This window comes from Muntiacus reevesi, chromosome 22 (genome assembly GCF_963930625.1).
Source record: "Muntiacus reevesi chromosome 22, mMunRee1.1, whole genome shotgun sequence".
NCBI lineage: Eukaryota > Metazoa > Chordata > Mammalia > Artiodactyla > Cervidae > Muntiacus > Muntiacus reevesi.
In genome coordinates this window covers 6,077,003-6,221,181 of record NC_089270.1, presented here as the reverse complement: position 1 = coordinate 6,221,181, position 144,179 = coordinate 6,077,003, and the positions used below count along the sequence as shown (strand labels likewise).

General features: G+C 47.1%; 2 protein-coding genes and 1 non-coding gene across 3 annotated transcripts; 1 reads left to right on the top strand and 2 right to left on the bottom strand.

The window, feature by feature from the left end:
- Positions 1-26,035: 26,035 nt before the first annotated feature.
- PROM1 (prominin 1) lies at positions 26,036-129,724 on the bottom strand. The gene is made up of 24 exons (XM_065914469.1): positions 129,505-129,724; positions 91,977-92,032; positions 86,104-86,130; positions 83,118-83,323; positions 71,859-71,979; positions 70,935-70,998; positions 69,995-70,084; positions 62,849-63,066; positions 60,341-60,415; positions 57,925-57,988; positions 54,431-54,590; positions 51,473-51,625; positions 46,270-46,393; positions 44,081-44,184; positions 39,994-40,078; positions 38,176-38,322; positions 37,407-37,478; positions 36,621-36,713; positions 33,389-33,442; positions 32,703-32,783; positions 32,529-32,597; positions 28,763-28,855; positions 27,236-27,366; positions 26,036-26,127 (listed from the first exon to the last, which is right to left on the bottom strand). Exons 1-24 carry the CDS (start codon positions 129,722-129,724, stop codon positions 26,073-26,075), a joined length of 2,562 nt encoding a protein of 853 aa, XP_065770541.1. The 3' UTR covers positions 26,036-26,072.
- Positions 54,160-54,266, bottom strand: LOC136153117 (U6 spliceosomal RNA). The gene has a single exon (XR_010660355.1). It is a non-coding gene; the product is annotated as a U6 spliceosomal RNA (small nuclear RNA).
- Positions 129,725-133,806: 4,082 nt separating the features above from the next.
- On the top strand, positions 133,807-136,433 carry LOC136152720 (WAS/WASL-interacting protein family member 2-like). The gene is made up of 4 exons (XM_065914114.1): positions 133,807-133,923; positions 135,104-135,366; positions 135,423-136,201; positions 136,276-136,433. The coding sequence occupies exons 1-4, from the start codon at positions 133,807-133,809 to the stop codon at positions 136,431-136,433; spliced, it is 1,317 nt and encodes a 438-aa protein (XP_065770186.1).
- Positions 136,434-144,179: the final 7,746 nt, after the last annotated feature.

The following is a 144,179-nucleotide window of genomic DNA, read 5'->3' as shown; positions in this document are numbered from 1 at the left end:
TGCCGGTGTCACTGGTCCTATGAACTTTTCCCGCACTCTCCTTTTCATGGATGTTCATGGAATGAAATAGACCATCACTCTCAATGAGTGTTTACAACATGCCAGCATTGTGTTAAGGCTGTGTCCACACATTAAGTCGTAGTTCAATACACTGAGAAAATGATACCCATGAACTACAGTGCACTGGGAACTGGAATGGATCTGGGGGTCCCAGCACGGCTGCCAACCACATGTTCCCACCACCTCCCCAAACTCCCAGGACCAAGGAGGTCCCTGACTCCTAGAGAACTGACTCTGGATCTTCATGGTACAGATGACACACAAGTAGAGAAAGACTAAATGCAGGCCACTTCTAATATTTTTATTAAAAACAAAGTAATATATCCATACTTTGATAAATTATAAACTTTTCTCTCTTTATAAACATCTATTAAAATATTAGAATAGTATTACCATTACAAAAGGGCTTCCCAGGTGGCTCAGTGGTAAAGAATCTGCCTGCCAATCAGGAAACGCAAGAGATGCAAGTTGTATCCCTAGGATGGGAAGATCTCCTGGAGAAGGAAATGGCAACCCACTCCAGTATTCTTGCCTGTGAAATTCCATGGACAGAGGAAGCTGGTGGGCTACAGTCCATGGGGTCACAGAAAGTCAGACATGACTTAGCAACTGAGCATGCATGCACCTTTACAAAATATTTGCAGACAGTCCCCTTGCCCTACATCCCACCCATGTTCCTCTATTGCTGACCTTTTCATTATAATGCTACATTTATAAAATATATTGAATCAATCTTGCTATGTTTTTTATTACATTCCATATTTTGTTCAGTCCTCCTTAGTTTTTACCTCATGCTCTTTTTTAAAATCATTAATAGACTCTATTTTTGAGTAGTTTTTGTTCCCATAAAAGTTGAATGGAAAGTTCAGAAAATTCTCATACCAACACTGTCCTTCACAAACATAGCTGTCCACACTGCCAATATTTTCCACTAGAATGGTACAATTGTTACAGTTGATGAACCTTCTTTGGGACATCATAATTCCCCCAAGTTGATAGTTTTCACAGTAGCTGACTCTTGGTGTTATAATCCACAGTTTTGGCAAAGATATAATGGCATATTTCCACCATTATAGTGTCATGCATAGTAGTTTCACAGCCCTACAAATCCTCTGTGCTTACCTATTCACCCCTCCCTAACCCTAACCTTAACCCTAATCTTAAATCTAATCCTCAATCACTGGATACCCTCTCAACTTTCTACTGTTTCCATAGTTTTGCCTTTCATGAAGGCCATAGAATTGGAATCAAGCAGAATTTACTCTGTCCAGATTGGCTTCTTTCACTCACTAACATGATTTTAAGATCTCTGTGTGTCTTTCTGTGGCTTGGAAGCTCATTTTTTAAAAAAATCACTGAATCATATTTAATTGTCAATTTGTACCACAGTTTATTTATCCATTTGCCTCCTGAAAAACATCTTGGTTACTCCAGTGTTTTGGCAATTATTTAAAAAAGCTGCTATAAACATTCACATGCAAGATTTTGTGTTAATATATGTTTTCAACTCCTAATGGTCATTTCTTGAAAACGTGTGTTGACACCAAAACCTGCACAGGAATGTTTATAGCATAAGTTTTCAACTCCTAATGGTTTTTTGATGCTTGATCCTTGAAAGAAAAGCTATAATGAACCCAGACAGAATATTAAAAAACAGAGACATCACTTTGCTGACAAAGATCCATCTAGTCAAAGCTATGACTTTTCCAGTAGTCATGTACAAATGTGAGAGCTGAATCATAAATAAAGCTGAGTGCCAAAGAATTCATGCTTTTGAACTGTGGTGTTGGAGGACTCTTGAGAATCCCTTGGACAGCAAGGAGATCAAACCAGTTAACCCTAAAAGAAATCAACCCTGAATATTCATTGGAAGGACTGATGCTGAAGCTGAAACTCCAAGACTTTGTTCACCTGATGCGAAGATCCAACTCATTGGAAAAGACTCTGATGCTGGGAAAGATTGAAGGCAGGAGGAGAAGGGGGTGACAGAGGATGAGATGGTTGAATGGCATCATTGACTCAACGGAGATGAGTTTGAGCAAACTTTAGTAGATAGTGAAGGACCGGGAAACCTGATGGGCTGCAGTCCATTGGGTTGCAAGGAGTCAGACACAAACGAGTGACTGAACAACAGCAACACAGTCATTTCTGTCCAGGAAGCCAGCTGAGATCCCACGTGACCTTTAATAGACGTGACTCCTCTATTTGTGCATAGAGCTTCTTTTGGCTGTGGTGTTTCCTCAGATGTTCCTTGTTTGTGATGACCTTGACAGTTTTCAGGATTGCTCAGGTGTTTTGAGAATGTGTCCCTTTGGGAATTTGGTGTTTTTCTCATGATTAGATTGGGATTATGTCACTCTTTTCTTCAACCAAGATTGAAATGACGGACAGCAGGTCCCTTTGGTGGTTCCATAGAAAGTCTGAACCCAGTAGTTGACCATGTGTCTTAGGCAGTCTGGTCGCAGATAGTTTTGAGGCTCAAAAGCTGATTTTACTCTCATGCATTTATTACTGTATGGTTCCTTAACCTAGAGGCTGGTGTCTGGTAGAGGGGTGGGGAGTGCAGTGACTAGAGATACAGTAGCAGGTGTGATTTTGTTCTAAGGTGAATCTTAACTGCGCGTTGCCAGGCTACATTTGCTCCTTCAAAAATGACCTCATGTACAGTCAAAATGCTTAGTTACTATATCAAAGCAATATTATTTTTTTGGTCAAATTCTGTGCATTATTGTCAGAAAAATGAGGAAATTGGTCAAATAAACACCAGCTGAGCTGAAAAATTGATGCTTTTGAACTGTGGTGTTGGAGAAGACTCTTGAGAGCCCCTTGGACTGCAAGGAGATCCAACCAGTTCATCCTAAAGGAGATCAGTCCTGGGTGTTCATTGGAAAGACTGGTACTGAAGCTGAAACTCCAATACTTTGGCCACCTCATGTGAAGAGTTGACTCATTGGAAAAGACCCTGATGCTGGGAGGGATTGGGGGCAGGAGGAGAAGGGGACGACAGAGGATGAGATGGCTGGATGCCATCACCAACTCGATGGACATGAGTTTGAGTGGACCCCAGGAGTTGGTGATGGACAGGGAGGCCTGGCGTGCTGTGATTCATGGGGTCGCAAAGAGTCGTACACGACTGAGCGACTGAACTGAACTGAACTGACTGAATAATAACTTGCCTGGCAGGTAGCATCCATCTTAGACCTGTAGAACAGTATTTGCATTCCAAACTTAAAATGTTCATTACTCATGTGATTTCAGATTTCTTGTTCAGTGTATCACATGGTACACCATGCTAAAGTTTTGCTTTAGAAAAATAAGAGGCAGTGGAGAGTTGATGGCACAGCCTTCTGTATGGTTGCAAATGGAAAAGATATTCATGTTAATTTATCTTAAAGGAGTATGCTATGTCACACCTCATAACATTGAAGCTATTTATTAGAAGCCATGTGCAATGCTTGGTTTTGATTCTGACCATATCTAAAAAATGACTCATGGTTGTTGTTAATACAAAAACCATGAGTCATTTTTAAGCTTAAACCAAATGAAATGACTGTTTGTGGTAGGTTAAAATGATGGAATATCAGGAATTTTAATTAGATCAAACTAACAATAATAATTAGAGATTTTTAGAAGACCTTTTCTCTAGTGATACAGCTGTTTCAAAGCCTTATATATTCAACATCTTTTAGTGTTTTATAATGAAATTTCTCCATACGGGTTCATTGATTTTCTCTAGGCTTTTTACACCTTTCTTTAAAAAGGAATCACTCTAAAGCATCTTGATCATTCTTTAAAGATGTCTGCTTCTTTTGAATAAAATTTCCAAAGTGCACACGTGGCCGTGCACCTCTGCATGTAAGTGCACACACACATGCACCCGCGCACTCTCATGCCGGTGCGTCACATATGGGTACGTGCAACATATGCACACCTGTCACCTCCACACCTTGGGGCAGAAGGCCTTAGAGAGGCTCCCTTTGGAATTATCAGTCTCTCACTGAGTCTCTAGTCCTCAGTCCCTTTTGTCACAAAGAGTATCAGTCACCACCCTGGGAAACTGGAGAAGAGAGAAGACAAGTTGCCCTTTGTGTAAACTCTATCAGTCTCCGTGCACGGGGGCGTAAGCTTTGCTGCCTTTGTCACATGTAATTCATTGGAAGGACTGATGCTGAAGCTGAGGCTCCAATACTTTGGCCACCTGATGCGAAGAACTGACTCATTGGAAAAAGACCCTGATGCTGGGAAAGATTGAGGGCAGGAGGAGAAGGGGACGACAGAGGATGAGGTGGTTGGATGGCATCACCGACTCGATGGACATGAGTCTGAGTAAACTCCGGGAGACGGTGATGGACAGGGAGGCCTGGACTGCTGCAGTCCATGGGATCTCAAAGAGTCGGACACGACCCCCCTCACCGTCCCGCCCCTCACCCCTGGAGTGGGTTGCCATTCCCTTCTCCAGGGGGTCTTCCTGACCCAGGGATCGAACTTGGGTCTCCCACATTGCAGATAGATTCTTTACCTTCTGAACCACCAGGGAAGCACCTGCGTACAGCAATGAAGACCCAGTACAACCAAAAATATGATAAATAAAAAGAAGTTCAGATGCAAGACATCAGGAAACAGCTCTGAAAAGGCCTGGGATGGCACCTGGGGCAAAGGGTACCCACAGATGAAGAGCACAGTCCTTGTGCCTGCTGTGAGTTGTAAAGAAGACAAGGGACCTGGGGATAAGATACTAGAGGCTCCAGAAAGGGCAGGGCTGGCCTCTACCCAGACCTCATTCATTCTGCCACTCCGTCCGTCATCTACTTACTCTTCCAGTTCATCCAGAGGGTACTCGTGAAGCGCTGCGTGTCCCAGGTTCTCTCTGTCACTGAGTGAAATGTAGTCAAGAGTGACTTGACTCATCCTCAAAGAGATGGCACTAGACAGGCAGGATGAGGATGCCAGTCACAACAATGTGTGATTGAGCTGTTGGAGGGAAGGCTGGAATGCCTAGGGTGGAGACCTCTGACCCAGCCAGAGGCAATTTCTCAAGGGCCTTTCTCAAGAGACAGCTCAACAGCTGCAGGGAAAAGAACAGTATTTATTCAATCATTACTCAGTAACCACTCTAGGCAAAGGGCAGCGTTAGTCACTGTGTGGAATGCAAGGTGAACGTGATCTGTGCCACCTTCAAGACTGCCAGATCCGTTGATGGCTCACTCTCTGGGGATGCCCGCAGCAGTGACATCGCATCACATCTCAGCCTTTAAGCTTCTGGTGCTCCTCAACTGCTTATAGAAAAGGTCCACATCTCTGGGTCTGATTTGAGGTCTTTCCCATCTTGATCCTGGCGAACCTCAAGGTCATACCCACCACACTTAACTCATGTCCCTGGATTCCAACTTTACATCACTGTCCACTCCTATCCTCCCACATTGCACTGTTTCATAACAAGTTGCCTCTGCCAAACTGTTTCCTTATCCTGAAATTCCATTCCACCCTTATTTATCCAACCCATTCTCTCTCTACCTGGCCCCCTGAGCTTCCGACAGAATTCATCGTTCCTTCATCTGAGTTCTCACAGCTTCTTACAGATGTCACCATTATTTCACTTCATGTGTCACCTGATTTGGGTTGATTCATGTACTGGTACCTTCATCAGCTGAATAATGGCATCCTTAGATCAGGGCTCGAGCATGAAGCTTAGAAAGCACTTAGCAAATATTTATTGCATTGAATTGGCTTTTGCATTTATCAAGATTATTCTGATAGTGATAAGAAAAAAACTGAAAACAACTGAAATGAAACAGAATTAATTGGAAATTTCTCTTTCTATTTATTATATTTTTGGTTGTGCTGTGTCTTCATTGCTGTGTGCAGGTAAGGGATTCCCTGGTGGTTCAGGCAGTAAAGAACCTACCTGCAATGTGGGAGACCCAAGTTCGATCCCTGGGTTGGGAAGACCCCTTGGAGAAGGGAATGGCAACCCACTCCAGTATTCTTGCCCGAAGAATCTCACGGACAGAGGAGCCTGGAGGGCTATAGTCCGTGGGGTTGCAAAGAGTTGGACACCACTGAGAGACACTTTTCACTCAGAGTGTAGCCCCTGGATCAGCATTGGCATCATCTGAGATTTGCCAGAAATGCAAACTTAAAGTGGGAACCTTATTCAGCCCCAACTCACACCCCTGTGCTTTAACAAGCTGCTGGGGTGATCCTCACACACACACTCAAGCACGGACAGCAACAGCTTCAGCAGCTACAGATTCATTCTCTCAGATACAAGCAGCACAGCGTCCGCTGGGAGCGGCTGTCTAAGCTGACCCAGGGCCCGGGGGCTTCCGAATGCTCGGTCACTGGCTTTGTTCTCAGCTTTGTCTCGTGGCTGCAAGACGGAGGCTCGGCCTCTGATCAGAATCTTCTCGGAATCACGTCCGGGAACAGGAGGGGCGATTTCTCCTCACACATCCTTTCCATCAGGGAGGAAATCCTCCCCCAACCCCCAAAGGACCCTCTCCTTTTCCCTCAGGAAACAGGGTCGCCTCCCATGGCCTAAGCCATCATGGATGCCGGCAGCGAGGGACCACGAATGGCTCAGACCGAGCCGCATCCATTGCCCGTGGGCTCAGCAGGGCCAGCTCCCTTGAGCGGGTGGGAGAGGGGATGCCCAGACCTGGCGGGGGCTTTGGCAGCAGGTGAATACTTTGGCCACCTCATGCAAAGAGTTGACTCATTGGAAAAGACCCTGATGCTGGGAGGGACTGGGGGCAGGAGAAAAAGAGGACGACAGAGGATGAGATGGCTGGATGGCATCACCGACTCGATGGACATAAGTTTGAGTAAACTCTGGGAGTTGGTGATGGACAGGGAGGCCTGGCGTGCTGCGGTTCACGGGGTCACAAAGAGTCAGACACGACTGAGTGACTGAACTGAACTGAACTGAAGAGGGTCCACCCAGCTGAGAGGCACCCCCAGGAGGGTCTGCCGCACGGATGACAGGAGGGTGGTCTGGAGCCGTGGTCCCCAGGGTTCTGGGCACCAGGGGATGATTTCGTGGAAGACAATTTTTCCACAAACCAACAGAGGGGAAGGGATGGTTTTAGGATGATTCAAGTGTATTACATTTATTGTGCAAAGTGACAAGTGTGACAAAGTGAAAGTCACTCAGTTGTGTCTGACCCTTTGCGACCCCATCGACTAAACTATCCTTAGCATTCTCCAGGCCAGAATACTGGAGTGGGCAGCCCTTCCCGTCTCCAGGGGATCTTCCTAACCCAGGGACTGAACCCAGATCTCCCACATTGCAGGCAGATTCTTTACCAGCTGAGCCACAAGGGAAGCCCATTGCACTTTGCCTCTATTATTATTTCATTATGATGCATAATGAAATAGTTATACACCTCACCAAAATGCAGAATCAGATCATCGGATTCTCTAAGGAGCACGCCACCTAGACCCGTCGCAGGCCCAGCTCACAGTAGGGTTCTCCCTCCTATGAGAATCTAGTGCGGCCCCAGGTCCGACAGGAGGCAGCGCTCAAGCGGTGATGGGAGCATGGGGAGTGGCTGTGAATACAGAGGAGGCTTCACTTGCTCACCCACCACTCAGCTCTTGCTGCACAACCCAGTTCTCAACAGGCCATGGACTGGGACCCGTGCGTGGTCCAGGGGCAGGGGACCTCTGCTCTAGATGTTGGAGAGATCCTGTTGCTTTATCCCCTGTTCCGTCAGTTAAACTCTAAGGTGGGGATCTCTTCTGTGTCTGGGAGCCTTCTCCATGGGTTTTGGATGAGCAGGATTTTCCAGGTGTATCAGGTGAGTTTTCACTTGTTCAAAAGGGCCAAGGAGAGAGGCTGGGCAGGCAGCGCCCCCGAGGCATCACGTGCCCCACGGGTCTGTCCCGAGTGGACCTTGTGAGTCTTCCCCTGTATCAAGGCCACACGCAGACCCCAGCATCACCATGCACGCAGCAGGGCTCCGCCTGCTCAGTCCTCTCATCACCCAGCGGTGCCCGACAGCCTCCAGGGACACAGTCCAGGGCATTTGCAATGTCTAAGTTCACGAACAAGGCTTCACCTGGGGACGCCCTGGGAACTGAGGAACCCGGAGGTTTACCGGAGTCCCGCCAAGCCCCCAGCTGGAGGACGCGCGAGCCTCACTGGAGGGAGGGGTGTTCCGCTTCCAGAGTCAGCTTCCGTCCAACAAGCCAGGCCGCCTCACCGACATGGGGCTCCCCGGGGCAGCAGGGACCCAGGCAGCGCGTGGGCCCCTAGTGACGAGGGCGCAGCTCCTGCCGAGAAGGGCCCTCGTCTCCAGAAGCCTCCAGACAGAAAGAAGACGGCAGGACGAGCGCCCTGCAGGGATTCCAGTGCGCGTGAGCCCCGGGGCCCCGCGGCCCTCCACGGCGAATTATCTGTGATGCTGACTTGGTCGGGCGGTGGTTTTAATTCGCATCTGGGAGAAGGCTGCAGCCTCGAAGCTCTCCCGTGGAATCTCAGGGAAGGCTCCACGCCCAGGGGATTGTTCTGGTTACAAAGCAACGCTGAGCGCGCTGAGCCGGCGGTGCTGAGAGCTCCGGCCCTGGCGGCTTCCGAGCTTCAGGGCTTGAGGCGTCTCTCGGGGTTGCTCAGGGCTCACTCCGCTCCGGGGCGGAGGGGAAGGCCCCCATGGACGGCGTCTGAGAGGGGCGGCGGGGGCCTGGCTCCGGGCCAGCAGCGGACGGCGCATCCTGGCGCGGCCTCGCCCGAGGGCCCTGGACCGTCTCTGAGCGGCCCCGGGCGGCCCCGGAGGCGGGGACCCGGGCGCTGACGAGCCGGCTGCCTCAGGACGTCTGACTCCGCTCTGCTCTCCCGGGGCCCTGCAGGGGCGCGCCCGGGTCCCCCCGGATGCGACCAGGCCCCCGACCGCAGCCCTGTGGACCCAGGAGGGAGAATGGGGAGCTTGGAGCCGCACCGAGGTGAGGGCCCCGGCCAGGCGGTCTCCATCCCAGGTGAGGGGCCTCCGGTACCCGGGAGGGGGCCGTGAGGGCGGGACGGAGGCCGATGCCAGGTCTGCTGGGAGCCAGCTCTGCCCCAACTGGCTGTGTGACCGCGGACACCAACCTCCCAGCTCCTCGGCCTCCTTCTCTGCAAAAGGAGGCGGTGATGAGGACGGAGCGCATCCATGCTCCAAAGCAGTGTTTGCTTCCTTCTGCCTTTTGGCAAATTGCTTGACCTCTCTGATTCCCGGTTTCTTCCTCTCCAGATATGATGATCCCCATGACATTGATTTGTGGGGAAAATATGATAATAGCTGATGTGTATGCATTGGGTCAGCATTTATTCTGTGACTCGCTCCATCTTCAGTTCTTCACATGTATTATTCACTCATTCACTCTCTCAAAGGACCCCTGAATTAGGTACAATTTTCATGTCCTTGTACAGGTGAGGAAAGGCGATACGGAGGTCATGAATCCAACCCCAGGCCCGTAGCCGGTAGAACAGCCTGGCTGCTCACTGATGTTAGCTTGGGGGGGCGGGGGGGGGAGTGGAAGATTTATCTCTGAAATATTAGCATAGTTATTCTGAGCAATAGGCCCAGGGGCCATTTTAAGTGTTTGTTTTGGGATTTTTGTCAGTTTTCGGGTCTCCTACCATGAAATATGTGACTTTCATTATGAAACATGCACGCGAGAGTCTCAACATAGGATAACATATATCAGAATGGAAACCACAGTTCAGCTCTTGTTGATCTGGTGCTCGCAGGTCGCTGAGAAGAGAGGGTCATACAGTGCCATTTGTGGGAAGCATCCCGAAAAGGCGACCCCAGCAAGACAGATGCAGATGGGTGGGGGGCTCCTGGGGGCCGGGGGAGGGGCGGAGCAGTTGTTTCACGAGGTCGGAGGTGACCTTTCTTTGGAGGTGATGAAGGCATGCTCGGACTAGACAGAGACAGTAGCTGTCCAACATGGCGAGTGGGCTAAATGCCCGTGAACTGTACTCTCGACAGGGGTTAGTTCTATGTGATGTGAATTTGTCTCAGTATTTTAAGGAGAACAGACTCGAGCCTCTGGCTTATTCCTGTCCAGAGGTTGGATCTGCTGGAATGATGCCCCCCCACACATACTTCCTCCCCAGGGAAGGAGCTCCAGAGGGAAAAGCCTCCTCTGTAGGTTTTGCCTGAGGCTCTGGGGGAGGCCAGTCCCCTGTTGGGGCCCCAGCATCCTCGTGGAGGGCACTTATCAGGCCCCTTGGAGCCTTAGGGCCTTTTCTGGATGAGGAGCCCCACTCTGCCTCCTGCCTCTCCTGGCTGCCTGGAAGATCCATCCTGTCACAGAACTCAGAAAACCACCCCCACCCCAACCCCGAGCAATCTCCTGGCCTGGAATCTTCTCTCGGCTCCACAAACCCAGCCCTGGGGTGGTCAGATCGCACCTGCCCTGTGGCCTCGGGGCCTCCTCGGTGCAGGGACCAAGCTGGTTCCCAGTTTCAACGCTTTTAGGAGCCGGGGTGGGTGAGGGGGCCTGTGACGAGAGAGCTCCGAGGCCCTGCAGGCGCAGCAGAGAGCCCTCCTTCCCTCCTACAAAGTCTTCCTTGTGGCTCAGACGGTGAAGAATCTGCCTACAATGTGGGAGACCCAGGTTTGTTCCCTGGGTGGGGAAGATCCCCTGGAGGAGGACATGGCAACCCACTCCAGTATTCTTGCCTGGAGAATCCCATGGACAGAGGAGCCTGGTGGGCTACATCCATGGGGTCACAGAGTCAGACAGGACCGAGTGACTCACATTTTCACTTTTCCCTCCTACAAACAGCCAGCGCTTGGCAACGGTCTCCTGAAGATTTCTATGGGGAGACAGTAAAATATTGTGTTTCAACCTGAGCTCTGCTTTCTCTGTGTCCTTGAGCTTGGGTTTCCTTCCCTGTTCAAGGGGGAGGTAGGAGCAGCCCCTTCCCCCAGCCCCCAGGCCCCCCCAGAGGTGGTGAAGCTGGCATAGGCGAGGGGGCGAAGGCCAGCAGGCCCTGCGAAGGGGCCAGGAGACCCCGAGCTGCGGTGATGGGATGTTGGCAGCCTGGGAGAGGGGCCACCACCAAGGCCCGCACACTGTCATTTTCACACATTTCCTGAAACCGCCTTATTTATTTTCCCAGGGGTCAGCCCCCTGGGGTTAAAGAGCTGGAATTCCCAAGGAGGCTTTCATTAGCTTTCTGATGTAAATAAGGAAACTTTCTTCCTCCTGGCCGCCAGGAATCTGATCCTTTCCCTCCCCGGGAGGGAGGTGTCCTGCCCTATGTGGACACCAGGGAGATCATTGGACCGGTTTCCACCTCACCCTGGAAGGAACAAGTGACGATGGTTACCGTCGGGGCCTCCTCCGCTGCAGCGCAAGGGTGCAGCCTGCTCCAGGCCTGGGAAACCCCAGGGCCCCCCAGCCTCCCACGCCCCCACCTGGAGGAGCAACTCCAGGCGGTGGGAGAGGGCTTGGCCGCCCAAATCTCAGCCTCCGACTGGATGGAAGACCCTTCTTGCTGTTGTTGTTGCTCAGTCGTGTCCGATTCTTTGTGTCCCCTTGACTGTAGCCCATCACTAGTTTCCCAGGCAAGAATATGGGAGAAGGTTGCCGTTTCCTACTCCAGGGGATGTTCCTGACCTGGGGATCAAACCCATGTTTCCTACATCGGCAGGCAGATCTTTTTTTTTAACCACTGAGCCACAGGGGAAGCCTTGAGGGGGACAGGGGACATCTCTAAACCTCAGCTTCCTTATCTGTAAGGTAGAGACAACACCTCTCCCTTCGTGGGGTGTGGGTTCATTTGCTCAGGCCGCTGGAGCCAAGTGCCACACGCAGACAGGACTGTCTCACACGAGGGAAGGGTCTGTCCTAGGACTCCCTCCTTGGCTTGCAGGCGGCCACCTTCTTTCTGTGTCTCTGCACAACATCGCCCCTCTATGTCTGTCTGTCTGTCCTTTTTCTAAGGACACAGTTATTGTGAATTAGGACCCATCCTAATGATCTTACCTTAATAATTACATCTGTAAGGACCCTGTCTCCGGAGGCGGTCACGTTGGGAGGCATTAGGGCTACGAACTTGAACATGAATTTGGGGGGATGAATCCCACCCGTATCATGGCAGTTGCCATGGTGATAGGAGGTGGGGTGAGGGAAGGGTCATAAACGTGTTCTCTCTTCTCTCCTAGAGGAGGAGAGCCCGGTCCTGGGGACACTTCTCTCGTCCTCTTCTTGCCTGGGCGGTAGAAGCAACTCCTGCAGGGCTCTTGCCGGGTAGTTCCTTACTGTATTCTGGAAGATTCCACTGTACTCTATGATGGACAAGGGCCAAGAGCTCAGCGTGGTGTCCCGTGACCCAGAGACCTGCTTCAGCACATTCTTCCATTTTGTTTTTTCACCCACAAGCTTCAGGCTTCCTTGCGTAGGAAGCCGTCTGGGGTGGAGGCCACAATCCCAGACCCCAGGTCAGGCTCACCTGCACCCCGTCCCTGACCTCCAGCCTCAGCAGTGGGACTCTGCCAAGCCTCTTCACCTTGGGAATTGAGAAAATGGATCCCACGTGTTGGGTCTGGGACACAGAATGCTCTGGAATCAAATCCCTCGGGCTTGCATGAGTGCACCCTCAGTATCCATGCCCACGTGACGTGGCGCGTCCCTCTCGGTCTCCATCATCCATGGCCCTCCAGCCTCTGCTGGCTCTGCGTCCTGTCTGAATCTGGGCAACTACTCTGTTCCATTTCCTTCGGGGTCTCCCTTGTAAGCAGGGTAACAGGTCTTGTCCTCCAATTAAAAATAAACTTAAAAAAATAAAATCGGAAAAAAATAAAATGAAATAGTAAAGACCCCTTGGCAGTTGTGACTGCTTCTCAGAGCAGCTTTCATGAGACCCTGCTTATTGTTTAATTCCCTGTGAGTTGTGAGCAAGAGGCAGGAGGAGAGAACCTTTCCGGAACATTCCTGGGCCTCCCCCCTGCAGACTGCTCGCCATCTCTGTGAATCTTGCAGGCGGATGGTGGGACGAGGGCAGGGGCGTCAGTAGGCTGTGTGCCCCTGATCCCAGGTCACTGTGGGATACACGCAGTTGAAACCGTCTATTTCTGTGTGGGTCACAAGAAAAGAAGCCGTCAGTCAAGGCTCAAGGAAGGGTTTTGCTTTATCTGTCTCTGCCAAGTGGTCCAGCTTCATTACATGCCCTGGCATGCACTGGATGTCGCCCGGGGTGATGGCCACACCCAGGCCCTGACCACGCGGGGTCCAGGGGCAGCGGGACAAAGGCTAGAGCTGCCAGCCTCCAGCCAGCCTCGGCCAGTGTGTGTGCACCCGTGACACACGCCGTGTCCTCCAGGGGCGCAGCCGAGCCAGCAGCGGGCCGCAGGGACCCCGCAGGTCAGTCAGGGACAGCCAGGGGCCGGCAGGCAGGGCAGAGGGGCCGGTGGGGGCCCCGGGGTGGATGGTGCCCTGGAAAGGACTTCTCCTGGGAGCCTGGAAGACGGGAGATGGGGAGAAACAAACAGGGAGTCCTTCCTAACTTCCTAAGTACTTACTGAACCCAATGCTCCTTATACAATAATTCCATTGTTCAAGCTTCTCAAACATGCAAGACAGGGATTGTTGGAATATGGGCTGGAATGGTTATCTTCAGAAGTAGAGCTCCTTGGAGCATGCGGGCCACACTTGGGATCTGCTTCTACTCATGGAAGTGAGGGTCATCAGACTGAGATTTAAAGTGCCTGGCCACTGTGTCATTCACCCTGGTGAGGATCTGCAAGATTTCCAGATCCTAAGCTCAATCAGGAAGGAACTGAAGGCCTGCACAAACCAGGAGCTCCTCTCTGGGTTCCTCCATGAGGAATAGCCTCTAACTGTGGAATAGGCAAAGAGAAAGTCAGCTTCAACTGGGATCTCATATCGAGGACTAGCATCTCTGTCACTGATGGGTGGATCCCGTCATCGAACTCTGTCTCCTGGCAAGCCTGAGTGAAGAGGAGTTTGGGTTTCTCCAACAGGGTCAGCCCTAAAGGAAATCAGCCCTCAATATTCATTGGAAGGACTGATGTTGAAGCTGAAGCTCCAATACTTCAGCCACTTAATGCGAAGAGCTGACTCACTGGAAAAGACCCTGATGCTGGAAAAGATTGAAGGCAGGAGGAGAAGAGGACGATGGAGAGTGAGATGGTTGGATGGCATCATCAATTCAGTGGTCATGAGTTTGAGTAAACTCCGGGAGATGGTGAAAGACAGGGAAGCCTGGCATGCTGCAGTCCATGGGGTCGCAAAGTATTGGACACAACTGAGCGACAGAACAACAGCAAGAGGAAAGTAATACAGGTGATTATTCCCAGAGGGGTAAAACACTCTGTGCATAGATGTAAGGTTTTGTTTTGTTTCTTTTAGTTTTGGGGGTTTTTTTGTTTTTTTTTTTTTTTGCTGTTTGATCAACTCTGAAATAGGTCCACATGACCATTTTGTATCGGTCTTCTCTCTAATCACCACTGTTCAATGTCAACCATCATGAAATTAGAAGAAGCTTTCTCCTTGGAAGAAAAGCTATGACAAACCTACACAGCATTTTAAAAATCAGAGGCATCAAAAGTCTTGGAGTCTCAGCATCAGTTCTTCCAGTGAAAGTCAGTGTGTATGTAATACACAAAATAAAGTCAGGGTGTTCCTGCCCCCGGAGGAAAAGGACAGGCAGAGCAGCGGTTGCCCTGGGAAGTTCTGTTTAGAGTCCTCTCGCCCAGTGCCTGGCACAAGCCGAGCTCTTGGTTTGGATGATGTAGTTTCTGTTCCGCGGCTCATACTGAGCCCTGTCTGTATGCCTGCCATGTGCTCAGCTCTGGGGAGAGAAACTCCAGGAGGACGGGGTCCACGCCGCCCCCACTGGGCGCTGGGTTGGGAGCTGATTTCGGTTCCTGATCTTTCTCCCCGTTCCCAGGGGAGGGGGTCTCCCTCTGCTCAGTCTTTCATCGCCTGGACCCTGAGTCGCCCGTGGGGTGACTTGAGATGGGGACTCCCATCCGGGCGACCTGGTGAGCGTGTTAGAAAGACGGAAACCAGCGTCACCCGGCCTTAAAGAGTTTGGTCCCTGCCCTTGAGGCCACGCTCTTCCAGTTTGGGTTGAGGGGAGTGAAGAGGAGAAAAAGTTAGATCAGTGAGCGTATTAGTGAGATAAGACACGGAGTAAAACACTAGGAATGGGGTTGTTGCTGTTTGTTGTTTAGTCCCCCAACTCTTTGTGACCCCACGGACTGCAGCCCACCAGGCTCCTCCATCCATGGCATCTTCTGGACAAGAATACTGGAGTGCGTTACCATTTTCTCCTCCAGGGAATCTTCCTAATCCAGGGATTGAACCCGTGGCTCTTGTGTCTACTTCATTGGCAGGTAGATTCTTTCCCACTAGCTACTTTAATAGAAAATAAAAGAAATTTTAAAAAGAAACTTTACTGAGAAGCAACATAAATATATCTGGGGAAAAAAACAGTCATCTGAACGAATTCAATGATTTAATTCATCTTAGACTTCAACTGATCACAACCAACTTTTACAACAGATGTTCACGGTTTGGGTTCTGTTCAGGCTAGTATATTTTTTAAAACTTTTTGTTTTATCTTGGGGTATGGCCGATTAGCAGTGTTGTGATAGTTTTAGGTGGACAGCAAAGGAACTCAAGCCGCACACACATCTGTATCCATTCTCCCCAGACCCCCCTCCCAGCCAGGCTGCCACTAGCAGCAGGCAGAGTTCCCTGTGCTGGACTGTAGGACCCTGTTGGTTGCCCACTTTAAATAGAGCAGAGATTGCGTGTCTCCCCCACACTCCCTAACTCTCTGTTCTCCCCATTCTTACCCCCCGGCCCCTCCACCTCACCCCGAGCACCCCTGCTCGGCCGCGGCAATCACAAGCTCATTCTCGAAGTCTGTGAGTTGGTGCGGGCTAGTTTATTCCTTTGTCCTTCTTTTTTTTTTTTTTTTTTGGTTTGTTTTGACATATGCTTTATTTCTTCTGGATTATATCACTACCTAGGAGTAGAATTTCCTTTGTCCTTAGTTGATTAAAAAGCCTCCTGGTATCAGCGTTTAGAAGCATCAGTGACTCCATATCGCCACCCTGTGGTGATCTTATCCTGAAGACTAGACGCAGATAGGGAGGATTTTTTCTTTTTTCTTCCTTATGAGCGTTTCCATCTCTTTTCTACTTGAGTGATTCAGACTACACATCCACATACCAGCCAAGCCTTGCTATGCCTTCACTGTATATTTTCACATTAGATTTTTATAACAAAACCATAATGTGTGGCTGTTATTTACGCTTAAAATAAAGATGAGGAAAATGACTTAAGTGACTTCCCTATAGTGTCAGAACACCATCCTTTTAGCTACACCCAGATCACCTTCTTCAGGTATGCACTCTTTGTCCTCTGATAGGAAAAAAAAAGTTTTTCATCTTTTTTGTTTATTTTTTTAAAGAAGCGGCCCTGGCTGGTTTGTTATTTTTTTGGCCGAGTGGTATGCAGAATTTTAGTTTCCCATCCAGGAACCCATGTCGCCTGTGGTAGAAGTGCAGAGTCTTAATCACTGGACCGCCAGGGAAATTCTCAAGATTTTGTTTTCATCTTTTTGTGACACCACAACCCCAAATCGAGCCTGACAGCAAATGAGTGCAGGATGCCGGGGGTGGGGGGAGATCAGGAGATAAAATTCCACGTGGAAAATCCTGATAAGACTTCCGCTGGCAACCTGGGGGCTGAGAAAGGAGGGAGAAGCAGAAAGAGGACAGATGCTTCCTGGGTGCAAGGTGAGTGACTCATAGGGCCCACCCAGAGGGATGGGGACGCATGCCTTTGCATAAAACGGTCACTGTCTTCAGCACGTCTGAAGTCTTTCCCAACCCTGATTTCTAAAGTGTTGACAGATGTGTGACTTTTGAGTGTTGGCTAGAAGTTAGGCATGAGCAGCGAGTGGTGACCTAGCCAAAAAGGATGGTCTCGAAACGCCATCCCAGACACATCCAGGAGAGCTCACGGATATGTTACAAAACTAACCCCAGAGACTTTTCCACCTCCGGCACCTGCACCCTAGGCGTACAGTGGATACAAAAACTAACCACAGGGGCTTCCTCAAGTAACCCCGGGGAGCTAGGAGCCCATTAAGGGTTCGTAAATATTCTACACATAAATAGATCTGATTAGCACAGACCCAATTCTGGGAAGACATACACAACAGAGCCTGCTGTTACATAACTTGCAATTGTCAACTGGCCTTGAGCATATGCCCATTTCCATTTCCTTCTATTTTTTTTTTTTTCATTTATTTTTATTAGTTGGAGGCTAATTACTTTACAATATTGTAGAGGTTTTTGCCATACATTGACATGAATCAGCCTTGGATTTACATGTATTCCCCATCCTGAAACCCCCTCCCACTTCCCTCTCCATCCCATCCTTCTGGGTCATCCCAGTGCACCAGCCCCGAGCCCTTGTCTCATGCATCCAGCCTGGGCTGGTGATCTGTTTCACCCTAGATAATATACATGTTTCGAAGTTGTTCTCTCAGATCATCCCACCCTCACCTTCTCCCACAGAGTCCAAAAGTCTGTTCTATACATATGTGTCTCTTCTTCTGTCTTGCATATAGGGTTATCGTTATCGTTACCATCTTTCTAAATTCCATATATATGTGTTAGTATACTGTAATGTTTTTTATGTTTCTGGCTTACTTCACTCTGTATAATGGGCTCCATTTTCATCCATCTCATTAGAACTGATTCAAATGAATTCTTTTTAATGGCTGAGTAATATTCCATGGTGTATATGTACCACAGCTTCCATATCCATTCGTCTGCTGATGGGCATCTAGGTTGCTTCCATGTCCTGGCTATTATAAACAGTGCTGCGATGAACATTGGGGTGCACGTGTCTCTTTCAGATCTGGTTTCCTCGGTGTTTATGCCCAGGAGTGGGATTGCTGGGTCATATGGCAGTTCTACTTCCAGTTTTTTAAGAAATCTCCACACTGTTTTCCATAGTGGCTGTACTAGTTTGCATTCCCACCAACAGTGTAAGAGGGTTCCCTTTTCTCCACACTCTCTCCAGCATTTATTGCTTGCAGACTTTTGGATAGCAGCCATCCTGACTGGCGTGTAATGGCACCTCATTGTGGTTTTGATTTGCATTTCTCTGATAATGAGTGATGTTGAGCATCTTTTCATGTGTTTATTAGCCATCTGTATGTCTTCTTTGGAGAAATGTCTGTTTAGATCTTTGGCCCATTTCCTTCTATTGACTGGTGGTGGGTACAAACCTTATTTCACACAAGGCACAACAAAAAGAAAGATACGGGAAGTGTAAAAAGAGGGGAGCCAAGAGACATGGGGAGACTGACTCCTTCAGAGTTGGCCAGCACTCAACCAAAAGGGGAGTGTCTTTCTAATAAAAGATCTGTCCACTTGAGCTGAACTGAAATTTGTCTGTTGTTTTAAACCCTTGAGTCCTTTCTTCCCAATATTTGTTGCAATGAGACAAGAACCAAGGAAGGGAAGTACACCTACCTGACAAAAGAAATAAATTAAAAAATATGTTGTTAAAGGACAGTCACAAGACCACCCATTGCCTCCAGGATGGTCTCAGACTTGAGCTCTTCAGGCACAAAAGAAAGCCCTTCAAAGGGTTTCTTCATGCTGATTATAAATTGCTGTCATTGTGGAGTTCAAAGACCTCCATATATTTGCAACATGAGTTTGAGCAAACTCGGGAGATGGTGAAGGACAGGGAAGCCTGGCGTGCTGCAGTCCATGGGGTCGCAAAGCGTCGGACACGGCTGAGCGACTGAACGGCAGCATGACATACACAAGGGATTTTTTGTGCTCACGTATTTCTTAGCCACTAAACTCAAAGCAGTTAGACCTCTTACCCCAAAGCGTTTCTCAAGCACTTCTTAAATAAATCCTTCCTGCAGATGGTAGGATGGCTGTTAAAAGGGTCTATAATTGGCTCAGTGTCCAAACTGGCCCAAAGTTCAAGTAAACTTTGAAACTCTGAATGTAAGAGGAGTAGTGTATATCTGTGTGCATGCTCAGTCGTGTCCCGCTCTTGGCGACCCCATGGACTGTAGCCTGCCAGACTCCTGTCTGAAAATCCCACCATGGGATTTTCCAGGTTAGAATACCGGAGCGGGTTACCATCTCCTACCCCAGGGCATCTTCCCCACCCCGTGGTCCAGCCCGCGTGTATCTCCTGTATTTGCAGGCAGATTCTTGACCACTGCACCGGGAGTTTATGGGAGAGATGAGAGAGCTCAGCGCCATCAGTTTTAATCCACTCATTCAATTAATTTGACAAATATTTACTGATGTTCCTAAATAAAGCTCAAACAGATCACGAGTCTCTTACAAGTCCTAGAGCCTGTGAAGTAGCAGAGTGTATAAGTGAGTAATACAGCCGCTATTACAAACAGCAGTCTATTTGTATTATAAAATAAGCCCCAAGTCTCAGGGACTTAACACACTGGAAGGTCATTTCTTCCTCACATGAAGTCTGATGAGCATTCCCATAGCTAATGATGGGTTTCCCTGGTGGCTCAGACAGTAAAGAATCCACCTGCAATGCCGGAGACCTGGGTTCGATCTCTGCATTGGGAAGATCCCCTGGAGGAGGGCTTGGCAACCCGCTCCAGTATTCTTGCCTGGAGAATCTCCATGGACAGAGGAGCCTGGCGGGCTACAGTCCACAGGGTCACAAAGAGTCCGACAGGACAGAGCGCCTAAGCACAGCACAGAGCTAATTATAGCCAAGAAAAGTAAGGCTCTGCCTCTAGCGCCCCAGCTTCAGCCAACTTTGCTTTTGTTGTTGTTCAGTTGCTAAGTCGCGTCCGGCTCTTTGCAATCGCAGGGACTGCAGCCCACCAGGGGCCTGGGGAGCAGCTGTGTCAGGGTCCCCACAGGCTACTATTCCAGGGCCCCGTCCGTAAACCCGGAGGATGCGGTGATTCCAGCTCTCTGAGGCTAAGGGCGATGCTGAGCGAGGCAGCTCTGCCCAGAGTCTGCCCTGGGGGCTCTGGCTTAAGACACGGCTCCTGGTGGTACCCCAGCTTGAAACACAGCTCCTGGCCTGCTCGTGGGCTCTTCTGGAGATCCAGTGCCTTAGAGAGGATGGCCAGATATCATGGCATCCAGGAGTCCTCACCCTGCCCCGGTCCCACCCTAGGTTAAAGGCGGACTTGGGAGAATTCCGTGGCTTTCAGTGGGGAGGACTCTGCCCTTTCACTGGTTGGGCCTGGGTTCAATCCCTGGTTGGGGAACTAAGACCCCGCAAGATGGGCACTATAGCCAAAAAAAAGAGAGAGACAGAGTTGGAGAGACAAATAGATTTCTAGCTTTAAAAAAGAGGAAATGGAATATTACAGAGCATCAAGCCTGGTCCTGCAGATGAGTGCCCTTCACACAAGAAGGCTGAGGTCCCATGCTTGGGGATCCACTGTGTCTGCCTTGGTTAGCCCAGGGCCAGCCTTTGACTGCCTGGACCCAGTACCCTGGGAGCCCTGAGGGCACCTGGGTGTGGCTTAGGGCAGGCTCATGGCAACTAAAAACTGATGGTGTCCTGTGGATGACAGCAGCCCTGGAAAGCCCGCGTCTGTGTGCCGGGGAAGGGAACGGCCATTGGGGTGTGGGATCTGCCTGGAGATCATCCGTCTTTCTCAGTGTGAACCACGACCCTTACAGCTCAAAGGGGAGCCTTGCCAGATCCTGGCACATACTCGGCCTGTGCCCTCTGCTGCCATCTGGTGGTGGCTTGTGGCCTCTAACGGCGTTTGACACTTGACCCCGTAATTTCCATGCCTTCTGTGAGAGCGGTAGGTTTGGGCCAAAACACAGTAGCACGTGAGTCCGAGATCGGCCACCTTTCTGCACATCTGGATCACTTACGGCCATAGGTGCCGTGGCCCTCTCAGCAGGGGGCCCTGACGGCGGGTTGATGACCCTGACACTTCTACAGCGGTTTCAGTTCCTTCCCCTGCTCAGCTGGTGGTGTCATCAGAGGCAGAAGGGACTTTGAGCGCTGGGGCTGGAAAAGGTGGCTGGAGACAGTGCTATCATCACCGCGGCCTCCCTTGGAGCCAGACCAGGTGGGCATCAGTGCAGGCGGTCCTCAGAGCGAGTGCGTCCGGAGCCGCTCGCTCCAGCGCCTGCACCTCTGGGATAAGAAGCAGCGGGCAGGGGTCAGAAGGCAGACCTCCGAAATCTGCAGGACAGGGGCCTTAGTGCCGTCTTGGCACCCAGTGTCCATGTGCAAGCTACTCAAGGAGCATGTGCACTGCTGACTGGCTGCCTTCACACTGGGGTGGGGAAAGGACAGTGGTGCAGAGCTTAGAACTGAAAGGAACCAAGATTAACCTTCCCTGGAGGCTCAGCTGGTAAAGAGTCTGCCTGCAATGCGGGAGACCCGGGTTCAGTCCCTGGGTTGAGAAGATCCCCTAGAGAAGGGAATGACAACCCATTCCACTGTACTTGCCTGGAGAATTCCAAGGACAGAGGAGCCTGGTGGGCCACAGTCCATGGGGTCACAAAGAGTCTGACACAACTGAGTGACTAACACTGCTTCTACTACTAAGCACAATGTACCAAGACTTCCCCTGGAATTTGCCAGCCTTCAGTAGACTCCACGCATGCCTGTGTGCTAAGCTGCTTCAGTTATGTCCGACTCTTTGTGACCCTGTGGGCCGCAGACTTCCAGGCTTCTCTGTCCATGGGGTTCTCCAGGCAAGAACACTGGAGTGGGATGCCATTTCCTCCTCCAGAGATCTTCCCGACCCAGGGATCGAACCAGTGGCTCTTACATCTCTTGCAGCAGGAGGCAGGCTCTTTACCACTAACGCCACCTGGGAAGCCCTCAATAGGCTGCAGGATTCTAAAATATTGGATACCACAGGAAAGCCCCAGTGGGTCAGCTCTGAGTACTCTCTCAGGACTGGTCCCACCTTCTCCCTGTTCTCTTTCCACCCTTGTTGTTCAGTCGCTCAGTCGTGTTCTCTCTTTGCGACCCCAGGGACTGCAGCACGCCAGGCTCCTCTGTCCTCCACTATCTCCTGGAGTTTGCTCAGATTCATGTCTATTGAGTTAATGATTCCATCCAGCCATCTCATTCTACTACCTGGGCACCCACCAACAGTCTGTAGTTTGCACTGAAACTTCACCACGTTTCTTGGACCAAAAACTATTTTTAAATCTGGGTTCCCAACCCTGGGCCAGGGACTGGTACCAGTCCAAGCCCTGTTAGGAACCAAGCCACACAGCAGAAGGTGAGGGGGCAGGTGAAACCCAAACCATCCCCCACCCCCGTCCATGGAAAAATTGTTTTCCACAGAATTGGTCCCTGACGCCCAAAAGTTTGGGGACCGCTGTTCTAACTGAAGCAGGATATTCATCAGGGTTATTCGAAGCATTGTTTGGGCCAACTTTATGTAGTTTGGACTAATCTGGAAAGCCTGTTAAAATACACACTCCTGGACCTCATCCTTGGAGACTCTGATTGAGTGCATCTGAAGTGCAGGAAGAATGAACCTCTTTGGGATTCCCATGTAGCTCAGTAGTAAAGAATTCACCTGCTGATGCAGGAGACAGTGGTTCCATCCCTAATCCAGGAAGATCAAACATGCCTTGGAGCAACTAAGCCCCTGGACGACGACTGAACCCGTTTGAGAGCCTGGGGGCCAGAAACACCGAGCCCACCTGCTGCAACTACTGAAGCCCAAGTGCCTAGAGTCCATGCTCTGCAACAAGAAAAAACACCGCAGTGAGAGGCCATGACTGCAACATGTAGCCCTCCCTCTCTGCAAGCAGAGGAAGGCCCATGCAGCAATAAGACCCAGCACGGCCAAAACTAAATTCAAGAGCTAGCCTTTTGTGAGTTCCGCGGGTGATCCTTCTGTTTCTCAGGCCACACTTTGGGTAGGACTGATTTATACTGCCTTTCATCACTAGAGAACACAGGACAGCTAGCTGGTGGCTTTCATTCAAAATGCTGCGAGTATGTGGTCTGTGCCAAAACCCAGCCTAGCTTGAGACTTTATTGCTGAGTCCAATTTGTACTGCTCTCTGTAGGACAGAAAAATAAATCAAGAGACGAGTTGTAGGGGCAAGGAAAAACAACTTTATTTGGAAATCCCTTAAGACAGAGAAGATGGTGGACTCCTGTCCCAAAGAATCATTTTAACTGAGTTATAATTCAGACTCCTTTTATGCTAAAAGGGGGGTGGGTGTGGCTGGTTTCTGCAGCCATTTGCTTTTCCACTTCTTTAAATTTAAGTATTAATTTTTTTTTTTTACAATGTTGTGCTGGTTTCTGCCAAAGGTGCTGGCGTCCCTTATTCTTGCAGCAGTCCATGTAGGTCTGCTCATATAAGTGTTCCTATAACCTTCCCAGCAAGAAAAATAGTTATCCTTTGTTTATCACTATATGAATGGCAGAGTGTACACCCCTTAAGGTCAGAGCCTTGAGAATGGGATGTCTTGGGTATTTCAGGCTATAGGCGACATTCTTTTACAAAATGAGCAGAGTCAGCATGACTAAGCGGAGGCAACAGAGCAGGAAGATCAGAGCTGAAGGGGTGGATTCCATGAGCAGTCAGGTTTGTTCTTTGTAAGAATGTGCCTGCGCTGAGGGCCAGGAGCCGCGGAATCCGGGAGACTTGTGTCCTATGGGCTGGGCCATACTGGACAATCGCTCTGTAAGCTTCACGCCACTGAGTTTGTAATTAGAACTAAAACTGCTGACCTCACAGGGATGCAGTGAGGATTATGGAAGGGACAAGTGAAGGGTCCAGAGCCTTCATAGGAAACGGACTTGTTAAGTGTGAGGTAGATTTTTAATGTATATATTTTTTAGAAATTGAACTGCAAGAAACCTCTCCTGACCCCCAATACCTTTGACTCCCACCCCAGCCTTCTGTGTCTCATATACTCAAGTGGGCCATCTTGGTTTCCACCACTGAGACGGAGCTCCTAGAGGCTGGACCTAGCCTGTCAGCTCACTCCGACCCCACCCGGGGTCTTGTACAGGCTTGGGGCGTGCAGATGGTCAACACATATATGTAGTCTGCTAGCGCCAGCCTCCAAGCAGCGCAGTGTCAGAGGTGGAAACCAAGGCGACCCATTTGATATTGGGCTTCCCAGGTAACACTGGTGCTAAAGAATCCACCCGCCAATGCAGCAGATGCAAGAGATGCATGTTCCACCCCTGTGTCGGGAAGATCCTCTGGAAAAGGAAATGGCAACCCACTCCAGTATTCTTGCCTGGAAAATCTCATGGACAGAGGAGCCTTCAGGGCAACAGTTCATGGGGTCACAGTCAGACAAGACTGAGCACACGTGTGCGCACACACACGTATATAAATCAGATGGAATGCATGTAGAAACTGTATTAATAACTCTCAACCCAGGTTACACTTGAGAATTTCCTGGGATACATCTCAGAAATTCTGATTCAATTAATCAGAGGCCGTGTATCTCAGCCTTGGCCTTACATCTGAATCACCATGCAAAAATTTTACATCCATATGCTCAAGCCTCATCTGTCAGCATCTCTTGGGGGAGGACCCAAGGACCAGTAGTTTTAAAAAGCTCTTTCCTCAGAGGAACCCAGTCAGTCAGAGAGGGGCTAAGCGTCACTGGGTCAGATGCAGAGGCAATTGATTGACACAAGCAGCGGGTGAGTCACGTGCTCTTAGGTACAGACAAACTTTAAAGATAAAACTAAGACAGGGGAGGAGTTACTGTTTTGTACGCGTCTAATGACATTTTTTATTTCCTGCCATTCTCGATGTTGGTGATTGACCTTAATTTCTGTGTGTCCGGTACAGCTCTCTCTTGTGTTTACTTCTCTGTCTGGCTATTTGCTACTGATGTTGGGTGACTGTGCAAGTTGAATAATGTCCTCTCCTCCCCACCTTTTACAAATAATTTTATTGATTTACTTTTTCGGCCGTGCTGGGTCTTCACTGCTGCCTAGCCTTTCCTCTAGCTGGGGCGAGCGGGGGCTGCTCTCTAGGTGTGGTGCTCAGGTCTCTCATTGCAGCGGCTTCTCTTGTTGCGGAGCATATGGGCTCCAGGGCGAGCGACCTTCAGTAGTTTCAGCACACGCATTCGGCAGCTGCAGCTCCCAGGCTCGAGCGCGCAGGCTCGGCAGGACTTACTCACGGGCTTCGCTGCTCCATGGCATGGGGAGGAACCTACGCAGACCGGGGATCCCACCCGGGTCTCCAGCACTGGCGGACGGATCCCTCACCACCGAGCGACCAGGCGGCCCCTCCCCAGCCCCACCCCCCACTTATGCCCCTGGCCTCGGGGACGCTTGAGAACGGGTTGTTTGCAGATGTGGCAAACGGGGATGAAGTTGCTCTTGCCTTGGAAGGGCCCTGATCCGACGACCGCGGTCCTCAGGAGGTGCCACACGCCAAGGGAAGCACCAGAGGCCGGGGCACTCTCTTCCTCGGGCTTCCTGGGAGGAGCCCGCTCTGCTGGCGTGTGGGCCTCAGACTTCCCGCCTCCGCTAACGTGGAACACGTGGCTCTAAGTCAACCGGTTTGTGTGATGTGTTACAGCGCCCTAAGAGAGTAATACAGAGACTTCATTGACACCTCTTGTTTGGGTCTATTTTTCAATGAAACGATTAGAGTCATAACTGTGAAATCATTCTTTTATTGTTCACACACATATCTGCTGTTGGTACTCGTTGAACTTTCTCTAACAAGGGGTCCAAGCTCCCATTCGATGAAACGTACCAAAATTCCTGTATTGTTCCAAAGGATTAGTGGGAATTAATGAATGTGCTACATATTTAAACTTTCCTGGAAGGCTCAGATGATAAAAGCACAACTTGTTTAAAAAAAAAAAAATAGACACCCGTTCTTTCCTCTCTTTGGCCATTGGGCACACATTCCCTGTGATCTCACTGGGCTCTGTGAACGCCTGGAGGGAGGTTACTTTCCCAACATTTGGAATCGCTGCAGGTCAAGAACTGGTCAAGTTGGATCTGTTTACAAACTCTGCTCAAATTGTCTGAGTGCCTTGTTCTACAGGAGAACGGGTATTAGCATGTCTCATACTGCAACAAAAAAAAATACACCAAAAACAGCATGTTATCATTAAGAGGAATTTACATTATGGATTACAAAGACAACTTAATGGTTGTAAAAGTTATAGAACAATTTGTTACAGCTACAAAGAAAGTTAAAAGGTATATTTACATTTCCTTCCCATTAAAAAAAAGAGATATAAACCAGTTTTATCTATTAATAAATTTAACATGGACAATTTTCATTCATTCCACAAGGATTTCTTCAGTATTCACCCTGTGCCAGCTCCTATTTTAAGAGGCAACACCCTTTATATTTATTTGGGCATATCTGTTGCAGTTATGTAATTTTAATATTATTAATTCAGTTTTAAAAGTTCACCCTCTAATAATAAAGCCCTTCCCAGTCTCATCTTGGGAAATATGGCTTAAAAAAAGGCTTACATTTTCATGGGTACAGTTTGAACCATGGGTACAGTTTGAACCCTGGGTACAGTCTGAACCCTGGGTTTACTTTGAACCCTATCAAATACAAAAAAAGGGAGATAATTACAATTACAGCTGGACAGTTGCGCCCCACCACCACCACCCCCCCCACACACACACATTTTTACTTTAATACAAATGCTGCCGAGCAAGTTCAGGAGAAACAGGTGTTGAGAAGGAGGTGAGCGGAGTCAGAATGAACACAGTCTGCAGACAAGTTCAGGAGGCAGAGAGTGAAGGGTGGAGCAGGAGTCAGAATGAACACAATTTGCGGACAAGTTCAGGAGGCAGAGAGTGAAGGGTGGAGCAGGAGTCAGAAAGAACACAGTTTGCGGACAAGTTCCGAGGCAGAGAGTGAAGGGTGGAGCAGGAGTCGGAATGAAAAGCAGTGAGAACAGTTACAAAGTAACCTGCCAAGTCCCCGAGACAGAGGAACTGCAAAGAAGAAATAAGAAGGCTGATTAAGACAGCTGAGATGAGTAAGCAGGAGGAAAGATAGTGAAAATAAGTGTAAGAAAATCTTTACAAAGGAAACATCTGATTAGGGGCGATCCCGCCACTTTAAAAAGCAATCGAGTTCAACCTCATCAGAGCCCTTTTTAAACAAGTGCTTGGAGGGTGGCGCCACTCAGAAACCACCGCAGCCTCTTACTTGTGCACCGGCTCGTCCTCATACACGTCTTCAGAATACATTCGACGGAGGTACTTAGCCAGTTTCACGGCAAAAATGAGAGCAGGAAGTAAAAGCACGGTCGCTTTTCCTATGCCAAACCAAAACAGATTCTGGTGGGGTGGGGGAGAAAAAGGAAATCACGAGGATTAGATGCTTGAAGATGGGAAATGGAAAACAACACTGATTTGGGGCGGGTGGATTTAATTTCGCATTTTTTTTAATGAATTCTAATTTCATGAACTTCAGATAAGCCAACTACTGGCTGAAGGGCTAATCTATTATTCTAGTTCATTCCGTCTTTCTGAAAACCTGGAATTGTTCCTCTTCTATTTATTTTTACAAATGAGGCACAGAGGCAGAAAGTGGTGAAGCCTCGAGATTAAGCACCTAGGGCCCCAAAACAACTGGGAAGGGCCCTCCTCGATGGCTCCGCCTTGCGGCCAGCCACAGAGGCACGGACAGTGTGCAGACTGGAGCCCCAGTCCGGGTCCGAGCTGTTCTGATGCGATGGTGGCTCCTGAAACTTTCTGACTTTGCATCTGAACATTGCGATGATAGATAGCATCTCTCCCCCAAGACATTATTGTGTGAGGAAAACAGATACGATGATTTTGTGCACAGGAGGCTCCCAACAAGCGTTCAGTGATGAATTGAACTGATCTTTTAACAATGGTCACAGGCTGGATTCAATCCTGTTCTAAGAAGCAACATTAAAGTAGTTTTTAAAAGATAGCTGCTGAGACTTCCCTGGTGGGACTCAGGCTCTGGACTCCCAGTGAAGGAGGCGCAGGTTCGGTGCCTGATCAGGGGCCTAGATCCCACTAGATGCCTCAATTAACAGTTGCAACTAAAGATCTCGCGTGCTGTGAAGAAGACCCAGCACAGCTAAAGAAATAAATAAATATTAAAAAAAAAAACCAAAAAACTTATCGCTCTGCAAAAAAACAGATAGCTGCTGATATTCCTAAGTCACATGTCCAGTAGTTAAGAATCTGCCTTCCACTGTAAGTGGTGTGGGTTTCATCCCTGGTCAGGGAACCAAGATTCCACATGATGCATGGTGCGGCCAAACAAAAAGAGTTTTCTTCATGGGGGTCTCCTGACTTCTGTAAATAAAGTTCTACCAAGGAATGAAGATAGGCAGTGAGGACGTTGAGTTTTCCAGCCTATTAGTATCACAACAAATTCATCTACAATTTATAGATCCTAGGTCTTGAATTCTACCACTGTAACAGACCCAAGCAGAAGCCTATTATTCTCTTTTAAAAAACTTTTTATTTTTAAATTTTTCTTTACTATTATCAGTATTTGGCTGTCTAGCATGCAGGATTTTAGTTCCACGGCCAGGCATTGAAACTGTGGCCGTTGCATCAGGGACAGAGTCTCTTTCTATTGGACCTCCTGGAGATCCAGAAACCTGTTTTCTGTTACAGCATGAACTATCATCTGGAGAAAGCAAAAGATGGTGAGTTCATTGTGTCTTCCTTCGAAAGACGAAACTCTTACCAGAGGGTCGACGATGTAGCTGCACAGAAAGACATTAACAGCCGAATCCAGTGCAGTGGCCGCCGGTTTGCAGGCCGCAATTTGCTGGGTGATCTATGGACGTAAGAGACACAGGCAAACTTTGATGGAGCCACACCCACACAATCCCATACAACGTTCAGCACTGGGTCTCCAAGCCCCCTGGATAAGGAACTCAGAGCTGATTCCATGGATGAGTTCCACAACACTTGAAAGCATGTACTCGAAAACAAGACCCCAAGTCTCTCTGAGCCTCAGTTTTCAGCTCCCTCATCTGTTATTTGCTTATTCCCTGAGTCATGTCTGACTCTTTGAGACGCCATGGACTGTAGCCCACCAGGCTCCTCTGTCCATGAGAATTCCCAGGGAAGAATACTGGCGTGGGTTGCCACTTCCTCCTCCAGGGGATGTTCCTGACCCAGGGATCGAACCCATGTCTCCTGCATTGCGGGCAGATTCTTTACCCCTGAGCCACCAAGGAAGCCTCCAGGAAAAAAGGAGAAAGGGGTGGGAGAGGATGAGATGGTTAAATAGCATCACTAACTCAAGGGAAAATGAATTTGAGCAAACTCCAGGAGACAGTGAAGGACAGAGGAGTCTGGTGTCCTTGGGGTCCCAAAGAGTCAGACACAACTGACAACTGAAACACAACGCTTGTTATTCGGAACAGTCAGACCCAGCCGGGTAGACTCTGGAGAGAATTAACGAGTAGGTACACGTGGCCAGCACAATGACTCAGTCTGAATTTCTTACCTGACCCCTTTGTAATTTGACAAAGTATGTGTGAAGAAAATGGAAAGTTAAGTAATGAATACATGTACATTTTACAACAGGGGTTGGCCAACTTTTTCTACAAAGGGCCGGAATGTAAATATTTTAGGCTTTGCAGCCTAGGCTGAGACATATCTGTTGCTCCACTCTGCCATGGTGGGGTGAAAACCACCACAGATGAACAAATGGGTGTGGCGGTGTGCCAAGAAAACTTGATTTACAAAACGGGCAGGACCTGCGGACACAGTCTGAGAAGACAGAAAATAAGGTACTCACTACTGAGGTTAGAGCAAACACGTTTAATGAACCACAGACAGATGCCCCCCAAACCCATCAAGTTAAGGCGACTATATTCATTCACTCAAAAACTCTGGAGTAAGCTCACGAAGCTATTACACAGCTCTTCAGGGCAGGGGCGTGTCTTATTTCCTTTGCTTTACTGGTTGGCTCACCTCCCCCTTATCGTCCACCTTCACATGACAAGGCAACTCAGGTCATTAATAACCTTATGTTTCTCCTGGCTCAAACAAATCTATATACTCTCTTTATAGGCTTTTTCAAAGTGAGTTTTATAAAAACTGGGGGAAGGGTGCATATGGGCTAGTGGAACAACACAGAAAGTTCAGAAGTAATCCCACCCACTTAAGGGTGAATGAGTCTATGACAAAGGAGGCCAGAATACACAATGGAAAAAAGACAAGTCCTTCAATTTAGTGGTGCTGAGAAAACTGGACAGTTAGGTCTAAGAGAATGAAAGTAGAACATTCTCTAACAACATATACAGAAGTAAACTCAAAATGGATTAACGACCCAACTGTAAGACTGGATAGGATGAAAATACGTAGAGGAAAACTTAGGCAGAACACTCTTGACATAAATCGCGGCAATATTTTTTGGATCCATTTCCTTAGACTCAGGTTGACAGTAATGTAAACAAAAGCAAAAATAAACAAATGAGACCTAATTAAACTTAAAAGCTTTTGCACCACAAAGGAAACCATAAACAAAATGAAAAGACAACCTATGGAATAGGAGGAAATACTTGCAAGTGATGTGACCAACAATGGTTTAATTTCCAAAATAAGTCTGCACTGCTCAATACAAAAAAAAAACCAAACAACCCAATCAAAAAATGGGCAGAACACCTAAACAGACACTTTCCCCAAAAAGATATGCAGATGGACAACAGGCATATGAAAAGACGCTGAACATTTCTCATTAGTAGAGAAATGCAAATCAAGACTACAAATGTGCTATTAACTCTCACCAGTCAGAATGGCCATTATCAACAAGTCTACATACAGTAAGTGCTGGAGAGGGTGTGGGGCAAAGGGAACCCTCCCTGGACTGTTGCTGGGAATGGAAATGGCGCAGCCACCATGGAGAACAGTGTGGAGGTCCCTAAAACACTAGAAACAGAGCTACCATCTGATCCAGTGACCCCACTCCTGGACATGTATCTGGAAAAGACGGAACCTGGAGTTTGAAAAAACTGCAGCAGCCCCATGTTTGCAGGAGCACTGTGGACACCAGCCACGACATGGAAACAACTTCGTCCTCGAGGTACTGCGTGTGACCGACGTGTGGTCCCTTGTCCAGTGAGGAGACGCACGGAGGCGATGGTGAAGGCAGTGCCGACCCGGGCCCCCTACCTACCCTGGGTGTGCCGGCGGGCCAGCACCAAGGAGACCCCAAGGCCTTCAGCTCTGGGGGCGGGGGTGGGGGGCAGTGGAGCCGTCAGGAAGCTGGGCTTTGGAGGAGAGGCGGGCACCGGGTCTAGAGGGTGGGGCCCAGGGGAAGAGATGTGACACGCCCAGAGCATCGTGTAGAAAGAGAGGTGAACGTTTCCCGGAATCGGATTGCGGCTGGAATGCCGGGTGAGTCAAGAGAGCAGGAGGGGGGCGCTCCGACAGTGAAGGGCTGGGAGCAGAGCTGGATGAGCTCCTGCCTGCTCAGGGCGGCCTGTCTCCCTGCCTCACTAGACTTCCCGGGGTCCCTCCTGGCCAGCCACCCCTCCCCCAGGGACTCAGCTCTAAGCCCACCCCCAGTGGAAGAGTCCTCAGTGGGGACCGGCCCAGAGCCCCAGGTGACAAAAGGCACTTGTAAGATGCTGAGTTCTCCACTGGCCGTGTGCTGGGAGCAATGTGCGCCACTGGAAACTTCACTCTGTTCCTCGACGTCTCTCTTTCAACTGACTCCTGGAGACCCAGCTTTGTGGAGTGACTTTTGCCCCCCACGTGTTCCCAGAGTAAAATCCTGGCTCCCTGTACCTCTGAATGCGACTGTATATGGAGACGGGGTCTTGAAAGAGGCGATTCAGTTACAGTGAGGTCGCTAAGATGGCCCTGATCCAGCAGGACCGCTCTTCATATTAAATAAAAGAAGAAGAAATTGGGACACAGGCTCATGCAGAGGGGATACTCCGTGGAAACACAGGAGAAGCCACGGAGAGGCCTCAGAAGAAACTAACCTGCCCACACTTTGAATCTGGACTTCCAGCCTCCAGAATCTTGAGAAAATAAAACTCCTGTTGTCTAAGCACCAAATCCACAAATACACCAACGACATGTTAATCGCAGGTTCAGTGCTGCCCGGGGCGTGGACAAACCACAGCTGCAAATGGCCCCTACAGTAAGGAGCTTGTGGTTCAGCAGGGAAGACACAGTGGAGGAGGCCAGAATTCCTAGAGCAAGCAGCAGAGGGAGCCGGGGTGGGGGGCGGGCTGGGACGTGGGGGTCAGCCGTCCGTGACGGCGGACCCAGGAAGACACCCAGGGTGGGCAGCACTTGTGTGACTTCTTAGGGTTTCCTCTGCCCGTGGGCCCTAGGCGCAAGGTTTACCTATCCCCTGGCTAATTTCTGAATCCTGGTTTTACCCTAGAAAATGACATGTCCCCAGACATGGAACCCCGCATTCCAGCCGCAATCCGAATCCGGGAAACGTTCACCCTTAGGTCCCTCAAAGACACGCCACTTACGGCCATCTTGACCCACTGCAGGTAACGTTCAAAGTAGCTTATTATCTTACTCCCGAACTGCTTACTTTCCTGGAAAGACATCAAAGAGCAACAAGGCCGTTAAAATGACTCCACCACTCTCTAGAGGAGCATGGGGCTATGGTTGCACACCCCCCTACTGGTATAACAACTTACTTCAATGACAACTTTGGCCAGCTGGCTGGTGAGAAAGTGCTGGGTGGAATTCAAAAAGAAAATGATGTTGGATACTCTGTCCTGCAAAATACAGCAACGGGCGACACGGTGTCAAGAAACACAGGGGTTTCACCAGACAGTTTGTATATCGATGCAAAGACAGTTCACGCAGCCCCAGAGCACCATGACTTGCCAGTGAAGACTGTCCTAGCAGTTCATGGTTAGTGATCCCCCCGGCTTTGGCTTCCCAGGGCATGGGTATACGGCCCCACTCCACGATGAACCTGGCTGTGTGAAACTTGTTTTGGCAGATGAAATGTGGCTGGGCTCGCCCCTGGTGGTTTCCAGTGAGAATGAAAATTTGTGGGCCGCAGGCACTAGGTTTGGAGGCTGTTTGTGAAGCTGCAGCATCTCTGTGAAAGTGGCCCACGGGCCGCCTACACTTGCATTGCACACGCCCACACACGGCTTTCCGATGACTAGACAACAGTGTGCCAAGATGCAGTCTGCATTTGCAGAAGCCTCTTAGAAAGGGGAGGACAGGGAAACCCAGTCTGGTGTTTAAAATGGGTTGATAACTAAGACTTGATTTTACTTAAAATAACTGCAAAACCCAACAACCTCTGAAAGTCTGCATGTACTTTTGTAACAAGACCCCAAGACAGAGAAAGAAAACACATCCTTACCCTCAATCTGCTGGTCCTGTGATGAAGCCCCTTCATTTGCTGGTGCATGATGCTCTGGTGAACAAACACAGGTCATATTTCCCGGTAAGTGAAACTCGAAGATCACAAGATCTTTGTGTCCACCCCCCTGCACCCCCATGCCAAGTCAGCCATCAAATCTGACCTTACTCTGTGATAGTTTCATTCAAGAAAAAACACCAGACATGGGGAATGATATGCACATCACATATCTGGGTGTGAGAAAACCTGAAGAAGAAAATCAGAATACATCTTCTGGGCAGTTACTCACGTGTGACAGAGCCACACCACCCTTCTGAGGCGGGTTGTTCAGAGTAAAACCTGCCCCACAACAGTGGCTTCATTTGCCTGGTTTAGACGAGCGGTTGGCAAACTTTATCAGTTCAGGGCCAGGTAAGAAGTATTTTCGACTTTGGGGACCACACTCTGTCCGAATCTCTCCACTCTGCGCTTGGAGCCGGGAGCAACCACAGAGCATCTGTGAACAGGACCAGCCTGGCTCTGCTCCGGGAGAGCCTTGCTTCTAACAAACAGGCGGCAGGAGGGGCATTCCCTAGAAGTCCTGTGGTTCCGACTCCGCGCTTGCACTGCTGGGGACCTGGCTTCAATCCCTCGCTGGGGAAATAAGATCCCGAAAGCCACAAGCCATGGCCAAAATTAATCAATTAATCAAATACAAAACAAGCAGCAGGCTGGGGGGCATCCAGGGGCTACAACTCGCAAAGCCCTGGTTAAGGTCACGGGTCAGATCTATAGGACAACTTGCCTAACTGCAGGCCAGCACAGCTCTGCAAAGGCCAAGGAGGCCTGTGTCTACTGGAAGGAAAGCATTTAAGGGACAAGTCCAAACAACGTAAAATGTTAACTAATCTGTGCAGCGCATAAAGGACAGCGCAAAGAGAACTGTGATGAGCCCAAACACAAACGAAGAAAATTCTAGAGGACTTTGTGAATTAGAACGTCAAGTGGGAACATGAAGAAAGAGAAGTCTACAAGCAATAAATGCTGGAGAGGGTGTGGAGAAGAGGGAACCCTCTTACACTGTTGGTGGGACTGCAAACTAGTACAGCCACTATGGAGAACAGTGTGGAGATTCCTTAAACAACTGGAAATAGAACTGCCATATGACCCAGCAATCCCACTCCTGGGCATACACACCGAGGAAACCAGATCTGAAAGAGACACGGGCACCCCAATGTTCATCACAGCACTGTTTATAATAAATAGCCAGGACATGGAAGCAACCTAGATGCCCATCAGCAGACGAATGGATATGGAAGCTGTGGTACATATACACGATGGAATATTACTCAGCCGTTAAAAAGAATTCATTTGAATCAGTTCTAATGAGATGGATGAAACTGGAGCCCATTATACAGAGTGAAGTAAGCCAGAAAGATAAAGACCAGTACAGTATACTAACACATATATATGGAATTTAAAAAGATGATAACGATAACCCTATATGCAAAACAGAAAAAGAGACACAGATGTACAGAACAGACTTTTGGATTCTGTGGGAGAAGGCGAGGGTAGGATGTTCTGAGAGAATAGCATTGAAACAAGTATACTATCAAGGGTGAAACAGACCACCAGCCCAGGTTGGATGCATGAGACAAGTGCTCAGGGCTGGTGCACTGGGGAGACCCAGAGGGATGGGATGGGGAGGGAGGAGGGAGGGGGGATCGGGATGGGGAACACATGTAAATCCATGGCTGATTCATGTCAATGTATGGCAAAAACCACTACAATATTGTAAAATAATTAGCCTCCAACTAATAAAAATAAATGAAAAATAATAATAATGAAAAAATATGTAAGTAAAATTAAATCCCACAAAAAAATAAAAACTAGTTCTAGAAGATTCTAAAGTCGGAGTCAAGCCAACAAATAAGCTTCTTCAAAGCTGAGCAGGCTGACTCTGGAAGCTGGTTCCCCTGACAACTGCATACATGACCCCCCGCCCCAAGCACACATCAAGCATAATAATGATGGCTCCTGTTTGCAGAGTCCCTCTGGGGTGTCAGGTCCTTCATCTCCAAGAGCCAGGTAACAGTGAGGCAAGGACCCCTCCTCCTGCTTTTAAACAAGAAAAACTAAAGCTACCAGTCTCGGGAGAGGCAGAAGCAAGACTTGAAATCAGGTTGACATGACTCAAGAGCTTATGTTCCTTCTCTGCTTCCTTTCTGGCATTTCAGAAAGAAGCCAGAGCGTAGTGAGAATAAAAAGAAAGGAAGGAATTGAGAGAGAAAGACTGACAAATATACACAACCGTGTGTAAAATAGATGGCCAGTGTGTGAAAGAGATAGCTCCCTGCTGCATAGACAGGGAGCTCAGCGCAGTGCTCCGTGATGACCTAGACGGGTGGGATGGAGTGGGTGGGCAGCGCGCTCAAGAGGGAGGGGATATGCGTATACAGACGGCCGCCTCAGCTTGCTGTAGAGCATAAGCTAACACAGCGCTTTAAACCGACTATTGTTGTTGGTGTTTGGTCGCCAAGTCACGTCTGACACTTTTGCAACCCCATGGATTGCAGCCCTCCAGGCTTCCCTGTCCATGGGATTTCAGAGGCAAGAAGACTGGAATAGGCTGCCACCTCCTTCTCCTGGAGATCTTCCCAACCCAGGGGTGGGACACATGTCTCCTGTATTGGCAGGCAGATTCTTTACCTCCGAGCCACCAGGGGAGCCCAAAGCAATGACACCCCAATTTTTAAAAAACTAATTATTCAAAACAAAAAAAAAAAGAAAAGTTGAGAAAGTCGGATGGAAGAGAGGAGGGAAGACGCGGGGAACAGGGAGCAGAGCTCCGTGCAGACAGAAAGGACGTCGCATTGCCATCGGGGATGTCATGGCAAGGTGTGAACGCAGAGAGGCTGATAAAGCAGGTAAGACCGAGTCCAGCACTCTACCACCTGCATGGCTTAGGGGAGCCTTTTAAGGCCATGAAAAATGAGAGCAAAACGGATGGAGGCAACTGCGCATTTAAGCTGTTCACACACAGATAGGAAAAGGTAGAAAAGGAGGTGTGAACATTGAAAACGCATCCTCTTCAAAGCCCAGCTACCATCATTTCTTTTAAAAATAGCTCCGCTTCTTAGCCTGAGGTTAACTGAATTTGACCTGCGTGTGAGACATAAACGTATCACTGGGCTGGGCGAAACGGACTTTGCACACAGGTCACAGTGAAAGAGCAAAAGGTGTAGCTTCTCACCATTGAATTCTGCAAAGGGACGACTTGGTTCTGATGGATATTTCTTAAGGTATCTACGTGATCTTTCAAGCTGATTTTCAAGTTTCCTGGGGGCTACAAAGAAAAGACAGTAAATAAACATTAGTACCTCCTTCCAGACTCTGGAGCACTCTCTCTAGTCACCACCAGACACACGGATAGAGCCCTTCTCATATGATGATGGGCTTGGAGGGATGGTCCTGAGACGGCCGTATTCCATAGCGTGGACAAGAGTCGGACATGACCGGGGCATTGAGCACTGCCTCCCGAGTCCAGGGTCCTGATCATCATGCTCTGCTGCTTCAGGAAAGAGACCAGTTGCAGCCATTTGTCACCAACCAGCAGAGAAGCTGGTGACGGGGAAGCTTAAAGGGTTTGAGGTGCTCTTTGCCCTTCTGTATCCGCTCATCCTTGGAGCCGTAAAGCACCAAGTGGGATCTTGCTCCCACGTCCAAGTTACCATTCCTTACGCTGCAAAAATATGCGTGCACTGGTGCTGGGCAGTGGAGGGGGGGAGGGCATGAAAGCAGACCAGTGCTAAAGCGGTGGGGCCGGGGACGGCCTTGGAACGCCGCCCTGAGAAGCTTCACAAGCTCACGGACTGTCGGACCACACGGCAGTGGCCACTGGTGGGAGCTTCTCAACAGGCACGGAGGGGCATTTTTATACCAGGGACGCCAGGAACCTCTTCCATGCCTCCACTAAGAATGGTATTGACCTTCTCCCTCTACAGCAAGGACAGCCTTGAACAGGATCGTCTCTACTCACCAGCTGGCTGGCTTTTCTTTGGAGATTGCTTGCAAATGACATAAGATTTACTCTCGTGGGACTTCTCTCGGTCTACAAAAGAGGTGTAGAAAACTGTGTTATGGAGATGGGATTTTTAAACCTTAACCTGTAACATGCAGAAGGAAATGGCAACCCACTCCAGTACTCTTGCTGGAAAAATCCCAAGGACAGAGAAGCCTGGCGGGCTACAGTCCATGGGGTCACAAAGAGTCGGATATGACTTAATGACTAAACAACAACAACCTGTAACAAGCAACAGCGTGAACGTGGGTCCATAAACACAGGTAGGGCTAGACACCCCTGCATTATTTGCACATACAAAACAGCATAATTTGCTTTCAACCACACAGAGAAACAAAGTGCCTGCTGTAATGGACATGAATCTCGAAAAGCTTAGGCTACGTGACATGGACCAGTGAGGGTCATCAGACAAAAAAAAGGCACCCCACTCATATGAAATATCCAGAATAGGTAAATTCATAGAAGCCAGGGGCTGGAGTGGGAGACGGGGCGCAATTACTTACTGGGAGCGGAGCTTTCTGTTGAAGGTGATGAACACACATTAGAACTAGTTTAGAGACGGTAGTCGTATAACATTGCAATTATACTAAAAGCTAGTGAATTATTCAGTTGGTAATAAAAGAATTAATGCTGTGCAAATCTCATCTCAGTTAATGAAAAACAAAAACAAAAGACAAACAAATAAAAAAAACATGCAAAGGATCACCCAGGAACACGCAGGTCATACCGCGTTTATGTAGGCAGCATAGTCTATTTTGTCTATTCCCGAAGAGCTGATATCCATAAGGGTTTCCCTTCCTGTTTTATCCAGCAGTTCTATATCGTTAATTCTCAAATTCATATTTTCCAAATTACTATTTATGTCTCCAGTATGCTGCAGTTAAAAAAAAAAGATTAGTAAGTTCACTAGTCTCCAAAAATGTCACTGATTTAATGCTTTAAAGGAGCAATAAAATTGCTCAGGCCAAAAATAAACACACCTGCACCTGACTGACATGTCTTCCTTGTTTTCTTGTCTTCCCTCCCAGCCCTTCCCCAACTCTCAGCTTTCTTCGCTGGGCCCCAGGCCAAGCACCATGTGAGGACTTGGGATGCGAAGCAAAAGTCTGCTACATCCCCACCCTCCAAAGACCTCAAAGTGAAGAGGCGGACTGTGATAAAGGCACATGAACTGCATCAGGACACGACCCTTGCAAGGCAGGGGGCTGGGGAGGGCTTCCGAGAGGAGGTGGCTTCTGACCAAGTATTGACAGAGATGCTGAAAGGGGCCTGGCGGGCTGCTTTCCAAGGGAAGGAGGTGGCCTGCCCTGGACTGGCTAGTGAAAACACTCCAGATCATGGGCACGCGGTTGGTGACTGTGGGGTCTTGTGTGTCCAAGGCACCGCTCATCATTGAGAAATGGCATCATGAGTGAGTGAGCAGAGGCCATCCCTTTGGGGCCTGGCTGCAAAATGGTATTGTATTTATGAGTGCATGCAAGGTATGTCTAGAGAAGAGAATACGAAATTTGTACACAGCTTTCAAATAAGCCTCTTGACCTCTGAAGACCCTCAGGCCATCCTGACCTCATGGCGCCCCTTTGGGGATGCCTCCGTACAGAAGCCGTGGGGCTTGGGGAACCACCTCTTTCTTTGACTTTCCTTGATATCTGCTTCTACGTTGGAAGCCCAGAAGACACCAGCTTCCTTAGCTTCTTTCCTACACAGCAGAGAAAGTCAGCAGGCCTCTAGGTATGAGGGAGTGGGCGCCACCTAAGCTAAGGGCACCGGAGGCCTGGGCCGCCGGAGCCCCCGGCCCCTTTCCCAGCCAGTGCACTCCGCAGGGGCCTCTCCTCGGTGTCTGAAGGCTCCAGACTCGGCTGGGGGCCGGGGTGAAGGAGGAAAAGTGGTCATCCATTCTGTCCCTTTCCATCCTTGCTGCATGCTGTGTCTCGCCAAGGGCCCATCTAGGAGCCCTGGGGTCCCGCCACCATTCACACGGAGTAAGGACTCTGTGGGCCACTGTTCTTGTCCCTCATCAGCGATGTGACAGAAAAGGGTGGCTGGTCTGGGAGAGTCAATGCCCTGGGAAGCAAGTAGGGTTTGTGCCTCCAGGGACTCCGACATTCAGCAAGCTAAACTCTTTCCCCATTAAGGGTCTGCAGGGAGAACCTTGGAGATGCTTTTGTTCCATTCAGAGGAGAAACTCATGTCTTAGAAAGTCAGCTGGTCGGGGGTGACGCCAAGGTCTTGGAATTAAATAGACGTGAGGGTTGCACAGCCTTGCAAATGTACTAAAATCACTTCAAAACAGCTCATTTTATCTAATGTGAAATCCACCTCAAAAGAGAAAATGGGGACCACTGAATTTGGTAAAAAAATATGTCGATTTCCTGATTGGTCCTAATTACTCACCTCTGTTGGAGAAGGAAATGGCAACCCACTCCAGTGCTCTTGCCGGGAGAATCCCATGGACAGAAGGGCTTGGTGGGCTACAGTCTATGGGGTTGCAAAGAGTTGGACATGACTAAGCAACTAACACACACATACACACGCACACACTCACCTTTGTAATGTTGAGCTCTTCACTGACATTGTAGATGTGGTCGAGCTTAAGTGTTGCATAAAGGCCTTTATTTTCTTTGCAGTCACTGAGGGAAGAAACAGAAAAATCAGGATGCAAAAGGGCAGTTGTGGCTACCTCTGTCCACCGCGAAGGATGGAGAAAAAGGTCAACCGTTCATCTTTGTTTAATGTGTGAATATGAACATGACATGGCAGCTGGGTGTCAATGCAATAAGCTGCCACCAGTGTCCCCAGGAATCCCCCGGGGGGCCCACCATTCCTGACGCCTTTCTCTCTTCTCCTTAATGTCCCACATTTGGAACAGATACAAGGTGAAAGGTGAAAGTGAAGTCACTCAGTTGTGTCTGACTCTGCCACTTCATGAACTATAGCCCACCGGGCTTCTCTGTCCATGGGATTTTCCAGGCAAGAGTACTGGAGTGGGTTGCCATTGCCTTCTCCAGGGGATCTTCCCAACCCAGTGATCAAACCCAGGTCTCCCACATTGCAGGCAGACGCCTCACCCTCTAAGCGACCAGGGAAGCCCGCAAGAGGACAGGTAAATACTACAGCCTTCATGCTCCAAGTGACAACAAAGTTTACAAATTGGGAAGACACAAATTCTAACCCGAAAAGAACACACGTCAGAGAGATGCATGTTACCAAGCGTTATCCTTATTAAAAGATTTAATGAATATTTATTAGAAGATTCTATCGGACTTCCCTGGTGGCTCAGTGGTAAAGAATCCACCTGCCAATGCAGGAGACATGGGTCCAATCCCTGATCTGGGAGGATTCAACATGCCAAGGGCCAACTAAGCCCACGAGCCACAACTATTGAACCTGTGCTCCAGAGTCCGGGAGCCACAACTACCGAGCCTGCGTGCCCTAGAGCCTGTGTTCTGCAACAAGAGAAGCCCCTGCAGTGAGACGCCCGTGCAAGGCAACTGGAGTGTAGCCCCTGCTCACCACAGCGATAGAAAGGCCTGCTCACCAATGAAGAGCCAGCACAGCCAAAAATAGATAAATATATATATATATAAAACTTTATCCACTGACTTCCTGGCAGTCCAATGGCTAAGACTCTGCACTCCCAATGCAAGGGTCCTGGGTTTGAGGGAACTAGATATCACATGAAGCAACTAACAGTTTATGTGCTACAATTACAAATCCTGTGGGCCACAATTTATTAAGCCAAATAAATAAATAAATTTGTTGCTAGTCAGTTGCGAAGTCATGTCCCACTCACTGCCAACCCATGAACTGCAGCCCACCAGGCTCCCCTGTACTTCACTATCTCCTGGGTTTGCTCACATTCATGTCCATTGAGCTGGTGATGCTATCTAACCATCTCATCATCTGTCATCCCCTTCTCCTCCTGCCTTCAATCTTTCCCAGCATCAGGGTCTTTTCCAATGAGTCGGCTCTTTATATCAAGTGGCCAAAGTATTGGAGCTTCAGCTTCAGTGTCAGTTCTTCTAATAAATATTCAGGGTTGATTTCCTTTTGGATTAACTGGTTTGATCTCCCTGCTGTCCAAGGGACTCTCAGGAGTCTTCCCCAGCACCTCAATTCGAAAGCATCATTTCTTTCATGCTTAACCTTATGATCCAACTCTTACATCCATACATGATTATTGGACAAACCATAGCTTTGGCTAAACAGACATGTCATGTCTCTGCTTTTTAATATGGTATCTAGGTGTGTCATAGCATTCCTTTCAAAGAGTAAGCGTCTTTTAGTATCATGGCTGCAGTCACCATCTGCAGTGATTTTGGAGCCCAAAACAGTAAAACCTGTCATTACTTCCACTTTTCCCCCATGTACGTGCCATGAAGTGATGGGACTGGATGCTATGATCTTAGTTTTTTGAATGTTGAGTCTCAAGCCAGCTCTTTCACTCTCCTCTTTCACCTTCATCAAGAGGCTCCTTAGTTCCTCCTTACTCTCTGCTATTAGAGTGGTATCATCTGCATATCTGAGGTTGTTAAATATTTAAAAAATACTCTATCAAGCCCCCTCCTGACCATCTCCCTCCACATTTCCAGGGTTGAGCTCTACCTACTAAATCTAAGGTTGGACTAAGGGTAGGAGACAGGGACGGGCTGACAAATATCCACTTTGGCTGTAAACCTAACTTGGCCTCACCTCTCCTAACTTCTCTGAAACGTGGCAAATGCCTTCTCCAGCGAGCACAGCAGGGTGGCCACACCCTTGCACATCCTTGCCACCCAGATGACCTCGTCCTGGGTGCTGCTTCCTTCTGCAGAGTCCTCGAGGGACGCCTGGGAGAAGAAATTCCCAGAATCCTGGGAGGGGTGACGCTCCTCTCCGGGGAACCCCAAGCAGGCTGGCGGTGATACACTGACCACCAGAGGAAGGAACGGAGAGTTCCTCCGGAGACAGAATCCCAAAGAGCTGGCACATGACGCTGAGAAGCTTGGCTTCCTTCTCTCAAGCCTGGTGAGGGTTTCATTCGTTGCATTCATTGGAGGGCACAGAGACTCCAATGGACTGAAAGTGTCTTCCTAGAACACTGTTTGAGAAGGCTCCTGTGACCCTCTGGGCAAAGCAGAAGACCCCAGGTGATCAGCAAGTCTGCCTTGGGGGCCGCGTGTCAGGAGGATGGACCCCTGTACTATTTACTCACTGTCTAGTTCCCTGGAAGTGAGGGTAGCTGGTGATACTCAGCTGACTATGATCATCCTACTGAAGCAACAGGAAGGCGACCACGTGGTCACAGAGGCCCTGGGGGTGAAGCCGGGCCTGAGGCCCAGGTGGCCTGATTCACAGCCTGGTCCTCAGGCTACACCACTATCAGCCCCTGAGAGACTCGACCTGATAAGAGATGTTCGCATATGGAGGGCTGGGGAAGTCTTTCCGGCTTCTTCAAGACCTAACTCAAATTTTATGCTAACTAAAACAGATTGCTTGTGGCCTGTCAAAGAGACATTTGTATGTCAGCTTACACGCAGTGAAATTATGAAAGAAAAGGTGCACTGACCAGGAGAATGTACCCATCAAAATAAAGATTAAATGTTTCCCTCCTGGGACATCAATGCTGGTCCTTCCTTGGTGATAAGACTGCCCTTCAGGTGCCAAGGCCATGCGGACTCACCGTATATACACTGATCCGTTTTGTTTTTTGAAATCCTTAATGCATGTATCCCTGACTTTAATATTACTTGTCCTGACGAGATATAAAACTGTGCCCAAAGACAGTTTTTGGAACAACTCTTCAGAGCTGTCTGAGAGGCTGTCTTCCTGGCTAGAGTCCTCAGTTTGGCTCACATAAAACTCTTTCCTATTCCTATTAAAGACTGTGTATTTCTGTTCTTTGCTTTTTTCCTGCTGTCCCACAAGGCTTGTGGGATCTTAGTTCCTGAGCAAAGGATGAACCTGGGCTCTGGCAGTGGAAGGATTAAGTCCTAACCACTGGACCTCCAGGGAAATCCCATGCTTATCATTTCCACTGACAGACTAATCCAGTGAATTCTAAATTGTTATACAGCGTTTACCTGGGGTCAGGGTGGTTCTCAAACAAGAGTTTTCCCAGGGTCCCATGAATGTATCTCACCTCTACCAATGAGAAGGAAATGGCAACCCACTCCAGTATTCTTACCTGGAGAATCCTGTGGACAGCGGAGCCTAGTGGGCTGTGCTGTCCATGGGGTCGCAGAGTCGGACATGACTGAAGTAACTTAGCATGCATGCATGCACTGGAGAAGGAAATGGCAGCCCACTCCAGTATTCTTGCCTGGAGAATCCCAGGTACAGAGGAGCCTGGTGGGCTGCCGTCTATGGGGTCGCACAGAATCGGACACAACTGAAGCGACTTAGCAGCAGCAGCAGTTACCAATGAGTTTTAGTGATAAAGACAGAGTGACTTGGGATGCACCATCCTAAGTCCTAGAGGGTTTTCCGGGGAAGAATGCCTTTTTGGTCTTACTGCTGAGACCAGAGACTGGCTTACGTCTGAAATTGGAAAGTTGACCATTCAAATGAAATACACGTTGAGAGCAAAATTCTCACTGTAAAAACACAACATTCTAAGTAGCAAAAAAAATGCATAATGCAATTATTCATACCTGTAAACTTGTTCAAAAGTGAGATTAATATCTGGCTTGTTAAATACTAGGCCAGAGAGATAGTATTCCCAATCCTCATTTAGTAAATATGGAGTGTCCAAAATCTAGAAGAAATTTAAAGACAGTTTTACACTAACACACATGCATATAATTAAATGAATATTCTGTTAAACATATAATGTTTGGGATGTTTTTATTTATATCATGATTTACTTCATTGATTTTCAACTTTAAACTAGAAAATAAAAGTGTGATTGGAATAGACAGATCACTGGGTGGAAACCATAGGAATTATTAAGAGTATGTTTTTGAGAGGAACATTTAAGCAAAATAAAGATTAGACATGGCTGAAGAATAATTTGATTCAGAATATCTAATAGAAAGCCATGAAGCAGTAGACCCAGCTCTTCACTCTTTCTCCCTAGACAAATGGAGTTAAATCAGGAACGTTCTTCAGCTTCACGTTATGTAATTTTAAGATGGGCTAATGAGTACATGGGAGAAGGCAATGGCACCCCACTCCAGTACTCTTGCCTGGGAAATCCCATGCGCGGAGGAGTCTGGTGGGCTGCAGTCCATAGGGTCGCTAAGAGTCAGACACGACTGAGCGACTTCACTTTCCCTTTTCACTTTCAAGCATTGGAGAAGGAAATGGCAACCCACTCCAGTGTTCTTGCCTGGAGAATCCCTGGGACGGGGGAGCCTGGTGGGCTGCCGTCTGTGGGGTCACACAGAGTCGGACACGACTGAAGCGACTTAGCAGCAGCAATGAGTACATGACTGTATACATACTTGAGTGTAAATGGGAAATACCCTCATTTTTCAAAATATTCTCCTCTACTTTTAAAGAATTCCTTTTTAACAATGTAACGTAGAATAAAAGATGATGAAGTTGGGCTTGATGCATTAATTTTTTTATCAAGAGGCCACATGGAGATAGTATGACAAACTGATGCTCCCAACTGAATTTTCCTGAACCAAGTGAGAAATTAAAAAACCTCCACAACAACCGGTTTATCTTAGGTGTCCCTCACCTGATTTTATAACAGATATGAGGTAGACAAATAGGTACAATGAAACAGGAAAGTGGAAACACATTTTTAAAATCAGAATAGGGAGAAAAACATTGGGAAGTCAAAATGAGAAGACAGACCTGTAGATCAAAACGTCTTTGTTAGTTAATGAAGCTAAGCTTGGATATGGTGCCCTAAAACCTGAAGCAGCTGGCTGCAGAGGGAGAAAGTGAAGTTCAAATTTAATTCCCAACTACCTCATCAGATTTCCACCAGGGACAACCCTCCACCATGAGGTGTGCCGTTCAGCAGTCCCCTTCACGTCAACATTATTTGAAGATTTATTTATTGGCTGCATCCAGTCTTATTGCAGCACGTGGACTCTCTAGGCGTGGCTCGCGGGCTTATCATGAAGGCTTAATTGCCCATGGGCGGTGGGATGTTAGTTCCTCCACCAGGGATCGAACCTGAGGCCCCTGCATTGCCAGGTGGATTCTTAGTCACTGGAACACCAGGGAAGCAAGGAAGTCCCCTCTTTTATTGCAAATTTAGAGCCCTTCCACCATCTGTGTGGGCAACTGTCATCTGGGAAGTTCTTTGAAACATCAGAAACCTCTTGAGGTATGGTAGGAACCTGGAAAATTTATCCTCTGATATTCCACATATGGGAACTACTTCTGAGAAGAACTGTATTCTCCCCGAATATGACAACCAGTGTTGATGAGTAAGCCTTAACTCTTGGGACCGATTTCACTGACATTAAAAAAAGAATCCAGCTGACCTTTCAACATGGGTTTGACCTGCAAGGGTTCACTTATATGTGAATTTCTTTCAGCACTAAATAATACAGTGCCATGTGGTCTGAGGTTGGTAGAATCTGAGGAAGGGTATGTGGAGCAACCATGTGAACAGAAGGCTGAATATAAGTTGAATGCCCAGAGGATCATCACCCCCAATGCCCTGGTGTTCAAGGGCCACCTGTATGGCCATATATATATATATATATATATATATTTTTTTTTTTTTTTTTTTTTTTTCTCTGACAGATGGAATCTCAACCTACTGAATACAAACCAAGTGCTCACCTTTTTACTCTTGAAGAAACCCACTAGGTTTGGGGGGAGCATAAAAGCTGTGGCTCAGGCCCTGTGTAATGGACACACAATCCATATTTACCTGGAAGAACTTCTTGTTTCTATAAGGCTCACAGACCAGATTTTCCAAATTCCCACCAGTGACAAAAGTCAGCACCACGATGCTCATGACTATCCAAGAAAAGAAGAAACTGAATCCAACCCCACTGGAAACACAAGCAAACAAACAGGAAAAAAAAGTTAATAATTCTACAGGCAGGTAGAATAGGTACTCATTCTATCTATTCCACGTATAAAGTGACCTGGGACGTCAGCTTTCGGCAGGTTACCCCCGGTTCAGCCTACCCAGGGATGCAGACAGGAACTGCAAGGAGCACCTTAAGCGGATACTGGGCCCTGGGCCCCTGGCCTGCCTGCAGCCCAGCACCGTGGCGCAGATGCGGACCTGGGGTCGCCTGAGGGAGCCAAGGCTGCCCAGTGAGTGAGGAGGCTGTAAGTTAGTGTCCGTGGAAAATGCTGATAGGACAGCTCATAGGACAGAAATCCTATCAGCAAACAGGGGACGCTGCAGCCATCACCGTCCCACTACACCCGCCCCAACGGTCAGCCCTGCGGGGCCCAGCATAGAAACAGGATGCCCACCCCCCATCTAGCCATCACCCGCTGCAGCCACCCCGCAAGGCCGCCCCTGAGGAGACTCAGGAGGACAAAGCATAGGCCCCGGGCCCCCGGGGAGCTGAGGCGCTCGTCGCAGGAATGTCAGTGAGCCCAGACTATGTGGCTTTCTTTTTTCTTTTTAAAGAGATGAATCTGTAGACATGCCGCCTGCATTGTAAGATTTTATTTTTAATCTGTAGAATGTTGTGCTAGTTTCAGGTGTACCACAGAAAGTAAATCAGTTGTACCTATACATAGGTCCACTGTCTTTTTTTTAGGTTCTTCTCCCATATAGGCCATTACAGAGGCTGAGTCGAGTTCCCTGTGCTATGCAGCAGGTCTTACTAATTATCTATTTTATATACCGTAGAGTGTGTGTCTATCCCAATCTCCCAGTTTATCCCACCACCCTTTACTCCCTGGTAACCATACGTTTGTTTAGTCCATTCGTGACTCTATTGCTGTTTTACAAATAAAAGCTCATTTGTACCCTGTTTTGTTAGATTCCACATAGGAGCAACATCACACAACATACTGAGTGAAGTAACTCAGACCCAGAGAGACCAATCCCACGTGGCTTTCTTTAATCAGCACGAATCTTCTGAGGCTCTGAGGGCCAGGTCTTTGTCGGAAAAACTCCTCTGTATCCTGGCTCCTCCCTCATCTCTTCACAGAGGTTCCCTCTGAGCGACTTGAGAGGTTGTGTCCTGGCCTTCAGTCCTCAGCTTTGTCCGCCAAATAACAGTGTAATTCTCAGCTTTTAGGGGGTGTGTTTGTTTCAGCTGACAGCAGGAAATGTACTCTGGCGAGTCTGAAAGGGGCGGATGTATTCAGATACTCAGAGGGATGCCGACAGAGAAGCGCTGTGAGGGAAAGCCCAAGATGGCGGGCAGGGGCATCCAGCGGGGAAGGAAGAGCGGTTCCCTCAGAGCCACTTGAGAGGTTGTGTCCTGGCCTTCAGTCCTCAGCTTTGTCCGCCAAATACAGCGTAATTCTCAGCTTTTAGGGGGTGTGTTTGTTTCAGCTGACAGCAGGAAATGTACTCTGGCGAGTCTGAAAGGGGCGGATGTATTCAGATACTCAGAGGGATGCCGACAGAGAAGCGCTGTGAGGGAAAGCCCAAGATGGCGGGCAGGGGCATCCAGCGGGGAAGCCTGGAGGATCCCGGGAGGGAAGGCCACTGAAGGTCTTTAAGCACGGGAGGCACACGCCCTGACCTCCCTCTGCAAAAACAAGCCCTCTTGGCCGCGTGTGAAGGGTGGATGGACAGGTGCCCACAGTGGAGGCTGTCGGGGAGCTGGCTGTTTCTGGCCCCGGATGGGGACCTGTTGCAGCTGGGAGTGGTGGAGTGGAGTCAAGGGTGAAAGAGGGCTGAGCCGGGAGGAAGACACGGGAGGATAAGGTGAAGCTCGTGCGCTGGCGGTGAGGGAAGGGAACAGAAAGGATGCACCAGGGCCCGTCAGCAGCAAGGACAGAGCAGGGGAGAAGATGGACTCTTACAAGGTCCTGTTTTCCGGGAGACGTGGCGGAGGAGGTGCTGTGCAGATGCAGTCTGGGGTTTGGGGCACAGAGGCCTGGGGTACAGACCTCCTTTAGGGAGTCGGTGGCTTAGAAATGATGACTGATCCTCAGGGCGGCGGGGGAAGGCAGGGGCAAGCCTAGGAGTGACTGGGCCTGGGGGGACCTCACCATTTGAGCAAGAAGTGGTGGAAAGACAGTCAGCAACAGAGACCAAGGTGGAGGCTCAGAAGGGTGGGAAGGAAACCAGGAGGGTGTGCGGTCACTGGGAGTTAAGGAGTGTTTGCAGAAGGAGGGGCGGCTGTTCCGTCGCTACTGTGACCTTCGAGAAGGACTCGGAGAAGCCCACTGGGCTGGAAATGCAGAGGTCACTGCTGATCTGACAGTGAGAGGCGAGGAATCACGGTGGCTCGGGCTGGGCAGGAGGTGGGACACCAGGAAACCGGCAGCAGACGCAGGTCTGTATTTCAAGACGTCCGTGCAGAGAGGGGCGTTAGACGGAAGGATGGGGTGTCTGCAGGGGTATTGTTCTCATTTCTAAAGAGGGGAGAGCCCCGTGTGTGACCACTGTACCCCACTCAGCCCCTACAATGCTCCCCAGAGCCTCGGAAGACAGGATCACAGAGAAGCCAGGACTCCTCCTTTCAGATCTTTTCACTCGGATCCTCCTGGGAGGCAAGGACTCTTGCTTGGTTGTTAGAGACACCATGCTCTCTACTGGACAGCATCAACCACTTTCAAAGAGCAGGTGGTGTTTTGGCTTGAAGCTGAACTAAACACACTCTTTCTCATTTCTACAAGCAAGTCAGTGATTAGAAAGAAGAAACAGCATTCTAGTTTGATAAGTCCATCAAGTTGTTGACCAGATGTCTCAAAAGATACAGCATTCTGCCAAGCATAGCAAAGTATGCCATGCTGAGGGGTGGGCTTCAATGGGACAAAAAAAAAATTGCAGACGCCCTCAGGGTGCAGACCACCCAGAATGCCTCTGACAGCAATTGATAGCAACCAGCCTTTCCCCTACTGCTGAGATGGGTCCTATGGCTCCCAAGTCATAGGTTTACATGTGACTCTAACATTTAGAGATTCCTTAACCTGAGACGTGAGTATTACATCCAAATTGAAGTGGCTCTCATGACTCCCATCAGTTTGCTCATGACTCTGTTTTATTTTATTTTTTTGAAGTTAGATATCACATTTTTTTGCTTTCATTCCCCCCAAAAAGTAGAATAGATTTTTATGAAAGCTGGACCTTTTCAGAGCAATTTACTTCCTTCCTTCAATAATTAAAAAGATGTATCAACAACACATAAATCCACCATGAAAATACTGGTAAAATAGCCAAGTGATAGGATTATTAAATTTTGAACATTAAATTAATCTTCTGTCTATAGCTGTGGACATTTAAACAAAAGGCCAGGCAAATACATTCTTCCTTGCTGGCTTAATTCCTGAAATTTAGGCATGTGAGCAAGAAGGCTTTTCCATGGGTGGAACTCTGTCCAGCTTTGTCCAATTCTGGCAGACTCCCATGTCATTAGCTTTAAGGTTATTTTTAAAACTTCACTTAAAAAAAAAAAACAACTCACAAATGAATCTAACAGAAAGACTCACAGACATAGAGAAAGACTGGAGCTTGCTCGGGGAGGGGGTAGGGCAGGGAGAGTGATGGGCTGGGAGTTTGGAGTCAGCGGATACAAATTATGCCATTTAGGATGGATAAACAACAAGGTCCTACTGTATACACAGGGAACTATTATTTAATATCTTGGAATAAACCATCATCGAATAGAATATAAAAAGGAATGTACACATGTGAGTCACTTCACTGTACAGCAGAAATTAACACATTGTAAATCAACTATGCTTCAATAAAACAAAAACTCATGTGCCTGTATTCATGTGAATAAAGGCTTGTACTACAGTGAAGCTTGAAGCTTTACGGAAATGGCCTTAACTTTAGAGTCACAGCTCATAAGTAGCCAGATTATTATAGTGACCCAAAGTTTAAAAAAGCAAATTAATGCATGTCACTATAGACACAAGTAAAGAAATGGCTGTGGTTTTGGTTCCCTATGACCCAAAATACTTCTTCTAAATCTTAACCCTCCCCTGGATCCTCATCACCACCACCCCCAACTCATTGCCAGGAGTTTATTGGAAAAGAGACTATCACACAGCTTCCTCTCTGGGAGCACTCCAAGCTTTTACCCCTGGTCACTGGTTTACATTTCTGGCTCCACCTCCACTTCCATCCAGCACATACCCCCTCTGCTTTGTTATAACTTAGTAAACGGTTTTCTTTACAAAAATGGGAACTTGGATACGAATCTGACTGAAACAGGGATAACTGCTCCAGTCTGAGTCACATTGAACACTTGCTGGTACCTCGTATCTGATCCCATCACTAATACAGGTTACCTGTCTAACTCCCGAGGGTGCTGGCTTCACAATCCCTGTTCTAAATCGAGTCTCTAGAGTTTCAGAATGAACAGTGTCTGATATCAGGTCAATCTTCAGAAAGTATCGAATGTATGGGTTGGTAGATAGATTGACAGACAGACAGACAGATAGATGCTGTTGTTTTTTAGTTGCTAAGGCGTGTCTGAATCTTCTCGACTCCGTGGACCGTAGCCCGACAGGCTCCTCTGCTCATGGAACGTCCCAGGTAAGAATACTGGAGTGGGTTGCCATTTTCTTCTCCAGTGGATCTCCCCAACCCAGGAATCAAACCTGCATCTCCTGCTTTGGCAGGAGGATTCTTTACCATTGAGCCACCAGGGAAGCTCAGAGAGAGAGACAGATACGGGGGGAAATAATGAGAATTAAGAAAGCAAACTTGGAAATAACTTCCTGATAGCTGCTTTAAGGAGGAGCCTACTAAACACACAAGATGTACTTGTAAACATGGGTTTTAAGCTTGTCTCTCAAAGTGTCACTGACCTAGCGCTTCCTTGATTTTTATGCTTAATGGAATTTCCCAAACCAATGAAAGCATAATCACATCAGGTCTCCCCTGTAGGTCACAGGAACCTAGAGTGCTGGCCCCGAGGCCAGGTCCCCACCCTGTGTTTCCACCCCTCACAGACCAAGGAAGGGCCTAGACTCACACCATGAGGAGGACACCCCCGGTGTTCGAGACGCAGCCTCGGTTGGTTGGGGTGGCATTCTGGTCATAGCCCAACGTGCCACACAGCAAGCCCAGGAGGTAAAAAATCAAGATGAGGGTCAGCAAGCAGCAGATGGTCAAGCAAACCAGCCACCTGGTGGAGCAAACACAGAGCAGGCACACGTAAGTGGTGACGTCATCACAACACAGGCGTGCTGGACCCGGGCTGGAGGGGTCCACGTTACCCTTGGCAATCAAACATCAGAGTCCTGCTAATTCCTCAGAGGGAGAGCATGCTGTGAAAAGACCCCTTTCCAGCCTGAGTCCTCCAACCCAACCAAATCAACGTTTATCCTGGTTTCAAAGAGCTCTCAAAGGTCATGGGATTATCGCTTCTTTTCCTTCACTTTAATCCATGGGGCCCGGAAGCAGGGTTGACTCAGCCTCTCCGAGGCAACTGACAGCCATGCCCCTTAAGGCTTTTCAGTTCTCTCAAGGTTCCCAAGGCTCCAAGTGCTTATTATAAGGAGGATGAGATACAGACAGATCATGATAGACAACAGATAAGAAGTTGGGACTGGTTCCCCTGGTCTTTTATCTAAAATGTTTTGTGATTTGAGGAATACGAGGGACGGGGGTGGGGAGTAACCTATGTTCCTTACCGAGGCAGATACCTTCTACTTGACGAGTTCACTGAATCTTTTAGAAATTTTCACATCAAGTGAGAACAGTGCATGCTCAGTCATATCCAACTCTTTGTGACCCCATGGACTGTAGCCTGCCAGACACCTCTGCCCATGGGATTCTCCAGGCAAAGATACTGGAGAGGGGTGCCATTTCCTAATCCATGGGATCTTCCCGACCCAGGTATCCAACCCGAGTTTCCTGCATCTCCTGCAATGGCAAGCTGATTCTTTACCACCAGCATCACCTGGGAAGCCCTTAGAATTTTAGGCCCATGCCAAATCAAATGCCTGCAGAATAGGGGTCTCAGTGTTATGGGAGGTCTTGTGAGACACTTGAGGATAAGGGATCCTCAGTTAGGTATTGCTGGCATTCCTCGAATGTACAGCAACCCAGGAGCGTTCAAGGGTAGAAATACTTCCCAATCTTTAAAATGATAAAAAACAGAGTATGTACTCTGAGAGCAAAGCTGTCACTGCAGTTTTTCATTCAATTAAGAATAAACTCAATCATTATTAATAATGGGCTTCCTAGGTGGCACTAGCAGTAAAGAACCTGAATGTCAATGCAAGAGACCTAAGAGAAGAGGGTTCAATCCCTGGGTTGGGAAGATCCCCTGGAGGAGGGCATGGCACCTCACTCCAGTATTCCTGCCTGAAGAATCCCAAGGACAGCCACCTGCACCTACCCTGTGACATTTTGTGTCAGATCCTGAGGATACAAATTTAAATAAGCCATGGAACCTGGCCTTAGGGATCTTTTACTGTTAATGCATGCCTCATCTGCTTCATTAAAATTTCTTTTTAAAATAAGCTTATCGTCTCAGGGTGCAGGAGGAGGAAGGAAAGGGAGCTGGTATGTAGACAGATCATTGCACCAATCCTCCCATCTGTACCACTCTGACTTCTAATGAGATTTCAGGTTCATTGGGAAAGGGTCTGTCTTATGTTTGTTCAAGAAGGTATTGATGTCTCAGATGGTAAAGCGTCTGCCTACAATGCGGGAGACCCAGGTTCAATCCCTGGGTCGGGAAGATCCCCTGGAGGAGGAAATGGCAACCCACTCCAGTATTCTTGCCTGGAAAATCCCATGGATGGAGGAGCCTGGTGGGCTGTAGCACATGGGGTCACAAAGAGTCGGACACGACTGAGTGACTTCACTTTCTTTTGTTTCTTCTGACACCTGCTGGGGTGGCCAAGCTGCATGGTGGGAAAAGGCTGGCTGAGACACAGCGGTGAGGGCACAGTCAGGTGGGGGTTGAAAACCTACCTTTGCCATGCTGTCCTCAGTCTCGAGTAAGTCACTTCACGTCCCTGAGTCTCAACAAAACAGGGTTATAAACACAACACAGCCTGAGGGGTTTCTGTGAGATGCCACATGGACGGCTCGTGGTGGGCACACCTTGACTCTTCCCTGAAGGCTAGCAAGTACTGTTATCGTCTCACCATTTATCTTGTGCTCCTGCATAATAAGTAACACAAGTAGGGATGGTGGTCTCCGCAACCTCCTGGGTTTGGACAGCTGGAAGAGTTCCAGTAGTGGTCGTGGGGCTGAGCCCTTCAGAGAAGAGATCCTGTCTTCCTTCTCATGTGATCCTGGGGATCCTGTGAGTCTCTGCTGTCCTGTCCTCCCCTGAGCTCTCGTCTAAGATATATGCCCACCAGCATCGCCCAGGACCACAGCCTACACTTAGTGCTTTTCTAAAGGACAAACAGCTGGGATCCACAGCAGCTTCAGACAATCCACTGGTTTCAAGGATGCTCTTTTCCGTAAGAACCAACCTCAATGGATTTATTTTATATATGCATAAAGAGAAAAATATTATCTGAATGCTCTTTCTAATTTCTTTTAAATTGAAAAATCTTGTTACATACCTTAGATAATTATAACCAAGACGCTGGAAGCCATCAAAATTGCAAATAATTGACTATTTGGCTCAAGAACTTCCAGTCTTCAATTTATACACACACACACACACACACACACACACACACACACACACACACACATATGTAATGCTTCATGAATTTTCATGTCATCCTTTCACAGTGGCCATGCTAGTCTTCTTAGCAGACTTTCAATTTTAGTATACGTGCTGCTGAAGTGAACACTTCAACTTTTTAAATGAACTTAAACTAGGGTGAACACATATCACCTTATGGCCTCTTTGTACAATTTGCTGTCTTAAGATTATCCTGGTTATATCGTCAGATTTTCACCCCCCTCCCCAGCAAGTTCCACGCTCGTAGTGGCACAGCTCAAAGAGGGCACTGACCTGTATGAATTGCATTTTTCCACAGTGGGTAAATAGTGGAGGATATAATCTTCAGAGTTATTAATGTAACGGACGAAATTCGACAGTGTCTTCTGAATAGGAATCTTTGTGCTTACATTTTTGACATCAGATTGAATGGAATTCAAGGTCTTTTTAAACTCTGAAAACAAAGATGCCTCAGTTATGCATTTTCATAGAGAAGACAAGACACTTAGTTTTGGAACTCAACTGAAAAGCTTGAACCACTTTTAGTTCTTCCCATGTTATGCAGATGTTTAAAATATGAGAAGATTCTACAACAAGCATGAATGCAGCCAAGTCTACTGAAAAGCAATTGTTTAACAAAAGAGCAAGCTATGAGAACTGACTTAAATGACATGGTGTGAAATCAAGCCAGAGTTTTCTTCTACTTATTTCACTAAAAAAAGAAAAGCAAAATGGACCAAGTGACTAAACTGTACTGTGTGCCTACAATAGACAAGGCATTTTTATAAATGTTAACTCATTTCTCATTCCCACTTCACTAACAGGGATGCTGGACTCATAGGGGTTAAATCACTTGACCATATGTCTGTTTTTCAGAAAGTACTAGAAATGGGATTAAAAACTCAGGTTCACCTACCTGTAAAGCTTGTGTTAAGTGATTTTGAAAAGAAAACAAAAACTATTTAATAATATAAGAATCCCTCCATCCAGAAAACAGCACTGAGGAACACAGTAATTCTCCAGGAACAATATTTTGAACACATGACGTCAGGTGACATTTTTGTTAAAATTGTATTTGACTCATACAAACTGAATCTTGCTGAAGTCTACCTGTGTCTCCTACATGCAAAAAGCGGTACTATTCCCAGCGGTCAGTTTCTATTACATGTATCCTCATCTCTCAGGGAGGTGATGTTGCAGCTTTCTGGAATGTGTGTGATCATCAGGGCAGGTCCTGGGATCAAAGTCAGCAGGTGGGGACCATCAGCACTCACTAAGACCCGAAGGGGGCCTCATCCACAGTGATTCTTGACGCGGGGACATCCAGAAACATACTCATCGGTCAAGGTCTGCTGATTCTAAAGGGCAGATACACGTCTCTGCGGCAGGTCTGGCAGAGTAGCGGCAGGGCAGGTCTCAGGATGCGATCCGGGGCTCCCGGTGAACTTCCGCGAGCTGGGAGCACCCTCCGAAAGGAAATGACGTCACACTGGTGGGGGTTTTTGTTTTGTTTTGTTTTGTTTTTTGGAAATTGTGTGGTTCACCTCCGTGTGAATCCTCAGGAACTCCTAAGAGTCACAGTGGGTGGACATCTCCACATGACTCATGCCCAGAGACCCAGGACCGTCCACCTGGAGACTCTGTAGGTCTCTTTTTTAAATTAATTAATGTGTTTATTTTCGGTCGTCTTGGGTCTTCGTTGCTTTGCACGGGCTTCCTCCAGTTGAACGGGGGCTACTCTTCACTGAAGTCTGCGGGCTTCTCGTCACGGTGGCGTCTCTTGTTGCTGAGCAATGGCACCAGGCTTCAGCAGCTGCAGCACTGAGGCTCAGTAACTGTGGCTCGCGAGCCCCAGAGCACGCTGGTTTTGGGGATCTTGCAGGACCAGGACTCGAACCCATGTCCCCGATACTGGCAGGCTGACTGTTATCCACTATGCCGCCAGGGAAGTCCTCCAGGGCTCTTCATTCACCCTGAGATTGCTGGGGGCTGGTACACGTGTCATATAGATATCCCCTCCCCTAAGCGCAGCTTCCTCGTCTCCGAATCGGGCCCCTTCCGCTTCTCTGGCTGTGTTCCTCCCCACACTCCGCAGCCTTGGTGACTGCACGGAGCTGCCGCCCTCTCGGCAAATACCTGCTCCGGCTTCAGTTCGGACGTTGCTTCCTGAAGCCTTCCGCTATTCTCTCCGGCCTTGGATCCCTTGCACACACCTCACCAGGTTCCCAGAGGGCGATAAAAGCCAGCTGTAGGGTTCATGCCCAGCTGTAGGGTACGCGAGGGTCATGCCTCCCTCACCTCCCATCCCCAGAACCCAGCAGCAGCGGGCACATGGCAGGCACTAAGGGTTATTTGTTTGGGAAGGACATGAAAACCCTTGCTTGTCTTCAGCCTGGGGGGCAGGGTCGGGGGCGGGGTGGGGGGACGCTCGCTCAGACTCAAGAAAACTCTGGCTCGTGTTCAGGTGATGGCAGTGTGTATACCCGGCCTCGCGCATGCAAACTGCGCGCCTTGCTTGGCCAGACTTACAAGGGAGGGCGGCACATGTTGGCAGAGGAAGTCCAGGAAGAACAAACAAAGAGAGTAAACACAGAGATTAGTAAGCAAGTGGCTCTCAGATGTACAGCGTAGGTTATCCCTCAGAGGCCGGCATAGGAAAGCCAGAACTGTCTTGAATAGGTCAGTATTTTAAAGCAGAATCTTAAACAGAAGGAAACCACAGAACATCCAAAGCACTATGTAGGAGAAAATTCTTTTTACTCAAAGTCTTAATGGGTTGAAGGAACAGTAAGGGGGGGGGGGCGGGAATCAAATACCTCCAACACAACATTTTAAAACCATCAACAGGTTTTTCCTGGTGGCTCAGCTGGGAAAGAACTCGCCTGCAATGAGGGAGACCTGGGTTCAATCCCTGGGTTGGGAAGATCCCCTGGAGTAAGGGAAAGGCTACCCACTCCAATATTCTGGCCTGGAGAATTCCCTGGATAGTATAGTCCACCGGATTGCAAAGAGTCGGACACGATGGAGCGACTTTCACTTCACCATCGACAGATAAAAAGAAGCACTAAGAAGATGATTTAAAGAAAAGAGAGGAGATAGCCTTACACAGCTTCAGAGATGTGTCCCCTTAGCAAACAGCCCAGGGGACTCCACACTCTTGCACAAAAAATTGTTTATACTGTGTTCTTTCTCTGTACCTTCACCCTGGGTACGACCACCTGAATTCAGTGTGACTTGGTCGCTTGAGATTAGTGGGATTCTCTTTACATCACTTCTGCCTCTCCAAAAGCGTAATCACCTTAAGACGTCAGCCTCCCTAGAGCAGCATGACGTCAGCGTCAGAAGCAGACCAATGTTTTCCTGAAGGCACAAAATAAGTCCCTAGACAGCGTTCCTTTAAAAAATCAATTTTAAGCTCTTTTAGGAAATAAATTTACAGTGAAAACAACCCAAGTGTGACCTTCCAGATCGTAAGCCATGCCTGTTGTTGGTTCTTGTAGCACCTGCCAGGTTATCATCACAGTCTGACCCTCAGCCCTGCAGCTTCCAGCCACAGGAGGATGTTAATCTGTGTTTAACAGGAGTATTATTTTTTTAATTGATATCATTTGGTGAAGGTAGCATTATTGAAATATTCATTATTTAGTTTTGTAGTTTGGAATTTTAGTGAGAGAATTTTTTTTTTTAAAGAGGGAAAAAGAACAATTCTTAATAATGCAGTTCTTTGTGCTAACCAGCCAACTCTTAACAAGGAGACACATACAATTACTTCTAACGGGCAATCTCACCTGATATGAAGTCCCTGGTTTGATTTTCCACTTCCCCAGGTATGTCAGAAAGAGAGTCATTGGCCTAAAGAAGGTTCAAATAAAATCATTATAGAGAGTAAGTAGAAGAGCATTTCATAGTATTCATGTTCAGCTTAGAATGGAACAGAGAAGCAAAATTCAAATGTAACCTTCATCTTAAGGCTGAAATTATCATGACATGGTCATTAAAACTCTAAAAAAAAATATTCCCCTTTAGAGAGGACTTGCTTTAAATTGTATCCATGGAAGATCACATTAAAAGTTTTTAATTTTCAGTTCATGTTAAACGTTTCCATGTATTTATCCCAGTGTTTCTCAGTTAAGGACAACTTTGTCCCCTAGGAGATAGCTGGCAATGTCTGGAGATGTTCTGGTTGTCACAACTGATAATGTCCTTGCCATTTGCGGGCATCAGCCAGGGATGCTAATAAATACTTGACAGTGTATAAGACCAGTCAAAGTGCCCTGAGGTTAAGAAACTCTGATCTGTACAATGTTCCACGTGTAGCTATTAAGTGAAACTCTAAGAACAGAATCTCATTTTCCAAAGCAATTGCATGATAACATTGGAGATCTAGTCTCAGGGAGAATAGTTAAGGTCCTAAAACACAACTTAGAAAGAATACAAACTGTAGTGAGGCTCAAATGAAAGTCAAAGCAGCCTTGTCAAGCTCTGTCACTCTTGGGCTAAATCCCTGAAAGGACAATGTCATTATTTCCAAGCAACTTACCTAAAGAGCCAGATTTCTGTCTAGAAGGGGTTTAATTTGTGTTTCCTAACTGTCTGCTGGTCTATTTAGACAACTGCTAGGGAACACTGTAGTGATTACAACCTCTTATGAACTGAATGTCTGTCTCCCTGGAATGTATATGTTGAAATCTTGACCCCCAAAGTGACGGAATTTGGAGACGGGGTCTTTGGGACGTGATTATCTCATGAGGGTGGAGCCTCCATGAACAGGATTAGTGCCCTGTTAAAGGGGACCCCAGAGAGTTCTCTCTACTTAGCGAGGATACAATGTGAAAATGCCTGTCTGCAACCTAGAAGAGGTCTCCCTCATCTGAACCCAACCAGGCTGGCAACCTGATCTTGGACTTTCAGCCACAAGAACTGAAATACATTTCCACTGTTTATGAACCACCTGGTCTATGATATTCTCTCATAGAAGTCCAGGCTTCTCAGGTGGCTCAGTGGTAAAGAACCCACCTGCCAATGCAGGAAACATAAGAGACGTGGCTTCCATTCCTGGGTCAGGAAGATCCCCAGGAGAAGGAAATGGCAACTCCAGTATTCCTGCCTGGGACATCCCTAGGACAGAGGAGCCTGGCATGCTGCAGTCCACGGGGTGGGAAAAAGTCAGACATGACTTAGTGACTCAACAACAACGATCTAAGTTACAAACTTCATAAGATTTATGGTGACAACAAGTTCCCACTTTAGCTTAGCAACATTGATGTCATAAAAAGGAAGTTTATGACTTGTGTTTCCTCAAAAGCAGCTAAGCCACCCAGCACACTTGTACTTGTAGTGGCTTTGGTACACCTGACCCCTCTACATTTATCTGTGTTTGGACTTGGGGAGGTCAACCATCACAAGAGGTTTTACGTCTAGAAAAGGATTTACAGATCTTCTGATTCCGTTCCTTCATTTAACAAACAAGATGACGTCAGAGTTCAGACACCGAGAGTTTCTAATGACTTGTCTAAGGGGACACTTTCTTCGTTAGCACACATAGATGAGTGTTTGATAGACAGCCGATGACTTCTTTTATGTCCACGCTTAAAAGATGGAGTTGAGAATAAAGCTATTCTCTCCCTCTTCAGCTCTTGGGGAAATTCCAGTATTCTGGACCAAGGTGGTTCCTGTCTTTTTTTAGGGTTTAAAGTCTTGTGGGACAACCAAGATGGGAAAGCAACAGTCACTGTGATGAGGAACTTAACAAAGAATATTTGTGATGCTCTAAGAGTATATTAAAAAAGGGTTCTGATCTGGTCAAGATGCCCAGGAAAGGCCTCATTAAGAAGGTGAAATATAAAACTTCAGGTAGCTACTGGTAGCCCAAGAAGCTGGGCAAAGGACAGGGAGAAAAAAAGAGAAAGTGCCAGGCAGAGCACACAGCCTGCACAAGAGCAGAAGGGAGGAGAGGCACCGCGTGGCTGACCCCCTGGCAGAGTGGGAGAGCGCCTCGTGTGAGAACCAGCACAAGGTCCGCCACGACACCCATGCGGTCCTGGAGGACGATATCCATCACCCTTCTTGGCAGCTCGGCTCCAGAATGTCTCTGCTTTCTCGCTGTTACCGAGTTCCTTATGCACTACTCTACTCTTGAAAATAATCTAGAATAAGCTACTGTGTTTGGTTTTGTGTTTTTTTTTTTTTCTCCAAAGACCATACCTTTTGGACTAGGCCGGACAAATCTGTTTGAAGCAGTCCATCAAGCTGAGCAATGTGTCCATCCAAAGATGGGAGCTGAAATTTTATAAAACAAAGTATAAGGCCAGGTGGTTATCCTGCACCCCCAATTCTTTGTCATAAGCAAGGGATCTTCTTAAATTCAACTCCTGAGACATCTATATTATAAAGGGTGTGATCTATGTTTCTTCTGAACAGAAGCACATTGTTGGAGAAAAACCATTGGCTCAGAATGGACTCTACAAGTACTGATTTTACATGTTTGGAGGTCTCCCATAGCAGTCAGCTAAAAGTGAGGGGAAGAAATTTAACACAGATTGAATACGTGTGACCTCACATGTGATTGAATACAGGGACTGAATATTGTTGAATGCAGTTGTAAACAGCTTCTTAAAAAACAGCCTTTATATAAAGAGAATCCCTGGTGGGTCTGTGGTGAGGAATCCACCTGCCAATGCAGGAGATGTGAGCTTGATCCTGGGTCAGGAAGACACCCTGTAGAAGGAAATGGCAACCCACTCCAGTATTCTTCCCTGGGAAATCCCATGGAGAGGAGCCTGGCAGGCTACAGTCAATGGGGTTGCAAGAGGTGGATATGACTTAGCAGTGAAACCACATCTTCAAAAATGTCAGGGTCACCAAAACAAGACTGAGAAACTGTTCCAAGTTAAAGGAACTAAAGACATATGACAACTGAAGACAAGGTGTATTCCAGACTGGACCTTGAACAGGGAAAAGAGAAATCAATTTTAAAGCGCAATTTTTTTTTTTTAGAAAAATCAGCAGATTTTGAATATAAACTGTGGATTAGACGGTGGTTATTGGATCAGTATTATGTTACCTTAATTTTGGTAGTCATAATCATTATGTAAAGTTAGGAAACACATCAAAATATTTAAGGGTAAAAAAGCATTCTGTCTACATCTTTCCTCTAAATGACTAAGAACAGAATGCGCAGTATTGTACCCATATAGATGACAGTATAAACAGATGATAGATACATAGATAAATGGATAAAATAGTAAGATTAAACAGAACGAAGTGCTGACAACTGGTGAGTCTAGGTAAAAAAAAAAATGTAGACAGGGAAACTTGTACCACTGTTGCAAATTCTCTGCATGCTTTTTAAAGCACATCACAATTAAAAGTTACTCCCAAAAGGACTCAATGTCAAAGAATTTAGATGTAAGTATACGTCCTACGTATTGCTGTTCGATGACAACAAAAGTTATTGTAGGAGATTCAACGCAGATGTTGAATGTGAAGTGTTTGAATAAAACTGATTCATGAGATGTGAGAGTGAGAAAAATCTAACTATATTGAAACACTGTTTCACGTAAGTGTGACACGTACACATCACTGGGCTTCCCCAGGGCTCAGTGCTGCAGGTCCACCTGTCAACACAGGAGATGCGTGTTCGATCCCTGGGACGAGACGATCCCCTGGAGGAGGAAATGGCAACCCACTCCAGTATTCTTGTCTGGAGAATCCCATGGACAGAGGAGCCTGGTGGGCTACAGTCCATGGAGTCACAAAGAGTCAGGCAAGACTTAATGACTGAGCACACACACAGGTACATATCACTATCATGAAACATTAAAAATATAAGTACTCGTGATTATTTTATCTACATCCCGGAATTCTATATTTTCAAGTGGCTCCAAACCCTTTCTTTTTCTAATCTTCTTCTTGGGATTGTGAGATATTACCTTATATTTTGGTATCTGTGGTTAATACACTAGGCCTATCATTTAAAAGAAAATTTTAATTTTTAAAGGTTTGCAAAAAATGCATTCCGCTTCCTTTTTCATTTTTAAAGCTGAATTGATCACAGATACATTGGTCCCAATGCAGAGAGGGAAGGGGGGAGAGGCAATACCAGGACTGGGAATGAAGAGGTACAAAGTACTGTGGATAAAATGAGTTAAAGGATTCACTGTACCACACAGGGAATATGCCAATATTTTAAAAAACATACACTGAAATTGTCAAAATAACATAAACAGAGAAAGAAGAATGGTGGGGGAGCTGAATTCATTCTGAGGGTGGCGGTGCGTGCTCACTCGTTTCTGGCTCTTGGGGACCCCACAGACTGTAGCCCGCCAGGCTCCTCTGTCCACCGGATTCTCCAGGCAGCAATACTGGAGTGGCTTGCCATGCCCTCCTCCAGGGGATCTCCCCCACCCCGGGATCGAACCTGCATCTCTTGGGTCCCCCACATCGGCAGGTGGATTCTTGACCACTGGCGCCACCTTGGCAGCTTGTTCATCCTGATAAGTTTCAAGCAACGAATGGCAGAGAACTCTCAGGGAGCATTTCCCATCCTCCATTCTCTCCAGCTGCTGCCATTCCGACGTGGTGGCCACCTAACCAGGAAGGCCGACCGAGATCCCCCCTCCCCGCGGCCACCGGGCCCCTGGGTGAGCCAGGCTGAACCCTCCCCGGCCGTCCCAGTGACACCGCCCTGGAGCAGGACTGCCCTCTCGTCACCTGATCAAAATTGGCGCTGCCATCCAGGACGCTCAGAGACTGCCTGATGCTGGCGCACGTGGTCGCCGTTACAGGAAAGGAGCACTGGGGATCCGTGAGTGCTTGCTCCATGCTCGTTTTCATGTCTCTCAGGCTGGTGCGAAGATGTGCAGATGACTGCTTCATGTCCGTTAAGAGAGTGTTTAGTTGGACCAGGGTAGCTCTATTAGTTTTCATATCTGTTAGGAACACAGCCCGCTTCAGAATAGAGGCACCCGCTGAGCTGACCAGTGGGGGAAAAAAAATCCCTTCCCATCTACAAAAGGACCTTAAAGGAGCTTGAGATCAACTTGCAAAAATAACACTGGAAGGCACCCAGGAGAGCCTGCTGTGATGGGCAGACTGACAGGGGAATCCAGGGATACTGTGGCCCCGTCTGCCTCTGCCAGCGAATCCAGCCAGCTCAGTTCCCCCAGCTGGGGGCTCTTTCAGACACACGGGCGAATATCAACCTAGGGATGGGACTGGGACTCGTGGGCACAGCATTAAGTGGCTGGCGTTGGAGCAGCAGCCACAAGAAAAGGTGTCCCCACCCTAGCCTTGCCCAGCCTTGAGGAGGTCAGCCCAGACACCGCCAATCCCGGGTAGTTTTAATCCACAGAAAACCTGATGACACCCAGACAGATCTTAGCGATGGATATTCAAAGAGCTGGAAGTAGACACAGCTAGAGATCACAGATTTGGTCCCTTAAAAGCCGAATCTAAAAAGACATGATACAAATGAACTGGCTGACAAAACAGAAACAGACTCACAGACGTAGAGAATGAATCTATGGCTGCCGAGGGGGGACGGAGGAGAAGGAAGTGGCAACCCACTCCAGCATTCTTGCCTAGAGAATCCTGGGGACAGACGAGCCTGGTGGGCTGCTGTCCATGGGGTCGCGCAGAGTCAGACACGACTGAGGCGACTTAGCAGCAGCGGCAGCAGGGGGGAAGGGTGGGGGAAAGGGACACTCAGGTACATGTAGGTGGGATGGACAGGTACACACTGCGATATTTAAAACGGATGACCAACAAGGACCTACTGAGTAGCACAGGGAACTCTGCTCAATGTTACGTGGCAGCCTGGATGGGAGTGGGGTTTGGAGGAGAGCCAATACATGCGTATGTATGGTGGAGTCCCTCTGCGGTGCGCCTGAAACTATCACACATTGTTAATGGGCTATATCCCAAGATAAAGTAAAAACTTTAATTTAAAAATAAATAAATAAATGAAAGGAAAATGTTTAAAAAGAGAGAGAGAGAGAGAGAGAGAGAAAAGATTCCAGATTTAGAGTCAGCCAGTCTAGGTACAGATTTCAACACAGATACTCTCTGTGTAACCCGAAGCAGATACCTGAATATTCTTCAGCAACTTTCTCATCTGAAAAATGATAAGACCACCACAAGGTTTATCACAAAATGTGGGGATCAGAATGATCAAATTGAAACCCCTCAAGGGCAGCAAGTCCACCTCTTTTATTTTAGAAGCTTCCAAAGCCTAGGCCACATTCTTATCCTCGGCAATCCCTACAGATTGTTTGCTCTCTGATTTCTCTGGTGCTCGGGAATCAATATGCATGACTAGGCAGGTAGCAAAATATAACTCTTTTCTCCAGCGACTTAAAGTCACAGCATAAGAGATGTGAAATTTAGAGGACACTGCTTTTTGTCTTCTGGGCTCGCAAAACAGATGGTGGAGTTATCAGGTCACGACAGGGTGTTACTAGGAAAAGTGTGATGTGAAAGTCGCTCAGTCGTGTCTGACTGTTTGGGAGCCCATGGGCTATACAGTCCATGGAATTCTCCAGGCCAGAATACTGGAGTGGGTAGCCTTTCCCTTCTCCAGGGGATCTTCCCAAACCAGGGATTGAACCCAGGTCTCCCGCATTGCAGGTAGATTCTTTACCAGCTGAGCCACAAGGGAAGCCCAGGAAAAGTGTGGATGCCCTTAAAAGCTGTTTCCCCAATTATCTCTGGCAACCACATAAAACTTGGTTCTAAAACCACACACGCAAACACACACACTTTAATGATTTTGTGTTGCGGTCTCACCCCAGTTCTTCTAGCTACCTTCCAGGACTGGATCAAAATTTAAGACAAAAGACTGTCTGAAGCAGACCCCAAGATTTTCTATTCCGATAAGGTGAGATCTCCATTTGGGATGAAGAGGCAGACAATCCAATCCTGAAAGCCTCCCCAGGTCTTCGAGTAAGTCACCAGACCTAGGCTGGGGTGCCACCTTGGATGACATGGGCAATGCCATCTCCTAGGTGTAAGCCTGCTGAAGCAACATCTAGACTCAGAGACTCTCCTCCTAACCAAGAGATGAGCCAGCCAACCTCCTAATGTGCAGATGAGCAAACAAGGTCCCGAGAGGTGGAAGAGTTTGCCCGAGACGCTGTAACAAGGTAGCAAAAGAGCTACTATCTTAACAGCAATTTGAGATAATAATAATAGACTTCATCAAAGAGTCACTCTGAGCCTCAGACTCTCGTCTTTTCCACCTACCTCCCAGGTTTAGCAGCAAAGCATGGAGCTGGTACCCGGCTCACACTAGAGGCTCAATAAGTATCTGCTGTAGGGGAGCAAGAGCACGGTTGCCACTGGGAACACACAAGAGAGTGCAAAAGAACGTCCCCAAACGTGACTCCCACCACACACACACACCTCACAGTTTAATGCTCCGTGGTTCTCCTCCCACAGCCCTTTCCACTTTGACTTCAGGATGAGTCATCTTAAGGCAGGAAAGGAACAAAAACGACGACAAAGAATGACGGATGATAAATGAGTTGAAGGTCCGGAAAACCTGAGTCCATTTAGGGACCATGTGTAGACGTCCTGGCTTATGGGTGGCTATACTGTCATGTCCCAAGAATGACTTAGAAATAAGTCAAAGGCTTCAAAGCATTTCATAAAACGTCTACTGGGTTATAACTCTGGGAGTCATTCCAAGCCTACCGAGATCACACATATTATGTATCGGAAGTCAGGGGAAAGATATTTTAGATTCTCAATTTTAACTAATTAACATTTTACCAGCTCATAGTACACTTCCTTTATAGGTCCTGGCCTGCAGCTCAAACATGATTTGCAGAAATCCATTTGCAGGTTTCTGCTTTCTCCAAAGGCCAACAGGTACATGAGGCTGCAAAGAATTTTTAGCAAAAAACTTGGTGAAGCAGTTTCCGAAGTACTGGCAACACCAGAGGCTAACATTTAACCATATAGGCTGGTTTTAAGAAATATATAAAATTACAATAATACGGGAAGCGCTGAAAAGAAAAATAATGTCTGTTTTAATTGATTTCAATCCAACTAGAATTGTAAGGCAAATGTTAAACACTGGGCAAACCAAGAGGCTGACTCACTGGAAAAGACCCTGAGACTGGGAAAGATGGAGGGTGAGAGGAGAAGGGGGCAACGAAAGATGAGACAGTTAGATAGCACCACCGACTCAACGAACATGAGTTTGAGCAAGTTTTGGGAGCTGGTGATGGACAGGGAAGCCTGGCATGCTGTAGTCCATGGAGTCGCAGAGTCAGACACGACTGAGCGAGTGAAAAACAATGACGAGGCAAAAAGTAAAGTACATGTCAACCACACTGCATCATTCGCACACTTTTGCACAGTGCTTATGTTCACATAACTCTGGAGCTGGAGGAGATCTTGGCAGACCAACACTCCAGTGAACGGGCTCAAGAGGGATCTGGGGTGCAGAGGTGCCTGGCATCACCTTGTGGTCTCACCAGCTTTTCTTTTTTTTCAATATGTACTTATTTATGTGGCTGTGCCGGGTCTTAGGTACAGCACACAGCATTCTTAGTTGCAGTCTGTAGGATCTAGATCCTGATCAAGGATCGATGAATCCACTGGAAAGTGCCAACATTTGACGTTATAATGAGTAGACCCAGAGGATCCGCTGGATGCTGGAGGCAGTGGACAGGGAAGGTTTTTACGTGTCTACTGGACACAAGGGAAGAAGTCGTAAGGTGAAGCAGCAAGGAACCACTGGGCCCCCATCCTTCCTCCTAGTTCTGTTCCTGCCAGCTAAGTAATATATTCTGCTAAGATGTAGGACTGGGCGGGGGACGGGGTGTTGGGTGGCAGCTACAGAGGGAAACTTCTCTGGGGAAAATGTCTGGGCTTCATTTTCCTTCCTGTGGCTGAAATGCTCAAACAGCAAGCGACCAAGACATCACAGAAAATTTGTTATTCAATTCTATGACAACCCTGGGCTCCTTGTCTCAGATATAACCTGATTACCTGGACAAACTGAGCTGAAATCGGCGGTTCGTAAAGTGTGGTCTGTGCATAGAATTCAAAGGGATTTGTGAGCTTGGAAGAAAAAAAAAACCATACCAGACCAAACTCCCATCCTATTTCCACTAGTCCCCAGTTACACTTTCAGCCTCTAATTTCTCTCATGAATATAGACGGTGAATCTCCATCAGGGCCTTGACTGTCCCTGAAGAAGGCAGAAATATTTTCATTTCATATTCAGTATTGTCTGGTAATATCAAGTCTACTCATCACTACTTTAAAGGGTGGTATTTATGAGACCCTCTGCTACATACTATTAGTTAATGAGCTTAAGCAACAAACACAGGCTACTCCATTGCAAACCCACTTTTTTAACCCTGATACCCCAGCCCGACACTCCGCTTATGGAGGGTGTCATTTGATTGCTCTTGTTCAGTCGCTCAGTGGTCTCTTCGTGACCCCATGGACTGCAGCACGCCAGTCTTCCCTGCCCCTCACTATCTCTCAGAGTTTGCTCAAGCTCACGTCCATCGAGTCAGCGATGCGATCCAACCATCTCATCCTCTGCCACCCCCTTCTCCTGCCCTCAGTCTTTCCCAGCATCAAGGTCTTTTCCATTTTATAACTAATGCCATTTAACTTTCAATAAAAGATGATAACACGAGGTTTTGGGGCCACGTCTTGGCCATGATCACAAAGAGCTCATTCGTAAGTGTGGCTGCTGGAGGAAAGAGAGGTTACGCTCAGTTGTAAAAACATGTACTAATTAACAGGAATGAGAGGTTACACTCCTTGGACAGTGAGCTCTTTATCTAAAACACTCTGATCTCATTTTTGTGCATTTTTTTCTTTCACTCATCATTTTTTGGCTCCATAGCAGGCCCTCTTACAGTTGTTAAAGATTACCATATTTCCTTGATTCACCGGCTCCTTTTACTTTCTTTTTTACATTTTAATTTTCATGAAATGAGGATGTATGTTTAATCAATAGCGCATTTAACGTGATACTTTCCTCTTTTCCCCCCAAAAAGATATGTATTAATCCAGTGGTCTATACAATATCTGCTGCCTTAAAATAAAGGAGTATTATAGTCTGATAAGGAAGCACAAATAGCACAGTATATATTGACCAGGAAATCAGAAGCTTTTAGTTCTCCTTGCTCATGTGTTGAAGCCTGGAGAGGAAACTAATGGCTGTCCACTGTATTAGTTATCTATTGCTACACGCGATATTATTCCGAAAGTCAGCCATTTAAAGCTACAGAGATTTATTATCTCACACAGTACGTGAGAGTCAAAAACCTGGGATTGGCTTAGCTGAATGGTTGGGCTCAGGATCTCCTGGGTCTTACAGTCAAGCTGGCAGCTGGGACTGCATTCATCCAAGGATTGACCGGGGCTGGTCCATCAGCTTCCTCAGTCAATGACTTGGTTGGCGGGCGGCCTCAGTTCCTCATTGTCTGGGGAGGGAAGGGATCGTCCTCAACCCACCTCCTTCCCTCACAATTATGGTTCATGGATAGAACCAAGATTAACCATTAAATGAAGGTCTATTTCCACTAGTTTAAGCAGATTCATTGTGAAATGCTGGACAACTGGTATACCCTAACAATACCTCAGGAAGGACAAAAGCAAGAAACCTTTTTTTGTTGTTGTTTTCTTTTTTCCTCCTCCATTCACCTTCCTTTATTCAGATACCACTGAGACTCTGCTGTGATTGGTGATGATTTAATCATGGGGGTAAGATTCATTCTAACTGATCTAAAGATCAGTTCAGTTCAGTCACTCTGTCACGTCTGACTCTTTGTGACCCCATGGACTGCAAAATGTCAGGCTTCCCTGTCCATCACCAACTCCCGGAGTTTACTCAAACACGTCCATAGAGTCGGTGATGCCATCCAACCATCTCATCCTCTGTCATCCCCTTCTCCTCCTGCCCTCAGTCTTTCCCAGCATCATGGTCTTTTCCAATGAGTCAGTTCTTCACATAAGGTGGCCAAAGTATTGGAGTTTCAGCTTCAGCATCAGACCTTCCAGTGAATATTGAGGACTTATTTCCTTTAGGATGGACTGGTTGGTTCTTCTTTCAGTCCAAGGGACTCTCAAGAGGCTTCTCCAACACCACAGTTCAAAAGCATCACTTCTTCAGTGCTTAGCTTTCTTTAGATATTCTAAAGATAGGCCTTGCTGTTTTAAACTTCAATCCTTAAAAGGGTTAAATACACAGACTAGGAACCCAGTTGTCTCTGGACAGAGGTAATATAGGGCTTCCCTGGTGGCTCAGATGGTAAAGAATCCGCCTGCAAGGTAGGAGACCTGGGTTCAATCCCTGGGTTGGGAAGATCCCCTGGAGAAGGGAATGGCAACCCATTCGTTTCTAACCTGGAGAATTCCATGAACAGAGCAGACTGGTGGGCTATAGTCCATAGGGTCACAAAGAGCCAGACACAACTGAGTGACTAAGACACACACAGAGTTTATAGATAGATAGATAGATAGATAGACAGACATTAGACGAAGAACCGAGTGACTAACACAGAGTTAATATATACATATGTATGTATGCATATGTATATTAGATGAAGAAGGTTCTGTGGCATTTCGTGCAGATGAATCACATGCAGCACAGGGTCTGGAGGAGAACAACACCTTCAGGGACTCACATCAGAATGAACACTGGGATTCATGGCTGGAATGGAAAGTAGGGTGCTGGCAGAGGAGACTGGAAAGAAAGTGGGGCCAGGCGTGGAAGGAAGGGAGGGAAGGAGGGAGGAAGGGAGGGAGGGTGGGAAGCTGAGTTGTCCCAGTGGAGGTGGGACAGGGGGACGCCGTCTGGGTCCCTGGGTCCTGGGTCCCGGGGCTTACCTTCTGCCAAGGCCTTGATGTCCTTCAGCACAGGGAGCACTTTGGGTTTGAGACGCTCATAGATGCTGCCTCCCAGCAACGAGTTAATATCTAAATCCCAAGAAGCATAAGGGACGTTAGGATGGACTCTCTCTCCTTGCCTCTGACCGCTAGGTCCCAGGGCAGGGTCCCGTGGCCTGGTTTAGTCCCTCCCGCCACAAAACCCCACCTTGCATCCACAGCCCACTTGGGCAGAGACTGTCACGTGGCGATTCCTCCGCACACGTCAACGCGCCCCTCGGAAGACTTAGCGCAGACTTGGTGTTTCTTTGCCCCGGGATCCTGTGTGCCTTCTCAACTTAATCCCTGGCTGCCCGCGTCCCACCCCCATCTCCAGCTGGACCAGGGTCATTGAATCCCGGCTCGAGCGACACTTGGAGCCGGATCCCTTCTTTGTCGTTGGCTGCCTTGTAGGACTCATAGCCACATCCCTGGCCTCTACCAATGAATGGGACTCGATCAGGACATCAAAACTGCCTCCAGGCGTTACTGGATGTCTTGAGGGCAAAAGAGCCCCTGCCTGCTAACAGCTGAGCGCTCGGGGAACAGCACTGCCCACCCCTCTATTCTAGAAGCTACGGCTCCTCGGGGTCCCGCTCTGGCTTTAGCAGCAGACCTGACAGAGACCCACTTCTCCTCTAACAAGGGGAGTGAAGCAGAAGCGCTGTGGCTGCAGGAAGCAACAGCGTTTTCACAATAAACGGGTGGTTTTAGTGTCTGAGTCACCAACGATGCACTGTCAGTAACACCAGGGAATTACGGTTCTGTTTCTCCCATGTGTTGACACAGAAATTACAGAAACGGCATATTTTGTTTCTTAGTCTGTTTTATGGGAGATGACCACAGCATCTTCGAGCCAAGACAAACAACCAAATTTGAGGCAACGTTCAATGTTACTCACTATCCAGATCGTCAAATGCTTTCTCCTTAGTGTGGGTATACTGGTCCAGTACATAGTCAATTTGCTTTAAAAAAAAAAAAAAAAAGGTTACATGAAACTTCCTCTTGAGGTCCCAAGCCACAATAAAAAGAGATTTAACATCTGAAAACTAGGCAGGACTCCCAGGTGGCTCAGTGGTAAAGAATCCACCTGCCAAGGCAAGAGATGAGGGTTTGATCCCTGAGATGGGAAGATCCCCTGGAGAAGGAAATAACAACCCACTCCAGTATCCCTGCCTGGGAAATCCCATGGACAGAGAAGCCTGGCCGGCTACAGTCCATGAGGTCACAAAGAGTCGGACACAACTGACCAATGAGAACGCACACACATACAAATATTAGCAAATCAGTGTTTATAAAACAGGTTTCATTACCAGAGCAATTTCAAGCAAACGATGTGGAGTCAATTATATTGCCAAGAAGAAAGGACAGTGACACCAGAGATATTGTTTTTTAAAGAAATCATGAGATCTTTAAAATGGTTAAGAACTTCTATAATAAGTATTATGTTATACCTTAATAAGGACAAAAAATAAAGTGAAATGAAATAAGAGCATGCATGCTAAGTCACTTCAGTCATGTCTGACTCTGTGCGACCCCATAGACGGCAGCCCACTAGGCTCTTCTGTCCACAGGATTCTCCAGGCAGGAATACTGGAGTGGGTTGCCATTTCCTTCTCCAGAAATAAGAGCACTAATTCTGAAATGAGTCTTTGTACTCTTGGGGAAAAAAAAAGATCACTTACTAGCCCTTTATTCCTTTATCTGCAAAATTAAAAGACAACACCTGGATTTCAGCAGGTTTAAATGTGATTCCAAACATACAGGCAACTCCAAAAGGCCTCAGACACAACGTGTCAGAGGAAATACAGGTTGTGGTCCTTACCCCTGGCACCGCATTCAAGAGAGTTCTCAGGTCGTTGAAGTTACTGTCTGACAATTTCCGAGTCTCTTCCACGTGAGTCCTCATGTACTGATTTGCCGCAAAACCATAGATGATACCGATGCTGCAGGAAAGGGGATGGAGAAGCGGACACATTCACTGTGCCAGCCGTGGCCGGGGGACCAGACACAGAACAGCCCGCAGCCGGGAGGAGGGAGATGGCCTTCCTGAAGAGCCCCTCCCCTCCACAAGCCCCGCCCCGCCCGAGCCCCGCCCCGTCACAAGCCCCGCCCCTCCACAGCCTCAACCTCCCTGCCTCCAACCCATAACCCACCCACCACCACGTGTGGACCCCAGAACAGGACTCGGTCCTCTCAGAGAAGACACATCCAACTCAAGACACATTGTTCTGAATAAGAGTCAGTTCCAGTGAGGTGAATGAACCTACAGCCTGTTACACAGGGTGGAGTAAATCAAAAAGAGAAAAACAAATATCGTATATTAACATATATATGGAATCTATAAGAATGTAACTGATGAACCTATTTGCAGGGCAGAAATAGAGACTCAGACACAGAGAACAGACTTATGGACACAGCGGGGGAAGGGGAGGGGGGGAGGAATTGAGAGAGCAGCATGGAAACATATACATTATGGAAAACACATAGCTAACGGGAAGTCGCTGTATGATGCAGGGAGCTCAGCCTGGTTCTCCGAGACAATCGAGAGGCAGGATGGGGTGGGAGGTAGGAGGAAAGTTCAAGAGTGAGGAGATGTGTGTATCTTATGGCTGATTCATGTTGATTATGGCAGAAACCAACACAATATTGTAAAGCAACTGTCCTCTGATTAAAAGTAAAAAATGTTAAAAGATACATCATTCTGTGAAGGCTGAATCTCATAATGGAACAATGTTGAGAGAACAGAAGTTGCACAGGCTATAAGGCAGGGTGTGGAATACAGTCCCACTTCTGTGCAGATGCGAATGTATGTATGCAGACTGTGCAACACATGTGCACGCACATGCACACGCATTCACACACATACACACACATGTACCACATACACACCACTGCTTCCCTCAAGAAGACTATCAGGAAAATACTAAAATCACAAGATTGGTTTGGGCTTTCTCATGCTTTTGACTAATCTAGTTTGTTAGCTACTGCATTGTCCAGGTTGAAAATAAACATGAATTACTTCAGCATTAAAATGTTATATGAGAAGCTGCACATAACAGGGTACATCTTATGTCATTCCATTTTACGCAGAGTACAAAATCAAGCAAAATGATGAAGCCAAAAGTCAGTGGTTATATTTGGGGGAGGGGTGGGTAATGATGTAATCTTGACTTCATGGGAACTCATACATGTGTGCTTATGATATGAACACTTTTCTCCATGTAAGATGTACTTCAATAAAGAGTTTCAAAAACACTGCATGAGGGACTTCCCTGGTGGTTCAATGGTTAAGAGTCCATCTTGCAGTGTAGGGGACGTGAGTTCGATTCCTGGTCAGGGAACTAAGATCCCACACGCCATACAGCAGCTAAACCCGTCTGCCTCAACTACTGAGCCTGACCATCACAACTGGTGGCAAACAACAAATAAATAATAAGTAAATAAATATTTTTACACACACACTACATGAAAGACATCTGGCATGAAAGTTGTTTTACATGAAAATAAAAACCATATTTTTTGAGCCACCCGAAATGTCTACATTTTATACATATTTATATATGTCTTAAATTTTATATATATGCCTCCCTTTTATGCATTTATCATTCTAAGGTCTCTTGATGTTGACTACTAACAATCTCTTGACAAATTAATTTGACCAACTGGTTTGTTTTTGTGTCAAAGCATTTAAACATTAAAATGTTACATTTAAAACTGCTAATCCCCAAGGCCCTGTTGGATTTAACCACTAGGTGGCAGCAAGAAGTTACCAAACATAATACAGACTGCAGAAGTTAACAAAATTCGTTTGTAATGAACTGTTAGTTTGTAACCATAGAATAGAAGGTGTAACTATGTTTCTAAAAGAAAATTTTGCAAATAATATGCAAACTTTGGGCAAAAATCTGATTCAGAAAATGAATACTTCTGCTTCTTCACCAAAAGCAGCATCTTAAGAATTACATATTAATATTTTAATATTTTAACAAGTAGGGTGGCCAGCTGTCTTTTTTGCACCAAGTCTCAACTGTTCCCAGGACACCTCTCAGTCCTGCATAAATGAGTAATTGTTTGTCCCATTTTGGTCATGAGTCATTCCAAGAAGTAAGCCTGGTCTGGTTACCAAAGGAGGGGGGTGGTAAATTAGGAGGTTGGGATTAACATATACAGACTATCATATATAAAATAAATCACCAACAAGGACCTAAGGACCTGCTATATAACACAGGGAATTATGCTTAGTATTTTGTAATAACCTATCTATGGTTTTTCCAGTGGTCATGTATGGATGTGAGAGTTGGACTGTGAAGAAAGCTGAGTGCTGAAGAATTGATGCTTTTGAACTGTGGTGTTGGAGAAGACTCTTGAGAGTCCCTTGGACTGCTAAGAGATCCAACCCGTCCATCCTAAAGGAGATCAGTCCTGGATGTTCATTGGAAGGAATGATGCTAAAGCTGAAACTCCAATACTTTGGCCACCTCATGGGAAGAGCTGACTCGTTGGAAAAGACCCTGATGCTGGGAGGGATCGGGGGCAGAAGAAGAAGGGGATGACAGAGGATGAGATGGTTGGATGGCATCAGTGACTCTATGGACATGTGTTTGAGTAAACTCCGGGAGTTGGTGATGGACAGGGAGGCCTGGTGTGCTGCGATTCATGGGGTCACAAAGAGTTAGACACGACTGAGTTACTGAACTGAACTGATATGGTAAAAGAATCTAAATATATATATGTGTGTGTGTGTGTGTGTATAAATATATATTGGAGAAGGGTATGGCTACCCACTCCAGTATTCCTGCCTGGAGAGTTCTATGGACAGAGGAGTCTGGCGGGCTACAGTCTATGGGGTTGCAAAGAGTCAGACATGACTATGAAACTTTCATATATATATACACACACACATATTCACACACACACACATATCATATGTGTATATATACACTTATATCTATATATAAGCATACGGAGAAGGCAATGGCAACCCACTACTCTTGCCTGGAAAATCCCATGGATGGAGGAGCCTGGTGGGCTGCAGTCCATGGGGTTGCTAGGAGCCGAACATGACTAAGCGACTTCACTTTCACTTTTCACTTTCCTGCATTGGAGAAGGAAATGGCAACCCACTCCAGTGTCCTTGCCTGGAGAATCCCAGGGACGGGGGAGCCTGGTGGGCGGCTGTCTCTGGGGTTGCACAGAGTCGGACACAACTGAAGCGACTTAGCAGCAGCAGCAGCAGCAGCATATATAAGTATATGTTTGTATATTTATACATACATATATGTGTGTGTATGTATAATTGAGTCACTCTGCTTTATGTATACCTGAAGTGAACATGATACTGTAAATGAACTATACTTTAATTAAAAAATTAAAATTTTCAAAACAACAAATACTTTCCCATAGCAGTATTACATAGATGCATTGGTCTTTCCACACTAACCCCCAACAGTCTATAAGAGAATGCTGAAACTATCTGTCGTGGTTAACAAGTGCAGCAGACTGCGTTGGAGCAGGAACACGAGACTCGGGGTCTGGTCCCACAACTGCCAACAACACACACTGTGTGAGCTTGAGAAAGTCCTTTCCTTGTGTGAGCGTCCGTTGGTATCCCAAAACTATAAAAGCCATTAGGCCAGTGCTTCTGAGACAAAGGAGGGTGGTACTGGGTGTCCATGAGGGCTCCAGGATTTTACATTTGCATTCATGCTGACGATAATCTTTAAAAATGAAATTAACAATAGTCTCTGGCACTTGGAGGACCACCTTAGAATCCACTTTTGCCTGTCTTAAGTTTGCATTAGTATTTATGAGGCTGAAATTATACCAGAACAATAATGCTCAGTCGCTCAGGCGTGTCTGACTCTTTGCAACCCCATGGACTGGGGCCCCCCAGGCTCCTCTGTCCATGGAATTTTCCAGGTGAGAATACTGGAGTGGGTTGCAAGAGCAATAATGGCTATTATTAATAAATGATATATTCATACAAAATAAGGCCAAACAGCCCAAAACAGCAACTTTGAAGTAATGTCAACAGAAGAAAAAAAAAGTTGAATTACAGTAATATTCCTGCAGCTTTTCTTACCACACCAAATTTCGACCACTCTATATGGTAAGTCAGGATCACCACCTGATACCTTTGCCCACCAGAGGACTTCACAAAGGGAGGCCCTTGCTCTTCCCCATCACGTCCAAGTTATTTGTCATTCATCATTCTCCAGACCCATTTTTCATATAAGTCAAAGTGCACTCGAGAAACAAGCAGCAAGTTCAAGTCCCGGCTGGATGATCTGCAACACCCAACCTCCCATTCAGTCAGTTTAATCGCTCAGTCGTGTCCAACTCTTTGCAACCCCATGGACTGCAGCACGCCAGGCTTCCCTGTCCATCACCAACTCCTGGAGCTTGCTCAAGCTCATGTCCGAGTCAGTGATGCCATCCAACCATCTCATCCTCTGTCATCCCCTTCTCCTCCTGCCCTCTATTTTTCCCAGCATCAGGGTCTTTTCCAGTGAGTCAGTTCTTCCCATCAGGTGGCCAAAATATTGGAATTTCAGCTTCAGCATCAGTCCTTCCAATGAATATTCAGGACTGATTTCCTTTAGGATGGACTGCTTTGAACCTTCCATTGGATGGTTACAAACTATCAGTTTTGTTGTTAACTTTTCCCTGAATCCCCTGGATAGGAGAATGCCTTGCCTTGAACTCCCAGAAGGCTCACCCTGAAGTTCTGAAGGGTTTGTCTCACTTCATACTCTCTTTTGCCTTATTTCCACCTGTGCTGAACTGCCCTAAAAAGAGGTGCGAACTGCTTCTTGGTCAACCTTGGGTAATGCAGGGTCTTGTGTCCAAGGTGGGTGCTTGGTGCAGACGGATTTAAGGACTGAGCTTTGTTTCATCTGGTCCATTTAGAAGATTAGCCATAGGTTCAGAGTGTCCCAGGCAGAAACCATCCCTTTAGTGAATAAATGCCTTCACTCCAAACATAAATCAGGAAACATGGCATTGCAAAAAAAAAAAAACAGCTGACTTTCAATGCAACATATTTAAAGACACATTTCTGTTACTCAGTTCTGAATCTAATTAAAATGAAAGCCATGGATCATTTTTCAAAAACTGTACTAAACAGAACTCTGGGATAGAATTCAGCCAACTTTCAAAGTTGATTTTCATAATCACAACTCACTGCAAATTTTATACTTAAATTAAAGATGGCAAATTCAAATGCCTATGCAGGCAGGCAGAAAGCATGAAGGGCAAACTGTGTGGGCTGGACTAGGGGAGCTGGGAGATCAGAGGTGGTGATGGCAGAGATTATCTGTGCCTCTGGTAAGTGCTGCCTTGATGCAAGAAGACCAGAGTTGCCAGATCTTCTAATTATTCACAAAAATCTGGGAATCTAAATAAAATTTCCTATTTAAAAAGAATTTCCCATTTTTAAATACTACCAGCAAATCAAAGAAAAAAAATTCTGAATACTACACAAAGCAATTGTATAACTCTTATTCAAATAGAAATAGAGAATTAAGAGGGCTTCCCTGGTAGCTCAGCTGGTAGAGAATCCGCCTGCAAAGTGGGAGACCCACTGGAGAAGGGATAGGCTACCCACTCCTGTATCCTTGGGCTTCCCTGGTGGCTCAGATGGTAAAGAATCTGCCTGCAATGCAGGAGACCCAGGTTTGATCCCTGGGCAAACCACTCCAGTATTCTTGCCTGGAGAGCCCCCTTGGGCAGAGGGACCTGGCAGGCTACAGTCCATGGGGTCACAGAGAGTTGGACACGACTGAGTGGCTAAGCACAGCACAGCAGAGTGAATAAGGGGGCTTCCCTGGTGGCTCGGCGGTAAGGAAACCGCCTGCCAAAGCGAGAGAGGAGAGTTAGATCCCTGGGTCAGGAAGATCCCCTGGAGAAGGAAATGGCAACTGCCCTCAGTCTCCCTGCCTGGGAAATCCCATGGACAGAGGAGCCTGGAGGGCTGCAGTATATGGGGTCTCAAAAGAGTTGGACACAACTTAGGAATAAACAACAAGAGAATTTAAAAGTTACATTTGGGGGAGGGAGGCAGGCGGGCGGCTGTGGGTTCAGACATTCCTTATTATTCAATGTTCTTTTAGGTAAAAAAAAAAAAAATCACACGAATTAATATTTTGGTTTTGTTTTTTTTAAAGACCAGCAGTCAACTATTGGGCTTCCTCAGTGGCTCAGGTGGTAAAGAATCTGCCTGCAATGCAGGAGACCCGGGTTTGATCCCTGGGTCAGGAAGAACCCCTGGAAAATAGAATGGCAACCCACTCCAGTATTCTTGCCTGGGGAATTAAATTCCATGTACAGATGAGCCTGGTGGCTACAATCCATGGGGTGGCAGAGTCAGACATGACTGAGGGACTAACACTTTCACTTTCAGTCAACTCTTGGGATTTAATGATAATGAGGGAGATTCATCCCACATAAAAAGGGAATAAGATTTCAATCAAATGATAGCCAAATGACTATCAGTTCTCTGGCACTGACACAAAAAAAGCCTTTAAGCTATCAAAACACATACTTTTATGTTGTACAACAAAACCTCTTGAAGTTTTTAGCAGAAGATGGGCATTTATTTTATGATATATAACATGACACTTTCTATATTTGACATGGACAGACTACTTTTCCCTCATATACACTTAAAAGTAAATGTTTAAAAGTTTTTAGAGTTTCTAAACCTTTAAGATGGATAGCAATTTTTTTCTACCAATTCCTACTGACAATGAAGTTCGCCAATAAGAGCCAAATAAATGCTTTAAGTCTGTGACTGACCTCTTACTTTTTAAAGATACCTTTTCAATTTCAGCTTCAATTTTAAATAACTAGCTCTCTCATTAAAAAGTCTCATGATTTTCCAGGTATGCTAGCTTGATTTCTTTTCTAGAAGTTTGTAGCCTCCAAACCCAGAATTGACATCACATCCTAAGACCAACAACAAAAATGAACTTTGAAAAGAGCCACCTTGAAAATGACTGGGATTCAGCTTTCACCTCGGTAACTGGCAAAAGCTGACTGGTGTGCTTGGCAACAACTGCATGCTGGAGAAAGAAAGGCGCAGCTGTCCCTTTTGTTGTTGCTTACGACCTTTTTGAAAGTCTGAAAAATTCAGTGATGATAAATGCAAAGGAAAGAAAGGAGAGAAAACCTGTTTTTTTTTCTGGCGCAAGACACATCTGCTTAGAGTCTACCGTAAGACGGGGTGATGTAATCTACTGCTGATCGTCAAACAGACTTACGTAAACATACATCAGGGTCTGTGGGATTCGAACATTCCACAGCTGCCTTGGGAAAAGCTCAAAAGGAGAAAGAACACGACCACATACATTCCACATATACCAGGGGATCTTTCTCCTTGACACCTATGCTTTTCTCAATTAGAAAGAAAAGATTTTAAAAAGTTTTGCAAAATAGCATGTATTAAAAAAAAACCGAGACACTTAAAAACCAGCTTCTTTTTGAATGTAACACTTAGTATAGAACCACAAAATGGGACTGAACCTGATAAAGGGCAAATGGACCACTCTGGGCTCCTGAAAGGACTTATTAAAAAAATCACATACAAAGATTAAAAATCAGTAGTATTCAATCTCTGCTGAGGTCTTTGGAAGCATACGCTAACACCTCTTTTTCTCTCTCCTTCTGCCTTCTGATTTTGTGGACACTCACTCCCCTCTTATTTTATCTAATATTCTGATTTTATGGACATAGTTCCTCCTCCTTTTTTCTAGTCATAGTATAGATATTTCTGTTTTTCTCTGGTTTTTAATCTTCTTGGCTCATTTTGTTTACTTGCAAACTTTTAAAACAACTCATGATGTTGAAGAAACTTACAAACAAGTAGATATTCTAAAAGGATGACTTAAAGTCACTATTTAAATTTTTTAAATTCAAAGTAAAGAAGTTTAAATTTCTAGTCTGAATTTAAGGTAAACAAAACAATTTTAATACTCCTTTTATTTAGACCTATCTATAATTTGTATATAAATTCAATGTATTATGTGAAATAAATTAGTTTAAAATGTGTCACAGCCTCAAAGAGTAGATTCACTCTGGTTTAATTATATTGAATTTAAAATTATGATATTAAATTATACGTTTTACTTGAGTGGGCAAAATATCTTCACTGAATATACAGAAGATTACAGAATCACAGATGTATTTTTTAAAATGATTTCCTAAACTAAAATATACTCAAGAGAGAAAAAAAAACTCATCTAAATGTGTTTGATGAGTCTGAGGCCTCAAGAATAAAAAAAATTTATGTAGCACTCATTTTATATAAAATGAAAGCCAAGCTTATTGCTGACACTGAAGCTGTAACATTTATATATCTTTACATAACATGTATCTACATGAAGTGAAAACTATTAAGTAATCATGCTAACAAGAAGCCCCTCGGACAAGTATTTTCAGAAGACACTTTGTCACCTGAACCTCATCTTTGATGCCCAGGGGTGTGCAGAGAGGAAGGGGGACCACAGTTCGGGACTCTGGATGAATGAAGGATGTAAGTTTCAGGCTTCAGGGAAATGCACAGAGTCTGACTTGCCTTGGGCGGTAACTGACATTCCTCTGGTAGCTACTCCCCCGGCTGTAGGGTCTGTACGTTCCTGAAAACACTTCAAACACCAAGCAGAGAGCCTGGGGACATCTGGAATCACCATCGCCCCAGCCTTAAGCTGCCTTTCAGAGTTCAGTGGGCGAAAGCAGCCAGATTCAAATTACAAACCAAGAGACAGAGGCACACAGGGAAACAGGAAAGAGAGAGCGGACCCACAGCCCTGCCTTGCGGACAAAACGTGCACCCAAACTCCCTGGTAGCCAAACCAAGCTGCTCGAAATCAGCTGGGGAACTCTTAGTTCCCCAAAGAGTACCTCTCTCCGTGCCTCTACTGATGGCCACACTTAAAGAACTTCTCTTCTTTGGTTTGCAGCCAGAACTTCTGAGCTTTAAATTGTTCTATTTAATGTCTGTTTTCTGCTTAAATTCCTCAATATCAGTTCTTTAGCGAAACTTGAAACATCTTTCTCACGGCTATCAAGCAACTGTGATGCTTGCAGACACATCAAGGAGGATGTGACTCTCCACTCTTCACTATCTCTGGGACTCCTTGAAGCTCAGCATCGCTCATGTTGCAGGCACTTTATTTCTGGATATGACACGCTCACTGAAGGGATGGAGGAATGTGGAGAGACGCCCAAATATCACCAGATCATGAAGCACACTCCTTTTGAAGGAATCTGATTTGGACTCAAGAAATCCCATGGACAGAGAAGCCTGGAGGTCTACAATCCATGGGGTCACAAAAGAGTCGGACACAAATTTGTGACTACACAACAACAAATGTCCTCATCTTAAGCAGTGTCCTGATCCGTCAGTCCACTGAAGACTTCTGGCAGCAGCAGGGGCTGCCGGAGAAACATCCTAAGTCATGAAGTGTGCTCCAGGCTTCAAGAGAGCGTTCCATGTCATTTCCAAAAGAAAAGAACACCGACAGAACCAGAAATAGGCAAATTCTATAACTGGGTAATGCATCACTAGGGTATAGGGCCTGCCTCCAGATTGCCATGCGAAACACTGAAGGAAATGTTTAGAGAACATGGTACACTATAGGAGCTAGATCATTATTATTTATTTTTATTGAATTTTATTTTATTTTTGGCCACACTGCATGCACAGCATGTGGGATCTTAAGTTCCCTGGCCAGGGATCGAACCCACAACCCCTTCATTGGAAGCACAGAGTCTTAACCACTGGACCACCCGAGAAGTCCCTGAAGGAGCTAGATTTCTAGATTTAGGTATGTGTTACTTATTTTTAACTCAGTAATAGTCTTGTTGCTATGCTTCATTAAACTGGGGTACAGCTGTTTCGCAATGTCGTGTAAGTTTCTGCCATACAGTGAAGTGACTCAGCCACACATACACACGTCTCCTGTCCCTCCTGGGCCTCCCTCCCACACTGCATGCCCATCCCAACGCTCTCGGCTGTCACAGAGCCCCGAGCTGGGGTCTCTGGGCTGTGCAGCTCATTTCCACTCTCTGCTTTACACGCGGCGGTGCACGCACGCCAATCTCAATTCCCCGGTTCATCCCAAGCCCTACCCCATGCCCACACACTCATTCCCTACTCTGAGTCACAGTTGTGAAGATCATTCTCTCAAGAACCTGTGGCTGCAAGCGTAATTATCATTTTCAAAGGGGAGAGAGGTATAGTGAACAGATTCTTTCTCACAGTAAGAATCTACATTGAACTAACTTTAAAAAAAAAGGAAGACAGGGTTCCAGGATAATTGTAAAAATCAAGAAAACTGGCTATAAGATTAAGAAGCTAATTCTGTCCAACAATATGCTAAATCTCCCAATTCAAGGATGTTACCCATCTGTAGAGTGCAGGGAATTATACTCAATATTTTGTAATAATGTTTAAAAGTAAAGAATCTGAAAAGGAATATATGTGTGTATATATATAAGATTATATATATATATAAGATATCTTATATCTTATATATATATCTTATATATGTCTTATAAGATATATATATATATATATACACACACACACACACACACACACAGGTACATATAACTGAATCATTGTGCTATACATCTGAAAGTAACATACTGTAAATCAACTGATCTTCAATTAAAAAAAAAACTTTTTAAAAAAAGATCCCTTGGGACATAAAGATCAGCTAGTAAATACTTGCTCTGCCGTCATGCATGGTCCCTGTCTCGAGAGAGCTATTTAAGAGGAAGGAGGTGCTGTCCTGAAAGGCGAATGCTTTCTGCAGGCCCAGAATATATTCAGATGTCTTCAAAATGAAAAAAATACCACGAGGTTGGCTTATCACCCAAACTAGAGCAGTCCAATGACACTGCCAACTTCTGTTTATAGTGAGGCTCGGGACAAGCATCTTTGTTCTCTTTTCTGGTTTTCTTTCTTTCTCCTGCTTCTGTATTCTCTTGTGTTTCAAGCTCATGTGCTTAACAGGTAAACACAAGTACTGCTCATCAGCCTCAGACCCACTCAGCTGTTGTCCAAGGTTCTACTTGCCTCATGAACACACAGATCACCAGGAGGGAGATTGTAAAATACTTCTTGAGGAAGGGACCACTTCTCTTCTGACGCTGGTGCATTTCTCCACCACACTTGTTACAGCAACGACACAGACAAAAGAAAAATCCCACCAGAGGCATCAGAATAATAAACAGCAATCCCAGGGCAGCACAGATAATAACCCCGATCTCATAGTAGATAATCTGCAAGTCAAACAAAAGAAACAGCAGAGACTGTGACACCAGTTACACGGGGAACATTCCACAGTGTACACATTTCATGCTTTTTAACCTATCTGCCATCATGGCTTGAAGCCTCAGGGCTGTGTGTGTGTGAGTGTGTCCACTCTGCAGATCCTTCCTGAAACAAAGGATGCAGCGATTTCAGTTGTCCGAATGTGGGACCAAGCAGTCGCTGCCTTCTATCAGTCAGTCGGTCCAGGCGCTCAGTCGTGTCCGACTCTTTGCGACCCCACGGACTGCAGCACGCCAGGCTTCCCTGTCCATCACCGACTCCTGGAGCCTATGTAAACTCATGTCCATTGAGTGGGTGATGCCATCCAACCATCTCATCCTCTGTCAGTTCCCTTCTCCTCCTGCCTTCAATCTTTCCCAGCATCAGGGTCTTTTCAAATGAGTCAGTTCTTCTCACTGACTCCAGTGAGTCAGTTCTGGAAAAGACCTTCTTTCAACTTCCAGGAAAATATCCAAATGCAAAGTCAAGCTGGAAATTGTTTAATTTCAACCCCAAAGAGTCGGATATGACTGAGAGATTAATTGTTCCACTTTCACTTTCAAAGGTACTTTGTTTTCAAATGGCATGATAAATTTTGCCAGAACTCCTTGCATAATGAATAAGCCCCAGTGGCTCAGCAGTAAAGAATCTGCCTGCAATGCAGCAGATGCAGGAGACATAGATTCAGTCTCTGGGTGGGAAGGCCAATCTCCTGGAGGAGGAATTGGCAACTCACTCCAGGACTCTTGTTGTGAAAAGTCCCATGGACAGACGGGCCTGGCAAGGCTACCGTCCATGGGATCACAGAGCCAGACACGACTGAGCGACTAAACACACACACATACCAAGTGTGTTTTTCACCAGAAAGACAGAACCAGCAGTAGTTATTCAGGATTCACAGTAGTTTGGATAGGATTAATTAATGACAGATTCATCATTGTAGAAGAATCTGGAATATACCTAAATTTAAGGGAAAAAGTCTCTGTCTTTCCAAATCAAACATGATAGTTTCCTCACCCAGGTACTGAGAATAAAAATACATACCTTGTAAGGTCATCATGAACATTGTAGATCATATGCAATTAGCGATAAGGTGCCAAGGAAAGTACCTGGCACAAACAGACACTCCATACGTGCCCCTTTCAGGCCGGTGGTACGGGGCTCAGCAGCCTTCATCTCATAAGTCTCTAGGTTCCTAACGAGCCCAATTTCTAGACACAATCACGTGACCAAAACCTGTTTTCATAAACACAGCTGGCTTTATTCCAGCCTAGTAAAAATTAATGCAACAGGGGGATAAAACTTGTTCTTGTTCCAGTCCCTGCAGACAAGTACTCGTACCGACATAAAGGAAGACATTGTGAAAGGATGCAGAAAAGCTACAGGTTGGCGGTTTGAACTACTGGAGCATCGAGAGAGCAAGACATTCTGAAGCCAAGCGGAGCAAAGGAAAATGAAACCCAAGTCTTGTTCCTACGAGTAAATGTGATGTCCTTGTGAGACAGCACTGAACTTGGGAGTCTGAGAACCTGCTCTGAATCCCAGCAGAGGAAGCTTTTAATTCTCTAAAGCAGGAAATGTTACATTAGGGTTAACGTCGTTAGCAGATTGAGAGGGACAGATAATTAAATGAGCTAATGTGTAAACAACTAGCAAAGTGCCCAGCACACAGCAAATGTTCAATCAGTATTAGCTAACTCTGTGGACAAATGCTTATTATGAGCATTGAACTAGGTGTACACGGCACTTGAATATTATCTAATTCCATATAATTAGATATCCTTTATCCTATAAGGTTAAAAGGGTACAAAGGAAAAACAGTGCATTTTTGATGCATTCATCAAACATACTCCTTAAAATAAGCCAGACACCAGGGCCATGCAGAGTCATTACTTGCTGGTCTGTAACCCTCCCTTGAGGACTCACATCACTGGCCACTTGAAAAACCAGTTCTAGACACACCAAACTCTTACTTATTCTGCTACCATTTCTCAGCAAGTATTCTACATTGTAACTATTTTAAAAAATTGTTACTACTTCTAAAGGAATTTAAAATCCTTTCTGAATCCTAGGAAACAGAGAACCCCAAATCCAGGAGAGAAGGTGTATTGAAATGTTTTAGATGCACTATTTTTAGTTCTAGGTAAGAACTTTATATTTTGTATATAAGCTTTCCAATGAAGTGAAGTGAAGTGAAAGTCGCTCAGTGGTATCCGACTCTGTGACCCCATGGACCGTAGCCCACCAGGCTCCTCTGTCTTTGGGATTCTCCAGGGAAGAATACTGGAGTGGGTATTCTTCTCCAGGGGATCTTCTCCAGGGGATCTTCCCAACCCAGAAATCGAACCCAGCATTGTAGGCAAATTCTTTACCATCTGAGTCACTAGGGAGGACTAAATACTGGGTTGAACAATATCTGGAACAAGATATGTCATTTCCAGAGATCACGTCTAGACTGAAGTCTGGCCAAGATCTGGCAAGGACCTAAACATTGTCCTGATATACCAAGATCTCCAGACGGCTTTGTGGGTTGCGTTGAAGAGAAGATTGAAATTTTAATCTTGCCAAGATGGTTTCTTATTCTTTCCTGGACTACTAGATCTGAAAGAGAGGATGAAGACGATGGCAGAAACAAAAATGAAGCAACTTAAAAACCATCAGCGGAGAGGACAGGGAACTGGGAATTCTGGCAAAAGCGTCACAGCAGGCTTTACACAGAGCAACGTCAAACAGCAGGCAAGGGCGTTACCTTCAGAGTCAAGACTACGTTTTCTGGCTGAGGAAGGCAGAGCCGTCACGGAGTTTGTGCAAGCACGGGCAGCATGCATCAAGAAAACAGAAAACGTTACTGGAGCGATTAACCGCCCCTGAGAACATCAACGTCCCGCACAGAGAGAATCGAGAGAGAGAAGGAGCATTTATGAGAGAAATAGCGTTTCGGGGAAGAGTCGAGTTCTCGGGCCCCCACTTGAATTTACAGCTGGGTTTCTTGAAAGGCTCTTCATCAGTGTGTTAATCAGTCACAGACCGGGAATTAGAGGGAAAGTTACAAATGCTTAACACACTAACCACGTGGTCCCCATAGAACAGAGTCCGGGGCTGCCTAAACCCCAGAACCCAAGGCTCCACCTTCCAGGTGTCCTTTCTGAAATGACAATCCGATGATGTCATTCTCTTGCTTAGCAGCATGCCGTGGGGTCCCACCACGTTTAATTCAAAAATCTCCATGTGGGCCTATCTTTCTTACTCCTGGCTTCCTGGCCCCCTTCTTCTTGGCTACTCGAGTCCCTAGAAAGCCCCCGTGCTCTCTCTCCCTTCCTCACGTGGAGCTCCCCCCTGCTTGAACATTATTCCCATCACTCTTCTCCTGAGAAACTCAAGTCTGAGTGTGGATGTTGCTTCCTCCAGGAAGTCTGTCCTGATGACCACGTCTGGGTTGGCTGTACATTCTTCCTTTGTGCTGCCATGGAGTACCACACCTGCCCTTTCAAGGTACTACAGCCCTTCCGTCATGTGGAGTGATGGCTCCAATGTGACCTGCAGCCCCAGGAGGCTGAGGACCATGACCATCACACTCACCATCTCTCCCAGGTGCTCGGTCCGGGACCTGTCTTATGAGAGGTGCCGGATCACAATCAGACAAGCTAATGGAGAGAACAGAGAAGGAGCAACATCACCTAAGACCAACAATCCCTAAACAGTGGTCCAGAGATGGGGGATTGTCAGCGACAGGCAAGGACTGATCCACGGCAAAGTAATGAGCTTCCCACAATGAGAAATCTGCTCAAGTTATGAGACTGTCCCTCGTTTTTTTTAAAAAAGAGGGAGGCAGTTTGTGTATGAAGTGGGGACAGAGTCATTGTTACACTTCTGCAAACATGGAGGCTGGGTTGCAAACGTCACAAACCCACCTGGATTGATGACCTGACATTTACAGAGTGACGAATCAGTATGCCAGGACAGTTAGCTCCAGCGAGGTCGGGACTGAGGCCTTAGCAATCAGTCCCAAGCCCTGCACCTGACCCCAGAGGAAGTTTCAAGACCAGTTCAGTGCAGTCGCTCAGTCGTGTCCAATTCTTTGCGACCCCTTGGGCTGCAGCAGGCCCGGCTTCCCTGTCCATCACCAACTCCCAGAGCTTGCTGAAACTCATCATCAAGTTGGTGATGCCATCCAACCATCTCATCCAAGGCAGTGAGGCGCAGTAACTGAGGGATGAAAAGAATGAGGAGGATCCAGCCCAGCTAAGTCTAGAGGAGCGTCAATCAAGAGGCTGGAGTGGAGCTGAACCATGGCCACACGAAAACCACTTCAGGAAGTCATCGCAAGGAAACTCGAAGTCCTGCCAACACTGATGCTCAGAATATAAAAGATGGCAGGTGAGAGGGGGGCAGGAGGCTGGGGAGAACATCCCCTGGAAAGTTTTAGAGGTGTGGGTGACACTTATGGGTCATCGGTGTGAGGTGATCCTAAGTCACCACCTAAATTATCTGATACCGTGCATTCCTTGAAGATAGGAACCTTGTCCTTTAACTGAGCAGGCACCACTCTGACGAGCTAGGCTGAGAGGTTCTCCCTGCAGAAACCCCAAGTGAGCAGTGAGACAAGTGATGCTGCTCTGTTTCCCTTATTTACAGTCAGCCAGCAGGTGGAGAGTCTGTGGAGGGGCTGGCCCACACCCCCTGGTCCCCAGGGGAAATGTATTCTTCCATATCAGGGTTGCTTGGCATAGCTCATTTTGCATCACAAACCTAGGGCTTGGCTCACGCCCTGCGTGCGGAAAGCTCAGGACGGAATGGATGAATGTATTTAATTGCAACCTAAACACCTCTGCTGCGGGTAGTCTACTCCTGTGAACACTAAGAGTTACTACTTGCAAAGCACGTTCTTGGGTGCCTGCCATGGAGCCCGTACTACGCAAACGCTAGCAAACATTTGGGAGCGAGCTTCAAAAGGGAGGGGATTTATGTATACCTATGGCTGATTCATGCTGAGGTTTGACAGAAAACAGCAAAATTCTGTAAAGCAATTATCCTTCAATAAAAATAAATTCATTTAAATAAAGAATAATAACCTAAACACAACTTAAAAAAAAAAAGAGGGTTATTCAAGTTGTTTCTCAGATTTCTATAGCTTCATCTGTCTGGTCCTCAGATTTCCTCACGGCTCCATAACTCCAAATTGTCTTCCGAGCCAGGTCTTCCACTTCTGCCTGACCATTTTTTGCCGGGGGAATTGCACACAGTAATCTTTCATGGTTTCATCGGTAAAAGGTGCAGCTCAGGGGCTCTCGCCCTCTGTGCTCACAGCTCAAGATACTCGAATGGAAGCCGCTCTTCCCAATGGGTCACCTTAGGACGCCACTGTAAAGTCTTTTACACGCCAGCGCCACTCTGGGGGCTTTCTTGATGTCCTCAAGCGCCAGTACACTTTCCATCCTCAGCACATTCACCGCCCTGGATCTGAACTTCTCATAGCATGTGTATCCCTCTCCATCTTGCCTTCCAGGTGTCTACTGCACCAGTCGGCTAGGGCTGCTATAACCAAATACCAGGGCTGGGTGGCTTGAAGAACAGAAATTTATTTTCTCATAGTTCTGGAGGCTGGAAATCTAAAGTCAAGGTGTGGGCAGGGTTAGTTTCTTTTAATGCCGCTCTCCTTGGCTTGCAGATGGCCATCTTCTTCCTGTCCCCGCAGAGACTCTGTCTGTGTCCTAATCTCTTCTTAGAAGGAGACCAGTCAGACTAGATTAACACCCACCTGAATGACCCCATTTTGACTTAATCACCCCTTTAAAGACCTTACCTCTAAATACAATCCCATTCTGAGCCACAGGGAATTAGCACTTCAGCATATGAGTTTTGGACACAATTCAGCTCACAATGTCCAAGCATACACAAGTCTAACCTCACGACCTCCTTTTCACCAACTGCAAATTCTTGGAGTAAAGACATTACTTTCACATGCTTGTCCTCCTATTTATTATGCATTGCTCCTAGTGTGTGCTCTGTAAATACTCATTAAGTGAATACATTAAATAAAGTGAGAAAACGTGTTTTAAAAAAAATCTCTGGAGGAGAATGAGACCACAGATCTTCAAGTACTACTTTGCATGTTCAGCTGAGGTGGAAGGAGGAGGCAGTTCTGTGGGAAGGAGTCATATTTCCATCCAGAGTCAAGGCTGCCCCTTGGAACACAAAGGTCTACACCTATTGACAGCTTCCAACTTCCCAAGGGATGAAGTTCCCTGAAAGAGCCCGTCCAGAGATCACCAGCTCAGCTGCCGTGGCTACTGTGGGCTCACCAGATGAAACGCGCTCAGGACATGGAGAGCTGAAGGACTCCCAAGGGCCGTTCACCTGGACAGATGGTCCCTGTGTGACTGTGTATATCACACCCAGGGGCATGGCCAGCATAGAGGATGCTGTGGAGTCCACCCGGGTCCCGAGACCTTTAGCCATCTCCGTGTGCCTCCCCAGACTGCTTACTACTGGTACTCCTGCTCGAAGGCATCTTCCAGAACCGTGGAAGGTCAGAGTGCTCAGGGACTAATCCCGCCCCCTGCCCGAGCGGCCCTTACGGTGCCTCTTCAGTCTCGGTGCAGAGAGCGCGCAGCCCCCGCCCCTTCCGGTGGGCTAGTCCACCAGGTCCGGTGCAGCTGCTCTACGGGACGGAGCTCTGTCGCCCCCTGTGGTGGGTGGTGGAATGACACACCCCCTGTAGGCTACCCTCCCTCCTGTTTCACCTCCCACTCCCCAGCCAGAGTTCCCGGAACTTCCCAAATAAGCGATTCGCCCTGAAGTCCTTGACTCAGGCTCTGCTTCAGGACAGCATTTACCTGACTAAGGCCAATTAGAAAGCTCCCCTCCCAAGGCGCCCTGGCCTCCTGGGTGTCTTTGTTTAACCAAATCCTTCTCCCTGGATAACTGGGAAACGTGACCCAGTTCCACGCTTAGGGTAGGAGTCCGTTCATTCACAAGGGCCCAGTTCTGTCTCCTTTCTCCACCCCAGCAGTGTTTATCTATTTCTAAAGATGCCTGAGGTGGAGAGGAAATCAGGAACAAGGGGGCCCCCAAGTCTACAGGAACTCCAGGTCTAATATCAAGCCAACCACAGATGACTCGTCCAGGGATGGTGGCAGCCAATGCCAGCTCATACTCAACAGGCTGCTCAGAGTCACCTCAGGGTCCAAGGCCCTAGACCCCCAGGCCTGGCCCAGATGAAGCTCGGCCGCTCACCCCCTCCCATGCCTCTGCAGGGCTAACGGGCATTCCGGCTGGGCTGCTAATGGCATGCAAATTTTTAACATAAATATGAGAGCAACAGTCATTTTATTCTGCCCAGGGAGGCAGGCAGACACAGGGCATCATGTCTGGGAGATATAAATGAAGCCTGTGGAACTGAAGAATAAAGATGCTTTCCGAGGTATTAGGGCAGGCTGCAGGCACCAGGGAGTAAATGGCTCATTTCCTTTTATACACATAAACGGCCATGAAATGAGGCTTTCCTCTTGGCTTTTACATTCAGTTTTGTCTTGACTGTCATTTTACTGCAAATTGAGAATATGCAGCCATTGTTCCCACCGTCAGGCAAGGAGGGTTAACTGCCCTCCTGGTGCAGGGCCCTCACACCCACCAGGGACACTTTCATTCACATCTGTCATGCTGGCCATTAAACAAATAAAAGTCCTGCTGGTCCCTTTGATTGCTGTCTTGACAACCACCTTCATACCAGGAAAGGTTGGAATGGGCAGTCTGACCCTGCAGGACTAATAGCTTGACAACCAGATTCAACTAATCTTTATTATCCTAACATTCATGGCAACAAACATTTGCCTGTTTGTTTTACTGGCAACTGGCATTCATCATAAGCCAGAATCGAAAGAACACATTTGTCTCTTGAAGGAAGTTAATCTCGTGGATGCAAACAGTGAATTCACAGCACCCTAACCCTAACGCTAACCTTGGAGTTAAGCAGAGACGTGAAGGTGCCTGGGTACTTTCTGACAACACTGGCCACTCACCTGAGCGGGGCCTTCCAGGCCCTGCCCTGCCCTGGCCCCAGCTCATCTGGCCTTCCTCTCCCCTCATCCGCCGGCTCCATCTGTGGACCTCCTCCTCTCACGCCCCGTCCTTCCCTCACGTGGTCCCCGCAGCCTGGCCCCCCGCAAAGCCACCTCCCACCCACTCCGGCCCTTCTCAGCTTTGCCAGAGTCACCTCCTTGTGGAAGCGCTCTGGTCAGAATTCACTCTTTCTCCTCTACACGTGCGCATGCATGTGTTACAAGTATGCGTCCCTGCTTCGAGGGATGTTCAAACCACTCCATTTGTTAGAGGTCTCCTCCCTTGCTTAAAAAAAAAAAAAATAGTGTAAGACTTCATTAAAGGAACTTTTAGATTTTCAATAAAATACAGCTTAAAAGGTGAATATTTCTGTAAATGCCACCTTTGAAATTTCTGTAGTTCAAATGGGATTTAAAAGGTGTTTCAATATTCCATAAAACTTCTAAGTCAAAATATTAGCTAAATTCACAGATAACTGGTTATTTAAAGATTAACTTTCAAGTCAGCCAATATTTTGCTCATACTCATTTTCTGATAACAAATACATCAATCCAAAATTACCTTATCATAATCCTTTGAGGGGTCAAACTTCTTCTGTATAATATTTCTTAAAATATCTGGGGGGAAAAAAAAGCCACAAAACAATAGCAAGATTACTTTTTCAGTAAAAATATAAAAAGGTTATTTAGAAAATATGTGCTCACAAATTATTGAACTGCGACATAGTATACTTTTATTTCTCTTTCTTAAAGTAGGTAAATAATTGAGCTAATGAGGCTCTAATCAATCAAAGAATGGAGGGCAGATATTTTTGACCTAAAGTTTTGCTAGTTGGCAGAACTGGAGGGTTGCCATTTTTAAGAGTTTTCAGCTTTTCACAAGATGCCTTCATATTTACCAGCAAACTACATACACCTACTTAATACTCACTGATAAAATGTTACACTGAAGTCACCAATTCTTTTTTGTCAATAAATCATTTATTTTTAAATTTCCAATGCGGCCACACCCATATGTTGACTCTGGGTGCGCAGTCATACAAACTGCAAGAGCTGAGCAACAGAAACCATATGGTCCTCAAAGCCTCAAATCTTTACTACCTTGCCCTTCACAAAACAAGTCTGCCAACCCTTATCTATATGAACACGTTGACAGGACACTGAATTGCAAGGTTTAAAGTTTTAATGTGACCGGCGTCCTTGATTTTTGCTGGTTAATTTATGTAATCCAAATTGGATTGACAGCAACCAGCCTCAGGAAAGAATGAAGATCTAAACTGCAAATGTGATTTTTTGCTTTTAGTTGGAAAACGCGTTAACGGCTGCACGCAAGTTAGTGACATCAGATTTCCTTAGTGAACTGTGACTCCATGAATCCCTAGTGCTTTTTGTTCCACAGCCCATGAAACTGCAAATTCTTACTTGGAAACACAGATGTAATTTAGTCTTTAATAACCCCACATTTACATGATATTTTACAAATGAAAGGAATTTACAATTAACCTAACCCAAGAGCTCTTTTATTAAGGTGCGTTGTTTTTTGTTTTTGTTTTTTGATGTGGACCATTTTTAGTCTTTATTGAATTTGTTACAATATTGCTTCTGTTTTTATGTTGTGGTTTTTTTGGCCCCGAGGCATGTTGGATCTTAGCTCCCTGGCCAGGGATGGAACCCACACCCCAGTCTCAACCATTGGACCTCCAGGGAAGTCCCCTATCAAGAACTCTCAGTATGAGCTGTCCCTCCCCACCTCCAAGCAGTGGATGAAAATCCGGAAACACTAAGCAAAGTTGGATGTTTCTGGACATGATCATTTGGGGCATTTAAAAACTCTCACGTAGGTCTGGAGCTATGTTGTATCCCGATCCACCCATCTAGCAATGACATAGCGCGGCAGACGGCAGGTGTCTCAGTGGTAAAGAATCCACCTGCCAATGCAGGAGAAGCGGGCTCCATCCCTCGGTTGGGAAGATTCCCTGGAGGAGGAAATGGCAACCCACCCCAGGATTCCTGCCTGGAAAATTCCATGGACACAGGAGCCTGACGGGCTACAGTGCATGGGGTCACAAAAAGTCAGACACGCCTGAGTGGCTGAGCACCCACGATGCGCTGATAGGGAGGATGACGTGTCTAAAATCTGTGACCCCAGCCCAGGTCTCCCTTCCTCCGGTGGGGGCCCATCCCACACTGCCCACTGTCTCCTGCCCCAGGAGTGAGTGTCTGGGATGTTCTGGGTCCTGCACGATCGCTTCCAGAGTGCAATACTAGGGGGGCAAAGGCAACCCCAGGGTGAAGCCTGTTTTAAATCAAAGATGTTTAGATGTACAGGCCGGGAAACAAAGCAAGTCACGTGCCCACAGGACATGTGGGCGTTTTCCTTCTGGAAAACCGCTTCCCAGATGCGTGGAGCAGACACATGCGATGCAGGAACAGGGATTTTCAAGCTGGCAGGTGCCCTGGGAACCCTAGAGCTTCTCCAAGGTCCCACAGGGGCAACCCGGGGCCAGAAGGTCACAGGTATCCTCCGGCCTTGAACCAATGTCTTTGCTTCACCTGCACACACCTGATGAGTGTTGCTCAGGCAGAGGCCTCACTTTGTTTTGCTGGCGAAAAACCCGTCTCAAGACTCTGAGCACAGACATCTCTGTTCCCGTGGTTTAAAGCAGCACCATGTTACAGAAACACGCCAGGAGCCACGGAGGTAATTTCAGGTTTCCGAGGAGCTCCATTTAAAAAGGTAATTAATTTAAGATTAATTTTAGGGACTTCCCAGGCAATCCAGTGGTTAAGACTCCACACGTCCAATGCAGGGACTGAGGTTTGATCCCTGGTCGGGGAACTAAGATCTCACATGCCTTGCAGTCCAGCCCTCCAAAAAATTTCTACCATGTCAAGGTTATACAAATATTTTTAAAAAATTTTTTAAGATTAACTTTAATATTTTACTTACTCCAAATACATGCAAAACAGTATCACTTCAATGTTGTTGCTGTTCAGTTGCTAAGTTTTGTCCGACTCTTTGAGACCCCATGGCCTGCAGCACGCCAGGCTTCCCTGTCCTTCACCATCTCCTTGAGTTTGCCCAAACTCATGTCCGCTGAGTTGGTGATGCCATCCAACCATCTCATTCTCTGTCACTCCCTTCTCCTCTTGCCCTCAATCTTTCCCAGCATCAGGGTCTTTGCAATATGGTATCAATATAAATATGAATCCGGAGGGGCTTTACAGCTGTTTCAGAGGTAAAGAACCCGCCTGCCAATGCAGGAGACCTGGGTTTGATCCCTGGGTCAGGGAGACCTTCCAGAGGAGGAAATAGCAACCCACTCTAATATTCTTGCTTGGAAAATTCCATGGACAGAGGAAACTGGTGGGTTACAGTCCACGGGGTTGCAAAAGAGTTGGACACAACTGAGTGGCTGAGCACACACAAATATGAATGAGCTCTTTTACAGTCTTATTTTCATACCAAGAGTTCAGAAGCTAGTGTGGATCCCTTCGGTTCAGTTCAGTCGCTCAGTAGTGTCCGATTCTTTGCGACCCCATGGACTGCAGCACGCCAGGCTTTCTTGTCCATCACCAACTCCCAGAGTTTACTCACACTCATGTCCATTGAGTCGGTGATGCCTACAACCATCTCATCCTCTGTGGTCCCCTTCTCCTCCTGCGTTCAATCTGACCTCCTTTAGCATGGACTGGTTGGATCTCCTTGCAGGCCAAGGGACCCTCAAGAGTCCTTGGATCCCTTCAGCACATCGCAATTCAGACAAGCTACAGTTCAAGTGCTTTGTGGCCACATGCGGTGAGGGACTTCTGCCCTGGACAGCACAGGCCCAGAGGCGGTGGGACCCCTACTTACCTTCACCCTAGGGTTCACCCTCTCCCCACAAAGTCCCAAGGCCTCTAGTCCCTTTCTCATCGTCCCCTCCTTCCCAGTGCCCCTAGCCACAAGCACACAGAATGAGCATCCGTCATGCTCAGAACCACAATATCCACGCTTCCCTCAGCTTCCCTGTGTATCTCTAATTAAGTGGCTCTTCATCAGGGTAAGCGAACATGAGAATGCCTGCCCAATGCGACGCAAGCATCTTTCCTTGACAAGCCAGGGACCGACCTCCTGTGGCTCTTACCTCCTCCAGGAGCCTGGAAGCCTCCAGGCAAAGAAACTCTATCTCAGAACTAATAGCTTCATTGCTGGTGAGAACTCTGAATCCGCTACCGTCCATCTCTGAAAGCACACGCGAGAACTGGGGCCCCACGTCTTCCCCCCCAACCCCGGTGGTCCTCAAACGTCACACTCACTCTACTGCACCCGGTCCTTTTGCCTTTGTCTGTCCTGACTGGCCTGTGAAAGGCCTCTGGTGCAAATCACCTCAAGCCTCCGGATCGCCTGCATCCTCACACGTGAGGAGGTCACGGAGAGGACGTGACCGCAGTTGGCCTGCAAGCTGGAACCAGGCACTCAGAGGTTCCCCCGTCTCCACTCGCAATGTCCTTTCTGCCCACCCAGTCTACACGAGGAGCCGGGTTCAAGGACACGGCCTGCAGAGAGTAATGTGAGTTGAGACCATCTGAATGGTGTACACCACAGCACCCAGTTGACCCCCACATTAACTTGGAAGATTCAGGTTGGGTGGGGGCGTGCAGAGATCTACTCATCTTTCAGCCCCTCAAGACAGGCCTCAAAAGTAAGTTTTCCTCCTTCTTAAACCTGCTACTGATCCATCACGGGGACCTCTTAAGCCTCTCCTTGCTCTCGAGTTTCAGATGTCACCCGGGTCCCCCGGCTCGCACGCTGCAAGGCTGTGACCCAACCCAGCAGCAAGTCCCAGGGCTCCAAAACCATCTGTGGGGTGGATGCCGCCCAAACACAATACTTCTTCACCAGAAAGAGTGTTGCTTCCACCCCGCAGGTCCGATGGGATCCCTGAATCTGTGACTAGCTCCCCGTATCGCCTGCTGAGTATTAGCCGTTAGTGGGCGGGCGGCACAGAGCCCCGGAGAACACGCAAACCGAGACCTCGGCCCAGGGGCGCTCACCGCAGACCGCCCACCGTGCCTGACACCGGCTCTGATGCTTCCCAAACGGACCGTGGAGGGAAAGGAGGAGAAAGTCGCTCAGTCGTGTCCGACTCTGCGACCCCATGGATGGTAGCTGCCCAGGTTGGGTTCGATCCCTGGGTTGGGAAGATCCCCTGGAGAAGGGAAAGGCTACCCACTCCAGTATGCTGGCCTGGAGAATTCCATGGACTACAGTCCCTGGGGTCGCAAAGAGTCAGACAGGACTGAGCGACTTTCCCTTCCCTTCACCTCATGGTCCATTTGGAGAGCATCAGAGCTGGTGTCGGTCACGGTGGACCGTCTAAATGGACAGTCTCGCCTAACACTCCCCACCGTGTCTACATGCTTCTCAGCTCTTGGGAAGGCAGGCACAGCTCAAAGCAAGCTATAAAATGATCCAAACCATGAGGGCAGCAGGTTCCATTTGCTGCAAGAACCCTGCTGACTTAAACCTGACCTGCTCTTCGGGTCACTCAGCACTCAAACCACCGTATTAAGTGCCAGCAAGGTGCCAGGTGCTCTGATCATGATAGAAGGGAATCAGACTCCTTGCCTGAGAAGCCACTGTATCCACCCACCCTCCATGAGGCGTCAGTGTGGACAACAGTGACTTCCCTGCCCCTCCAGAGCTGAGGGAGGATCTACTGAGATGGGACCCGAAAGGCTCTGAGCACAGAACTGGACCATTCCAGGAGGCAAGTGAGATCTCCCTGCCCTGGACTCAGAGGGCAGTCTGGCCACCTTTCTTCCTGCCCTGGATTCATTTCTTACTGTCTTTCCATGCTCTTTTCCATAACATAGTAGTTGCATCTAAAGATACAGCAGTGTGAAGGAAATACGCAAACATGTGGATAAGGAAGTTATTTTCATGGTAGAAGACTGTTTCTCAGAATCCAACTCCGTGGGTCTTCCTGGGTAGACCGTCAGCCTCTCTGTGCTCAGCTCCCAGACCTTACAATGTCTTCTCAACTGGGGATTTACTTTAAACTTCATGTGATGATGGAAATTAAGAAATGCAGCAGCGGGATGTCCTGGTGGTTCAGTAGTTAAGACTCAATGATACTAAAGTAGGGGGCAGGGTTTGATCCTTGGTCAGGGAACTAAGATCCCACATGCCGTGTGGCCTAGCCAAAAAAAATTAACAACTAAAAAACTAAAGTATAGAAAGTCTTGAAAATAACAAGAGAAAATGCTTATTATATACAGAAACAAGACTATTACAAATAATGTAACTTCCCAGAAGAAACTATGGAGGCTAGAGGACAGTGTAATGAATGACGGATTCACAGATCTGAAAAAACACAAACAAAAGTTATCAACCAAGAATTCTAGATGCAGCCAAATATCCATTAAAATAATAATAATAATAATAAAAGAATTGTGGTAGCAAGAGCAAGAACAATCCCTTGGTTATACTACCAAGTTACAAAGTGGGTGGGTTTTGTTTTTGGCTCCTTATGTGTGTGTCTGTATATGTGTGATTTCTCCGTGAGTTTTTTGATGTCTGAAGCTACACAAGCCATGTAAAATAAAAAAGTACCTCGTGCAGGCTCTGTCTATGACAGACCCATCTTCCTTAGCTTGGACAACACTCATCTTGACAAGTAGCTCAGTAGTTCAGTCGCTCAGTCATGTCTGACTCTTTGCGACCCCATGAACCTCAGCACAACAGGCCTCGCTGTCCATCACCAACTCCCGGAGTCTACTTAAATCCATGTTCATTGAGTTGGTGATGCCATCCAACCATCTCATCCTGTGTCGTCCCCTTCTCCTCCTGCTCTCAATCTTTCCCAGCATCAGGGTCTTTTCAAATGAGTCAGCTCTTCTCATCAGGGCGCCAAAGTTTTGGAGTTTCAGCTTCAGCATCAGTCCTTCCAATGAACACCCAGGACTGATGTCCTTTAGGATGGACTGGTTGAATCTCCTTGCAGTCCAAGGGACTCTCAAGAGTCTTCTCCAATACCACAGTTCAAAAGCATCAATTCTTCAGTGCTCAGCTTTCTTTATGGTCCAACTCTCATATTCATACATGAGTACTGGAAAATCCATAGCTTTGACTAGATGGACCTTTGTCAGCAAAGTGATGTCTCTGCTTTTTAATATGCTGTCTAGGTTGGTCATAGCTTTTCTTGCAAGGAGCAAGCATCTTTTAATTTCATGGCTGCAGTCACCATCTGCAGTGATTTTGGAGCCCAAGAAAATAAAGTCTGTCACTGTTTCCATTGTTTCCCCATCTATTTGCCCTGAAGTGATGGGACCGGATGCCATTCATGGTGTTCTCGAGACAAGAATACTGAAGTGGTTTGCCGCTCCCTTCTCCAGTGGACCACGTTTGTCAGAACTCTCCACCATGACCCACTGGCCATCTTGGGTGGCCCTACACGGCACGGCTCCTAGTTTCACTGAGTTAGAGGAGACTGCAGTCCACGTGTGTGGTCCACGGGTGGGGTCCACGGGCGTGGTGCACGGGCGTGGTCCACGGGTGTGGTCCACGGGCGAGGAGGAGCTTGGGGCCTTTTGTCCTGAGCAGAGTTAGCGCAGGGCTCGGCGTGTGGCATCAATACACTGAGGTGGGACTGTGGGCGTCTGTCCGTCACCTTCCCCCTTGTGCCGGTCTGCCCTGAAAATGGGAGGACCTTGCTTATTCAGTTCTTCAGTGACTGGAATTGGGAGAGGACTACACTTTTCTCCAGCTACATATTACCTCCTCAACCCCAGCCTCAAACACTGGAGATAGCGACCTATGTCAGTCAGGTTCTCCAAAGAAACAGAACCAGGAAGAAGTGAAATGATGAGAGACAGAGATAAAAAGACAGAGGAGAAGAGAGAGATAGAGATAGAAATGAAGAGATGAAGAGACAGAGATAGAGAGATGAGATAGAGAAATATACAGAGCTAGAGACAGAAACAGAAGGAGAGACGGAGGGGGAGGGAGAGAGAGAAGGTGAGAGACTGGTCTTAAGGACACCTGGGCACGAGCCAGCCTGAAATCTCAGGGCAGGCTGGGAACTCAGCCAGGGGCCGACATCACAGTCTTGAAGCTGAGTCTCTCCTTCCTGTGGAAATCTGGCTTTGCTCTGAAGACCTTTCAGCTGATTGCATGAGGGCCACCCACATTATGGAGGGGAGTCCCCTAGACGAAGTAATCCTCCTATAGGTGTGAACCACATCTACAAAACACCTTCCCAGCAACGCTTAGATTAGCATTTCACCAAATCACTGGGTACCACTTCCTGGCCACGTGGACACAGAAGACCAACCACGACTTGGCCATGCCAGCTGCGCTCCCCAAGGAATGGTTACACCCCGTGGGTATGCTGGAGCAGAGCGCATCTGAGCAGCCCTGTCACCCTCAGGAGTGGCAACTCCTGACAACCTGAGCCCCCAGCCAGGTCATCGGGCCCCTTTAGGCAAGGACGGGGGACCAAAGGTCGTCTCTGAGGACAATTGATCTGAATGATGGAACAAAGAACCCTGAGTTGACTTAGGTTTGGTGTGCGCTGAACTAAAAGGCAGACAGACAACTGTATCTTGAAAAGACTCCTTCAAAAGCATCAGAACTAAGCTGGTTGGCCACTTGCAAGGTTAAGCATCACTTCTCTGATGAAGACACTTCAGCGATCCCATCTTCCAGCAGCCTGATCGGCTGAAACGTGTTCGCTGTGCTTTGACATCGGGATGAACGTGACCTGCCCACTCCTCGGTTCACACCTTCGTCTGGCTGCTCTGGAGGTCAATTTGGGGACCCAAACCATGCCACTGCCTCGGGTCCTGGAGCTCACCATATTCCTTCTGGAGTGTCCACGGCAAGTCTGTCTGAACATAACACTTTAGGGAGAATGCATTTCAACAACCCCTTCAGGCAGCCACAGTCCTGTACCTTTCAGTTTCACAGAGCACTTCCTTCTGCAGTTCACCTCCTCCATCGACACGCCTAAATCCTTCGGTTTGTGGTTCATAAAGGGATTGATGATTCAGATATTTGAAAGCCAAGCTGCCTTCACTGGAACTTATCAAAGGTAGTCCCCGTGTCTCCAGGTATGTCACCAAGTATCCCAGAGGGCAAACTCCTTTTCCCATATTTAATACAATCTGAGTCAACCCTTGGTGTGGTTTCCCTTCATTTCAACAGTTCTTGAATTGACTGGAGCGGCTTCCCTGCAGAAGGACGCCTGGGCTTGCACCAGGATTCACAATGGCACTAGCTCGCTCTTTCAGAAAAGAGCCCAGGCAAACGCTACAGAGGACGCAATTCTTGAGAAAACCTCCGGGACCGGTCTGGCCCTTGACTTTCCCCGGCACTAGCTCACACCCATCCACGCTGGGGATTCTATTTCACTGCTAGACCACGTACAGCCAGGTCTGCGACTGGGGCAGGCTGGCCCTTCAATCATTTCAAGTGCCTTAGAGGTGGCAGGCTCTTGCATTGCACAGGAGCAGGGGGACTTGTGGGGTCTCTGGAACTTGGAATCCCTGACAAAGATGCCACTGGAATAAGGGCTCAAAGCAGAGTGGCTTCCCTGATCACGGGACAGGGCTAGGTGGGGGCCACTGGGCCTGAGACAAAGATGGACCAGCAGCTGTGTTGCATTTACCACCACTGGTAAATCCAGGACAGGGGAGGCAGGGAACATGGCTAAGACTACCTGTGGAGTCCAGAGTATGTGGTCATCCCCTCACTAAGACATTCCTGGAAAGCACACTTTGTGTCTGCTCTCCATTTGAGGAGTGCTGGCCTTGAGGATGTTTGAATCATATCTATTGTCTGTGCCAAGGTCCCCGTGACTGCACAGACACTCGCGTGAGTGTGTGAATCAAAATCCCATTTTGCTCCCTCATGTGACAATAGAAGGCTCAGCTATGGACCACGGCCCCCCATGGATACAGAGTGAGACCAGGGGCAGAGTGAAGCAGAAAGAATTTTTCCTGTGTATACTCTGAACTCCCTTGAATTTTTAAGAGAGTATCTTAAAATTTTTAAACAAAGCTATTTATTTATTGTCTAATAATGAAACAATATGAAAGACATCCTCTTTCACGTCTTTTCCAGCCCTCCTCTCCCCAAAAATCTGTAAAAGGACAGAGTTCATGACACTATCAAGCTAAAAAATTCTAGTTCCTACAAATATAACCAGATTTGACAGTTTCTTGTGTAGGAGATGTGATCTGGAGTCATTTTTTACAGTATGTCAGCATGTAGTATTTGTCATTTTAAAAAACAAACAAAAAAACCTTGCAATTTCCCTGGTGGTCCATGGTTAAGGCTCTGCACTTCCAATGCAGGGTGCATGGGTTTGATTCCTGGTTGGGGAACTAAGATCCCACATGCTGCGTGGCATGGCCCAAACAAACAAGAAAAAACCTGTAAAGAAAGGAAGCGAAAATCTGCAAAATTTCAGATGTTTCCCAATACATAATCATTGGAAAGGTATTAATCAAATGTTCAAGATCTAGAAAAGCCCAGTTTTGTCCCAACAAGTATGTGGTCCAGGCAAACCACACGCTTCCAGCGTTTTGTTAATAACACACCAGAAGCACTCTTTTTTGTGGTTTTGTCTCCATTCATTCAGCTTGCATCAGCTGAGCTGTACAATCTCTGAGAGTCTCTTATGCTTGTCCCCAAACTACTTTCTATCAGTTATCCTTGTTGATGTAATCTCATAACTTAATTAAACATTATATAACCAGATAAAACACGACAACAAGAAACAAAAGTTGTTTATACAGATTCTAAATTGAATGTTTTAAAGCTCAATAAAGAGGGGTTATTTTGCAAAAGAAAAGGTCTGTTGAATGCACTGTGGGAGCAGCCACTCTGAAAGCCCTGATAAAAGGAAGGTGTTAGCTGCTCAGTCCTGTCTGACTCTGTGTGACCCCATGGACTCTAGCCCGTCAGGCTCCTCTGCCCTTGGGATTTCCCAGGCAAGAATACTGAAGTGGGTTGCCATTCCCTACTCCAGGGGACATTCCTGACCCAGGGATCAAACTCGGGTCTTCATTCAGGAGAATTCTTTACCATCTGAGCCACCAGGGAAGTCCAAAAGTCCTGATAGAAAAACAATAAGAATCTAGGGGGAAAAAAAAAAATCAGTGCTCAGTTGACACCACAGATTCTTGTTAATGGAATAAAACCTGAATTAGAAGCCACAAGAGCTGTGTTGCTGGGGAAATTCCTACCCAGAGACTTACACTCCTCTGACATTAGGATGACACTCCCCTGACATTCACAACAAACTGTGGAAAATTCTTAAAGAGATGATAATACCAGACCACCTTATCTGCCTCCTGAGAAATCTATATGCAGGTCAAGAAGCAACAGTTAGAACTGGACATGGAACAATGGACTGGTTCCAAATTGGGAAAGGAGTACCTCAAGGCTGTATACTGTCACCCTGATTATTTAACTAATATGCAGAATACACCATGTGAAATGCCAGGCTAGATGAAGCACAAGCTGGAATCAAGATGGCCGGGAGAAATATCAATTACCTTAGATATGCAGATGACACCACCCTTACGGCATAAAGTGAAGAAGAACTAAAGAGTCTCTTGATAAAAGTGAAAGAGGAGAGTAAATAAGCTGGCTTAAAACTCAACATTCAGAAAACTAAGATCATGGAATCTGGTCCCATAACCTTACAGCAAATAGATGGGGAAACAGTGGAAACAGTGACAGACTTTATTTTCTTGGGCTCCAAAATCACTGCAAATGGTGACTGCAGCCATGAAATTAAAAGACGTTTGCTCCTTAGAAGAAAAGCTATGACCAACCTAGACAGCATATTAAAAAGCAGAGATATTACTTTGCTGACAAAGGTCCATCTAGTCAAAGCTATGGATTTTCCAGTATTCATGTATGGATATGAAAGTTGGACCATCAAGAAATCTGAGCAGCGAAGAATTGATGCTTTTGAACTGTGGTGTTGGAGAAGACTCTTGAGATTCCCTTGGACTGAAAGGAGATCCAACCAGTCAATCCTAAAGGAAATCAATCCTGAATATTCATTGGAAGGACTGATGCTGAAGCTGAAACTCCAATACTCTGGCCACCTGATGCGAAGAACTGACTCATTGGAAAAGACTCTGATGCTGGGAAAGATTGAAGGCAGGAGGAGAAGGGGATGACAGAGGATGAGATGGTTGGATGGCATCACCGACTCTATGGACATTAAGTTCGAGCAAGCTGCAGTAGTTCGTAATGGACAGGGAAGCCTGGCGTGCTACAGTCCATGGGGTCACAAAGAGTCGGACACGACTGAATGACTGAACTGAACTGAACTGACATTCAGATTGTTCAGTGGAAAATGAGGACTCGGGAATCTATAAACTAGTGCCACCATCTAGAATGGAGAACTTGTCAGACAACAGGTGACATTATTGCTTTTTCTGGATGCATTGGAGAGCTGAGACCACAAAGCAATCTATTCCAGTGAGCACCACGCTGCTGAGATGAGACACGGGACACACTAGCTATTTCCCCTTTGGTGGTCAAGCAGAAAGAAACCCTTGCAAGTGTTCACAATGCCTTAAAGCCTGAGTGTGGACTAGCATGTCCCCTCAGGCTACCTGAAAGCTCAGAATCCATGGAGGGGCTTGTATTTGCTGGAAGCCTCCACAGGGTGATTATGAAAAATACTGGGGCAGGGCAGGTACCCAGAGAAAGTCCCCTTGGTGGCAAGTGGGCAGGAGGTGGTGAGCTGACACGCACAAAGTCCATATATTTCCCTGGACATTTCTTACAGACAAGGTAACATCTCAGAGCCCAAGGCCAAGGCCAAGGCCACGCTCCACTGCTTCTTCCAGGGTGGGAGGAGAAGCAAAACCCAACTGATCATGGAAAAGAGACTGGAAACCCTCCTGCCTGTAGGACACGGGGAAAGACCAACTGCTGGTGGGGGAGGGCAGGGTAGGAGCAAGACTCCTTTGCTCCCAGGAAGGAAGGCACTCTTAGGGCAGAAGGCTTGCATCTTCCCAACACCAGGGCAGATCCCAGGTCAGAACGTGGCTGCCACGGGCAGAAGGCCTAGGAACGCTGAGAAGGCCCCACTCCCACCCCCCAGGCCCAGGGGCACAGGCCTGGATAAGCCTGAAGCTGGCCCAGGGTGACACTGCCTCCCACCATGAGGCAGCAGCAGGTGACAAGCGCCTCCACCAGGGCGGAAGGAGCTGGAGCACCCGGGGCGGGGCGGGGGGGGGATCTGCAGGCAAGCAGGGGCTGACCAGTGATGAGGGTGGAGCGGGAACACTGCAGACAGCCCTCATGCACACACACCAGGCCCCCACTGTGCACAAGGGAACTGTGCGCTCCACTGTGGGGGAATTGAAAGCCTGAGTGTGGTGTGGTGAAGTCACTACATCAACAAACTGACTCAGCCCAGCTCACAAGCTCACCGGAAGGACTCAGCGTCCCACATGAACAGCCCGACAGGAGAGGAGACATGTCCGGTTCACCCCAGTTTCTACAATTCTACCCACAGTGTCCAGCATTCAGGAAAAAATTACAAGACACACATGAAAGAAAGAAAAATATATGACCCATCATCAAGAGAGTATCAGATCCAGAGACAATCCAGATGTTAGAGAACCTTCAGACAGGAACTTCCAAAAAAAAAAAAAAGGAAGAAAAAGGACTGTTGAGGGGATTTACATTTATAAATCAAGGTAAAATAAAAAGCCTAAGAAAAGTATGTACAATTTTACAGATACTCCAAATTTACCAACTTTAACCAATCAACTACCAGTCATAACTATGTTGAATAAGAGGACTCTGCTCTCCTTAAATTAATCCTAATTTTTTTTTCTATAAATCAATCAGCGGCAACTCTCTAAGAATTATGATTTGGTCTGCTCTGTCCAAGTTTCCAAACTGTGGGGCCCTACATCTATATTCTTTCTCAGCGTCCTTTAGAGGAAATGGAGGGGAAGACAGTGTTATGTGAGTCACTCGGTCCTGTCCAACTCTTTGTGACCCCATGGACTGTAGCCTGCCAGGCTCCTCTGTCCATGGAATTCTCCAGGCAAGAACACTGGAGTGGGTTGCCATTCACTTCTCCAGTGGATCTTCCTGACCCAGGCCTCCTGCATCGAAGGCAGATTCTCTGCCATCTAAGCCACCAGGGAATTCATGGGGCCCTGTGAATCACCACTGAGCCAAGTGATTCAGGCAGCATGGCAGAGCAAGAAGAGTATGTGGTTTAGAACCAGTCATAACTGGCTTCAATTTCTGCCTTCACTACTCAGAAGCGATGTGACTGGTTAGAATATGGATTAAATTACAGAAACTCTCTGGGCCTCAATTTCTCCATCTGTAAAATGAAGAGAAAGCAATTGCTACTTAGGAGCTTATCAGGATGACACAAGATGGCTATCACACACAATCCTCCCAGCAATCCGGTAGGGAAAGTGGGACCATTCTGATTCCCCACTGAGGACCCCGAGGCTCAGAAGGCTGAACACACGGCATGGATCGCTTGGTTCATAAATGGTGGGGCAGGAATTCAGACTCAGGAACATCTTAATACTGAAGCCCATGCCCTTTCCAGTACACAGCCCTGCGTGGTTCAGATTCCAGGTCCAGCCTTGCCACCTGTGGGCAAGTAAGGTGACTTGGGCCATTATCTGAATTCTCTGCACTTCCATTTCTTCATATGCACAATGAGTTAATAAGACCTACCCGGCAGGATGATTCTAAGTATTGTAAATTATATGTGGTGTGTAAAGCACCTAGAAGGGTAGCTGACATCATAATTAATGTCTCCAAATCGTGCTGTTGATGGTGGGGTGATGGAGGCGGTGTGGTGGTAGCTGAAGCGGTAGTTTATGAAAAGATAGGTCTTTGGGTTTTTTGGTTCAAGATAAATATTGGCAAAATATCTATTAGTGGCAAATTAAGAAGATAAGACTGTGGTCTTAGTCCGGTTCTCCATTTACTTGCTCTATCATATTCAATTAAGTCCCTTACCCTCTTAGGTTTGAGTTTTTCCATAGGTAAAATGACATAATTAGACTACACTCACAAAAATATTTGCTAGGTAGATGGAAAGATATACTACGTTCACAGCTTGGAAGAATCAGTATTATTAAAATGTCTATACTACCTAAAGGCAATCTATAGATTCAGTGCAATCCCTATCCAAATACCAACAGCATTTTTCACAGAACTAGGACAGATAACTCTAAAATTTGTATGGGAACACAAAGACCCTGAATAGTCAAAGCAGTCTTGAGAAAAAAAGAACAGAGCTGAAGGTAACATATGCCTTGACTTCAGACTATGTCACAAAGCTACAGTAGTCAAAACAATGTGATACTGGCCTAAAAACAGACACATAGATCATATAGAGAGTCCAGAAATAAACTCATGCACTTGTGGTCAACTAATCTACAACAAAGGAGGCAAGAATATATAATGAAGAAAAGAGAGTACCTTCAATAAGTGGTGCAGGGAAAATTGGACAGCTACATGTAAAAGAATGAAACTAGAACATTTTCTCATATCTTATAAAAAAATAAACTCAAAGTGGATTAAAGACCTAAATGTAAGACTGGAAACCATAAAACTCCAAAAAGAAAACATAGGCAGAACACTCTTTGACATAATCATGGCCATACTTGTTTTTGATCTGTCTCCTAAAACAGAAGGAATAAAAGCAAAAATAAACATTTGGGACCTAATTAAACTTAAAAGCTTTTGGATAACAAAGGAAACCACAGACAAAAAATGAAAAGAAAACCTACTGATTGGGAGAAAGTATTTGCAAATGATAAGATTGATAAGGGGTTAATAACTAAACAGCTGATACAACTTAATATTAAAAAAAAAAACCAACTAAATAATATGCCAACAATCACAAGAAAAGATGCTCACCATAAACAAACATCAGAGGAATGCAAATCAAAACTACAATGAGGAACTTCCCTGGTGGTACAGGGGATAAGTCTCTGCCTGCCAATGCAGGGGACACAGGTTTGATCCCTGGTCCGGAAAGATTCCTCATGCCGTGAATCAAATGAGTCCACATGCCTCAACTACTAAAGTCAGTGCTCCCAGAGCCTGTGCTCCACAAGGAGAGAAGCCCCCGCAAAAAGAAGCCTGCACACCGCGGGGAAGAGTAGTCTCTGCTCACCGCAACTAGAGAAAACCCACATGCAGCAACAAAGACCCAGCACAGCCAAAAATAAATCAAACAAAAACAAATTTTAAAAAACACACAGTGAGATATCGCCTCACACGCGTCAGAACGGCTATCACCAAAGAGCACAAAATAACAAGTGCCGGCAAGGACGCGAAGAAAAGAGAACTCTCGTACGCTGTTGGTGGGAATATAAACTTGTACAGCCGTTAAAGAAAACACTACGGAGGTTCCTCAGGAAACCAAAAACAGAACTACCATATGATCTAGCAATCCCATTTCTGGGTGGATATCTGAAGGAAATGAGAACGCTAATTCGAAAAGATGCATGCACCCCAATGTTCTCAGCAGTAATATTTACAGTGGCCAAGACATGGAAGCAACCTAGGTGTCCTCCAACAGACGAATGGATCAAGAACATGTGGTATATGCACAATGGAGTGCTACTCAGCCACAGAAAAAGAAGGAAATGTTGCCATTTGCAACAACATGGATGAATGTGGAGGGTCTCATGCTTAGTGAAATAAGTCAGAGAAAAACCAATACCATATATTACTGCTTACATAGTCCACCTAAGAAAAATAAAATGGAACAAAACATAAACTCACAGATCCAGAGAACAAACTAGTGGTTGCCAATGGAGAGAAGGTAGAGGGCAGAAAGTAGAGGAGTAAGATTGGAGTAGGGGATTAAGAGGTACAAACTACTACGTATAAAATAAAAAAGCTGTAAGGATATACTGTACATCACAGGGAATACAGTCAATACTTTATAATAACTTAAAATGGAGTAAAATCTGTAAAAATTTTGAACCACTGTGTTGCACACTTGAAACTAATGTAACACTGTAAACCAACAATACCTCAATAAAGAGATGGTTCTTAAAAAAAAAAAATGTAGTAAGCACAAATATGTCCCAGACCCTATGCTAGTGCTAAGGCTTCAGCGATGAAAAGATATAATCCTGTGGTTAATGGGCTCGCAGTCTACCAGGAAGACAGATAACAAGATGGAAGGCAGGTGTGCTATGTGGGACAATGTGGTCGTAGAAGATTCAGCGGCTGCGGGCTAAGCAGAGGAGCTCTGGGAGGAGGGAGAGGCGGGGCAGGAGATAACTGACCTGTGTCTTAACGGAGGAGGAGAAGCACAGTACGTTAAAGCAAGGAGCTCCAAGCAGAAGGAACAAAGCTGGGGCCCAGCTCCTGAGCCTAGTTTGGTGGTCTGGCCTTTTACACAGTCCTCCAGTCACTCCTCGTGGCAGAGATGAGAGTTAGAAACTCAGAATGAGGCTGGGATTAGCAAGAGCCTGGTGGTCCCCAAAGTCAACTTCCCAAACCCCATTACCAACACAACAGTGCTTATTTCTTTTGAATTTCTCCTACCTAATGAAAAGAAGAGAATGAAATGCCCAAAGCCCTCCTTCTTTTGATTTAAACACAATACAAGCCAACTTCTTTTGGGTTTGTAGCTACGCCTATCTATTAGCTATGGGATGGGAACTCTGCAAGCAGCATGGAAATGAGAAAGAATGCTCCATGAGAGCTGAGTCTAAGCACCCTTGGGCCCCTGCTAAGAATTCACAGGCTAGAGGAGGCCTCCCCAGCAACTGATGGAGCCTGTGGACCTTCCACCCCTATTGTCTCGACATTCATACATGGAGACACACATTCCCTACACTCATAAAGAATCCAAGTTCCGAGCTCTGTTCCATCCACTCCAAATCACCAGAGTCCTTGGGAAGTACTAGACTGTGCAGTTCCCCCATGCCTGAGACGCAGAAAGCCCACTAGTGACTGGAAAAGAAATGGTAGAACATTCCCGTTTATAACTACCATGGTGATGATTTCTACAGGCAGGTGTAATCTATGGATGCTAAAAGCTCTAATAAGCAAATGAGTGCTGGGGAACAGGATAGGCTATGGAAAAATCTAGAAAAGAAACCACCTCAACCAAATCAAACTTCATTTCACCAATAATGGGACCAACTGACATCAATAACCTCCTGACATGATGCCATCCCTGACAAAATATTTCATTTGAATCTAATTATGAGACATCGATTAAATTCAAATATAAAAGGACATCTGGGGAGGACGGCTTAGGTTTTTCCCAAAAAAAAAGTGTATTATATAAAGGAAAAAAGTCCCAGAGAACTGTTTTAGATTAAAGGAGACTATATCTACACAGGTGAAGCAGGATTTTAGACTGAGTATTGGATCTAGGGAATTAAAAAATAGAACATTATGCGAAATTTTGAGAAATGTAAATATGAACTGTACATTAGATAAAAGTGTTATAATAATGTTAAATGCCGTGAATGTTGTACTTTTATGTGGTTCAAAACGGACTTTTTTTTTTTAACTTTTTATTTTGTATTGGGGTATAGCCAATTAACAATATTGTGATAGTTTTAGGTGGACAGCAAAGGGACTCAGCCATACACAAAGATGCATCCATTCTCCCCAAAACTGCCCCCCCACCGAGGCCACCACACAACGTTGAGCAGAGTTCCATGTGCTATACAGTAGGTCCTTGTCAGTATCCATTTTAAACACAGCAGTGTGTACGTGTCCACCCCAAACTCCCCAAGTACCTCTTTCACACAATCCCCACTCCCCCAACAACCAGAAGTTCATGAGAGAGACTTATTCTTATGAGACACATGATGAAGTATATAGTGGTGTGACTAAATGTGAACAACGGATGAATCTAGGTAAAGAATATACAGATATCCATCTGTACTCCTTTTGTAAAATTTCTAAAGATTAGAAATATTCCAAACAAAACTTTGGAAGGAAAAAATCTCTTGGCTCTCTTACCATCTTCCCCTGCAACCATTTTCCAAATTATTTTGTTTATAAAGGGATTTGGAAAATTCCTTTTCCAAATTATTTCCCATACCAGTTAGCCCATTAACTTAGTTTTCTGTTTATCAAGCTCAAAACTTTTGGACTCAGCTTTGGAAAGTCACAATGCTTAATGGGTTCTTCCTTCCTTGTTGGGATTCTGACTCAAGGGAATAAAGGAATCAGTAAAAGGGTAACTGGGAACATGTGGCTATCAAACAGAAATGAGAACTAATAGTAAAAAATTAGCATTCTCATCAATTTTGATAAGTTGGAAATGGCACTGTGGATAGTAAGAAATGTCCATATTCTTTATAAATGCACATGGAAGTGGAAAAAAGAATTAAAAAGGAAGATGGATGTAAACAAAAAGGACAAAATCAGGTAATTTTTTCATCTGGGCCACTGGCATGTAGGAATTCATTGTATTATTCTTTCCAGTTTGGGGTAGGTTTGAAAATTTTCATTATCAACAATTTGTAAGAAATCTTACTTCTGTCTCACTCCATCATTCAATTCAGTTCTTCCTCATATGAAACCTACTTTTAATGAAGTCACCTACTGATTATTCCCTGAGACTCTCAACTCTCCACTCCATCCTATACAGTGGTGTCAAATTAATTAGCCTACAACCGTGTTGGAAAAAATGTTATGACCAACCTAGACAGCATATTAAAAAGCAGAGAAATTAACTTTGCCAACAAAGGTCCGTCTAGTCAAGGCTGTGGTTTTTCCAGTGCTCATGTATGGATGTGAGAGTTGGACTATAAAGAAGCTGAGCACCGAAGAATTGATGCTTTTGAACTGTGGTGTTGGAGAAGACTCTTGAGAGTCCCTTGGACAGCAAGGAAATCCAGCCAGTCCATCCTAAAGGAAATCAATCCTGAATATTCATTGGAGGGACTGATGCTGAAGCTGAAACTCCAATACTTTGGCCACCCAATGTGAAGAACTGACTCATTTGAAAAGACCCTGACGCTGGGAAAGATTAAGGGCAGGAGGAGAGGGGGATGACAGAGGATGAGATGGCTGGATGGCATCACCGACTCAATGGACACAAGTTTCAGTAAACTCCGGGGGTTGGTGATGGACAGGGAGGCCTGGCGTGCTATAGTCCATGGGGTCGCAAAGAGTCAGACATGACTGAGCGACTGGACTGAACTGAATTAAACAACCCGTTGTGCGTGGCCTCCACCACTTCTCTTCCAAGCCGTCCAGGTCCGAACACGCTGTCCTAGCCTAGTCAGCACCGGTGCTCCCTTCCACTCTTAAAACGTTCTAGCTTGGATGATAAATTGAATGGTCACTGTTAATCAGGTGATCCAGAGTTCAAACTCCAGGTCTGAACTGTAATGCTGTGTGAACTTGGCCATCTATCTAATGTCCCTGACCTCAATTTCCTGATCTGTAATATGGAGGCAATAACACCCATCATTAAAAAGTAATATGTGAAAAGCTCTAAACAAGATTACACATTCAATTACACATTCAATAGACAGTTGCTGTAATTATGTCACCCTATAAATAAAGACTCCTCCAATCTAGCCAGATCTCTTTCTTTTCCCCCAAACAAAACACGCCTTATTCAAAACCCCTCTGAGGTTGGTGATTCTGTTCCCCCATTTATCAAAACCTTCCTTCTATACCCTTCAAAGTTAAAATCTGAGGTTCTCAGCTGACTTCTCCCGTCATTAAATACCTACAGCTCATCACTCACGTGTAACACTGAATGATCCACTGGCTTACACGTCCCCCAGACTATTTATTCTCTATAAATGCATCTTGCCTCCTCAACCGGAGACGGCTGAAGTAGGAAATGTTCTTTCTCCCATATAAATCTCATAATCACTAAACCAGTGTTATGATCTGTGGCAAGGGCTCAGTAAAACTTGTATGCCCTAAACAAGACACTGAAATCAGATCTAAGAAACTAACTTCATCAAAGCAAGAATGTTTTCCTTGAAAAAAAAAATCTAGAAACAATCATGGCACTATTCTTAAGCAGTTTTGCTATTTTGTTTTAAAAAAATCCTCCTCCTATACTATTGGTGGGAAAGTAAATACATACAATCACTAGGGAGAACAGAATGGGGGTTCCTTAAAAAACTAAAAATAGGACTGCCATATCATCCAGTAATCCCATTTCTGAGTATATATCCAGAAAAAACCATAATTTGAAAAGATACAGGCAACGTTCATTGCAACACTATTTACAATAGCCCAGACATGGAAGCAACTTAAATGTCCATCAACAGAGGAATAGATTAAGATGTGGTACATATATAGAATGGAATATTACTCAACCATGAAAAAGAATTAAATAATACCATTTGCTGCAACATGGGTAGATCTAGAGATTATCGTATTAACTGAAGTCAGACAGAGAAAGACAAATATCATATAATATCACTGATACGTGAATTCTAAAAAAAAATTATACAAATAACTTATTTATAAAACAGAAGCAGACTCAGACTTTAGAAACGGACTTATAGGTACCAAAAGGGAACCACAGGGGGAAGGGATGGATTAGGGATTCGGGATTCACACGCACATCCTCTTGTACCCGAAACAGACAGTCAACAAGGGCCTATGTACAGCACAGGGGACTCTATTCAATATTCTGTGACAAGCTATATGGAAAAAGAGTCTGAAAAAGAATGGGTATGTGTATAACTGAATCACATCTGAAACTAACACAACATTATAACTCAACTATATTCCAATTTAAATAAAAATTAAATTTAAAAAAATAAGAAATAATTTGAAAAAGGAAAAAGAAAATCCTGCATGTCTTTCCAAAAGGGGTGGGGTTGAGAAATCAAAGACTTCTTAAAGTGAAAGTCACTCAGTCGTGTCCGACTCTTTGCGACCCCATGGACTATACAGTCGATGGAATTCTCCAGGCCAGAATACTGGAGTGGGTAGCCATTCCCTTCTCCAAGGGAACTTCCCAACCCAGGGATCGAACCCAGGTCTCCTGCATTGCAGGCCGATTTTTTACCAGTTGAGCCACTAGAGAAGCCCTCTGACAACTAAAACAGAATCCCAAATCACCATGACTGTTGAGCCTTAAAACCCAGGTCATTTCAGTGGTACATTAAACAGCAAACAAAATCTGATTTCTCTCCAGCTCTAAGTCCTTAATTCAGTCTGGCTTTTAAATGCACAACCTGTTTTGTTTTGTTTTGTTTTTTATGGTGTCATGTATCATAAGAAGAAAATGATTAGACCTTCAAGCACAGTCAGTTCTAGATAATCTATATACACAGGAGACCAGTGGGTAAATGGTTTGAAACCAGATGATCTAAATTAAATGTCTTTTTGTTTTTCCTCTAAGGTAACAACTTTAGGCTCACATTTGTACACGGGAACAAAAGGTGGTTTTAGATACAACAATAATCAAAAAAAATCTTTGCCTAGGGAAAAAAATCTGGAAAACTGTCTTTGTTCTTTGGGTGGAGAACGGACTCTTAAAAATGTCTGCTTCTGTGCATTTTGTATATGGACATATTCTGTCTGTAAAATGGGTACAAATAAATGTATGTCTGTTGCACTTGCCAACGACGACATGGCCAAAAATGATAAATGACTCACGCTGTCAACAGAAGCATCTTTGGTCAACAAAAGCTCCTGCTACACCTCGAGTACCAGGAACCCAGCTTGCAACAACGAGCAGACGCTGCCTCCCTCCCAGCCAACCACTCCCTCATCATCTCTCCTGACTCCCTGTCCTGCCAGCTCGCGTTTGGCTGGATGGTCTAAAATGAGCAAGCTCCCCGTCTCTCTGGGCCTTAGTGTTTTCACCTACAAAATGCAACAGTGAAACTGGATGACTATTTCTGACCCGCTGGTTGCCCCTAAATAAGTTCCCCAAAACCAATGGCCCAATGCCAACTGACAATCAAGAAATGGGGCAAAGGGTGTTTGTATGAGGACTTGCTGGCACAGAATCAGTATTTAAAAGACTGACTCTGGGACACAACCCGGCTGAAGGCACTTCACAGGCAGACTCCTCGAAAAGGAAACAAACAGGTGGGAAAACAATCAACCCTCCCAGTGATCAGAAACATATATTAACGTAATGAGATACAATTAATTCCATCTTAAAAATGGCCAACACGTACTGGTGGTGGCATCAACCATTTCAGGACCTTCTGGTGAACTGATAGTTCTTTCCAAAACTAGCTTTTGATTGTTAACTCTAGGGAAAACAATTCTAAATGCCTGAATAAGCCTAGCAAAAAAAATTGGAAATAAAAGTATGGAGGGATAAGTTATTTCCCGTGTGATTCCACCCATTTTCTCCATGAAGTACGAGGTCCCTGTCTGGTGGAGGAGGGTTCAGGGTAGAAATCTGAGAAAGAGAAGAGAAAGTATGCAAACAGGAAGGGAACTTACTCCATGTCTGGACTGCCAGGGGTGTGCTGTGTTTGGAGATCTGATTTATAGCAAGTCCTGTAGGCACAGTCGCAATGTTTCCTAGAAGCAATGAGTTGCTCTGACACGGACATGAGAAGGTGGAGTAACCAGAAAGTGGGGCAACCAGATTTGAGATTTTGCCAGAAGAGAATCGAGATGGATGAGAAGAGGAAGGGGATGGTGATGATGGTCATGAAGGCATGACACGCGCAAAGCCACCACTGACAGGAAGGAACGCGGAAAGCTTCTGGTTACTAACGGGCCAGCAGGGGCAGGGCGGGGCGGGGAGGTGTACAAGAGCTTATCCACAGGTGCAAACACAACAAACATTTAAGGAGCACTTGCTGTGTACTTTCCAGGGACGCTCTTCTGGGCTCGGGGGACACAGTACGGAAGAGGTGAGCCCGAGTCCCACCCTTCAAGATGCTAGTCAGCAAGACAAGAGATGTCTAGTAGAACACCACTACATGTGCCAGACAGAAAGATGAAGCAAAATAAGGACTGGAGAGAGGGGTATTCAATTAGGGAGTGTGGCCAGAGATGGAGACGACATCTGAGCAAAGACCAAGTGATGTGAGAAGCAAGCCACGCAGAAGAAAGGACCACACAAAGAGAACAGTCAGAGGCCAAGGGTCCACGGCAAGACGTTGTGGGGTATGTTCCGGGAAGATGGGGGGGGCAGCTGGTGTGAACTGTTATGGTCCTTTGGAGGCTACCATGCACCCCCTCCCCACTCTCTCTGAGCTGAAGCATCCGCACTGGTCCAGGTGATGGGCGGCCTCGGAGAGGGAGAACCGCCCGGACAGAGAAGCGCACAGATCTGACACACATGCTCACTGCGAAACTCTTACGGAGATTGGTTTGTGTCCGTAATCACAACATAACTCTCGGGAAGCATGTGTTTCTGAAGTCAGCTGTTAATTTTGGAATAGATGTTCATCTCGACTCTGCTTTATTGCTATTGCACTAAATTCCAGTTATATTTGGAATGACTCCTTAAAGAAAGGCAGTTCCTTGCAAAGCAGGCTTTCCTAGTATTCTGTCGTTTTATAGCACGGTAGCCTTGCAGCATTAAGCGCACATGTCACAATCAATCGCCCTTCCAGAAGCCTGCTGTCCAAAGCTCATTAGCCTGAGCTTCTAGGTCAGCCAACCTCCACAAGGATATTAGCACCCACACAACCTCCTCCTCTCTGGGATACAAGGCTATTTACTGTCACTCAGGTTGGGAGACAGCCTTCATCTCCGTCAACAAACACGTCATACTGAGTCAGTGACACCGTCAATTACATTATTAAAATATTAAGTATTTTCAAATAATTGGACAAAGACTTACAGATTCCTGCAATACAAGCTAAACAAATGTCAAACACAAAGAAATTAGGTCACCCCCACCTTTTGGTCCACAGTGCTGGCTCCAAAGTTTCCTCCCAGAGAATTACCAAACAGAAACCCGTCTCTCTTTCAAGCTGCTTCCTGTGAACAGGTCACCCCTCTCCTGGAAGGGCTGCAGAGACTTCTCTCACCTAAGCCACAGCCCTGGGGGTCTTCTCCATCCTTTCTCTTCTAGTTTTAAAGTTATTTTGGCTGTTTTTTTAAAAATCCCACTCAAGAAGAACTTGGCTTTTAGGATTTTATTGTTTAATTTTTTAAATTAATTTTTATACAATTTTCAAAGGCTCTGTTCCATATACGGCTATGACAAAATACTGGCCATGTTCCCTGTGTTGCAAATGCAGGGCTGAGCCCGTCTTGCACCTGATAGGCTGGACCTCCCACTTCCCCACCGCTTTACAGCCCCTCCCCGCTCTCCCCACCGGTAACTAATTTATTCTCTGACTCTGTAAGTTTGCTTCTGTTTCGTGATATTCACTAGTTTGTTGAGTTTTTCCTTTAGATTCCACATATAAGTGATATCATACATTATTTACCTTTCTCTGTCTGAGTTACTGCACTTAAGATGCCCTCCAGGTCCATCCATGTGGTTGAAAATGACAAAATTTCCTTTTTTTTTAATGGCTAAGTGATATTCCATTGTGTGTGTGTATGTGTGTGTATACCACCATCTTCTTTATCTATTCATCTGTTGATGAAGGGTCTCCAATATGCCAGGCACTGTTAGCATCAGTAACTTTATAACCTAAGACAGCAAACTATTAAAAGGCAGTGTTAAACATGCAATAGTAAAAGTGCATAAAATACAAAGACACCGAAATAATACAAACCAAATGAGGAGAGGAGCGTGACCAGATTTCCAGAATAGGTATCACATGAAGCCAGCTTTAAAGAAACAGAAGGAGTTTGCCAGAAGGCCAGTGGAGGCAAGGAGGCAACAGAATGAGGTGTCTGATCTCCAGGGGGTGAGGTCCTCGGGTCAAGCAGGAAGTGTAGGAAACAAAAAACAAGTAGAAAAGGAATTACTCATCAAAGTCCTTTAAATCTTGTCTCAAGCAAACAGTGAGTTTTCCTTTAAAGCACTGAGGCAGGAGGCAGCTCCATACTACATAATGCAACTGTACCCCTGTAGGAAGAAACATTAGCACAGCTTAAGTTACTTCTCTGTCTTTTTCTTACTCCTCAACACATAAAGCTGAATCTTCATGAGTTCAAGGCGTGGACGATGTGCGTGTACAAATGTACGGTGGAGATTCTGGAACTAAACCCCACTTTGCAGCTGATCAGACGACCCAAACATCAATCGCCGCCCTCAGAGAACATGGCTGTGTGTCAGCCGTCACCATGAAGTCACATCCTGCCCGTGGTCCTCTGCAAACGCCAGCTCAGTCATGCAGACGGTTAGCTAGAGCTGTTGTAACAGCACTGCAGCGGGGGCTTCCCTGGGGGTCTAGTGGTTACGAATCCACCTGCTGGTGCAGGGGACATGGATTTACCCCTGGCCTGAGAAGATCCCACGTGCCAGGAGGCAACTGAGCCTGTGCTCCACAACAGAAAAAGCCACCTCAACGAGAAAGCCATGCACCAGAACTGGAGAGCAGCCCCTGCTCGCCACAGCTAGAGACAGCCCACGTGCAGAAACAAAGATCAATTTGTTGTACCTTTGTATCTTTATCCAGTGCAGCCAAAAATAAATCTTAAAATAGTGTTTTAGAAAAGGGCCACAATAGAGTGGCTTAAGCAGCAGAAATGTACTGCCCCCTGCTTCTGGGGGCTGGAAGTCCGAAATCAGGGTGTCAAGGTACTCCCTCCGAAGGTGCTCAGGGCGGACTTGCTCCAGATCTCACCTGGGTCTGGTACTTCTTTGCCTGAGGCAGCGTGACCCCACTCTTCATGTGGCATCCTCCCCGGGTCTGAATCTGTCTCCAGCTTTCCCCTTTCACAAGGACACTGGTCCCAGGGGATTTTTGGCCCATGCTACTCCAGGAGAACCCTACTCCCAAACAAGCTCACATTCTGGGGTCCTGGGGGTCAGGACCTCAATGGACGAACTGTGGGAGGAACAATCCAACCCATAACCCTGGGTTTGCTTTCAAGTTTCTTTCTGCCTCTCCGTATATAATAAGTAATTAGATATTAAACAAATGTGTGATTACAACATTACACAAACTGAGGAAATATGAACAGGAAAAGAATGAGCTTTGAAAACAAAGTCTAATGTTGTATAAAGACTTAGTAAAGGCCAGTTCATTGGATGAAATATATGTGAGTAAACTGTAAAAGTCTGGGGAGGAAAAACCAGGCTGAAAATTGAGAGCTCTGAACTTTGTTTTGCTCCATTTCAAAGAAATCAAAACAAAGAACCAAAAATTATGGAGGATGCATCGTGGATGCTGTTTATATCGGAGACACTAATTGATGTTAAACTGTTAGCAATTAACTCATAATTTTAAAATGTAAGCCTTGGCCCTATGTCAAAAGATTGGTGAATGAACATTTTAGGTTCCTTGCTTTCAAAGAGTTTTTATTTTAAGCAACATGAAGGACAAGAAAAGATATCTACCATAAAATGTTAAGTGAACAATTCAAGTTTTGGAATATACAAAGAAATCTATGTTTTTCTGAAGAGTTCCAATGTACTTGAGAGTCTGTTTACAAACCATTTTGAAAGGACTGGATGTGTTATGAATGAATGAATATAGATGGTGACCATCCGTGCTAACATCACCAAAAGGAGAGATAACCAGATGTCAACACCATCTATAAACTGCTATTTCTCTCAAAACAAATCTGCATCTGTGCTCTACAGGTTTTAGTTTATACGAGACGTAGATGACAGAGAAACATGTAAAGAACACCATGAAGATGGAATCGGCAAAACTCAGCCTGTGGGAAATACTACTGCAACAGTAACTAAGTTCTTCAACAAATAAATTGCAAGGGGGAAAAAGACACGGCGGGGCATCGTATAAGGTAAAAACAGACTGCAATGCACTGGCATCATTGGGATCCCAGTTCAAACAAAGGGTTCTAAAAATTGCACTTATGAGACAATCAAGAAATCTGAACATTTCCCGAATATTTTATCATACTGAAGATCTCCTGCTAACTTTATACACTATAACAGCATGATGTCTTTATTTTTAAAGAGCTACACTGAAATATTTATAGAGGAAATGAGAGAAAAACTGGAATTTGTTGCCAAATGAAGGAGGTGAGTACGAGGATTGGGTAGACGCAGAAATAAGACTGGTCATGGGCTGAATTGCAGAATCTAGGGTGATGGGTGATGAGAGCCTTTCTACTCGCACATGTATTTGAAATTCTCCATATATATATATTTTTAAATTAAGGATTGGGTTGGTATACTCACTGTGGAAAACTGTTTGGTAGTATTAGTAAAGGTGAAAAAAATGTTTACCCCATGGCCCAGCAATTCATTCATATGTGAATTCATCCCAATTCATATATATTATGTGAATATATCACCACAAAAGACACATACAAGAATCTTCACTGCAGCACTATGTACTGAGGCCCTGCTATGGACTGAGTCACCCCAAATTCATAGACCGAATCCCTAACCCTCAGTATGCAGGAGTTTAGAAGTGAGGTCTGTGGGAGGTGATCTGTTTGGACGTAGTCATGAGGATGGGCTCGTGGGGGCATTAATGTCCTCGCAAGAAAAGGAAGAGACCAGGGACTTCCCTGGTGCTCCTGCGGCTAAGACTCCGAGCTCTCAATTCAGGGGGCTCAGGTTCACTCCCTGGCTGGGGAACCACACGCCGTAATAAAGAATCTGCCTGCCGCAACTAAAAATGATCCTGCCTGCCACAATGAACATAGACGATCCCACATGCCGCGACCAAGACCTGGTGCAGCCAAATAAATTTATAAAAAAAAAAAAAAAGAGGGACAGACCAGAACCTTCTCTCTCTCCACCAAATGAGGACACAGCAAGGAGGCCGATGCTGCCGCCAGATCACTTCAGTCGGGTCTCTTTGCGACCCCTGATTCAGCAGGTGGAGGGATGGGTTACAAACTCCCAGGTCAGGCTGATGTTTTTGGTCCAAAGGCCACACCTCAAGTAGCACTGAGCTAGGACACCAGTGTCCACGTGAACATGACAATTTCCAGGAACAGCCTCAGTGGGCAGTGCACACCCCACCCCACCCCCACGGCCTCCTTCCTGCAGCTCGGGCTGGGGTGACAGATTTACTGAGCGATGCCCACCTTCCATCGTCCATCAAACCCCGTGCAGGCACGTCAGCCAACTGCCATCTGCCCACAAGCTCCTCCCCAAGCTAGGAGCCTGACAACCTCCCAGATACGCAGGGCTCTGGGGTCCCTGCTCTCCGGGCCCCGTCCTACCGGCCCCTGTCTCATCTCGCATCATTGCGGCCTCTCTGCTTGTGGACCAGGAATGCTCGACTCTGCTCTCTGAGCTCCTGAACTCCTCCACACCCACACAGTGCAGCTCAAACGCTATTCCTCCAGGAAGTCTTCTACGATGGCCCACCAGCACGAGTCCCTCCTCCGGAAGTCGTAGGCACTGCTCATGCCTGGCAGTCAGCAGGGACCAGCCTTCCAGCCTTGCAGCTGACTGCTGAGGCCGAGGCTGCTGGCTCAACGTCAGCCTGAGAGCAGGGAGCCCAGGCAGCACCATCTCTCCAAAGGGCAGCAGGCGCCTAGCTCACTGCAGATTTGTTGTTGCTCAGTGGCTCAGCCGTGTCTGACTCTTTGCAAACCCATGGACAGCAGTATGCCAGGACTCCCTGTCCTTCACCATCTCCCGGAGCTTGCTCAAACCCACGTACATTGAGTCGGTGACGCCATCCAACCATCTCCTCCTCTGTCGTCCCCTTCTCCTCCTGCCCTCAATCTTTCCCAGCATCAGGGTCTTTCCCAGTGAGTCATGCATACCCAAGGTCACACAGCTCGTCGACACAGGAGCCAGAATTCAAATCCAGGCAGTGGTTCCAGAGTGCAGACTCATCACCACCACTCAAACGTCAGGCTCAGGACTTCCCTGGCGGTCCAGGGGTTAAGACTCCACACTTCCAATGCAGGAGTTGCAGGTTCCATCCCTGATCCGGGAGCCAAAACCCCCACATGCTGTGCGATGTGGCCAAAAAAGCAACAACGACAAAACCTGTCGGGCTCATTTCTGAATCCAGACTCCAGCCCAGCAGAGGGTGCACGACAGGCCTGCCTGGGGCCACCCCTCCTGTAACATCCCTCTGCTTCTGCCCCAGTACTTTCAGATCACGGTGGACAGCTGCTTCTCTAGGTGTCTATCTTAGAACTTCTCTCCCACTCAGTAGACAAGCGATGTCTCCCACCGCGTGGGTCTCATCCCACAGCTGCTGGGGCGGGAGGGCCTCTCTTTATTGACATTCATATTTAATCAATGGCTCAGATGGTAAAGAATCCACCTGCAATGCAGGAGACCCGAGTTTGCTCCTGGGTCAGGAAGATATCCTGGTGGAGGGCATGGCAACCCACTCCAGTATTCTTGCCTGGAGAATCCCATGGACGGAGGAGCCTGGGGGGCTACAGTCCATGGGACTGCAAAGAGCTGGACACGACTCAGTGGCTAACACCATGTGATTAATCTCTCATTTCCTGCGTGTACCTGAAGGCCTCAAAGAGCACATCATTGCTGGAGGCCAGGAAGCTCATCTTCTCACATCTTCCGCGGGACTGGCACACACTTCGCGGGCAAGCTTATGGGAAGACAGCCAACGAGACTTGCGTTTCAAGTCCACAGTATGAAGGCTGTCCTAAGAGGCCCACCAGATGGATTAGCGGAGTGCCCGTTCCACACCCTCTCCAGACCCGCCTCCTCCAGGAAGCCCCTGGAGGAGACTCGCGCCCACAGTGCCCTGGGTCAACCCTGGCATGGTTCCCGAGCCATCGCAGTGTGTGACCTTGCAGCTGTCCTTTAACCCCCCTCCCTGGGTCTCCCTTTCCTCATCGGCTAAACATAAGCGGCAACTATGACCCTGGACATTCAACCAGCCGTCCTGGCTCTGCCACTGGCTCATTGTGACACCCTGGTCAACTAGCTAGCTCTCGGGACCTCAGCGACCTCATCTGAATAAATGGGGTTAACAGTCCTCAGCTCACAGAGTTGCTGAGCTGTTCAAATCCCCAGAAGCAGGCCCATTGTGGCTGTTGATTGTTGCCACTGTTAGGATGCAAAGAGATGGTAGACGGCCCAGCAGTCAGTGACACCGGGGAGAGAGGTTCAATTCATGTCATCCCTTCCCTCCACGACCTTATTTCCGGCTGGGCAGGTTGCCAACACGCATCCACGTGATCTGAAGGAGACAATGCTGGCTCCATCTGATAAAGGGGGAACACGCAGGGGCAGGATATAATACAGCACCCTGAGTCTAAGTGGGCGTTGGCACAGACACACCTACTGGGCCATCTGCCCGACCACTCCTTTCCTAAAAACCAGCTTCCCTGCCTGTGATGCCTCGGGGCTGCTGGCTCTCAGCGCCAGGCCCACGTGCGGTGTGACTGTGGGCATGGGTACCCCCAGGGGCCCATGGTCGGCGACGGACCCCAGGCAGCACCGGGATTGAGACTTAAAAAGAGACAGAAAGAGAGAGAAGGCCCAGGGATTCTCTAGGAAGCTGGCCTGAGACCGATGAGGCTGGCAGCCTGGAATTGCCACCATGAGGACTGCGGGATGGGGGAACCCAGAGGAAGGAAGGAAGAGGCCACGGGCAAGGAGGAGCTCAGAAGGGGGGCGGGCAGAGTCTGTGCTGACGGATCCCCTCCCCAACCCCTCAAGTGTCACGAAGTAACCCGGAGTTCTGATGATTAAACCCCCTTTGAAAAAAAATATTTTTAACTGAAGTATTTATTACAGATTTACAATGCTGTGTTAGTTTCTGGTGGACAGCAAAGTGATCCGGAATACACAGATATAAAGACATATATATATATTTTTTTCATGTTCTTTCCATCTTGGTTTATTATGAGATACTGAACTCGATTCCCTGAGTTCTGCAGTAAGACGCTGTTGCTGATAAAGACCTTTCTGGACCGCCTTTGCGAATAGGTTTCTGTCACCTGCAACAGACAGACTCGCAGCGCTCAGTCTGATGGGACCAACGTCCTTGGACACCAAGCTCGGCTCCTCCCGCTGCCCACTTCTACCACCTACCCCAACCCAGCCCACACCACGCCTCCCGGGAGCAAACCAGAGCAGCCTCGGACGCTGGAGAAGTCGGCCCTGCGTGCAAGTGTGCTCAGTCCTCAGTCCTGTCCGACTCTCTGCAACCCCATGGACTGTAGCCCTCTAGGCTCCTCTGTCCATGGGACTCTCCAGGCAAGAATACTGGAGTGGTTGCCATGCCCTCCTCCAGGGAATCTTCCCAACCCAGGGATCGAACCCGAGTCTCTTATGTCTCCTGCACTGGCAGGCGGGTTCTTTCCCATGAGCGTCACCTGGGAAAGGCCTAGAAATAGGTCAACCATCCTCAACTCTAACCTAAAGATATACCAAAACAGAGTAGAGAATAATTCTAGAAAATTTCTACAAAAATAAAAGCAGAGGAGGGCTTTTGGTTTGCTCCATTAGAAAGGCTCTGACGTGGGTCATGATTTCTGCCAAGATCATCACAGGCACGGGAAACTGGAAAAGGCACCGCTCACCATCCACACCAGATCATCTCCTGCAGAGCCCGCTCTCAGCGGGCAACAGTCACTGCTTTTCATAGTGACTCACAATCAGCTTAAAAGCACTATTATTAAAATAAAAGGGAGGGACTTCCCTGGAGTTACGGTGGTTGTAATTCCGTGCTTCCAGTGCAGAGGGTGTGGGTTCAGTCCCTGGCTGGTGATCTAAGATCTTGTGTGCGGCATAGTTTGGCCAAAACAAAATAAAATGGAAATAAATTACCCACCAAGAAAGCTACAGAATACAGGACAAATAACCAGTCCTGGAGACAGCGGGTTCTCAATCTTCCACTGGCTAGTTGTATGCTTTGAACCTGTAATCTCACCCTGACTTAGTTTTCCAATCTGTAAAAGGGGCTGTAAGAAATAGAAATAAGATCACCGTCCACCTGTCAAAGTTGGTGGGAGATTCAAACGGCAGACCCTGGAGACAGTGGGGTGGGGGGGAAACAGAGAGAAACAAGCACCCGTGAGATGCAGACACTCTGTGGGAGCAGAGACTACTTAGTAAACCAGCGCTGTGTCCAAGTCCTGGCTTCTAGACCAGCTCTGCTGCTGCGGGGCTTGCTGGGGAGACAGAGCAACCAACTTCAAAAGTAACAGAACAGCTTCTCATAAGGCATCTCCACGGAGAATGTTCCTAAGGAAACATCAGCAAGAACATTTTAAAGATCCCTCCTGGAGACAGCTTTTATTTCCTGTATTCTTCCCAACAACAATTCTGGCAACAAGTTTGGTCAATGCTTCCTCACAAATAACAATATGAAAGTAAATGTGTTAATGGCTGAGTCATGTCCCACTCTTTGCAACCCTGTGGACTATAGCTTGCCAGGCTCCTCTATCCATGGAATTCTCCAGGCAAGAATACTAGAGTGAGTTGCCATTCCCTTCTCCAAGAGATCTTCCCCACTCAGGGATTGAACCTGGTCTCCCTCATCGCGGGCAGATTCTTGACCGTCTGAGCCACCAGAGAAGCCCTAAATAATACTATGATGGAGGGTTTTTCTCTGCTTCTTTCAGGCATGGTTTTAAACACAGGCTTTACAGGCATCATCTCATTTAAGTCTCACAGACAAAAGCTATAGAGTCATACTACATTTATGAGAACAGAGGCTCTGAAAATTGTCAGCCCGACAGGCAACAGGCAAGACCTAGGACTTAAACCAAATCCCCTGGACATAAATGAAACCTGCCTCGGTTTGCCCCATCATCTTCCCACGGTAGTTCATCATTACCACCCTCTGGGCCACGGCAGGAGCCTCACCCTCCCTGTGAGCTACCCTACCAGCTGCAGCCGGATTCTTTTCCCAAAACCCAAGTCCACTTCGAGACTGGTTCACAGCACCCAGCAAGAGCACCGCAGAAGGCACGGCTTTCAACAACACTTGCCAAATGAATGCAACCTTTGCTTACGCTGCCTTAGCCTCCTGCCCCCTACAAAGCTCCCCAGGCTGCCAGGCAGGGTCCTCCAGCTCTAGCTCCCCAGCCTTGGCCAACTTACCCCTTGAATGCACACCTTGTGGGTCCACCATGAACTGCTGTCTCCTCCACTCTCTGGACACGCTGTTTTCTCTGCCTGGCATGCTCTTTCCCCATCTCCCCAGCCCCCCAGCCCCCACATACACATACACAACACCCTTTCTAGGTTAATAAACGGACTAACAACTCCTCCCTAGTGTAAGTCATCACTCACTTCTTAAGTCAGCCAAGCCCAGGACACTACATCTCTCCTGCAGCTTCAGATCAGGGCAGAGTTTATGAAATACCCAGACCAAGTTCTAGAGCACACTCTGCCGAGCTGTATGCCTACCTGTCTTCCTGGTCTAATCTAAGCTAATCTCTTCTTCAATGCAGGAACAGGCCTGTGTCTCAAGCCCCAGCTCAACAGGAACTCTCCATCTTGTATTTACCAGGATACAGCCTGTGCTTCTCTTTGCTGTTGTTCAGTTGCTCAGTTGTGTCCGACTCTTTGTGACCGCATGGACTGCAGCACGCCAAGTTTTCCTGTCCTTCACCATCTTCTGGAGTTTGCTCAAACTCATGTCCATTGAGTCGGTGATGCCATCCAACCATCTCATCCTCTGTCATCCCCTTCTCCTCCTGCCCTCAATCTTTCCCAGCATCAGGTACTTTTCCAATGAGTCGGTTCTTTGCATCAGGTGGCCAAAGTATTGGAGCTTCAGCTTCAGCATCAGTCCTTCCAGTGAATATTCAGGGTTGATTTTCTTTAGGATGGACTGGTTAGATCTCCTTGCCGTCCAAGGGACTCTCAAGAGTCTTCTCCAGCACCACAGTTTGAAAGCATCAGTTCCTTGGTGCTCACCCTTCTTTATGGTCCAACTCTCACATCCATACATGACTACTGGAAAAACCACAGCCTTGAGTATATGGACTTTTGTCGGCAAAATAATGTGCTTCTCTTTAGAGAGTTCCAAATGCAAATTAGGTATTCCATTTTGGTTGGACACAGGATGCAAACGTGGAAAACTCCCCAGGTACTATGGCACGAGAAGAGGGAGCCAGTTCCAGGGCCCTCCCTTCCTCTTCTGCCCCTGCACTGGGATTGTGCCCCCAAAACACTTCTACTCCCTCATATGAAAGAACAGGACTGTGGGATATGATCCTCTGTGAAGATGTTACTCCACAGAGGACTCATCCTGAAGTTACCTGTTTTGATTAATGTATAAAGTTAGTTAATACATAAAAATCCACCTCTCTCTTTCTCTCTCTTCATCTTAAATTATGAAGATGTCAGCCTTTGTTCTGGGGCTCCTGAAATGCACTGGCCCAAAAGACCACTGCAACACTATTCACATCAGACAAGACAGGAAAGCTAGCTAAGGGTTCATCAAAAGATGAATGGACACCGCAGATGTGGTGCATACATACAACGGAGTACTACTCAGCCATAAAAAAGGATGGACTAATGCCACTTGCTGTGACATGGATGGACCTGGAGAAGATCACACTAAGCGGAATGAGACAGAGCCAGACAAATATCACAGGATATCATTTACATGTGGAATCTAAAACCAAAAAACACAGATGAACTTCTTTATAAAACAGCAATAGACCCACAGACCCAGAAAACAAACTTACGGTTACCAAGGGGAAGGGGAGGGGAGGGATGAATTGGGAGGATGGGACTGACATAGTCACACTACTGTATATCAAACAGATAACCAGCAGAGACCTACTTATAGCACAGGGAACTAGGGCAAAGAATCTGAAAAGAATGCATGTATAAATGTATGGACACACACACACACACCTGAACCAATGTGATGAACGCCTGAAGCTAACACACACTGTAAATCAACGATACTTCAATTACCTTTTAAAAAGTCATGTGAAAAGGGGGGAAAAACCCCAGAAAACCATGATTGTGTCCTTTATACTGCAAAGCACTTAATGAGCACTTTGAAGCTACTATGAAAGTCAGTAACTGAGTGGAAGAGTGTAAGGAAGGAAGTGGTGGAAGAAAGCCGACACTTGGAAGCATCAGCTGCTAAGTTCAGTATTACATCCTACAAGCAGCCTGACAAGCTTTTTGAAAGGGGCAGTGTTGGTCTGCTCTGATCTACTTCTGGGAATTTCTTACTCCAAAGTAGCAAGTATTGATGAAGGTCAAAGGACAAGGAAGGCTAACACCCTAGGATTACACTGGGATTTAAATTCCACACTAATCATGTTGTTGGAGATTAAAAAAAAAAAAAACCCTAGAAGGCACTGGAAGTAAGACAACTTTTAACCTGATCATTCAAATGAAGACCTTTAAAAATACTATTTTCCCTAGCGAAACTAGCGTGAGGAAGTCTTCCTATGAAACCCAGAGGGAGAAAAATAAACATATGGAAAGAGATTACAGGATTAACTGATTACATGATCTGCCTTAGAATGACACAAGAAGGCTTCACAGTCTTTTTAAAGAAGTCATTGCAGATTCATACCAGACAACTGAATTCTAGGTTTTCTACATAAACAAGAAGCCCAGACTAAAATCACTAGTAGGCATCTGTGCTTGCTTTCATTTGTGCTCAGTCATGTCTGACTCTCTGTGACTCCCTGGACTGCAGCCCACCAGGTTCCTCTGTTCATGGGAGAATGCACGAATACTGGAGTGGATCGCTATTTCCTTCTCCCGGGGATCTTCTCAACCCAGGAATCGAACCCGGGCCTCCTGCACTTTCAGATGCATTCTTTACCACTGAGCCACCAGGTATTTACTGGTCAAAAAGTTTGTTCGGGTTTTTGCATAAGATGTTACAGAAAAACTCCAACAAACTTTTTTGGTCAACCGTGTATTTATTCAATTATATTTACATCAAGCCTAAAGATAAATGAAGAGATATCTATTGAGAAGCGTGAACTTGTGCTCAGTATGAATAAATAAGCTCAATGTGTCTTCTGCTTCTGTCCTGTGGACTCCCAGCTTGAGCCTTTTAGGCGGTGACGTAAGCAGTAAGCAGTGCCTGCCCAGGACTCTCTTCTACGAGAGTGATTTACTTCACTGAATCGAAATTTAAACTAACAAAAATTTGAGAACTACACTTCAGACTGTTTCAACTGCTTAAATCTGAGATAAATACATGTAAGAAATTTTATGTAAATGTATGTTAAAATCTATAAACTGCCCATAATATAAACAGGTGCTAAGGTTTGCTAAATACATTCTCTCTCCTCCTCTCTCTCTCTCACAAATAATCTTCTTATGAACAATGGCTGACCATCTTAGGAAGATGATCAAGACTACCACAAATTTTATAACACTTAATAATCAATGACAGTATGCAAATATTCATAGTTAAAAACAAGCCTAAGCTAGATCTAACATTAAATCAATAAAAATTTAGACTGCCAAACCCTAAGAGCAGACACTTCCCAGAGACCACTTACATTTTCATAATCCCGTTCCTGAAAACACATACCCCGAAGACTTCCCAGGACAGATCAGCCCCAGTGCTAAGGCCAGACAGTGGGACACACACAGAGCAACCGCACGATGCCAGCCAAGTTCCCTCCTGTCCTCAGACTCAGACTCACAGAACTGAAGCAAACAAGTCACCCACGCAACAGGTTTGTTTCACCTGACCTAGCCTGAAGCAGTGTCAAAACCGCATATCGTAGTGGGCGGAGGAGAGTTAAACTTCTAACGTTCAATGTCCATGAGCGGTCATTATTGACTTCTCATTTGATGGCAGGGACTTCACATTTTTGGCCTACCTTTTACCTTTGGTAGGAATTTGAGGATACTTCAGTTCTCTAACCGACACACACAAAGAAGGAGGGGATGGAGGATGAAGAACTGGAAGAACAACATGGCAACACAGTTCAGCTTCGTTTTCTTGTCATCACGTTCCTGACAAACTATTTCATTTGATTTTCTTAACTTCCATCTAAACGCTTTCTGTTCCTGTGCCAGTCAATCACTCACTTGACCACACAGAATATATCCTCCTCCTATCATTAAAACACTAATGCGTGTGTGCCCGGGAGCAGGGTTTGGAGACAAATTCTATCTTTCTCCACCCGCGGGACTTACCTTCAGGGAAAGCATTGGGCTGCACAACGTGAACAAACAGGCGAACCATGTGAAAGAAGAAGCCGGCGGGACCAGGGTCGTAAGAGTCGCTGGTCTGATAGGAGGTTGAAGGCAACTGGAATTCCAAATCGGCAGGACGGTGCCCGGACGACGCCGGCGCCTCTGACACGGCGTCCTCACAGAGGCCCAGCAGCAGGAGGAAGCTGAGGAGGAGGACCATGGCTAGTAAGATGCCCTGAACATGAGCTGGTACTGGGGGCCGCCCGCGTCAGGGTTCTGGAAGCCTTGGGGACGGCAGGAGCGCGTTCCTGTGCAGAAGCGTCTTGAAGTTGAGTCTGCGGTGTCCTCAGTTTCCTGGCCAGGCTGGCATGCAGCGAAGGGCAGCAGAGAACCTTCTCTGGCAGGCAGGGGAGGGGGACTCAGTCCATCAAAGCAGCATCCCTGGCAGGGAGAAAAGAGACGGGGGGTCACTAATGCCTGCAGCCTGCCCGCACCCGCGGCTCGCCTGGTGGAGAGGCTGCCAGGCTTTAGAGCAAGCGCTCAGCCTAATCCGCTGCTGGGGAAGAAACACAGAGGCTGCTCCAAGCGTGGGGGCAGGAAACCTAGAAGGTCCCCGGCCAAGAGCCAGACCCAGGAACACCAGGCAGTGGAGTGACCGTGTGGTCTCAGAAGCTAACACTTAACCGCATCTGAAAACGTCCTACACGCCCACAGGTAGGAATTCACTTAAGGCATTATCCCATTTCGCAGATGAGGAAACTGACTCAGAGAATCTCAGTGATTTGCCCGAAGCCACCGCTGACTAATGGTGGACCAGAACTCACACCCAGTAGGTGGCTTTTAGAGCCCAAGCCTGGACTCTCCCAACTCCGAGACACCCTCCCTGCAGAGCCCTCCATCTCAGAGAGGCAGAGCCCCCAGCAACAGATAAGATGCTCATTTTTCCTCCAGTTTTGGGCTGTCCTCCCCATCTCTGCAAATGTCTTACTTCGTCTTTTATTTTACAAATGTGCTCCATGATCTGGCTCCGTGGTAAAGAATCCGCCTTCAGTGCAGGAGACACGGGTGGGGAAGATTCCCTGGAGGAGGCAATGGCAACCCACTCCAGTATTCTTGCTGGGAAATCCCACACAGAGGAGCCTGGCGGGCTGCAGTCCGTGGGGTCACAAAGAGTCGGGGGACTAAACAACAAACAGCAGCAACCCCATGCCTGGAGACGTGTTTTACTCCATCTCTTATCTCACTAATACGCTCACTGATCTAACTTTTTCTCCTCTTCACTCCCCTCAACCCAAACTGGAAGAGTGTGGCCTCAAGGGCAGGGACCAAACTCTTTAAGGCCGGGTGATGCTGGTTTCCATCTTTCTAACACGCTCATCAGGTCGCCCGGATGGGAGTCCCCATCTCAAGTCACCCCATGGGCGACTCGGGGTCCAGGCGATGAAAGACTGAGCAGAGGGAGACTCCTTCCCCTGGGAACGGGGAGAAAGATCAGGAACTGAAATCAGCTCCCAACCCAGCGTCCAGTGGGGGCGGCGTGGACCCCATCCTCCTGGAGTTTCTCTCCCCAGAACTGAGCACATGGCAGGCGTACAAACAGGGCTCAGTATGAGCCGCAGAACAGAAACTACATCATCCAAACCAAGAGCTCGGCTTGTGCCAAGGCACTGGGCGAGAGGACTCTAAACAGAACTTCCCAGGGCAACCGCTGCTCTACCTGTCCTTTTCCTCGAGGGCAGGAACACCCTGACTTTATTTTGTGTATTACACTCACTCACTTTCAAAATAAGGATGGGGTTCTCCAGAAACACATAGGGATTCCCTGGTGGTTCAGACGGTAAAGCATCTGCCCTCAATGCAGGAGACCCGGGTTCGATCCCTGGGTCAAGAAGATCCCCTGGAGAAGGGAATGGCGACCCATCCCAGTATTCTTGCCTAGAAAATTCCATGGATGGAGAAGCCTGGTGGGCTACAGTCCATGGGGTCGCAAAGAGTTGGACTGAGTGACTTCACGTGCTTTCACTTTCTCCAGAAACACACACAAGATGCAGGAGAGGGACCACTAAGAGATGGACACATTTGTACAAGAGGTCAGAGGACCCACTATCTGTATTCCACCAAGTCAAAGAAAGCCCAGACCAGAGGCAGGAGGTAATGAGCTATCTGAGAGAAGATGTTCATTCACATCGGGTGCCCTTAGAACCGCCTCATCTTCTGAGCCCCGTCCCACTCCAGTCCCGTCTGCACAGACTTGCCAGTGGAAGGACCCTCGACTCTCCCCTTATCAAACCACGGGCTGTCTGGCTCCCCAGCGGTGCCCAGTGCCACCCTCATGGACCCCCGGCTTCCAGGTCCACCTCACCACACCAGGACCCTGGCCAGGGCTTCTAAAGGACGATCCCTGCCAACAACCTGTGCTCGGGCTCGGAAGCGCTGGAGCCTTTCACGGTCTCCACCACGAATCAGCGCCCTGCTCGGTCCCCGAATCTCTCCCAGACAGAACAGATAAGAAGGAGGAGACACAGCAAGTCAGCCTCTGACCAGCCCGTCTGCACCTCTGCGGGGCTGAACAGGGCGGAAGGAGGAAGACGACGGAGGGGCGTGTGGTTATCCAGGTAGGACCATGCTCCTGTGGGTGGGCAGGCGGGCATGCACGCACATCACACACATAGCTTGGGCATGCACACTGACACACAGTTCACACAGACACAGCACACATGGACCACACTCCACAGGCGGGCATGCACGCACATCACACACACAACTCACATAGACACAACACACACAGAACACCCCAGGAACATACACTCCACAGGCGGATGTGCACACACATCACACACAATCCGGGCACGCACACTGACACACAGTTCACACAGACACAGCACACACGGAACACACTCCACAGGCGGGCATGCACGCACATCACACACAATCCGGGCACACACACTGACACACAGTTCACACAGACACAGCACACACGGAACACCCCAGGTGCATACAGTCCACAGGCGGACGTGCACACACATCACACACACAGCTCACACAGACACAACACACTCGGAACTCCCCAGGTGCATACACTCCACAGGTGGACGTGCACACACATCACACACACGACCCAGGCACGCACACTGACACACAGTTCACACAGACACAGCACACACGGAACACCCCAGGTGCATACAGTCCACAGGCGGACGTGCACACACATCACACACACAGCTCACACAGACACAACACACTCGGAACACCCCAGGTGCATATACTCCACAGGCGGACGTGCACATGCACATGCACATGCACACACGTCTTGTTTTCTGCTAAAGGACATGCAGAAGCACAGCAGCTGGAAGGATTAAAGACTGAGCTGCTAAGAAAGGCTGACTTCCTGGTGATGCCACCAAGGCCCCGCGGGGGACAGAGGGAAACGCAGTGAGGGGAGACGGCAGGAGGCCCACGGGAGAGCTGTGAATAAACAGGCTCCAGCCATCCTCGAAGAAGAGCAGGCCGGAGAGATCCCTCAGGAAAGGCGAAGATGGGGCGTCCACTGGGTCAGGGCAGCACCCGAGCGGCACATGCGTCCTGCTCCCGAGTGGAGGTCCCTCTTAACTTCTGGAGCCACTTTTAAGAACATATCGAAACCTCATTACTTACAAAACACCAGGCTACAGATAAAAGTCAAGGTGACAAGGCAGAAGTTTTTGTCTCAGTTCGAATTGCTGTGCTTTCAAGGTCTGGGTACCTTGGCACACTCAGTAGCAAGAGGCCCGAGAGCCATCAGGGGACTGCCAGCACGAACCCCAGGATGGCTCCAGACCCAAGAGCCGCATCCGCGTAAAACTGGGTCTTTGTTTCAAATTAGACTATCAACTGCATTTCTGGAGATGTGGCCCGTTAATCTCAAGTTTAGCACCCTGCCCTGGTGACTGATGCTTAGACAACGGAGGCTTGAGAACCAGCACTGTTCCTGACTAAGCTATACCTCTTTCCAAAGACACCTCCATCCTCCCAAACACAACTGCAGAACAACAGACGTGAAACCAAACCTCGCCGAACATCTTTCTCTGATTGCACTGAGCGGACCAAGCCCAGCAGCTTTGTGGGGCCCCTGACTCCCCATCTTGGTGCCCTTGGAGCCTGGCACACACTAGGCACTCACTAAGGATGTGTGCATGCTAAGTCACTAAGTCCTGTCCGACGCTCTGGGACCCCATAGACTGTAGTCTGCCAGACTCCTCTGTCCATGGGGTTTTCAGCCAATCAGACGCTCACTCCTGAGCTTGTGCAGTTTCTGCTTCAACGATGGCAACATTCGAGCAGCCACAGTCAGAGCCTCATGGCAGCCACGGCAGTACCCCATCAGGAATCCTGCTGCAAGCCCCAAGTCTACTCCTCTGGGCTCCCAAGCCTGGCCGGCCAGTCAGCCTTTCGGTCCCATCACTAAGTCACCCCAGTATCCAGTCTCTTTTCTGCTAAAATTATGCAGAATTGCTTTCGGTCATTTGTAACCATGCATCCTGACCTTGAACTAATCTCAGTGTGAACTCCTGATCCCTACAAACGGACTTCCTTCATACTGCAATTGGTCCCAACAAACCAATATTTGCTTTATTATTTTCTACTTGTCCTTTGATGCACTTTGCTTCACCACACTAGATACACAGGAATAGTCCAGCATTGAACTCATAAAGTGAAAGTGAAAGTCACTCAGTTGTGTCCCACTCTTTGTGACCCCATGGACTATGCAGTCCATGGAATTCTCTAGCCCAGAATACTGGAGTGGGTAGCCTTTCCCTTCTCCAGGGGATCTTCCCAACCCAGGGATCAAACCCAGGTCTCCTGCATTGCAGGTGGATTCTTTAGGAGCTGAGCCACAAGGGAAGCCCAAGAATACTGCAGTGGGTAGCTTATCCCTTCTCCAGTAGATCTTCCCGACCCAGGAATCAAAGCGGGGGTCTCCTGCATTGCAGGCGGATTCTTTACCAACTGAGCCATCAGGGAAGCCTGGAACTCACAAGAAAGTTCATTTTAAAAATGGGATACATTAAGAAAACTAAATTAAAAGGCACTGTAGCAGGAAACAGAGGGCCCTGGTGTTACGAGGAGGAAGTCTCTGGCCCCACTGACGACCTGAGCACAGCACTTGTTTGCAGCCCCCCAGCGGTTCTCATTGCTGTCTGCAATGCGGGGTTTTGAACGGCGTGGGAGAGTTGGCGGTGGAATTCAGGTGCAGGGCCTGGCCGTACTCACACCTGGCAGTCAACAGAGGGTCCGGACCGCCCCTGCCTGCCGAGAGCAACAGCCTCAGGCTCCGCCGCGGCCGCCGCTGACAGAGGAAACTCACAAATGAGGGAGAAGATCCAAAGTCCTAAATTCACACAGGTTGAATAATAGGAAGTTGCCTATACTCAAGTCTTTCGAAAAGAGTCATCCGGCTCAAGCAACCCAGGAACAGCCAGCAGTTGAGTCTCCGGGGGCGGGGGTGGGGGTGTCTCTATTGGGTGCGGGAGGGGACGTTCCAGGATCCCAATCACACACCTGCTGAAATTAACCAAGCTCAGCCGCCTGTCTCCGGAACCCGGGAAAACCGTCCTCCAAGCCCCGGGGCAGGAGCGAGTTTCAGCAGCTGCCGCGGGCTACAAGGCAAAACCTGTTGCTACTCGAGCTGGCGGTGCCTATCGTCCCCGCCTTTCCCTACCACCCTCCGCCGGCCCGGGGCCCCCTCCTGCCCGCGCGCCCCCGGCGCCAGGAGCCTCTCCAGGGCTGCTGGACAAAAGATGAGTGGCCGGGCGGGCGGGCGCGCGAAGCCCGGAGACTCCAGGAATCCTTCACCACCGGGGGGAAGGGGATGGAGGTGCCCGAGTAACCTGGCCGCCGCTGGCGCAGGCTGGCGTGGACTGGGGTCGCGTGTGAGAAAGGGGTCCCGAGCGGTACGCCCCGGGCTCCAGCGATCCGATCCGCCGCCGCTCTCGGCGAGGACTTGGAGAAACTGACCTCGGGCCCCCGACTCCCCGGCACCGCGAAGCTCTTCGTCTGTCCACGCTTCCCTTTGTTGTCCTCCCGGACGCCTTACCGGCCAGGGTGCGCCTCCAACACCCCATTCTCCGTCCGGCAATCGCTGAAGGTCCCTGCGCTGCGCGCCCAGAGCAGACCGAGCGATGCTTCAAGCCAGGGGTGACTGCGCCCGCACGTGGGCACGGCGACAAGGCCGCCCGCCCACGGCACCCCCAGAGCCCCACGTGTGCCAGTCGGCTGCACTCCGTACTCCTTTCAGCAAATCAGAGGAAGGGGACCCCTCTCCATATCCAGCCGGGGGGAGTCAATGCCCCACACCCCTCGCTCCACTACTCCCACCCTCCGCCGGGGACTCCCCGCACCGACCAGCAGTTCCCAAGTCCCAGACCCGCCTCCCTGGTCCGCCCCCCTCTCAGAGAGCGAGCGGGTGGCCTCGGGGTCCGAGTCGCGCTCGCGCCCCCATCTCTGGCTCGCACCCCACAGCCGCCGGCTTCTCTCCGCTGCGTGGAAAGACCCACCACGCAGCCCGCAAAGTTGGCGCGCGTCAGCGCCCTGCGCCGAACTCCCGAGAGGTCCACCTCGCCCTGCAGCCCCTCGGGCTCCCCCGCCGCTCTGCGGGCTGGCATCACCTGCCGCGGGCCGGGGAGAGAGCGCCGCGGGCTGGGAAAGGGGGATACAGAGTGTGCCCCTCCCCCCCATTTCCCGCCCCCCCGTTTTCTGGGCGGGGGGCGCTCACCCCCGGAGTTGGGGCCCCAGACGCCTTCCGGGCTCCGAAGGGGCTACTCACCGCGCGCCCGGTCCAGCTCTCCTACCGGTCGAGCCGCCGCCGCCGCCTCCGCCCCCCACCCCTCCCCGGCTTTTTCCTCGCCCCCCCCCCACCGCCCCCACCCGGCCCGCTCCGCCCCGGCTCATAAATCATTCATGAGTCGGCTTCGGGGACCACCGGGCTGGCTTCCGGAGAGGCGGCCCCGCAGCCCAGCGCGTCTGCCAGACAGACCCTGGGACAGGGCGGGTCTGGAAAGGCGCCGGCCTTGGAGGCGCGCCGGAGAGGCCCGGGGTGGGGGGTGCCGCGGGACCTGTTGCAGACCGCCCTCCCCACCACCCCGGTGCTCACGGGCGGGGACTTGGGGATGCGGCCCCGGGAACGCGCCGCTTCCTGAAACATACTCACCCGCGGCGGGAGGATCGAGCGCGCGGCCCGGGGCCCAGGTGGGGACCTGCTGGGGGTTCTGCACCCGCGCGCGCCCGGTTGCCCCCTGAGCAGCTTCGCCTACATGCCCCGGGGCACCCCCGGAGACCCAGCTTCTGCCATTTCCAGCGGCGAGAGCGGGGCTCCGGTAAGCACGCCCTCCTCCCAGCACCCACGCCTCCTCGAGGCGTCTGTTTGAACACCGCTACTCTTCTGAAACTTCTCTCTCTGGTTCCCACTCAGACCTGCCTCGGTTGACTCCCTCTGCCGCGTTAGACGCTTTTATTGCCAGATTCCAAGACTTTTTTTTTTTTAATTTACCCAAATAAAACCAAACTCAAATCCTTTGGTTCCTCAGCGTGCACTAACCGTGATGCTAGTGGCTGGGGCTAGAACACCCACAGAGAGCCACCCTTGCTCCCATAAACGTACGCAGGCAGCCGCTATAGGTCCAAGAGCTCGGAGCTTCCATCCCTCCTTCCATTTGCTGGGAGTTACCTGCCATCCCCACTGGCTGAGGGGCGCGAAGCTCCCGCCGAGAGCAACCAGACCCCTCTTCCAACTGCGCTCACGGGAGGTTCACCTCACTCCTCACTCACTACTTACTATCTGGAGTGGAGAGTACTCCTTGGTGGGAAAAATAAGACTTATGGAAGAAAAGCACCTTCCGGACAGTGTTGGGAACACAGCAGGTGTTTCATGTTTGTGATAAAGATGGATTGATGGATGCATGGAAGGATGGACAGACCGACAACTGAATGATGGACAGGAAGGTTGACCCCAGAATCTAGCAGAAAACAGGTGCTCAAAACAGCATTATTTGTTTTGACAACTGTTAAGTCAAAAAAAAAAAAAAGAAAGAAAGAAAGAAAAAAAAGGGCTTCCCTGGTGGCTCAGCTGGGAAAGAATCCATCAGAAACTCGGGAGACCTGGGTTCGATCCCTGGGCTGGGAAGATCTCCTGGACAAGGGAAAGGCTACCCACTCCAGTATTCTGGCCTGGAGAATTCCATGGACTGTGTAGTCCCGGGGGTCACAAAGAGTCAGACACACAGAGCAACTTTCACTTTCACTTAACTTTTAAACTGATCTTGGGGCTTCCCTGGTGGTTCAGTAGCTAAGACTCCACTCTCTGAATGCAGCAGCCAGGTTCAATCCCTGGTCAGAGGACTACATCCCGCAGCCAACAGCCAAGAGTTCCCAGGCTGCACATGAGATCCTGCATGCCACAGCGAAGGTCAAAGATCCAAGACCCTGGGCAGCCAAGCCATTTTTTTAAATGCAAGAAAATAAAAAGTTTAAACTGTGCTTGACTGTGCGTATTTCTAGGATATTTCCTAGCTCAGGAAACTTCTGAAACCTGTACTATAGGCATGGAGAGGTTAGGTGGTTCAGTTCAGTTCAGTCGCTCAGTCGTGTTCGACTCTTTGCGACCCCATGAATCGCAGCACACCAGGCCTCCCTGTCCAGCACCAACTCCCGGAGTTTACTCAGACTCATGCCCATCGAGTCAGTGATGCCATCCAGCCATCTCATCCTCTGTCATCCCCTTCTCCTCCTGCCCTCAATCTTTCCCAGCATCAGGGTCTTTTCCAATGAGTCAATTCTTCGAATGAGGTGGACAAAGTACTGGAGCTTCTGCTTCAGCGTCAGTTCTTCCAATGAACACCCAGGACTGATCTCCTTTAGGATGGACTGGTTGGATCTCCTTGTAGTCCAAGGGACTCTCAAGAGTCTTCCCCAACACCACAGTTCAAAAGCATCAATTTTTCGGCACTCAGCTTTCTTCACAGTCCAACTCTCACATTCATACATGACCACTGGAAAAACCATAGCGTTGACCAGACAGACCTTTATTGACCCTGACACATCTAATCAGCTGCTCCAGGTCTCTGCTGAAACACCTCCAGAGGCCCCCACACTTCCGCTCAAAGGCAGCCCTCTCTGAGTGGGGCCCAGAGGGGAGCTCACCCCTCCCAGAAGCAACCAGTTCTCCTGCCTCGAATTTGGACTCTATTCCTTTTTATCCCTGTGACTTTGGCTGCTTCATCTCATTGAGCCTGTTTCCTCATCTGCAAAGTAAAAATAATTATGCCTCAGGAGGCTCTTTTTTACCCCTAATAACAATGATAGTAATAATAATAACAATAGTAGTAATGTCTGACTCTGCAACCCCATGGACTGTAGTCCATCAGACTCCTCTGCCCATGGGATTTCCCAGGCAAAAATACTGAAGTGGGTAGCCATTCCCTTCTCCAGGGGTCTTCCCAATGCAGGGATCGAGGCTGAGTTGCCTGCATTGCAGGCAGATTCTTCACCACTGAGCCACCAGGAATGTCAATAATGGTGATAGCTAAAACTTAAATAATGCTTACTACGAATGACGCAGTAGGCTGAGAGCTTTACGTGCATTATTTCATGTAGTCTTACCAATAACAACAGTAATCTATTATCTCCATCTTAAAGATAAGCCTAAAAGAGTTTCAGTAATTTGCCCAAGGTCACAGAGCTAGTAAGTGAAGCACTGAATTTGAACCCAGAGTGGTCTCCAGAGCCCATGGTTATCCTAAAATACCAAAAACACCCCAAAGATAACAGGAAACCCTCTGTGCTTGTACTCTCCCGGCAGACAATGTTGTTGTTCAGTCGCTCAGTTATGTCCACCAACTCTTTGTGACCCCATGGACTGCAGCACGCCAGGCTGTCCGTCACTCTCTCTCTAATTTGCTCAAACCCATGGCCATTGAGTCACTGATGCCATCCAACCATCTCATCCTCTGTCGTCCCCTTCTCCTCCTGCCCTCAATCTTTCCCAGCATCAGGGTCTTTTCCAATGAGTCACTCTTCGCATGAGGTGACCAAAGTATTGGAGTTTCCTCTTCAGCATCAGTCCTGCCAGTGAATATTCAGAACTGATTTCCTTTAGGATTGATTAGTTGGATCTCCTTGCAGTCCAAGGGACCCTCAAGAGTCTTCTCCAACACCACAGTTCAAAAGCATCAATTCTTCTATGCTCAGCTTTCTTTATGGTCCAACTCTCACATCCATACATGACCACTGGAAAAACCATAGCCTTGACTGGATGGACCTTTGTCACAAGACCAATGTCTCTGCTTTTTAACACACTATCTAGGTTTGTCATAGCTTTTCTTCCAAGGAGCAAGCATCTTTTAATTTCATGGCTGCAGTCACCATCTTCAGTGATTTTGGAGCCCAAGAAAATAAAGTCGGTCACCATTTCTATTGTTTTCCCATCTGTTTGCCATGAAGTGATGGGGCTGTAAGCCACAACCTTCGTTTTTTAAATGTTGAGTTTTAAGCCATCTTAAATATAGATTAATAATAGATTCTTAAATAAAATAGATATATTCTATGCAATCAATTTAATATAGATTCTTAAAGAAGAGTAAAATACTCTTCTTTCACCTTCATCAAGATAACAGGAAATCCTCTGGGCCTGTACTCTCCCAACACATAGTGTAGTGTAGATTGAGAGGGTCCAGCCACTGGTCTTCCTGCAGACACTGAGGGCTTCAACTGTTTTTATCCATTTCATACCCCTCAACACCTACTCTACCTGGACCATTGCAGGCGTTTAATAAATGAATGAATAAATAGTAAAAACAAAAATATTAAGATGTGTTCTGAGCAGCTTCAGGCAGACAGTGACAGTACCTAATGATTTGTTCTGTTGAACTTAGCTTAGAGTTCTAATCCAACAGTCTCATTATTCAGCACAAGTGATTTTCTTTTTTTTTAAATAGAGGTCTAGCTGGATTACAATATTGCATTAGTTACGGATGTACAGCACAGAGTTTTGTTTTGTTTTTTTTTCTGCAGATTATATTCCATTACAGGCTGCTACAAGATATTGGATATAATTCCCTGTGCTATATAGTAAATCCTTGTTGCTTATCTATTTTATGTATAGTGGTTTGTGCCTGTTAATCTCATATTCCTAATTTGTCCCTCCTCTCCCCCTCCTCTTTGGTAATCATAACTTTGTTTTCTATGTGAGTCTCTTTCTGTTTTGTATATAGATTCATTTGTATTAATTTTTAGATTCCACATATTAGTGATACTGTATAGCATTTGCCTTTCTCTGCCTGACCTATTTCTCTATGTATAATATCTCTGAGTCCATCCATCTTGCTGCAAATGGCAATACTTCATTCTTTTTTATCGCTGAATAATATATGGGATATATATACACACACACATATGGGAGATATATATATCTGGGAGATATATACACACACATATGGGAGACATATATATATAAATATATATATATTACATATATATATATATATAACATTTTCTTAAAGCAGTCATCTGTTGATGGGCACTTGGGTTCTTTCCATGTCTCCACTATGGTAAATAGCTGCTGCTATGTACACTGGGGTGCATATACCCTTTCAAATTAGTTTTCAGTTTTTCCAGATATGTACTCAGGAGTGAGTCATATGGTACCTTTAACTTTTTCAGGACCCTGCATGCTATTCTCTTTAGTGGCTGCACCACTTTATATTCCCAGCAACAGTGTAGGAGGGTTCCCTTTTTTCCACACCCTCTCCACCATTTACTATTTGTAGACTTTTTGATGATGGCCACTCTGATGGGTGTGAGGTGAATACCTTTTGATTTAGTGCAACTGAATTTCTACATCATCTGTTACAGGCGAGGCTGGAGAAGGTGATGCTGTTCCCATACACACACTGAGTCATTAGATGCAAACATTAGGTCTCCCTTTCTGAAATTGCTCCTCACTTTTCCTGCCCAGATGAAATTTAAACACGAGACAACTGGTCACCCTTGAAAGAGCTAGAAGAGTCATTCAGATTCAGTCACGAACAACTAGTGTGGTCCCTAGTAAGTCACGTAAACCCCTGTGCTTCACATTCCTCACTGGTCAACAGCAGTACTCAACGGCCATAGAAGGCTAGAGGCCACCATCTTCGACAGTGAAGACAGGACATTTCCAATATCACAGACAGGTCTGTTGGACAGTGCTGCGTTAGAGTGAACCATAATAAAGGGAAAATTACAACAGGAGTGCAATAACAAACTCAAGTTTCAAGAAAAGTTGTCAGGGTTATGTAACATTAGAAATGAAGTGTTGACTGACACCAGTTATTGTCACTACACAACCCCTGGTCATTCAACAATCCTTGATCTTTGGCAAGATGTTCCTTATGAAGAACTGAATGTTTTCTTCTGGGTCTAAGACTGAAACAAAATAGGTTAGCGAATATATTATTCTAATTAATCTGACAATTTCTATGAATAATTATGTTCCAAAAAATTTTGTTTATATGACTTGAACAAATATGGCAGCATATGACGCTATAGAAAAATAAATCCATATCATCTCAACATCTACTGACTTATCTTCTTAAGACTGAAATTTCTGTAAAGACCATCGGGGAAAGAGAGAGACAGACAGAGGCAGAAAGAGGAAGAGAGTAATTGTTCTTAATAGAAATTCCACTAGTTTTGAAGGGAATGGCTTCATGCAAGGCAGAGTTCTCTTATAAATGTTTTACCTCATGATTTCCTGTTAATCTTGCTTTTTTCCACTTGCCTCTGGGCTTAGATTCCAAAAAACTAGCATTGTTGGTGTTTAATAACCAAAAGTCAGAAATACATTCTTGAACTTTGAGAACCTTCAGCTAAGGCTTGGAACTCATCCATCAAGCCCATTGCATGATGGTTCAAAGATGGAGACGAAAAACTTCAATCCAGTTTGGAGCAAGAGGAGGAAAGAGGGAGAAGGGGCCAGGTCAAAGATAGTGCCTCCAAGCCTGGATTCCAAACACGAAACCTTAGAAAACTCAGTCACAATTTAACAGGGCAGGTGTGGGGTAGTTTTATATTTTATGTGCTGAATCTGTCTTTTGGTAGCCGTTTGGAAAAAAATGCCTCATCTCCAGGGCTGGCTTTCCCTCTGACATCATTTTTAACATGTACTAACTCAGATGGGGAGTCATAATTTGCCTTTAGTAACCATATGGGAGACAGGAGAACAGCGAAAGGTGAGAGAATTATAAAGTGTTAGGATACTCACTCTCATTTTCTTGAGGAAGGCAAGGTTCTTTCCAGCCAAATGCTATTGAGAAGTTGCAGAAGGAGGGAGGCAGGAAAATTCCACAATGTCTGATTTTGTAGTTTTCAGTTTTTATCATAGCCCCAAAAAGATTCACCCAGGAACTTTTAATTTACGCAACACAAAACTTATATCTAGGACTTCCCTGGTGGTCCAGAGGTTCAAAATCCACTTGCCAATGCAGGGAACATGGGTTTGATCCCTGGTCCAGAAAGATTACACATGCTGCAGAGCATCTCAGCCCGTGTGCCACAACTACTGAGTCAGTGAGCAACAGCTATGGAAGCCCATGTGCCCTAGAGCCTGTGCTCTGCAACGAGAGAAGCCACTGCAGCGAGGAGGCTGCACACTGCAAGTGGAGAGTGGGGTGCGCACCACTCACCACAACTAGAAAAACCCTTGCGCATCAACGAAGACACAATGAATACAGCAAAACAACCAAAAACCAGAAAAACAAAAACAACTTACATTTAGGCACACACTGCTTTGCCCATCTGGGAAAAATTACTATTATTACTTTCCTCTAAAGAACTATTAATTTGCATTGTCTTCATCATCATCTGAAAGTGCTTATTAAGCATCTGTTAATACTATTCATTCATACATTCATTCATTCAGTAATGTCTACTCAGCACCTGAGATCTACCAGGATTCTGCAGAGCCCTCCTAGATAACCATACAGTGAAGAATCTGTCTGCAGTGTGGGAGACCCAGGCTTGATCCCTGGGTCAGGAAGATCTCCTAGGAGAAGGAAATGGCAACCCACGTCAGTATTCTTGCCTGAAGAATTTCATGGGCAGAGGAGCCTGGTGGGCTACAGTCCACGGGGTCACAAAGAGTTGGACACAACTGAGCGATTAACACTTTCACACTTAATGGCTCAGGTAATGTTTCAACAGTGAGGAAGACCTGATGGCTGCTTGGAATCATGTGATCAAAACAATCATTTCTGAAAATAGAAAATTACCCCCCTCCCCAGCATGTAGCCCCTTCTTCTTTTCCCTATTTCAACTCTGAGCAAAACCTGGGGAGTTGGGAGTTGGTTCTTTGGGACATGAGTCCACCTTCTCCCCAGGACTGCAGGCTTCCTCAACAAATCTGTCTTTCCTTTCACCCAACATTCACCACTCAGCACTGGATTCTTCTCTTTTACGAGATTCTTTTCTTAAAATTTTATTTATTTATTTTTCTTTTTTGGCTCTCCTGGCTCTTTGTTGCTGCAAGGACTTTTCTCTAGTTTCAGAGAACAGGGGCTACTCTCTAGTTGTGGTGTGTAGGCTTCTCACTGCTGCGGCTTCTTTGTAGAGCATGGGCTCCAGGGCATATGAGCTTCAGCAGTTGCAGCACGTAGGCTCAGTAGTTACAG

Excerpts from the sequence above, each read along its gene's own strand:
- PROM1 (XM_065914469.1), bottom strand. The coding sequence starts at position 129,724 with ATGGTCCTCCTCCTCAGCTTCCTCCTGCTGCTGGGCCTCTGTGAGGAC. Across the intron at positions 54,591-57,924 it reads AACCAGGGACTTCATATCAG|AGTTTAAAAAGACCTTGAAT; the intron begins GTGAGATTGCCC and ends CTTTGTTTTCAG. Across the intron at positions 44,185-46,269 it reads GAAACAAGAAGTTCTTCCAG|ATTTTGGACACTCCATATTT; the intron begins GTAAATATGGAT and ends AATTTCTTCTAG.
- LOC136152720 (XM_065914114.1), top strand. The coding sequence starts at position 133,807 with ATGGCAACATTCGAGCAGCCACAGTCAGAGCCTCATGGCAGCCACGGC. Across the intron at positions 133,924-135,103 it reads CTCCCAAGCCTGGCCGGCCA|CCCCGGGGCAGGAGCGAGTT; the intron begins GTCAGCCTTTCG and ends CCGTCCTCCAAG. Across the intron at positions 136,202-136,275 it reads GGGAAAGGGGGATACAGAGT|ACGCCTTCCGGGCTCCGAAG; the intron begins GTGCCCCTCCCC and ends TTGGGGCCCCAG.